General features: G+C 40.3%; 6 protein-coding genes, 1 long non-coding RNA gene, 2 other non-coding genes and 1 pseudogene across 18 annotated transcripts in view; 5 read left to right on the top strand and 5 right to left on the bottom strand.

Annotated features, from left to right (window-relative positions):
• The first annotated feature begins 34,849 nt into the window (after positions 1–34,849).
• On the top strand, positions 34,850–37,054 carry LOC146520347 (ras-related protein Rap-2a-like). The gene has a single exon (XM_085156687.1). It carries the CDS (start codon positions 34,997–34,999, stop codon positions 35,621–35,623), a length of 627 nt encoding a protein of 208 aa, XP_085012813.1. The 5' UTR covers positions 34,850–34,996; the 3' UTR covers positions 35,624–37,054.
• A 3,493-nt stretch (positions 37,055–40,547) lies between these two features.
• Positions 40,548–53,397, bottom strand: LOC146520348 (phosphoribosyl pyrophosphate synthase-associated protein 1). 4 transcript variants are annotated; one of them, XM_085156684.1, is made up of 11 exons: positions 53,269–53,397; positions 51,462–51,514; positions 50,061–50,127; positions 49,787–49,959; positions 49,581–49,696; positions 49,414–49,469; positions 49,071–49,216; positions 47,982–48,023; positions 45,345–45,415; positions 43,683–43,829; positions 40,548–42,277 (listed from the first exon to the last, which is right to left on the bottom strand). In XM_085156684.1, coding segments are annotated over exons 1-11 (1,032 nt in total). In that variant the 5' UTR covers positions 53,271–53,397; the 3' UTR covers positions 40,548–42,118. The 4 variants fall into 4 exon arrangements, with proteins under 4 accessions (XP_085012810.1, XP_085012812.1, XP_085012808.1 ...); XM_085156686.1 differs by having other exon boundaries at positions 53,170–53,374; XM_085156682.1 differs by lacking the exon at positions 53,269–53,397 and adding an exon at positions 51,772–52,166.
• Positions 53,398–54,539: 1,142 nt separating this feature from the next.
• LOC146520349 (cytoglobin-1-like) lies at positions 54,540–64,428 on the top strand. 2 transcript variants are annotated; one of them, XM_085156692.1, is made up of 7 exons: positions 54,540–54,770; positions 54,864–55,006; positions 57,956–58,187; positions 59,158–61,065; positions 61,729–61,802; positions 64,005–64,056; positions 64,216–64,428. In XM_085156692.1, exons 2-4 carry the CDS (start codon positions 54,864–54,866, stop codon positions 59,320–59,322), a joined length of 540 nt encoding a protein of 179 aa, XP_085012818.1. In that variant the 5' UTR covers positions 54,540–54,770; the 3' UTR covers positions 59,323–61,065; positions 61,729–61,802; positions 64,005–64,056; positions 64,216–64,428. The 2 variants fall into 2 exon arrangements, with proteins under 2 accessions (XP_085012818.1, XP_085012817.1); XM_085156691.1 differs by having other exon boundaries at positions 64,005–64,428.
• A 2,950-nt stretch (positions 64,429–67,378) lies between these two features.
• fbf1 (Fas binding factor 1) lies at positions 67,379–81,341 on the top strand. Of its 2 annotated transcripts, XM_085156688.1 has the most exons (32): positions 67,379–68,225; positions 68,382–68,412; positions 69,390–69,434; positions 69,530–69,575; positions 69,685–69,727; positions 69,826–69,876; positions 69,958–70,099; positions 70,230–70,310; positions 70,443–70,490; positions 71,742–71,867; positions 71,963–72,092; positions 72,290–72,450; positions 72,555–72,636; positions 72,723–73,166; positions 73,259–73,324; positions 73,415–73,485; positions 73,755–74,060; positions 74,182–74,231; positions 74,725–74,772; positions 74,867–74,995; positions 75,104–75,204; positions 75,315–75,521; positions 75,831–75,938; positions 76,083–76,222; positions 76,343–76,461; positions 77,134–77,256; positions 77,355–77,531; positions 77,610–77,786; positions 77,883–78,020; positions 78,091–78,190; positions 78,277–78,392; positions 79,703–81,341. In XM_085156688.1, exons 1-32 carry the CDS (start codon positions 68,223–68,225, stop codon positions 79,784–79,786), a joined length of 3,693 nt encoding a protein of 1,230 aa, XP_085012814.1. In that variant the 5' UTR covers positions 67,379–68,222; the 3' UTR covers positions 79,787–81,341. The 2 variants fall into 2 exon arrangements, with proteins under 2 accessions (XP_085012814.1, XP_085012815.1); XM_085156689.1 differs by lacking the exon at positions 73,755–74,060 and having other exon boundaries at positions 67,383–68,225.
• LOC146520351 (uncharacterized) lies at positions 79,526–112,128 on the bottom strand. Of its 3 annotated transcripts, none has more exons than XR_014873686.1 (6): positions 111,872–112,128; positions 81,041–97,390; positions 80,682–80,749; positions 80,447–80,507; positions 80,194–80,260; positions 79,526–79,992 (listed from the first exon to the last, which is right to left on the bottom strand). It is a non-coding gene; the product is annotated as an uncharacterized LOC146520351 (long non-coding RNA). The 3 variants fall into 3 exon arrangements; XR_014873685.1 differs by having other exon boundaries at positions 80,885–97,390; XR_014873684.1 differs by having other exon boundaries at positions 80,682–97,390.
• Positions 80,094–80,163, bottom strand: LOC146520352 (small nucleolar RNA R38). The gene has a single exon (XR_014873945.1). It is a non-coding gene; the product is annotated as a small nucleolar RNA R38 (small nucleolar RNA).
• On the bottom strand, positions 80,334–80,405 carry LOC146520353 (small nucleolar RNA SNORD49). Its single transcript, XR_014873946.1, has one exon. It is a non-coding gene; the product is annotated as a small nucleolar RNA SNORD49 (small nucleolar RNA).
• Positions 82,116–99,015, top strand: LOC146520354 (sphingosine kinase 1-like). The gene is made up of 5 exons (XM_085156690.1): positions 82,116–82,641; positions 90,709–90,858; positions 95,240–95,334; positions 95,794–95,909; positions 97,125–99,015. Exons 1-5 carry the CDS (start codon positions 82,116–82,118, stop codon positions 98,023–98,025), a joined length of 1,788 nt encoding a protein of 595 aa, XP_085012816.1. The 3' UTR covers positions 98,026–99,015.
• A 2,186-nt stretch (positions 112,129–114,314) lies between the features above and the next one.
• LOC146520355 (G2/M phase-specific E3 ubiquitin-protein ligase-like) lies at positions 114,315–120,282 on the top strand (annotated as a pseudogene). The gene is made up of 12 exons (XR_014873791.1): positions 114,315–114,482; positions 114,746–115,052; positions 115,714–115,796; positions 115,968–116,020; positions 116,243–116,285; positions 117,448–117,518; positions 117,720–117,809; positions 117,926–118,236; positions 118,352–118,530; positions 118,812–118,973; positions 119,517–119,731; positions 119,831–120,282. The product of XR_014873791.1 is annotated as a G2/M phase-specific E3 ubiquitin-protein ligase-like (transcript).
• Positions 120,283–139,629: 19,347 nt separating this feature from the next.
• LOC146520356 (uncharacterized) overlaps positions 139,630–144,179 on the bottom strand; it is a 4,632-nt gene continuing 82 nt past the window's right edge. The window contains exons 1-3 of one of the 2 annotated variants that reach the window (XM_085157197.1): positions 143,742–144,179; positions 143,502–143,612; positions 140,839–142,532 (exon numbers count right to left, since the gene is read on the bottom strand). The exon at positions 143,742–144,179 is cut by the window's right edge and continues 82 nt beyond it. In XM_085157197.1, the coding sequence (XP_085013323.1) occupies positions 140,951–142,532; positions 143,502–143,539 (1,620 nt within the window). In that variant the 5' untranslated portion in view covers positions 143,540–143,612; positions 143,742–144,179 and the 3' untranslated portion in view covers positions 140,839–140,950. Of the gene's footprint in view, positions 142,533–143,501; positions 143,613–143,741 lie in introns of those variants that run through there. The other variant, XM_085157196.1, reaches the window with a different exon arrangement.

The raw sequence follows: 144,179 nt of genomic DNA on the forward strand, positions 1-144,179 counted from the left end.
TTTATTGGGGGGGCTGGGTGGGCCTCCATCCTAATAAACGGCAGACAACAGCTACCTCTGTTGCCATAGAAACTGCTTTTGCTTTGCTTTGTCTTGGCTATATCTGTTGCTGCTACGCTGGCTCTTGGCCCGCAGACGAGTTCGGCTGGCTCTGCTGACATTACGAGCCCAAGCTGAGATTTAAAATTCATGACCGGTGAGATCACATTCACTTACTGTAAAATGACAGCATGACAGGCCTTCTTCTGACTGGCTGCAGAACGCAAAATCCCAGCAAGGGTTACCCATGACAGACAGCATATTATGTGTCTGTGTGCTTATAAGAGCTAAAATGATGTTTGTTTTATGCATATGTCATTCATATCTTTTTATTTGGAAGCAATATGTAGATGCAGCTGCACAAATGAGCAAAGCAAGCACGGATTTTGTGCATTAGTTGTGATTCAGGTATAAATAATCCTGCCTTTGCAGTGTCATGTTGGAGTTGAACGGCAAACACGGCGAGGCTAACAGAAGAAATCATTTCTTTATTTAAGAGGTGTTGGTTTCTAAGAGAAACAGCAGCATTGTGTCTGAGTTTGAACCGCATGGTGCAGCAGGCAACTGAAAACACCAGCTGAGAAAATGAGCGCAAGGAGAAAAAGGAACAAAAGCATCAGAGAAGAATATTAGAAGAACAACAGACAGGGAGGCCGTGCTTAAAACCTCGGTCTGTTTTGCATTTCTGACACATAACAGAGGACTTGAATGTGCAAGAAGACATTTGGATAGGCCTGCAGAGCTCTGGGAGTCTGTTTTGTGGAGGGATTTAAGCAAATTACGTGATATGTACATGATAAACACTGTCCTCACAACTGAGCACGAGCAGCCCTGTCCTGTCATCGTGCTGTTTTGGCACTTTTGGAGTAGTTTAACCTTGCCTGACTTCCAGGGATTTTACAGAAAAGGAGTCACTCCGTTTGAAAGTTATGTTTGAACAATGATTGTGAAAGAAACAAAATTGGTTCCATAGACATAGCTATGTGGTGACATAGGCCTGCAAATTTTGACAGTACTGTTTTTGTCTTGTAACATGGTAGGAGAGAACAGTCCTGATCGCATTTATATTGTTAAAATAAAAGGTAAGCTAAATAATAAAACATCCACCATTCACATCAGCATAATGAAAATGAAATAAAGATGAAAATGTGAAAAGGTGAGACTTTTCAAAGCAATAATACAAAAAAGTACAGCCTTCTTATGATGTAGGATACAGACATGTTGCTTGTTTCTCTGCTAAATTACTAATAAATTAAACAGTACTTAAAATTACATATGCACAACTTACATTTATTTACAGATTAGTCATGCATTACTTAAGATTACTTTCACCTTAATTAAACTGACTTGCAGTTGAATTATTTCTTTGTTTCCAGGTAAAAGTCTGACTTGTTACTTACTTATTCCAGTGTACCTACCTGTAAGTATAATTACATTCTATTTTCAAACAAAATACATTGAAATTCCATTTAATTACAGGGTTCCACACCGTATTACAGAATTTCTCAAATGCTAATCCTTTTTTAGAAGACGCCCTCTGAGTATTAATCATTGGATTTCCCAGCTTAATTCAGGTTCAATTCAGGTGTTCTTTCATGAAAAATCCTCAAGGGGACATCGCAATCCCAGAATCTGGACTCTTTTATGCTTATGCTTTCGGATGGGAACGACATGGTGAAAATCAGACTGAGGGAAACTACTGGTTAATAAAATACTGTAGTTTATACAAAGCAAACAGTTTTTGGAAATATTAACTTTGGGGCACATTTGGAGAAAGATTTATTGAACTGTATTTTCCTAATCGCAAAAAAGTTTCTACTTAGATGTAAAGATTTCACTCATAAATCAGTGCTAAACTATCTTTGGCTCTACTTTTTTTTAACCACAGAGACCCTCTTAAATATCTCACATCTTCTTTTTTCATTTCCTCTCTTTTATTTGCTTTCTTCTACTTCTGGGATTTTTATCAGCTACAATAAATATCTTCTTTTGATTTTCTTCTTGTCATAAGCCATCATCTTCTCACTGACCCCTCCGTCTCCGCACTCTCCACATACAGCCTCTCTCGATCTATCTAACCATATTTTAATCTCACCATCTTTTCTCTCTGTCTGTTTACTTGTCCCTTGAGAATCTACTTCCACTGCTGTTTCTCCCACTGTTTGGTTTGGACTTGTTCTGCTTTGCTGAAAATTCACAGAAGCAAATGCCCAAGGGCACACACACACACACACACACACACACACACACACACAGCAAAACAATATCTAACCATTTTCCATATCTCAGACTTAAAAGTGTTATACCAAACACAGAGTTAGTATTCGATAGGGAAATATGCACCTGGGGAAACTGCAGAATGTTTTAGGATATTGGCAGAAAATCAGATGTATTAAGCTTTATATTTGTGATCATGAAATTCAGTCATAGTGAATATATTACATCTTTTTTTTCCTGGTGTCTAGCAGGAGAAGATGTGTGGGAGAAAATCAGGGGACTGAGTGCACAGTTCTTCAGCCCACGTAACTTTCTTTGCTTGCTGAGTTTCATTCAAGGCAGCACACATACCTGAAGCACTAAAACATCTCCATATATCCAGCGCCCTTGTGGAAATATAAAAAATTATTACCGTGATTCATGGGTTTCGACACATACTTAACGAAGGTGTGTGGGCTTAGTGTTGTGCCACCAGGTTAAACCCAGGGCTTTCAGGGTCACAGAGGTAGTATACTTCATAAAAGAGTGTGTCACCATGGTAACTCGTGCTGCAGACCTAACCTGCTTTGGTGCGGGTTAAGTGTGAGATAAGAGACCACTACATATAAACCCTGCTGGAAAATTGCTTCATTCCTAGAAGACCCCATGAACCTCAGTGCATGGATAAGAGGGCCTTTAGTTTTTTGAGGCCACTTTAACACTTTGACTCTCCCTGACAAGGATCAATGAGAGGCAGACATTTTCTGCAGTGGGAGCTTTATATCTTGCTTTGTTTTACCTGCTTTCAGCGAGCAATTTTAAAGCAATTTCATTGTCCTATAGGTCTCCATATAATCACCATTGTTGGCTACTTTCTGACTTGCTGAACTTATAAATATTTCCATTTGTAAAGGTGTTGGAAGCAAGTTATGAATAAATCCAAATGGTAATCATATATAGTATTATCTATGGATCTTATGCTTAGATGTTGTACCTGTGCTAACATGATTAGTGCCTCAGTACTGTCTCTCAGTTTTGATATCATTTCTCAATATCAGCCAACTCTTCTGTCTGTCCGTGGTACATGCCATGCAGGGGCCTGTCCTGTCATGATGGTTCCTTTTGGCATGTTTAGGAGCTTTGTGTCAGAGACTTCTATTCGCCTACAGGGTGTAGGTGAATAGAAGTTAATTGCCTGGATCTTCAGGGGACTACTCAAGACTTGTATTACTCTCTGCAGTTTGCAAGTGAAAGCATAAGTTCTAAGTTAAAAACAATCAGACCTGATTCTTGCATCAAACACTCCACTCTAGGATATATTTGCTACATTCTAATATCTACTCCACTTGCAGATTATTCTTCTTATGGTAGAATGATTTATTCCAATCATCTTTATTAAGGCTCAGCATGTTGAACTGTTGTTGGAAAAGAGACCCTGAATGTTACAGGGTGTCATTAGTGAAGGAGGTAAATTTGAACCTTTGATTCTAAGAAGGTCTATCTACAAGCTTTAAAAATGTAGGTATATACTCCCTTTTTAAAGTGACTGGGGTTTTTTTTTTCACCTAAATCATGGCAAGACCTAAAAAAATCTAAATGTCATGAAATGTCACGCGTTATTTCTTTTCGTATGTCAGCTTTATCTGCACTTTTTGAAAGAAGGTTTAAATGTTTTCTCTTACAGATATATATCCAAATAAAGTTATAGGTTGAAATTGTTTTTTAAGGTCTATGCAAGTATATTTTAAAAGCAGTTACACTGCACATATATCACATTGCTAATCTGAATGAAAGTGAACAGCACAGAGTCTTACGTGCTTGTGAAAACGACATCATTCAACATGTTTCACTGCCAGTGATTCTGAGTTCATGTCAGAGCCTCGGTCTTTTGACACTTTCTTCAAACATTATTTCATTTAAATTCTTTATTACTTCTTTCCAAACTATCATCCTCATTTCTAGCACACAGTGATTTATTTCCATTAGTGGAGGTTTGGTCAGATTACTACTCACCAATAGATCCCCTGCTCTACAGAGACATAAATATCATAACTCCCATAAAAAAAACTGTAAGTGATGCATAGCGCTTGATGCACTGATACTGGTGTTGAGCACAAGCAAAGCACCAGTCTTAATGGTCATTTATACAGTTCCATCAAGAGTCAAATCCATTAAGATCTGAATGACTGTGTATGTCATAGCAAATAAAATACGCATGCAACAAACATAGTGGAGGAAATAATTATTTGATCCCCTGCTGAATTTGTAAGTTCACTCGCTTGCAAAGAAATGAACAGTCTCTCATTTTTATGGGAGTTTCATTTTAATGCAGAGAGAAAGAATATCAACAAAAAAATCTGGAGCAAAAGAAATTAGATAAACGTTTTGAATTGATTTGCATGTTTTTGAGCAAAATAAGTAATTGATCTCCTACAACACAGCCAGAATTCTGGCTCCCAGCACTGACTGTGCACCGATACAGCTCACAGATTCCAATCAATATCACTCAATTGATTACTCAATTTAGATACTTCTGGTCACAACTTGTTTTGTGTTATCTTTACAAGCTAGTGGTTACTGCTTTGCATCAAGAAGCCCTGGTTTCAGATCCAGTTTGCATAATCTTCCTGTGTCTGCATGGATTCACTCCAGGTACTCCAGACATGTCCTCCAAACACATTAGGTTAATTAGTGATTGTAAACTGACCATAGATGTGAATGCTTAATTATCTCTCTTAATATGCAGTGGGTCTGGTAGACCCTAGGTGTTTTCTAGGATGAAAAGTTTTTAAAATTACTGGTTCCTTGGAGCCTGCTGTCCAGGCAACTAAAGCCATGTTAACAAGTCCCATGATGCGGGACTAATAAAATTCGACTTGGAAGACCACTCCAGTTTCTTCTTATCAGGATTAGCAGGAAAAACACCTGGACAACATCCAGGTAGGTAGTACTGGGCAAGTCCCCTCACCCACATTGGCTCCAGCTGACCACCACATACCTATTGGGTAAAAGCCAAAGGATTAGAGATTAGGACATTTTTTTTATGAGAGAGCTGAGGCAGACTTCCTGTATAGGGGTTTTGCAGGCCCTGCAGATTGACAGTGTGATAAATGATAAAGCAGTTCCCAGACAGGCAGAAGGCAAAATACTAGGGAATGTGTGGGATCAGACAGGTGTTGGTGCTTGAAATGGAGCAATGCTGTGTGTGAAAATAGGAAGCAGGATGACAAAACACAGGCATGCTATAGACACACAAATACAAACAAATACACCCCCTCCCGTCCAGTGTGTCAGTGGGACTGAACACCTTACTATATCTTAAAGTGAGCAGTGCCATATTCCCACATTACACGATGGGAGTCAAGCGCCAATTTCCCCTCGTGAGTCACCGGGCGGTTAGCCAGAATCTGTGCTTTATACATAAAGATGCTGAGCCAATAGGTCATCTGCATTCATGCAGTAAAGTGATATTTACAGATCACTATCACCTGAAGCAAATTGTCAACTCCAGAGAGGGATTAACTTATAAATGCAGTTATGTTGGGGAGTTGGCCCTCAGGATACACAGCATGTCTCAAACTGTAACATGAGGAAAATCCCAAGTCAAACTTTGAAACAATCGTTTCACACTGGGCAGGTCTGAACTTTCTGAACAGTGGGGTTTTTTTTGCCATCACTTGAGTTTGGTGTCAAAAACATTGAGACGAAAATACTGGGTGCATGGTGCTTTACTGTATGAAGGCATGATTCGGCAAAAAACAATTTTAAAGCCAAAATTCCTTCTCTCTGCTCAAACATGTTCACTGCATCTGCAACAAAAGCTGCTTCTTTGGCATTTGCTATTAACTCCATTGCATAATGCATGTTACAGACTGTTCTCCTCTTTTGGTTTATGGATGTTTGGTAAGGCCTTTGCTATAATTTTTGGTTAGATTTTCTAAGTACATCAGTAAACTCATCCAGGTGAGGATACGTTTTGCCTTGGTGTGAGTGCGAGCTGAAACATGCCAGTGCTCATTAAGTAGCTGTGAATCAGTGAGTAAAGGTATTACAATGTCAGACAGGCTGCTACCTGTTTGGTATTAAATAAAAACACCTGATAAATGATATTTAACTTAACCCTTTTTATGATAACATGAAACAAAGTGGGAAAAAATGAAAAATTAGTCCTTTGGATACTCTGCACCAACTTCTACAGCCTGTCTTTGTTAGGCTCTAGTAAGCAGGTTAGCTTGCTAACTAGCTTCCAGTGTTCTTCCTTACCATTAAAATAAAACCTTTCTATATTATAACTCCAGAGTCTCTGCTGTCAGTTCACTTTTACATTGTCTGGCTCTGTGCAGCTGCAAGACGTTCTGCTGCAACACCCCCAAAAGCCCCAGCTGTCTTCATCTCCAAGCTGTCTAAGATGCTTACCTTTGTATGTCTGACGCCCTCCACACTTCTCCTTGTGAATTTTATATTTCACATCTATACTGACTCTCACAACTACCCTTTGCTGCAGAAATGTCACTCTTAGACTGCTTTAGCATTGGTCACCATGTTTAAGACCCCAAAGATCACACACTGGAAGGATATAGCCCCTTCCGACCTGCACTATATTGACCTCGCTGTCTTTGATCATCATGCCATCTTTTTCTCTGTTACTGTTCTCCCGCCCAGTGTCAGGTGTCATCGCATACAGGAACATAAAGTCTCTCGCAAGTCACTGGGCTTGGCTTGACCTCTGACCCTCCAGAGCACAATGTGGAAGGCGTAGTGGCACGCTACGGTTCTAGTTGTCTCTGTGCCTTGACTCTGTGGTCCCTTTAAAGTCACAACAAATCCAAAATCTCAAACTCCTATCTTCATCCTGCTCTCACTTCCCAACGAAGGCCTTTGGTTTGGGTTAAATGCACCTTTATCCACAGAAACTATACAAAAAAAAACTAGTTTATAGGTGTTGTTAATGAATATGCTCAAGGCTGAAACTTCCCCTCATGTTTGCTTTCCTGTCTCAAAGTGTTCTGTTTACTGAACTTTTAAAACATTCACTTTCACTTCATAAAAAAAATGTATGCTTGTCCTTAATTTAAATAGATGGAATGTATTAATATAGCACTTTGCTCATCTCATGATAGCTGACACTAGAATCTCGTGGCCAAGATTCCAGCTCAAGTTATGAAAGCTCAAAAGGATTTAGACAAAGACAAACCCTGATCTCAAAATAAAACAAAGACACTTGCCACATATTGAGGAAAAAAGACATGATGAGTCTTTGTCAGCGCTGTGGTGAAAATCGCCTGAAATGCATTTGTTTCCTGGCACATTACTTCACTCTTCTTCCAGAGAATAACGGTTTACATTTAAATGAGTCATAGCGATACAGACATTACAAAATCCTTCAAACTTAAATCAAACCACATGATTGTAACAAAAAGTGTCTCCTGCTATGAGGAAAAAAAGTAAGGTGTGTTGACTGTACTGTCTTTTGCTCTGTCCAGTTCACCAGTTGCTATATGTGGTGTAAATAGTTACGCCACATATAGTCTTCTCTGTCATTTCCAGTTCTAAAGCATAGAAGTTATTAACAATCATTCAAGATCAGGTCTCTGGATAGATCCGACCTTGTGAAAATATGAGTTTCTTTTGTCTGATGCTTGGTGACATACATGTACATCCTAAATGTAATTATTTGTAATCACCAAGATTATTAACTAAAACTAAAACCAGAGGTGAAACAGCATTTAGTTAAGTCAATTAAAATAAAGTAGAAAAATAAAATAGTCAATAGTAAAATAGTAAAAAAATAACTAAAAACTAAAAAAAAGTAGGAAATATTTCCTTCAAGTATCACAACTTCCTCAATGAAGCATTAATAGGCACGATGTTGTGAGACCGGATGTTTACAAGTCTGCGATTCGACTGCTTTTAAAAGGTTCACTGTTTTTATTGTAATACCTGTGTTTATTTTCTTTTGCCTCTGACATATCCTCCAAACATTAATAATTAAAGTTATAAAGCGAGTAAGCACGTGAGTTTAAGAAAATACCATCAGCCAATGATATGTTTAGGGGAAAATATGATATAGCTCTGCGTCCAGCTGGTGAGCTGTCCAGAGTGACCTGTCCCCCACCTTTTGCCCCATGGTAGCTGGGAAGCTGATAAGCATAAGTGAAAGCAAATGGATGTGTGGATGGATAGTTGGACACATAAACACATAAGCACTCCTTCATTTGCTCAATTAGGTGGGGATTTGATATATTATCAATCATTAAATCAATCACAAAAGAAGGGTAAAGCCAACCAGTTCAAAAAAGATGACTGAAAACTAAATAAACTAACTGTAAGAGTTAGTATTAAATTTGTTCCCCTAGGTTGTTTTCTTAAGAAGAGAAAACTCAGTTTGTTGGAGCAGGGCATGTCTGTTCATGTTGCTGAGTAAATATGATACCCTAAGCTGAAGTGTCTTAAGAGCAGAGAATGAGGCATTGTGTGTTCTTTCATTCTGCCCGTGTACTCTGACACCATAAAACAGAGTCAAACTAAACGCCACAGACATCTACAGTGGATCAAAGACAGCAGGGTGGTACGTATAGATAGACTTGTTTTATCCCATGTAGTAGCTCTCTGTGCTTGGCTTTTATCTGACTCATCTAATGTTGAAAACATTGATTTTCATGCAGGTTAAAATGATGGCTTTCTTATTTACTGAATGGAGACATGTTACTGCCTTGGTTTCTATTTTCTGGCTAGCTGCAGCAGAAGGTAAGTCTTTGTTTTGAGTTTTGAGTTTTGAACAGTGCTTAAAAAGAAGTCCTTACGGGAATTTTTTTTTTTTTTTTTTTTTTTGTTAAAGACAGCATAAAAGGCTTCCACCTCCAACTGAGGCAGTAAACTTTACTTCATAATATTTGTCTCTAAGTCAGTTTCCTGTATTTCTGGTAAACTATACCAAACTGGTCTTCTTGCCAGTGAATACAATAAAAATGACCCAATAACTGAGAACGGTATTTATCAAAGGTGTGATCGACCTAATCCCATTTGTGCTGTTGATATTGCGAAAAATACTTTCCTGGTATATGGGAGCATTTTGATAACCATGTCTGGGAGAAGAAGAGCATGATCTGCAGATTAGCAACTACGATGTCCTGTAAAATCTGGATCTTAACATTATGTGTAGCATCCTTGGAAGTATAAGTGAATGCAACTTTTCTGCAGAGCCTCAAGAACTGACAGTAGTTAGCTAAGCTTAGCATGTCGATAAAACACAGTTAAACAAAGCTAGTCTGACACATGGTAACGTTCTGCAATTACAACAAACAAGAAAAAAAAAATAAATAAATAAACTAAGTGTAAAATTGTGTCTCTGGGACATCAGCCGAGTACATTTTTGTGATCTAATATCAACATAAAGTCTCTATCGTGCCTTTTAGTGACAATAATGAATATGTTAGGTTTCAGATGAAGAAGATTTGAATGCAGGATTCAAAGAAAAACTCTATTCAGGTTGTCAGGAGTCCAAAACAGAAATCCAGAATGAGCCAAAACAAACATCAAGCAAGGATGGATACGCTGATGCTCTGACAAGGGCTGAAGAGAGACGACTATTTAAACACAATGAGGGCTAATCAGGAGAAGGGGACACAGCTGGAAGAAAACTAGACACAATATATTCATAAAGACAAAACATAAGTGAAATTAAAAGTAAGATACACAAATGCACAAAGTAAAACAGAAAATACCAGGAGAGCTGAATTACACACAAAGACAAGAAACCTCAAGCAGAGAAGACCCAGGGGCAGACTAGACTTATAAACTGAAATGCAAGAAAAACACAAGAAACCAGATATAAATAACTCCAAGATTATCATTTCAAAATAACGTAAAATAATAATAATAGGAATGAAAACTCAGCTTAATGATAAAAAATCAAAAACTAGAGCTTGACATTTTATTTATTTATTTTTACAGTTTTTAGAGGGTGGATATTATCTGTTTCACTTTATCGACTAACAATTAATAAATTCAAATTTTAAAAAATGAGAATGAGACGAGAGAAACACCCTTCAGCCATGTTATGAGTGTTGATGTTTGTCCATCAGAGGGCACTCAGCAACATCCCTGTTAGCAGTACATGAGCGCAAGTAAATAAGTTACTACACAAAGGAAATGTTTGGAAAGGCTGTGTCTAAAAAGAAAAAGAATTACTGAATGACAAATCACCAAAAATACGTATTTGGAACAGCTAAAAGCTAATTAAAAAACTGAAATTACCAGAAAAAACCCCACATTCTGTCAGCCTGTGCACTCAGAGTCAGCAGCTGATTTATTTACTTAGCATCAAAATGAGGAAATCCAGTTGTGTTTAGTAGCCATTCAACAACCCTATTCCTTCATCTGCTTATTTTATAGTGTATAGTTTTTATTACTTTTAACAGGGACATGTAATAAAGAGGTATCTGTTCCTTATCTGTGCTAAGCTAAGCTAACAGCCTGCTGGTCTCAGCTATCCTGGTACAAACTTAAAACAAGAAAGTGGCTTAAATTTAGCACCTAAATCTTGTTTCCAGGCAATACTTGGATACATTTTCCTGAAATCCAATTACACTCTAATCCAGACAGTGAATTCCCACTGAAGACTATTTCTAGTAAATATTTTCATTATAAATAAGCGCTCTTTTAAGGATGACAATTATTAACTAATTAAAACATTGCTCCTGTTAGCATATTGAGCTAAAACATGACTAAAAACGTTCATGTATGTCACTTGAACAACTGATAACACTATGTCCTCTCTCTCTCTTTGGTATTTCAGCCAACCAGAAAATAGAGTTGAAGACTTTGCCCAATATCACAGCACAGCTTGGACAAAATGTGACACTGACATGTGAAACCAACTTAGACTCATCACTTATTAGGCAGTTGTCCTGGTTATTTCCTAGTAGAAATCAATCTATGTGTAAATATGATTATGGAAACACTGTGTTTGAGAACAGATGTGAAGTAATAAATGGGACTTCACTCGTCCTGAAACTCATCAACGTAAGCCCAGCTGATCAGGGATCATACATGTGCAAGCTACACTCCACAGTGGGAACACGAGAAAATAACTCTACTGTTACAGTCCAAGGTGAGCTCACTTTAAATAGGTGGTAACAAATTTGTGATTTCTTTTTATTCATTCTAAGAGCCGTTTGTCTTTACAGAGTTTTCCACAAGTTCTCCAGAGGTCATCTCCACGACAAATTCAGGGTCAGGAAATTTGGTGCAGTCGATGTATATAATGGTGGGAATCATCATAGTGAATCTTATTATGTATTGTTAATGGAACAAATGTGTCCATTTCAGAATTTTGTATGACTCATTTTTAATGTGAACAGCTATAAGTTGCAGGTGGTCATGCCCCGGAAGCTCAAAAAGAGAATTTTTGAAATTCTTAGCAAATCTTTATCTTGAGAGAAGGATTATAAAATCTCAGTTTAACTTAAATCTGGACTAATGAAGTGCTGAATGTCTTCATTTTAAAAAATCACAGCACTGATTGCTGAAAACTCCCCACTTGATGGCAGCACAGCATTTTCTTTCCCTTGTCATGTGAAGCAGTGGCACAGTACACTTGAGCATTCGGCAAGAGCAGACTGAATAACTTTTATCACAAGTATCTAATTATTCCAGAAAACGTGAACAGGTGAATTCACAGGCAGAAAAATCTCCGCATTGCAGAAAATCCAGCTTCATTTTCACTCTTGTTTTATTGGCAGTTTGATGCTGACTGTGAAAAGGAGGTTTGTATGTCACATCGCCACAGTCACATTTACTCAAATACTGCATAGAAATATTTGCTTGTCTGTTAAAAGTCATAATTTTATGTTATCATTTTTTATTTCCATATTCCATTCAGCTCACAGTAAATGTGTAGTGATATGTACTCTAAGCTCTGCAGTGGCTGATGTTGAGTCTTGCTTGGACACTGGATTTAGTGGGACTTGTATATAGGGTTGGAACTTTTTTAACATTTTTATTATACTACGCTTAAAAAAACGTGAAATGCTGTAAATGTGATGTACAATGTGTAAACCTTTTGAGAATAAAGCAACTAAACATCCCCCTGGTGCATCAGCATATTTGACTTGACATACACTCCGACTGTGGGTGTACATCTGCTGCTGCGATGCACGTATTTGCTCTGCTATCGTGTGACTGCATGCAAGAGGTTTGTTTTGTCTTACAGGTTTCTCTGCTCGGTGGGAAAAGACCAAAAGAGCATTCTGTTTTCAAGCTTTTTATCTTAATTTCTTTTCTTCCTTCGACTTTTAGCACAAGAGCAGGAGTTTCCACTGGAATCGGATGAGTCTCAACAAATAACAAAAAGCCATTAACATAATAACAGCAGTCAGTGAGGAATGTTACATTCTGAGAAGTTACATAAATAATAAAAAAAAAAAGTAAATATGCTTCACAAAAACTCTCAATCCCAGGGCAGATATGTCAAAATAATAAGACCTGATGCTGAGCAGATACACAGCACAGATTAGTTTCAGAGGGCAGAACACAGGCAAGAGATAAAAGGCTTACTTAAGATCAATGAGACAGCAAAGCAGGCAGTAGAGCTTTTCAATAAGTGCGAGTGTGTGAACACGTGCGTGTGTCTGATCAGTTACCCAGTGAATACAATCTATAGCTTTCATTTACGTCTAATTTTTCAATGGCACACTTTGGGAAATGCAAACACAGCTGTGGATCAGCATGCAGCAGCGCTGTGTGTTCTTTAATCTACAGACTGATTTTGTGGAAGGCTCACAGAGGCAGAGGGAGAGTGGCTTAGGGAAGAGCCGGAGTCAAAGGGAATGGTTACATGGAAAAAAAAAACCAACAACAATTCTGATGAACGCAGATTAGTGTCAAACAAACTTTAAGCATGTAAACTGCCTTATGCACTCCTCGTGAACCAGTTTTGGTGCCGGTGTGTGGGAAAAATCCTAAAACTGCTTTTCATTAAAGAGGGGTGTTCAGGCTTCACCTCACGAAAATCACACAAATGATGTTGTTTTTGTGTGCGTGTGTGTTTGTTTTTATAATAGAGGTGCAAAGAACAATGTGTTGTTCACTTAAAAAAAGTTTTAATTTTTTATTTAATGTTAATGTTTTATATTTACCAGCTGTTATTATCAGGAACATTTATATGCAAATGAATGTTTTCAATCAGGGGAAGCTTGCTGGCATTTAGGCTGAACGTCCAGATACACAGAAAATTAGAAATGTCATGTGTAGGTGTGTGTTTGCAACACGCCGCGATCCACAAAGTCATGAATGATGATCATAGATAGATAGATAGATAGATAGATAGATCAAGCATTTAAAGTACTTTTTAGTCACAGTAATTTAACATAGTAACAGCAGTAACTTACTATACTATTTTTAGTAGCAGTATATAAGTTGCTGCTGCTATAAGCCAAACAGTTCCTACCACTGCAGGTTCAAATCACTGTCAGGCATCCACAGAGTGGTTTTCAGTAACTATCTTTTCTCTTTCTGAGAGCAGCAGTCACAGTAAATTGTTAGATTAAAACACTGCAGGCGACATGCTCAACATCTCCAACTACTCAGTGAAGTAACCACCATTCATGTGCACGTTCTTTGCACCCTGTTGTCTGCAAACTCATGTGGTGGGCAGCATAATATCGGATCACAGCTGCTTGCAGAATGAAAGGGGGAAAAGCCAGTAAACCAAATTTGCTTTTAGCAGCAGTGCTTACGGTCAGCTCCAGCAGACCTTTAGAAACTGTGAGATTACTCTTTGGGTTTGCAAAACACAACAAGATTAATTTGATTGTCTCACTATCAGGTAGAACTCAGTTTCCATGGTGATGCAAAGGCACTCAAGCCACCAGAAGAGTACATTGCTATTTCTCTAATTCGTTCCTTTTCATCTTTTGCTGCAGACGAGTGAAGCCTTCTGAAAGCCCAGCAATTACATATGCTTGAAAAGCTCTTAAATTCAAAGAGCAGTATTTGAGCAAACAAAGGTGAAGCTCATATGAGTCTGGGCATTATTTGTAAGAAGATCAGCTACATTTACTTATACAAAGTCAGGTGTAGTTTAAGAGTCAGGCTGTACACAGTGCTAGGAAAAATACAAGGATTATGGCTTTGTATAGGGCACTCTAAACTGTATTTTGTCTAACCTGTCGACGCTTGATCTTTTATTTTCACTTTCTTGCACTTTGCTGAAAACAATCGACAGCAGTGCAATTTAAACTTTATCACATAAAATAACACTAACAGTGGAGCTGTTTGATGGGAGCTTGACCTCTTTTTGAAATTAGTTCCCTTTCAGTGCAGTGGAGGCGAAACACCCCCCTATTGGTAAACATTGCCATTCCTTAGCTTTTCATTGGCTGAAAGTTTCACGTCTCTAAAGTACTTTGGGTCATCTTGTGTTGTTTAAATGTGCTAAAAGCTATAAATACAATAGACATCACAGTCATCACACAAGACTTCATACAGTGTTCAAAGTGTATGTTTGGGGCTTTTTTCATTTCCCAAATATAATATTTTTAACACAATTTAGTGGATTACAGACTGAACTTAGTAGATCGAAACACAGTATCGATCCTGCACTTGTATCGATCTAAAACCTATACCAGTGTTGATATTGATACCACTGATACTTGGATTGATCCATCTCCATCTACTGGGGCAAAAAAAATGTGGCTCACATGAAACTACCAAAAGTTCTAGTTCCTTATATATCCACTTGAGCCTGTCTCCTAAAGTGAGTCAATACGGAGTAATTACATCAACAATTAAGGGCCTGACGACTCTGAGTGACAAGTGTGTGCTGTTTCATCCTATTCAGCTGTACTAAAAGAACCTCTGTGGAGTCCGTTATTCAGTTTTTTCTGTAATTACGTTTTGTTTTAAGCCTGTTTTATGTTAGCTAAAATTAACATCCTTCAATAATATCTCTTTTTTCCTTGAATTATGGATGCACTTTACTAATCGAGCGAGCCACCTACGCTTGCGTTGACTTGACTGTCAACATGCTCGATAAAAGCTTTGTTCGTTTTTTACTTTAGCTGATGTCTGACTTAACTGTTAGTCATATTCAGTTATTCTAAAAGCAATAAATATTCAAATGCTATTTTTAAAAAGACAAAAACAGATTGCAATAACAAATTCCCAAAACAACTCTTTCCGAAGCATTCTTGCCTGAAATGAAAACGAGTGTATGGTCCTCATTTGTCAAATGTTACCTGTCAGAAGGAGAAAATAAGACCCAGATGGGCAACCCAACTCCCAAATCTTCTAATTCAAATATTGTAGTGGATAGTATCTGATGTAGCAAATCTAAAAGAACTACACCTGTCAGTTTAATACTAAAGTCATTAATAACTTGAACCAAAGCTGTTTTTTGGGGTTTTTTTCTTGTCAAGCCAAAAAACGACCAGACTGATTTTGATCATGTTTGCTGTTGTAAGCAAAGTGGCCAGGTAACCTTCTCCCTGACTGCCTCGGTTTTTGGGTTTTTGTTGTTGTTGTTGTTGTTTGTTTGTTTTTTCAATAAAGAAACAAGAGATTAGAAACCAATCTGTAACACTAGCAGCCAGATGTAGGCTGGACTTCTTTACAAGTGGCTTTACAAAAGAGGATTCCAGCTAACACGAGATTAAAGGTGTGGCAGAAATATACCAGTTTATACAGAGGTGTACTTACAGACGTTAGCTACATTTTCTAGCTATCTATCTAATAAGTTGTTACAAAGTTACTAAGTTGCTAAAGCTACAGCCCCATAGACAGAGGCTCCATCATTGTAAACATTAGCTGCTGATGTGTTGGTTATTTTTCAAAAATTGATCTAAATCATTCACAGTCAGCTTGTGTTATCATATATTAGCCCGATGTTGCTTCACCCTACGTCATAGGCACAGTCAGGGCTGCTTAGAGGTGCTGAAGTGACAACATTTGATGACATGACGATGGTCGCTGAACTGGTTGAACCCAGATCTGAGCCCACAGCCCCTCCTTTATCCTGATTCTTAGAATAGCACGCTTCTCCAGGAGCGTCAGTGGTGCATGTTATTTACTCTCTCTCTCTCCCAAGAGATCACAGACTGTTCACAATCACTCAAACGTCGTGGTATTTCTTAACATCTAAACATTACGCTTGAGCAAACCGCATGGAACAAGGAAGTCATGTACCTCCTAAAAACATATTTATTTTAGTTCTGACTGCATCAGCACCTGTCTCTCTACATCATCAGTCATGAAATATTGAAGCTATATTCAGACAGGTGGAAAATTAAAGTTCCAGATTTCAGGCCTGAATTTTCAAAACAGCAACAGTAAGACAACCAAATCTACAGTACTTTCAGTACTAATTAAATTACCTTTGCCTTTTGAATGGACAGAAATATCACAGTTCTCTATTATCTATCTCAGACTCTATTTTGTTAACAGCTTTGCGGTCAAGGATAGCGAAGGCAAGGTACACCATATATGAGTTGCCAGTCTATCATAGGGCTAACAGAGTGTAAGACATCCTTTTCCTCCTCTCCTCCCACGGCCAATTTAGAATCAACAATTAATCCATTTGTTCATTCACTGTGTGTTTGGACTGTGGGAGGAAACTGGAGCACCTAGGAAAAACCCACGCAGGAACACGGAACATCTAAAGGTTGAAAAAAAAATGATGAGATGTTGAACTCCATTTAACTCCTCCAGTTTTAGGATAGTGATCATGCACCACTTTCATTGCTCATGGATACACTTGAAAACATTTTTACTGGGTCGTCATAGTTGCATAAGCAAACAGGTCTAGATGTACGCTGTTTTTAATGTGCATCAATTCAACTACAGAACAGAACATTTTAACTTTAGTGGCTAAAGAAAAATCCATTTGACAATGATTGCAGGTGATATTTTTTTATGAGTCACGGTGGAAATTTTGACATAGAGGTGAACATAACGCATCATCAGTAAAATGCTTTTGCCTGCAATTAAAAAGATAAGTGGAGTACAGCTGTAGGGCACTTATTTTATGTAAACGGTGGTTGCTCAGGCTCCTCCCCTTTTTTCCGTCTGTGGAAGAATCCATAACTTACACTTGCTGCACAAATTACAGGCCTACAGAGAGCAATGCGGGGGAAATGGCAACACCAGCAACACAACACAAACTCTAATAGCTATTCTGCGCATTGCGCGGGACTCATCCAGTGACATTAACTGGCTTGATCGGGAACGGGAATGTGTTGCGTGTCTGTACAAGTGCACGCATAAAGTTTCTCTTCCTCTCAGAGTACTTCGTCTCCCTATTGCTTAAACTGTGTCTTCAAAATTGAGCACAAATCAAGGGTTCAAAATGTGTAAGGCAATGACCTTAATTTCAAAGATGACAAAAAAAAACATTACAACTGACTTTAAAAAATGTTGTTAAATCTTTGTGGAAACCAAAAACTGGAATGTTACTATACTTGTGGTGACCACCAGGCCTTATGGCGACAAAATGCCTGTGCCCTTGAGTTTGAAGGCATTTTTGAGACTCAAAATGTGGTTTTAGTGTCAGGGTTACAATTAGCTTATGGTTAGGGTTGGGCTATGGGTTAGGGTTATGCATTCATTTTTGATAGTTAGGGTTAGGGTAAGTGGATAGGGAAAGCATTATGTCAATTAGATGTCCCCACTAAGATGTGTGTGTGTGTGTAAGAAGATATGTTCCTAAGACCGGTCTGTATGAAAATGTGATTTTTTTTAAAGTATTCTAACTTTACTGTAAAACGTCATTTAGAATTTCAATTACTCATCCTCCTATCTTTGTAAACACAGTACACTGCATATACACCCTGAAAGCATGTAAAATATAATTCAGGCAAGTACTGTAGATAAATTATTTACCATTCAAGGAATTTGTACCTGCAGAGGTTTGAGGAATAAAAACAGAATGGCAGCAATGCTAAAGTAAGCTGATGACCTTAAATGAACACACAGAATTCATTGTGTGATTCTGAGTCAGTCGGTCGACTGGTCACTGGTCACATTACTATCCATTATCTCGCTGCATTACACAGTCAAACAAAGCCTCGGGTCACGTGTCCTGGAACCCAAACACAGACTCCAACCACTACACCTTCTCAACGAGGTTCACGACACTCGAGAGTTTTCACACTTGTGCTTTGAAAACAGAGGGTCAGTGTGTGCATGTATGGGTGGGTGGGTGCTTTCCTGTGTGTTTGCAGAGTGCAGCCGGCAGCCCAGTGACATTAGGACCTAAACTGGAAAACCTGCCAGAAGTTGAGAACAGCTGATCTAAGCGGTGAAGAGACACATGTCAATGTCTGTGTGCGCCATAGCATCAATCCCCAGAAGCTACACAGCTTTAAAAAAAGAGATGATTTTATAGATAGTAATCACTCAGTATGTGATTATATTTTCTTTTCATACACTCAGCAGTTTGATCTAATATTTTTTTTCTTTTTATCGTGAGCAAACTTAATAAAAACTGAGATTTTTCCAATGGCACTTTGATTTCATGAAAACCTTTGACACTTTGAAACAACACAACGGAAGCACTGAAGCATTTACAGAATTTGACCAACTCACATAATGGACACCATTTTTTGCAGGTCATTTCCCCATCGTAAACAGAATAAACTATTCAACTGTGATGTTTACATTCAATGGCCACTTCATTAGGTACACCTGGTTGGCCCTATAGCTGCCTATATCTTCCTCAGTATAGAGCAAATAAGGTGCTGGAAAGATTCCTCAGAGATTTGGGTCCACATTGATATGATAGCATCACACAGTTGGTACAGATTTGCACATCCATGATTTGACTCTCCTGTTCTTTTTTTTTTTTTTTTTTTTTTTTTTTTTTTTTTTTTTTTTGCCTGTCCCGTTTGGCTCTTTTGCCATCAGAATTATTGTCTAAAGGCGAAGAAAGATGCCCAACGGTTTTTCTTTACCAAATTGACCATCCCAGCTTTGCCGTAATGGTCCATTTGATTCACCTTTTATTCTTTATTTTATTTTCACTTGCTGAATACGGGACAGATTTGACTGGGGGAAAGAAAAGGGAGAAAGAAAGAGGGAAAGAAAGACAGTTGAGAAGAGGGACGGGGGAGAAGGGCAAAAAACAAAAACCAACAGAATAAGCAGAAGAAAAAAAATAAATAAATAAAAAAATAAATACATATATCGATCACCTGGATCACCTGTTGAGAAAGAAAAAAGAAAACAAGCAGAAGAAAACGAGAGTAATACAATAAACCACATCACAATGATATATGGGAATATGACAGTAACTACTAAATATTAAACATTATTGTGCAGTACGTAAGATCGACAGCACAGTGTGCATTGAGGTAGGAGCCAAAAAGGGTGTAGTTTGTGTGTGTGATCACCCGTGTGTACACCTGTGAGCATGGACGCGCTTGTTTTCTTAAAAGGTTCCCTCATGTAATGATCTGCTAGAGGGTGTGGGGGGCCACTGCCCCGTCCTCCAGGGCATGAAGCAGGTATGGAGGAGATCAAAACTCCAGACATCCAGAGGCCCCCAGAACACAAGAGACCAAGGAAGACCAACAGAGGGGCAGCCGCGCCACTGTCCCAGAAAGAGCTGAGGAGAGTCCCAGATGAGGGGTCACCCAGCAGCCACGGAGCAGAAGCCAGGGGGGGCTGCAGTGACGTGCCCGTGAGCTCCGCCGGCAGCCAGCTGTGCCTGAGTGACCGAGCCCCAGGCCGAGAGGCCGGGGGCACCCCACCTCCGAGGTGGCCCAAGCGAGCCCCAGGCTCCAGGCCCCGATAAGCAGCCGCCAAGGAGTGAGCCGGTGTGTACCCGGACGCCCACCCCCGGACACAAAGAACCACCAACGCACCGATGTCTGAGGGAGTCCGCCCCCGGCAGGGGAAGTGGTGGGGGGAGATAGGCCTCCAAACCTTGGAGGGCCTGAGCTGTCCTCAGAGAGGTGGCATCTGATACCCAACCTGACATATAGACACAGACATACAGGCACACACAGATACAAACATCCATTCCCACCCTCATGCTCTCATATGCACTTACTCCACACTCAACCAACGTGGAGACAGACATAAAGAGACGCTGTACACACAATCACACTCCCCAAGCGTACTCTACGAACCGGGTCTAGGTACCCTTGCCCCTGGAGGGGGGAACTGCACCCAGACCCAGGTTGTGTTACCCTTTTCCCTGCGGTGGGGAGAAGCAGACCGCCCCGACTCCGCAGCAGCAGGGAGGCCCCACATTCCGGATCCCAGTCGGACGGCCAACTCCTCCTCCTAGCCCCCCTGCTCCAGCAGGAAGCAGAGAACGAGGGTGAGAGAAGACTCCTAACCTCCCTCCACCCGCTCATTGTAGTGTTGATGTATGTGTGTTCTAAGGTGCATTTAAAACCCAGGAGGGCATGGAGCTACCTGCCAGAGAGCAGCAGGTAAGCGCATAGTCCCTCCTGCTAGCCCTCAATGTCTACGTGTATTTAAAATTGAGAGGTGGGCAACGACGCCGGGGGTGAGGTGTACACCCTGATGGTAATTGGGATTCCGTGTAGCGTGCCCACCCCCAAGATCCTATATGTATGTGTAATGAGAGTGTGAGTAATGTGAATGTCTAAGTTGCGGGATAAAATTGAGGCAGAGGCAGCCAGAAGGGGACAGAGGGGGGGGGGGGGGGGGTTACCTCCTCTGCACCCTGGTGACACACCCCTACTCCAAGGCCCTGCATGTGTGGGTGGTTGTGGTGGAGCGGGAAGAGGGAGGCAGCTGGAGATGGGGAGGGAAGGAAGGGAGGGGCAAGTGACCCCTCCCTGGGGCCAGCTCCCCCGCTGACCCCAGTAGGCACCCCCATACTCCGCGACCCGCCAGGGAAGGGGGGCCCAGGCCCATCCGAACCGGGGACCAGTGCAGCGGCGCCGCCCGGCCCCACAGAGCCCGGGGCAGTCCACCCAACCCCACAACAGAGAAAACTACACCCACCCCATCATCCACTCATCTTCCAGACTACATAAGACAATAGACGCCCAGGCTGAGATCTTCCTCCACCTCTCCTGTATCTCCCCCTCTTGCAGAGAGAGTTCCTGAGAGAGGAAAGCTCCTGCAAGATGTGACAACCCCCCCCCCACCAGTTGAAGAGCCCCCCAGGTGGCTCGGCGCACCGGCGGCACCCTGCGCCAGTGGCGGGCCCCCATATACCCACCGGCCCACAACCCCGGCAACACACCAACCAGGACCCAGGCCCCCAGGCCAGAGCCGGAGCGCCCCCAGAACCTCACGCCCGTCCCGGACCCACCCAGGGGCAGCCAGGCTACCAGGTCAGTAACCCCCGTCCGTCAGCACAGACCCTCCCCTAGCCCCGCTGCACGTAGCCACGAGGAAGCCGTCACCTAAGAGCCAACAGAGCCCCTAATTGGCCATGACCGCTACCCCGGGTTGAGCCCCCCAAGGAAGATGCTCCCGGGGAACCGCCTGACGCCCTAAGCCCGACCCTACCCCCACACCAATCACAACAGTGAAGGCGAGACCAAAATATGACCCCCCACCCCCACTAGGTGATGGAGGTGATCAAAGGAGTCCAGAGCAATTGATCTGATGTGGTGGCAGAGGCTGTATCAAGACTAATGTAATCTAATAGATAATTTCTATATTGGTTAGAATTAAGATTGTTTTTATTTTTCCAGTTCATGAGGACTGTTTTCTTGGCTATGCATAGGGCAGTGAAAACCATATGGGCTATATTCTTTTCTGAAGTGACATTATCTAAGCTGCCCAACAAACACACTAAGGGGGAAGTTGGAATGTTACATTTCAGACACTTTGATAAGTCTTCACATATCTCGCGCCAAAACTTCTGAACTGGTGGACAGAACCAAAGAGCGTGGATATAATTGTCCGGTGAATTGGTTTGGCAGTGTGAGCAGTTGTTGGTAGATGCAAAGCCCATCTTGAACATCCGATGACCTGTATAGTGCACTCTATGTAGTATTTTGTATTGAATTAATTGAAGACTGGGATTTCTGATTAGATGAAAGGTTTTTAAGCAAATCTGAGACCAGAAGTTTTGGTCTAAGTTAACTGATAAATCCGCTTCCCATTTTGCAATAGGAAGTGATATTGATTCATCTGTTTTAGAAAGCATTCTGTACATTTTGGATAGTAATTTGGGGGTTTTAAGAGTAAAAAATTGAACCACACTTGGTGGTGTTTGTAGTTCAACTTGACCCAGTTTAAATTTCTTTTTTATTATGGATTTAATTTGTTGATATTCTAAAAATCTTTTCTTGTTGATCCCATATTGTGTAACTAGTCTGTCAAATGAAATAAATTCTGTTCCTTCTAGTATATGTTCTACATATTTGATTCCTTTACCATTCCAATCTGAAAAGTTTATCATATTATTGTTTTGTAATATGTCAGGGTTGTTCCAGATAGGTGTACGTTTGCATGGGATTAATGAAGACTCCGTCAATTTTAGAAACTCCCACCATGCTGTCAGAGAAGAGCTGATGTTGATGCTTTTGAAGCATTCATGTCGTTGGATGTTTGAGCTGATAAATGGTAGATCTGAAATCTCTAGATTATTGCAAAGTGCTTGTTCTACATCTAGCCAAGGTTCATCTAAGAGGGTATGTTTTAGCCATCCTGAGATAAACTGAAGCCTGTTGGCTAAGAAGTAGTGCTGAAAGTTCGGTAGTTCTAATCCTCCTTTATCCTTGGTTTTTTGTAGTGTTTTTAAGCTTATACGTGGGGGCTTATTTTTCCAAAGGAATTTGGACATATATGAATCTAGAGATCTGAACCAATCTTGCGGCGGTTTAGTTGGGATCATTGAGAATAAATAATTTATTTTTGGTAATACCATCATTTTTATAGCAGCAACCCTTCCCATGAGTGATATGGGTAGACTCTCCTGTTCTACCACATCTCACGGGTGCTGTAATTAATTGAGATCTGGTGACTGTGGGGACCATTTTAATACAATGAACTCACTGTCATGTTCAAAATAACTCTTTGAGATGATTTGGTCATTAAGGGATGGCCAGCAACAAAATGCTATGGTGTTTATATGATGCTCAGTTGGTGCTAAAGGGCCAACTGTAACCCACACCATTACACCACTAGGCAGAATGGATACATGCTTCCATCTTTACATCAGATGCGGACCCTACCATCCAAATATAAAGCAAAAATCAAAACTAATCAGACCAGGAAACATTTTTCAGTTTTTTACTGTCTAATTGTGGTGAGCCAGAACCCAAATGTAACCTCAGCTTCTGGTCTTAGCTGACAGAAATAGCACCCAGTTTCCTCAAGGTTAAACATGTTGGGCACTTGTGGATGCTCTTCTACATACCACCAAGGTATGGTTTTTCAAAGTCAATTAAATAATCTTTATTTCACATTGTAATTCTCAAATTGAACTTTGGGTTGTCTTGACCATGTCTAACTCCAATGAGTTGCTGCCATGTGATTGGCTGATTTGATATTTGCATTAACAAGAATTTAAACATGTTTACCTAATAGTGTCCAGTTTCCCTAATTATAGAGAAATTTTGTGACAAAAAAAATTATGCATATTTAAATTTTACTTCATTATCATAAAATCGTGACTTAAAACTAGAAACAAAAAAATGGCAGTACTGGTAGAACCTTCATCTATTTAAGTCATGCTGATGCAAATACCACCAAGGTCACTCAATGCTTGGAGGTATCAGTACTCCAAGAATGAAGTCACCTTGAAGAAGGCCTTGGGAGGCACAAATGCAGGGCTTTCTAAAAAAAACTGATGAGACAACATGTTTATCTTTCACGCTGTAGAATGTGCTTAGAGACTGGAAGAATCTTACATCGATGTAGTGATTCACGGTAGTTCCCAATGAGATTTATTATTCAACATTTTCCCCAACATAGCTTGTTGCATAAGACACTAATGGATGACTGGTGAGCGGGTCATTGACGTCACCTCAAATTTGCATAGTGTTTAGTTAAATAGCACATAACCCTGACTGAAGGATGTATATCACCAGAGGGAGACAGAAAAAATATCTGATTGCAAAAACAAAAGCTTGGCTCACAAAAGCGCCTACTATACACAGATGCTAATAATCAGCTGGAGAATTTTAACCTTGATTGTATAACAGATTCACAGTTTTTTGGGGGTATGCTTTTCAGTCCTATAAAATCTCTATAAACTCTTAACCTGCTATTTGAACTGTAAAGCTGTCAGCGTCACTATGCTCATGTGTCCGCAGTAAACTCTTCTGACAAAATGTTTGGAGTTCAATAAACTCATTTGGTCTTCTATGTGACGTTATTGAACAAGACAGGAGAGCCTTGCTTTCGGCTGCACCAGCACTCCTGCTGGTTTAAACCACAGCAAGTAGAAGTCAGCAGAATAAAAACCTCCGCATGCAGTTCTGTATTCTGCTTGTGCAAAGAATAAATGAAAGGTTGCTTGTTCACCTTTCACAGGAAATAAAGTTTAGATGAAACATGTATATATGCACACTGACTCCACCAGAATCACAAGTAGACAGTTGAGAAACCTGCCCTTAGTTTTATGCGATAATACATAAAGATGACTTTGAAGATTCTCCAGCATTCACTCACACAGCCTTCAGTGGTGGCCTATGTGCAGTACCAATACAGGAAATTATTTCCCCTTGCGGTGTAACATCCTGATAGATCTAAAGGTCAAGTGCTTCTTTGTGCAACATTTCCAGAGCTTCCCATATCTATTCTGACTCATTTTTATTGCTTCTTCTATATGGCTTCTGCCGGTAAACTGTAAGCACTGCCCGTGCTTTCAAGGATTGTACATTTAGATAAAGGTTTCACGAGCAACAAGAGAGAAAAAAAAGTAAGCTCTTCTCTGTGTGCGCATGTAAATACATTAGAACGGGGATCTCAGAATCCTATAGCTTACCCTCATCCTGAGTGGGCCGGGCTACTGGACTACATTTAATAACTGAGATGTCATAATATAAAAAAGTGCTTTTTAGGACACAAGTAGCTGTCAATCAACTGCAATTCATGGAACACAAAATATATCACAGTTGCAAAGAGTTAAATTACTGACTGCATTAAATGAAAGATGTGAAAAGCTAATAATGTGCAAAGTTTTCAAAGGTTTTTGCTAGATTGAGAATAAGAGAAGATTTTGAGTTTAGTAAATGCAGAAACTAGGCTGAGAAGCCCAACTGTAACCACAGAAGAGAAATCCAACATCTGGTGGCCTTTTCTTTAATTTATCCCCATGACAACTTCAAAATCACACTCACAACTCGAATTTTCACATTTAAAGAAAAGGGCAACAGCAATGTGAGGGGCTGAGTTGGTTAAGAAGAAAGACTCAGTTATAGTTTTGATTACAACCCTGGTACTAGTTATTTTGTATTTTTGTACAGCACTTACATAAAAAACAGACAAATGGGGGCTTTATTTAAGCAAAAAATTAAAAAATAAGTCAGTCAAAATTTAACTGAATAATAATAATGGTCCCTTTAAAAAGGCCAAATAAACAGAGCTCAATCATAATGCCAACTTAACATAATCAAACTGTGCGTTGGGCATGTCCTTTGAAAAAACAGCTAATGGTTCATAAACATAGCTTGGTTTTGTTAACGTCTGAGTTTCTAATAAGCAGCAGAATTAATCAGAAATATGACGTCGAAAAATTTTAATAACTATCCAGACAACATTTGATTATATGAAAAATGTGTAAAATGTAAAGCAGCAGCATATGCTATTTTTATACATATATCTTCAGTGGGACATACATATGTCCCACTGAAGATATATGTATAAAATGTATAAATATATTTATACATTTATACTTCACATAGCATGTGAAGCTGATCTAACTCCATCTTCCCTCTGAACAACTTAATTTTGCATTTTGCAAATTTCATTAAATTTAGATTTCATATGTTTCCATGAACCAGAGACAAAACTCAAAAGACAGGTGGAGGACTCCCTTGAATGTGAAAGTCTCATATTTATATTGGGAACCTAATTTTTAAAATTAATTATTTTTTGGCTTTGAGACCGCAGGACATATTTCACTTTCAATCCTGTGTTTAATTAAATTTTATTAATAACTGAAACTGAAATTAGTTTTGGACTTGCAGCACTAATGAAAAGGTCATGTAGCTTAGTGCTTAATTATCCCACACCATTGTTTAAAAAAATTAAATCCATAGTTGTCAGAGTGATTTCTAGCAATTTCTATCAGTAATGCAGGAGCTAAATAATGCTTTTCACAAAGATCAGTTTTCTAATCTTCTCCCTGGTGTTTTAATGATCTTCTCTTAGTTTATAAAAATCTTGTGCATTTTTTGAAGCATAAATATATTTCTCTGCTCGAATATCAGTTATTTCCATATCTTTTGTATTACATATTACTATTCAGAAATCCTTAAAATGGCATATCAATCTTTCCTAGTTACATTCCAAGTTTATAAATATGTTAATATTTCCAAAGTTGTTTCAGCAACAAATCTCTTTTTTCAGTTTATGGTCAATGTAAGCTTCAAGTTTTATCATACTGTAAACTAGATTTAATGGTTAAACTAGATTAATGGGTTTTAACGTCTAATGGCCACTTGAGGCTCCAAAAGGAGTCAAATCTCAAATAAAAAAGTTTGCAGGACTAAAAAGCATGTGATCTGATCGATGGTGCCGGAGGCGTGGCCCCTTTGATCATCAGGCGTTCCAACACAGGCAGCTGTCGGGGACTCACCTCCTGCACTGTGTTTGTGGTGATGGCGTTGTTGGATCCTTTTTTTTTCTTTTTATCTATGGTACGATCGTTATAGTAAAATGACCATAAAATCAAGTCAAGCCTATAGTCCTGTAAAGGACCAGAAGTGTTTTTGCAACCCCAGATCTCACCATTGATGGGCTTCAAATATAATTCAGGTGTAGCGCACTTCTACATTGGCTTCATTTTCCAAACCCATATATTTCCATATTTTATACTGTGTTTGCACACCACCCCAGAATGAAACATACCAACACGTTAAAATTAGCCGTAACAGCAGAAGAACAAATTCTGAGCATGCATCATTGAGAGACGTGAAGGTGAAACTTTCAAAAGATCATTGATCAAAGCACATTCCTTTACAGGTCTCTGCACGCTGAACGTGACAGAGGTCAATAGTTTCAGGCCTGATTGAATACCAAGCTTTTACGACCCTTTCAAAAGACTCACATGGTTTGTCGCTCAAGTCAATCTGGTTTGAGAGAGAAACCATTAGAAGACGTGACCTGCTGTTTATGTTTTAAACTGATCTCCTGAAAACACTGAAGTGAGTCAAGGTTTATAAATAGCATTAGTTTAAGTGACCTCTTTAGTTTACATCAGCGGGGGATCACAGCTAGAATGGAGAGGCTCTGCAACTGTTGCTGCAACCACCACTAAGAAGCTTCACCTAAAACAACCCCACATACACTCCATGAGCAGCATTTTAAAGAAAGCTGAATAAAGTTTGAAATGAGAAACTGGGTCAGGAATACATAAACATTTACAGCAGCAAATATCAAGCAGAAACAAAACTGCCTTCACACACCAGGGCGCTCAACGGGGGGAAAAAAAAATCGATGCAGATTCTGAAAATAATTGCACTTTCACTCGGAGGTCACGCTAATGCGATATTCTGAAGTTTCAATAAATCTAGTTATTTTCCGCCCTCTGGGTCTCCAGTACCTACTGGCAGAGCATATAGTAGTTTCTGGCTAAAAAAGTAACACATATTTAAAAATATATATATAATATTTCCAGAGGTTTCAAGGAGGTGTTGTTTAATAGAGCAGCTACTCTAAACTCAACACTTTTCATCAAGTGCTGAATCCCGAAACCTCCAGCAAGAAACCTGCACACAATCCTTCAAATTAAAAAGATGTTTGCCGCAGATGGTCTTCTGATGCTTTGGACACAAGGGACAAAAAAAGGCTTAGGAGCTCATAACCTCACAGTACTGAGCACAGAGGAGCATGTCTGAAAAGGTCTTGGCTTATGAAATCTCTCTAAATCTCATTCTGAGATCGTGTTACCATCCTTTTAGTTAACTCGTTAAAGTCAAATGTGGGCCACCGACTCGCACCTGTTTAATCAGATTAAAAATTATGTAATTCCTCAATAACCTCCATTGCTGTGAACTTAGAGTTATTTAACTTTTTAATAGTTATTCTTTAAATAACAATGAATAATCTTTGCTGAACGGTTATTAATGGCATTGTGATCCATTTTCACCCACTGTTTGGATATTTACTGAACTTGATGTGTTTATAAATTTGTAAATTATGCATTATAAAAGGTGAAACTGATTTCCACTGTGGATTTGCAATTTTAATGGCTGTTTCAGTTTAGCCACCAAAACTTATACTTGGACGTTTTAACAAAAGAATATTATTTGGCTTAAAATACAACCGTTCACATGTTGTAAAATGACACACAAATGATATGCACTGCAATAAATTGCCCTTATATGAAGCATCTGCGGTGAAAGTGGCATTGGCGACAGGTGTTCCATGGCTCCATTGCCAAAGGATACCTTGTGTGTGTCTTTGAGATATCAGCGGCTTCAGCAAAGCTCCAGGGTTTGATGCAATGGGAATGAAAGCAGGGCCAGTGATCAGTAGTGATATCTTTATTAGAAAACAACAATCATATCCAGCAATCAATGTAAAGACTTAAAATAATATGTAAAGTGCTTTGAGTGCTAATGTCATTAGAATGTAACTGTTATTGTCTCTGGTGTAGTACATATAGTACAGAATAAAGTTACGTTGAAACCAAGCACACCATTGTTTTTCTTGTGACATTACCAATAAGTTTGATGTGTCACATGGCCCTCTTCCTATTGAAAAACCAAAGTTGTATCCAAGATGGCCGACTTCTAAATGGCCACCATGGTCACCACCCATCTTGAGGAGTTTGCCCCCTCACATATACTAATGTGCCACAAACAGGACTTTAATATCACCAACCATTCCCATTTTATTATAGTGTATCCATATAAATGGCCCACCCTGTACAATCCTTAGCACATAATATAATCCTTAAATGATTCTATAATTCTATATTTCTAAGTTTAATTTGCATATTAACATTTTTCTGAATATGCAGAATTTTCATATACTACCTGTAACATTATTCTTACAAAGAAACTTGGCTATTTTCTCAGGAGAGTGGCAGGTATTTCTGGGTAATGTCTCTATATGGATTTTATTGTTATCATTATTTTTATTAATTAATCTTTAAAAAAAAAAAAGAGTCACTGCTTACAAACAAATTCAGAGAATAACTGAAGACAGCTGTCCTCTGTTGTCATCTTCAATCAGAGGGACTAAATTGCAAAATTATGATTTTTTTCCCCACATATAATGTTTTTTATATTTCTCCTCTTTATTATGTGTCTTATGACTGTAACATGAACAGTTTGTGAGCTTACTCAATATAAAAAGCACAGAGGGCATTAAATGTACTCATCAGCTTACTCCCTGTTGTCCAGCTGCCTTCACCTTTCAGTGCTGAAGGTTGCGTAACAAAATCCCAGCACACCCAGTCCAAATGTTATTAGCTGTTTCTCAGGATCTTCAAAGATTTGCTGTTGAGTGCATGCAAACACATATTACACACACACACATGCACGCTTGTGTGGATGCCTGCCACCCAGTGGGTTTTTGTAATGCTCACTCAGCCTTGCAGACATCTGATGCATACAAAGGCTTACCTTCAATTACTGCTAACCTTGGCGGGAGAGGCATAACTGCCATTGGTGCCTTGGCTGATGTTGAAAAAGAACAATCAAAGCGGCACTGACTATCTAATTCCTAGAAAGTATGAGTGATTCAGAGAAAAAAAGCATTAAATGGATGATGTTTTAGATATATCCATGTACAGTAGAAAAATCATAATGATACAGATGAGAGCGTTTGCCTCATGGTAAACAATAATTGCTCAATTGCTGAGCAGACCCGCTGCTACGGCGAGATGTAATGAGACCGCTCGCCATTTGGTATGTTGTTTCTTCCCCCTCCACCACCGCAGCTTTCATAATCCAGGACATGATGTTCCAGAGTCAAAGGACAGTCAGAGGACCTGTAGCCAAAGTTAAAATCCCAAAAGCCACTGAATGAAAAAGATGGATTAAGAGAATGATGAGGTGGAGGTTGGTGTATGTTTTCTGTTCTTCTTGCTGGCATATGTGAACGGTAAAGACGTGTCTGCAATCTGCTGTAAATTAAGAAAAAGGAGACTGATCATGCTGTCCTGGAACAATAAAAAATGAATTTGCATCTATGATCTGAAAAAGCTTTTGATTTTAAAATAATTCAGATATGGTCATTTTATGTAAGTATCCATCAAAAAATGCTCTGTCAGATCACTCCATTGCCCTGGTCATTATGCATGTGTGACACTCTCTTTTGTTTCAGATGGATGATAGAGCAGTATGTGCGACCAACACTTTGTGTTACCTGTATGTCAGTGTATGTGTTTGTTTAAAAAAAAATAATGACACAGTGCATCAAAGTTGAAGCCCTTAAGGAAACTGGTCTGAACAATTGTACAGTTCCTGCACACAAAAACTAAACCAAAAAAGCTTTAAAAAAGCTGGACTGCTATTACAATCATCCTGGATATCGATCAACTTCTTCTGCAGAGAGGATCTTATCCCTCAGGTTCCCTCAGGAATTCCAACTCTACAAAAAACTGCAGGTGGTGCCAACAGATCAAATGGTGCCACTCTGCAGGAAATAAAGAACTGATTTACCTGCCCATACTTCATACTTATAGTGGAAACACTCTTAAGTTCACACAGTATTTCAAGGAGGTCTGGAGGTCTTGATTGGACCATTGCAGCACCTTGATTGTTTTCTTTTTCAGATATTCTGTTGCAGATTTGTTCCTGTGCTTGGAATCATTGTCCTGTTGCATGAGCCAATTCCAGCCAAGCTTTAGCTGTCGGACCGATGGCCTCACATTTGATTTTAGGAGACTTTGATATACAGAAATCTGAATAGTCAGCTGAGTGACTGCAATGTGCCCTGTTCCCGTGGGTGCAGAACAAGCCCAAATCATCACCCCTCCACCACCATGCTTAACTCTGGACCTCATACCAACTGTTAAGTACCAATAGGGAATAAGTAGCACAGACACAAAAAAATGTGCTAACATTCGGCCTTGTGACCTACAGCTACCTTTTACCTTTGGGTATACAGCACTGGAGTTATGTGACTTTGGTTTAGTACCACGGATGAATGTACTGGGAAGGCACATCTAGTTCAGAGACTGGATGATTTGGTATGAGGTATTTGTGCTGATATGCTGTGTTTAGTTTTTGCAACCTTGTCTGCCCAAAGGACATCGCCATATATCTTTTATTTTGTGTATTTGGTCTGTATAGGATAAGAGCATGCTAATCAGATTATGCCAGTGCCTGACTGGGATTGATGTGGCAAGTCTAAAGCATTCAGATCATTGGCTTCAACCTGAGGATTGTACCCTATATATGGAGACAAGATGACTGCCACCTGCTGAGGATAATTTGCCTCCCTTTCACTCAGGAGGCCATAACGGTGGTTATGTAATTGGAAGTTTGATCTGTGTTTAGAAGGAAGTAAGTAGGGGTGAGCTACTATTTTTTTCCCTTGTTCCTTGTGTTTTTGTTAGACTAAGGAGGTAAGCTGTTGAAGTCTGGTTTGCTACATTTGCACAGGTTGGCTGAGCTTGTGTTAAATGGTGCAATTTATATGTCATTTTGGCCTTAGCTCACCCTGATGTTATCTTACACTCCTCTGTTTGTGAATTCACTGAACAATAAATAAAGTTGTTCTTTTTTTCAGCTATATCAGCATCTATATCGTTGCTCCCATCTAAATTTATATTGGCTCTTACTACGAGCAGTTTTTTGGTACAGGTTCTGGCATGAAGTGCAAACTTTGCAACTGTAAGTACAGACTACGTACAGAGTACGTGCTGTTAGTTCAGCAGGGCGTGTCAATATGACACGCCCTGCTGAACTAACAGTTAGAAATAAACAGATAGGCATTAGATATAATATGTATCTTATGCAACTATTATGTTATATTACTTATGTAACTGAATTAATGCTCCTGATACCTTACTCAAAAACTGTTTTGGAAGTTAGGGGAACATTGGGTAACATCTCTCTAAACTGTAACCTTCATTTTGCTTTGGACAGTAAAGGCAGACATGCTGGGCAAACCACAGTTACATGTCAAAATAAGGTTTTTTTTCTTCTTCTTCTTCTATAGCTGAATAATATCAGAGTAACCAGTGTACAAAAATCAGAGTTGCTTAACAGAACACCAGATCCTGTGACCATATGAAAGGCCATGTGCTCAAAGAACAAATTGTTCCTTCCACTGTGACAGTCAGTCAACAGAAACCTCCAGGTGACCAGCAGCTCAATGCTACATCACTGCTGGTGCTGCTACTATTCTCACATCTGTATCTAACATCCGAGAAGCCTGGAGTGGATGTTTAAAAAAGCAAACAAAAGTAAATCATATCTAAAAATGGATCATGCTGAAGAAAAACAGACCAAAATAAAGTTACTGTTCACGGTCAAGACTATAAATAAAAACTACACAAACTTCCCCAGCTGGTTTGAACTCTCGAATTTAGCATTTTATCAGTATTTTGTTTTTTGAAGCTAGAAATGATCAAAGCTGCCAAAACAAAGTTATGCATCCACAGAATGGAAAAGACCAAAGCTATTTTTGCACCAATACTCACCAATGAAGTGAAAACCTGAGCAGAGAGAGACATTGCATTCCATCTTTAGAGAAATATGATCAATATGGACATCTAGTCTAAACTTAGCATCCCTAAAGAATAAAAGTAAGACTGTACTTTAAAAGTATTACAGTTAATATTTATTGCAAAAGAGAAAACAGTGACAGTAATATACTGAATTAGCCAGTATATTACTGATTATTAACATTCCCCTTTAAGCAGAGTGCAGTATTCATTACAATCATGATGTAAAATCAGTAAACTCAAAAATGACATGAATTGACAATTTATTTTGGATATTTAGAGTGAATTACACAATCCACATATTCTTTTTCAGTCATTCTGTTGTGCATTTGCTGCTGTGCTTGTGATCATTGTCCTGTTTATGTCCTAATTAGAGTCAACCTTTAGCTGTCAGTCATGTGTCCTCACAAGAATCCTTACAATCGAGTTTATGGTCAACGCCCATTTCATCACACCTCCACTACCGTGCTTCACAGTTGAAATGAAGTGTTTGCACTGATATGCTGCACTTGATTTTCTCTAAATATGCCGCTTTGCATGTACAAACATCTCCAGTTTCCTCTCATGTTTCCCAAAGAAATTTCTCCAGAAGTCTTGCAGTTTGTTCAGATACAACTTTACAAGCCTTAGGACTTTTGGCAACGTTTCCAAACAAGCCAAAATTGTTCAATCTCTAACTGTCCTGTCATGAGCTTCAACATTTAAAATGCTAACTGAGGCCTGTAGAGTCTGAGATGTAGCTTTTGGGGTTTTTTACAATTTCTCTGAGCGTTCCACAGTCTGACCTTGTGGTTAATTTGCTGGGACATTCACTTCTGGGAAGATTGTGTTAACAGACAACTGAATGCACTAGACTGGCACACTGTGAAAATTATGCCTTTATAGAGGTGCTCACACTTGCTGATTATCAGTTAATGATGTGCACTTAATTATCACCATCTGGCTGCTAGTTAATTCTTTATACAGCTTCTTATGGAAGCAGTAAGGTTTTACTGTTTTTCACAGAATGCCACAGAATCCTGTGACTACTTTCTTTTTCTTATACCAGTAAATTTAAATTACAATATTTCAGTGAGGACAAATAAAGTCAAACAGTGTTTATTTACAGTGATTTATATTTTTCATTATTGCTCTGTTCTGAGATCTGTGAAGAAGATAAAAGACCATCAGTACCGAACAAAGCAGGGATCAGGTACAATAGATGTGAATAAGTCAGTCACAATATTAGAAGGACAAAAATGGGTTGCAAAACAGCTTGCATGTGCACAGCAACTTTTAGCAGGCTAAAACAATTTAAACATTATGCTCTATATGAGACTCGCCTATTAGACATAGAAAGCTGATCTGTTAGAACTGGGGCTGATATCGACTTTGTAGTTGCCTAAATGAACTCTAGAAGGCAGACCAAAAGCCTTAAATATTTTTTCTGATTCTGGTGCTACAACAACCGAGTATTAAGTCTTTTATGTTAGAAGAAAAATTCCACTTGAGTGTGAACAATTTATAGTATAAACTGTTAGCAAACTTTTAGCAAAAGATGAAAATGATTAACCTCCTTGCTGCAAAGGGAAGTATTATTTACAGATGTGTTGAGATAAACAGATGTGTTGAGATATTTGATGTTGAGCCAGCAGTCAGGAATGCTTTCTGCACTGCACACAAAAACTCTCAGTGAAAGCCTCAGTATCACCTTTTTTTCTCTTACTGGACTTGATTTACATGTATCTCTGATTGGCTGGTGTATGTTCAAGATGGAGACACTGCTCCCTGCTGATTGGCTGGGAGCAAAAGGGGGCAGGCAATGTGTGTAAATAAATGAGCAGTGTAGCCTCACAGGCAGACTCACATGCCAACCACTTCCCTCTTCATCATTGCCATCAAAACACCTTCCAGGCTAAGGATCCACAGCCAAAGAGGAGAAGAATAGAGGGGTGAAAAAAGGCAAATTCTTCCTGTTACACGAAGAAGCACGTCAAGATGTCTATTGAAGTGAAAGAGAAGACAGAGGTGCGTCTGGTGTTTTTGGGAGCAGGTGGAGTGGGAAAGACAGCCCTTATCCAACGTTTCCTGAAAGATACCTTTGAGCCAAAGCATCAGCGTACAGTGGAGGAGCTCCACAGGAAAGAATATGAGGTGGGGGGTGTCAAAGTCACTATCAACATCATGGACACCAGTGGCAGCTACTCCTTCCCTGCCATGCGCAGGCTCTCCATCCAGAACAGTGATGCCTTCGCTCTGGTCTACGCTGTGGATGACCCTGACTCTCTGGAGGCAGTCAAGAGTCTGCGGGATGAGATCCTAGAGATCAAAGAGGACAAGTACACACCGATTGTGGTGATAGGGAACAAGATTGACCGTAACAATGAGCGACAGGTGTCCAGCGAGGACGTGGAGTCCACTGTGGAGTTGGACTGGAACCACAGCTTCTTGGAGTCTTCAGCCAAAGACAACATCAATGTCCTGGAAGCTTTCAGGGAGCTGCTCCAGAAGGCCAATCTTCCTAGTTGTCTCAGTCCAGCACTGTGCCGGAGGCGGGAAACCTTCCCCAAAGACAGCAACAAACGACCTCCTATGAACAAAACCAATAGCTGCCTCCTCTCATAGCGATATTGAGATGCACAAAGGACAAAGGGAGACTGGGAGGCAGAAAACTGTTGTAAATAGATTGAAACATTTACAAAGTTCCTTGTTGGCAAGGGTCAGATTTAGACAGAAGCAAAACAAGAAATGCTGTTATACATCTTAAGCTTCATGTGAGACACTGAGTCAGTAAAATATTTGTCCATCAGTCTTGTAAGCATTGCAGTTACAGAGGCACTGACAGCACAGAGATGCTGCAGCGAGGACCGACATGTGATGATGTAAACAAATACGACCTTAAAGACAGTGTGGAATGTGGCTGAGCTCGAAAATACTTATTGTGAATGTTAAAAATGTAAGGTATGGTGACAGTGCAGAGCTCATTTTACATACAAATATATGATAATGTTTGATTTGGGGCCTTTATGTTTCTGCTGTTAAAAAAAAAGTGCAATAACTGTGAAACCATATAAATGCAAAAGTGTTTTTGTGTCTGCATATGTCAGTTTTATGAATCAAGTGAACAACTGAGGACAAATTTAAACTTTTTTTCTTGTGAATGCTTGTGCAACCTGTTGTACAGCTCTTAGAAGATTGTTTGCAAAACCGCTAACATTTAAATACACAGAGCACATTCACTGCTGGTTCTCTCTACTTTGATGTTTATTTATGAGTGAGTTTGTTTGTCTTAAAGAATAGCTGACAGAAGTGCATTGCAAATCTGAGCATAAAGGTTTTTTTTGTTTTTCTTTTCTTATTAATGTCGTATTTTCTATTTATTGTGACACCACAAAGAGCCACAAAGGCATGTTCGATGTATTTATTCAGCGCTTATTTCAAGTTAAATAAAAGATTTGAATTTAATCCTGTCTATCCCGACTATTTTATCTTGTTTACTGCTGTGACTTTGTTATTTGACAGAGCAGCAGAGCAGACAAACAGGAACGGTATGAAAGTTACTGTATAACTACGGGAAGTTTTCACAGTCATAAGTGAAAAGTTATGAATCTAAAAAAAGCAAAAAAAATTAAAGTCTAACACCTGAAAATAGGTGACCATTAAATAAATAAAACAACTTTATTTTGTATGTCCTTAAAAAGATTCACACTGCACAGACCTCCTATACTGTTTCTCTTATAATAAGAATTCAAATCAATTCAACATCAATCCATCAATTTTCTTCTGCTGTCCTGATTCAGGGTCTGGGTCTCTTTATTCCAACCAAACTGGTGGGGTGAGACTGTCTAGTCTGTTGGCCCAGTTATCATAGGGCTAATGGTGCAGAGACATCCACTGCCACTCACATTCACACCTACAGAAACTTTGACCTAACATGCAAATTTTAGTACTGTAGGAGGAAAGCCCAGTTGCCCAGACACTACTTCCTGTTGCACGCTTCAATGCATTTGTGGCAAAACTTACAAACTATACCTCACTTCTAGAGAATGGGGCTGGTCTAACCAGATCTGTAAAGGTTTTTTTCATTTGTTTTTTTGTTTTTATAAGACGGAAATGTGAAAAAACTGCTGAATCACCCAACTGACATGGCTTACAGTTTGTTCCTAAGACCCTAGAAAAGTTATGTTGGTACTGAGTGGATTAAATAAACTAATAGGATTGCTTGGTTGGTCTTTAACACAATCTCAACAGCACAAGCTCTGTTTTGTGCTGCATTGCCCTCTGGTGGTGCACTTGGTGATGTGTGCATTGTTTGATGACTTCACTTTATTAGGTACACATTGTGAGTACTGGTTTGTAACCAGTGGCGCAGATTCAACAAGGTGGTGGAAACATTCCTCTGAGACATGACAACATCACATAGTTGCTGCAGGTTTCCCATAGGTGATCTATTGGATTGAGCTCTGGTGACTGTGGAGGTCATTTGAATACAGGGAAGTCTAAGGAGCTTGGAAAGAAAAGCGTCTGGACTTCTTTGAGTTGCTTGAAGACGTTTCACCTCTCATCCGAGAAGATTCTTCAGATGGTGGAAAGTCCCAGATTTAAACCCAGTGGGAGTTTCCCCAGAAAGAGGGACAAAGGACCCCCTGATGATCCTCTACCTAATCACATGAGCCAAGGTGTGAAAGCGGGTGTGGGTCACACCTTGGCTCATGTGATTAGGTAGAGGATCATCAGGGGGTCCTTTGTCCCTCTTTGGGGGGAAACTCCCACTGGGTTTAAATCTGGGACTCTCCACCATTTGACCTTAGAACTGAAGAAGCTTCTCGGATGAGAGGTGAAACGTCTTCAAGCAACTCAAAGAAGTCCAGACGTTTTTCTTTCCAAGCTCCTTTGACTACGATGACCTGGATGACTGAGAACCTTCACAGACATGAATACAGGGAACCTATTGTCATGTGCAAGAACCAGTTTGAGATCATGATAGTTTTATAACAAAGTCTGTTTTCCTGTTGGAAGCATCTGTCAGAAGATGGGCGCACAGTGCACACAGGTAGGCGGTGGCGTTTCAACTATGCCGAAATATGGCAAGAAACCTTTACACCCCCATGAACTGTGCCAAATCTAGCCTTATTTCATAACTGAAAGGATGGCACTAGTGTGGTCTTCTGCTCCTGTAGTCCATCTGCTTCAAGGTTTGACATGTTGCACGCTCAGTGATGCCCTTATGCACACCTTTGTTGTAATTAGTAGTTCTTTTTGTTACTGTTCCCTTCCTATCAGCTCGAGGCAGCTCGAGGCAGCTCGAGGCAGTCTGGCCATTTTCCTCTGACGTGTGGCATTAAGGTATTTTGCACCCAGAGAACTGCAGCTTGCTGGATATTTGATGTTTCTTGGACCATTCTTTGTAAAGTCAAGAGATGCTGCACAGGAAAATCTCACACCAGCCCGTTGAACATAAAAACCTATTCTTAACCCTGTTCAAACTTCAGCAGGTCATCTTGGGAGACCACTGACTATGTCTCCAAAACCTCCTAAAGTGCAAAATAAAATCCAGTTACTAATTTTATTATCTGAAGTAAAATTAGTTACTGAGATTAAATCTGGATGAGTAATGTCTCACATGTTTGGTTTAGCTGGATTTTGTGTCTACTGTGTATACTGAAACATGCAACAAAAGTTGATAAAGAGGTTTTCATTCCAACCAAACTGGTGGGGTGAGACTAAAATCTGATCTACTACTTCAAGAAATTCACATGATGATTTGACTAAAGAACTTACTCCAGGTGGTTCTCTATCTAATTCTCCACTCTTAACAATGGCAGCAATGACAGGACAAAGTTGCCTAATAAAGCATGATGAAGTATCATGGCTATTTAATGTTTACTTTTCATGTTCTCTAAAAGAACTTCATACACATTGTTAGCATTTCCTGACTGTTAAAAGGCAACACAGGCTTAGAGAAAGAGACAAAAAGGTGCACTTCCTTTTTCCAAAAATGCTCAGATAAGGTACATTGTTTCCTCAGAATGAGACAAGGAAGTGATCTGTAATTATCACATCTTTAGTTCCTCTTAGTGCCTTGTTTAAACTCACAGCTGCCTTCAGCTGCTCCACTGAGATTCACAAACCCATCTTTCTCAGCACATGGACGAAGACCCGGGAGGGGGGACCCCTGCCTTTTAAAACTCAGGTGCGATTTAAACCTCTTTACTTAGGTTGCTGGCAGAGCACAGGGCTCAGCTGTAGATAAGGCTTAAGGAAATGCAAACTACTCAGATAAGATTACTGCTACTGTAGCAACAAGTAGAAAAGTCTGATTTGTGAGTATGACCTCTGAAATCCCTACACTGCTTGGCAAAGTGTTTGTCTCTGCTCCTAGACTTGGTCCAAGCTCCTCAGTGCTGTTTACATACCTGAGAAGTTTTGAACAAGTATAGGATCTCTGACATCCACATCAGGTGTTTTTAAGGAAGTGGTAAGACCTCATGGCAACTGCATACTGGATCTTTATGCTAACATTTGAATCACAGTGCATGTTAAAAGTAAATGAAAGCCTTCTCATAAAGCTGTATTCAATTTTACATTTGTCTCTGCAAGATCTTTTTAGCAGGATTCATTAAATATCCAAACAGAATACATATAAAAACCCAGAAAAGCAAAGAGAAATCTGGTTCTTTGTAGCCAAAAAGTACAAATGGAACAAAATGTTAGCTTTTCCTTGCTGAAATAGAACATTTGGACTGCAAATCTATCTGCAATCTTTAAATCTCTCTGATTCTGACAGATCAGTTTCTTTTATTACATATTAGTTGAATTCAAAACTAAGGCCCACAAACCAAACCTGGTACTTCTTAAATTTTAATCCAGTCCCCATATCCTGTTTTTCCAATAAATTTTGTTAAGCATCACAACTCACAACCTATAAAACTAAACAGACATTTGCATCTCTACAGCATCAGTAAACTAGCTGCTATGGAACAAAAAGGAAATTCTGTGACTATTTTGGTTTTCAGAGAATCCAGTTTGATTTCTGAATCCACATCCTTCTTTGGAAACAGTCCTGGACCACAAAGGCTTCAGAGAGGTTCTGAAGTGAAAGTGATGGAGCTGTAAAGGGTATTGATAATGCCATATAGTACAAACAGTCTACATAATGTTCATAGTCAGGCAGTATGTCAAGAACACAGCTAAAGATTGATTTTCTTTTTCATTAGAACTTATGTTTAATGGATCACCATTGTGTTAACTGATGTCAAATTCAGGCTTGTGACTTTATAAGCTATGTGGTAGCCTTTAAGCAGAAATGTAATATGGATGCAATTATTTAGTTTGAGTGTTATAGCATGTGTTATAAAGCTAATAAGCGTTTTTTGTGTTTTTGTTTTTTTGATTGATGCAGCACAAATTATATGTGATTTTCATTACATTGTGCAGCCTTTAGAGAAACAGAACAGACTCAAATAATATAGAATGTGTATAGATAGATAGTAGTTTAAGGTGCACATGTTTTGCAAAGGGAGTTATTCAATAACTTTTTTTTACCCCCCACAAAAGTGGCAGATGCTGTGGATTTATTAATAATAAAATTCCTTATTTGGTAGAGATGAGGCAGAACCAGAGGCAATGGTTTTTTTAATTTCACAAACAGTGACAAACACAGTACAGTCTGACAGAAAGGTGGGGTTGGGATGGGGAGGGGTTCAGGGAAACAGTAAATACAGAGGATTTCTGAAACACGCTGTGGACAGAAATTTGAGCTGACATGGCAATGGCATTTTTACCCAACTCTGTGCACAAGAGTGCCCAACCTTATCAAATAACATCCAGCATCTATAGCAAACCTAAATGATAAGATAAAACGAGCACAGGTGTACAGTACTGCTGTATGGAAGACATTCTCGAAGTATTAGGGTGTGCGCACACAACAGTAAAACACCTTCATAAGCACAAGAGCAAATAATTGTGCATTGGCTTCTAAAGTAGATTTCCCTGAGCAAAAGGCTCAAACAGCATAGAAAATAAAGTCATTTTCACTCAAGCTTCATTCTGAAGTTTTCTCAGAGGCCATAGTCACTTGGAGACTAACATCAGAACTGTGCTGCTGTGTTGCAAATCATCTTAAAAATTAGAAGGCAAAACAAATGCACAAACAGGGGACACCTTACAAAGATGTCAGTATGTTGCAAAACTGTCTATCCAAGTCAAGGCTTCAATATAGGCCATCTAAAGTAGGTAGCACAAATTATCTGTACTTTTAATTACACATAGAGAACAATATTCACCTTCATCAAAGGCGTTCAACCAAACCATCGCAGCTCCCTGCATCAGTTGGCAATAGTGTGGTGCACACCTCTCTTTAGCTATGTCATATGTAGTGCATTGTCACAATCAGGTAATAGTTAACGGCATTTCAGTCGATTAATAAAGCGAGAATATGATAAAGGCTCATTTCACCCACAGCAGCTTGCAGCGGTGGTATGAAGCCATTCGCTCTTAACTTCCTGCTGAGAGTGCAATACAACGAAAGTGAGTGACATTTTAACCTGTGGTGACGACATTCAAAAACATTTTTATTTCCCCAAATATTTCCACAGAAGATGCAAAGAAAAGCTGCATAAAAATTATCATTTGAGAACTACAGTTTGTATACTTGTTCTTACTCATTAGATGAAACATGCCTCGTTCAGTGCAAAGAAATCAGTGCCTGAGCAGCCCTGATCACAAGACCTGGCAAGGTGTTGGTTAGTAAAGCCAACAAATTCTTGCCAGCTCTTCTCCTTTGCAGATTAAGCTCAGTCACTAGATAGAAGGTACTGTTAGAGTATGACAAAATAATACCAATACAAAGCATCTTTTGTTCAAGTGAAATGAATGACAGCAGCGAGACGTGCCTTAAAAAACTGAAACAGGTCTTGTTTTTTTATGATATCCACGACACGCCCAAAAACGTATCAGTTTTTAACAAGTGAAATATTTTTTAATAACTTCTGGTAAGAAGATAAATAACTTTGGGCAATTTATAGAATCTCTTCAAATGACTTCCATTGCTTTTTTTTAACATGTATAACACAGGAAATTATGACTTGCTCTCTATCACTGACAACCTCTGATGCCACTCTAGTCATCCACAGTGATGTTGCGGAACAAGTAAGCCATGGACTCGCCATTGTGGATCCTGCGGATAGCCTCAGCTAATATCATGCTGACATCCACAGTTTTGATCTTTGGACACTGCAGCTTCTGTACTTCATGGGGAACTGTGTTGGTCACCACAACCTGAGGACCCACAGTAAACACAGACATTTTATACTATGAATATTTTCTTTTGTAATATTAGTTTGACATGTAATTAACAGAGCTGCTTTAAAATGACTTGAAACGCAAGTATCCAAACATGGGCATGCACTTGAAAAAAAAAGAAAAAGGGGGGGTGTAAGTTTTACTTTAAAAAAAGGGACAAGTCGGTAAAGACATAAATTGGACACAAAACATAATTAAACACTTAAGCAATATTGCCATTGACTCAGGTCTGTTACTCAGATCTCAGTTTTGTGAAAGAAAGATGTCCCAAGTTCAAAAAGAGGACAAAAGAATACTTGTACAATGAATAGAAGATCACAGGTATAGCGTTTCCTAGTTGCCATCCCTGACTTTTCTCTCTTTCTTCTTTGTGCAATCAATCAGAAAAGTGCAAGAGGCACAGGATCAATATTCTGATTCTGTTGTTTGAATAACTTATTTCTATAATTCTTAATAACTGAGCACTGCAGCAGTTTAGGAAACAGCCCCACACTTGATCATGATCCAAACACTTGAATCTTGACTCTGTAGGATAATTTAGTGGCTCTGTTATGCTGACAGAGACATGGCTTGTACCCACTTGTCTCTTTTTCTACCCTGATAAGAATGATTGTTTTTTTCATCCATATGATACGAGGAGTAACTGAACAATTTGACAAGTATGAAAATGATGTGAATAATAAGCTGTGGTTTTCACACTTACCAGACATCGACCCAGATGAACACAATTCAGATTTTGACTAATGTGTTAGACGGCACTGGAATTATTAAAGCTTTTCTGGTAGTACTACAACACTTTGCTACAGGATGGCTATAGTAGAGTAGCTAGAGCAAGTCATTAGAGGGTTGCTGACTCCAGTCTGCACACCAAAGCATTAATGGGAAAGATACTGAAGCCTGAGGTGCATTCATTGGAGTGCAACTGTGTATGAATATTAAATATAAAGTATGAATGAGTGCATGAGGCATGTATGTATTAAGGGCTTAGGGTAGAAAAGCACCAACTACCAGTCCTTTCACCAGTATGTGGCTCAAGATTAAAGAGACTAACAGATCAATTAATAATTAATAGATCTCAGACCTCACTTGTTTGTTTTTAATAAGTCATAAATGTAGAGTAAACTGCAACTATTGTTTTCTAGATAGTTCAGAGGAAGTGAAAATGAAAACTTCTATTCAGCAGATCATGAAACTCCTTACACAGTACAGGGGAAAAATGCCCACCACGAGGAAGCATCTCATTTTACACTCTGTTTACAATGAACAAATGATAGCCTGTGAAAAAAAAGACCTTTTACCACTTCTCCTTCAGCTTGTGTGACAGTTTCGTTCAAATACATGAATAACCCGTTCTCGCGTGGGTGGGGGGATCAGTCCTCACCTCATCAATGGCTGATTCCTCTATGAGACGTGGCGCGTCAGCAGAAAGTAAACCATGTGTAGCCATAATATAAATTTTATAGGCTCCTCTCTCTTTCAGGATCTCGGCAGCAGCGACAAAGTCTCCTACATCATCTATGATGTCATCCTGTCAGAAAAAAAAAATACAATCTGTAGTTAAAACTGCATCTCCCTTTTTCTTTGTGTTTTTTTTCCCTATGATTATTGGTGATATACTTGCGGCACTGCTCACAAGCAGTGTAATGATATACAAAATATACAAAAAAAAGATTAGGAAGTGTCAAAACTCTCACATTGCTCATTGTTCAGAAAGATAACTGGATCATATTTACCATTAGAATTAACTTCCTGCTTTTTGACTGTACACAAAGAACAAATATTGATCAAACAAAAAAAAAAAAAGAAGTTAAAACTTTGTTCTCGTTTTAAAAACAAAGAAGGGATAGCGTTTGTACCTTAAGCGCTGGGTACCAAATGATTCAGGAGAAAGACCGAAAGATCCATTACACCCCTACTAATCACACTCAAAGACTGAATTTGATCATCTTGTTGGATATTTTACTTGATTCTAGGGCTGTTCATATAACGATATATATCGGATGACGATATAAAAACATCTATCGTTTCATTTTACGCTATCGTTTGTTTTGTGGTGTCGCAAAATAAACTGTTTACAGTAATATTTTTTTCATCGTTTTGATGGTCATTGTAGTGGCTATATTAATTTCTTAAAGTTCTCTCTTTCTCTCTCTCTCTCTCTCTCTTTGTGTGTTGTCATTAGTAACAACGACGGTAAAACCATCGCATGTCCGCTTGTTTTTTTTCCACAAACCTTTCACAATAAAGCTCAAGATCATGTTGAGACTTTTCAAAATAAACCGAATCACATGAAAGAGTATGCAGTGTTTACGGATGGGAAGCAAAAAAGAGTCGCCAGGTGCTAAAAAAAAAACAAAAAAAAAACCTTAGACTCAAACGTTAGAACAGGCTTTTCCCCGCAGCATGCCGTGTAATAAATACTCAAAGAAAACGGCGGCCGTTACAACTTATGTCTAAAAATATATCGTTTCATGCATCTGTTAAAACACTCGACTGCCGGAGATTCACAGAATTTAAAGAAAATGTTACATTTGTGTGATTTATATCGTTATCGGGACGATAGATGTCTTATATCGGGATATGAGATTTTGGTCATATCGCACAGCCCTACTTGATTCTATTATTATTAGATTTGTTTGTTTTTTGTAATGTCAGTTTTCCCATTTTTTGGCTTGGATTAGATCTTTTCACATCCTTTAAAACAGAATTTGATAACTTACAACGAATAAGGAAAAATAAAAAAACAAAAATATGTAGCAGAAGATGAAGAGCATACGTAACCAAGTAAAGTAAGGACAGTGCAAAACCAGAATTGCAAAAACACTTGGTGCAGTATGCACTGGATAAATAGACACACTTAAAGGAAGTAACTGGCAGACAGTAAGCATATCACACTTCAAAAAGAACTAGCCAACCATTGTAAAGAAAGCTGTAGTGTTGCATTGGTAGATTTATCAAGAAAGAGGGCTGAATGATCAGCTAAAGTTAGCCACGGAAGCTAATGGAAATGATAACTAAGGAAGGAGCAGCAGAAATGACCTACCACGATGATGGCAATCCTTCCTCCCACATCTCCAACCACAGTAATGGGAGGTTTCTCTTTGGCCATCATTACTGAAAATGAAAAGAACAGTTTGCCCATGAGAGCACTTCCAGGAAGTTATGCGTACAGTTTCTCACTTAATCAAAAATAAATCTCAGTAGATTGGGTAAAATGGGTTGAGAAAATTGTTTTGCGATTTAAGCTCATTTTCACTCCAAATCATTGTTTTTTCCATTGCATGATGTGAATGATTCGTAGAAATGCTGCATTCAATTTAAATTTCAAATGCAATTGATTACACTTTCCCTCCATTCTACCCCTCCTACCCCTAAAAGATTAAACTCAGATGGCAAACATAGTACAAAACATGCCATGCAAAGATCAAATGGCCTAAGGGTTTTCTGCCCAGGATACCCAATCAGAAGACAATGTATGCAACCGCCTTGACACATGTTAGGTTGCCAGGCTGTGGCAGGCATGTGGCAGCACTCTGTATATGAATCAAATAAGCACCACACAGTCTTATTTCACATGGGTCAACAGTGGCAAGCACCGATGAGGGTTTCTTCATACACACTTGCCAGTGTTCTGGGATCAGTCTTCAGTGGAACATCAGTGCTGCCAGTAACTACTTTTACATGCACGCCATAATTTTCCACCCTTTAAAAAACATACAGTGACTTGGATATAATTTATTTCTATTAAGAAAAGCTCTGATTATCATCAACACTGTCACTGCATCAGTGCTGACGTCCACTATAACACTTCTGGTCTCACATGATATCATATCACATATTGCTATGTGTTAATAAAACATGAAAGTGCTTCATCTTGTGGCAGATCTTATCATGTCTCTAATTCTCAACAGATGCATTAAAAATGATCCTCAGATAAGGATTGATGCAGTGTACTTAAAGTGGAGAACCATCAGTAACACTGACATGTAACCCAAATCAAAAACAGCTGTTTTCTGATTACAGGTATGCATGTAAATGCAGTCATTTAGAGGCTTTTGAGGAAACAATCAACTGATAAACAATCAGCCAGCCAAGCCGATTGTGCAGGAAAAGTATAAAGCAGCAGAGAAAGGAGGAGGCATGCCTTGCAGAACATTTTGCTGAATACCGTGAGTCCCACAGCATCAGAAAACCTGGGAGTGTCACATTCAGTCTTTTATCGCTATCAACCAAAAACAGCAAGAGCCATGTTGTTAGCGGTACACACACTTAAAATACATTGTCTCGACAGTTTGTTGATGTGCTACAACATTGTCCCGAAAAATGTCTGCTCAGAGGTTTCTGAAATTAATTTCAGATGTCTAAAACGTATCGATACTTTGAGTTATCTGTAGAAAATGTTAAATCAACAGGTTGGCATGCCCAACCTGTCCAAACGGCCTAACAGAGTTAAAGCTTTGCATCACATTAAATATGCCACCCATCAGATCAGCCAGTAACCCATATACAGGAAGTCTGGACCGGTTCTTCATGTAAAGGGTCAGTGGCTCTGAGCCTATGGGTATTACATAGTCTTGGAAATGATTTGAGCGAAAGGAGATGGGGTACATCCTGGTTTTTGCTTTGCCCCTGCTAAACTGCTTCAATAAAATATCCTGAATTCAGAAGTCTAAATTTCAGACATTTCTGTTTTAACTCTTTACGTAATCTTGTGAATAAGCAATAAATCTTTTAATACTTCTTACATGTTACCCTCAGGCCTTAGAATTAACAGATCCCTGGGACCTATATTCTTTTCCTGGCCACCAACGTACAACCTAGCAAAATTACCAAGAGCAAGCATCACAAGAGGAGAGCTGCCATTAACCAGTGTGGCTGACAAATGGTACTTAACCTACAAGGCTACTCAGCCAAGCAGGATAGACACTGGGAGGACCACCAGCTCAAGAACCAAGGTCTGCATTATCTGTTGGGAGCATTGCTTGGAATCAAAAACATGGTCCCTTTAAAAGAAAAGCTGGTCCAGACCTGTAGGAGTAACTGACCGATCCAACACTATTCACTAATAAAATAGGTTATCTGATCCAGCATATTAAAACTACTACGATTATGCTATATGCTATAATTCACTAACCGTCCCATTCACAACATCTTTTGTTCCCGTCGCTGGATGTTAGATTTCAAATGCATGCATTACTGTTTCATGACGTGCAGTTATGACCAAATGTTAATCAAGTTTTTAAGGGCGGGTTTTTTATGGGTGCACAATGTGTTGATTGGCAAGATGAGTCCAGATGTTCAACTACAAAATAAAAACAGAAAGAATGTTTGGTATGGTTCTGGTTTGATTTATGGATTTGGAGTTTAAAAAATAAAATAAAGTAAAATAAAAATCAGAACACAACAACAAAAAAAAAAAAAGAGGGTTTTGACCATCTTGTAGAACTAGCTGTCTGGAGTCACAGAAATGTGGCATAATACAAACAGTATATCGAAACTGATATTAACTGGTCTTTTAATTCATTTGAGCACTAATCATCCACTTTGTTTTTACCAACCTGAATCCAGACTGTATTTTCACAAGATGCAACACAAACCCTTTGTCTACACATGCAAATTGAGGAACCATTTGAAGAGGAATCATTTCATAGTCAGATGTAAATTAATTTTACGGTCGTACTTGGAAGTTCTATGCCAGGGAACGGAGCTTGTTGTTTGCCTGCTATTGTCAACAAATAAACACCACGTTAAACACAAATGCACAAATATTTGACACGACACAACACATGACGCCAGGACTTGAAAAATCCTCTGCTTGGCCTGACGGGAATTTAAAAAGCGACACAACAAATCAGACTGATTCTAATAAGAAAAAAATAAGGATGAAGCCATTTGTGAGTTACAGTTCCAAAAGAGGATTTTTTAAGTCAAGGTTAAAAGCACAACGCTGTTGGTTTTTTGTTGTTTTTTTTAAACTAAATAATCAACTAAATATTGGACACAAATTTGGAGTCATTTGCCAACGACACACTCATTCGACATTACTTCAGATTCAGAGTTAGCACTATAAAAGCTTCACCCAGTCACATGTATTCGCACCCAAAAAAAAAAAAAAAAAAGTAAAATTAACGTGGCAAGAAACAAGCAGAAGACTACGCTTTTATGATTGCGTTGTAGTTTACACTTTGTAAGTTAGGAACTGCAGCTTGCCGATGCAGCATGAGTCAAAGTAGCTCATCTGTAGAAACGAAATCATGCACTAACAAAAAATAAAAAACAAAAATCAGTTACTTGCAGTATGGCTGATGGTATGAGTGAGAAACGGCAGAATCGTCAGCTCAAAACAGGTTAGCATGAGTAAGAGCTGTATTTTGTCTGTTTTCCCACAGAAGACATTTTAAACTGCTACAGTAGCTAAAACACAGGTGAACTCTACCATGACTGCATCCCACTGACTTTGATGCTGTTGTGCATGTTAGCTAATTGTCATAGCTTCCTGTGACGCTTAAGCCATCATTAATAAACTCATCAATCCACCTGTGCTTTTTCTGCTTCTAAATGTCTGCTGTGCAAAGGTCTGTTAAATTATAAATACAATGAAGTGCTAACATTAAAAATTCAGACAACTGAAGAGTTAAACTAGGAGAAAATTCTGAAAGAAACAATAAACAATGCAAATCATTAGTGCTGGTAATAACTATGGAGCACTTAAGCTACAAGAAAAATTATAAAAATTAAACATAAATGCTTTTCATATGGGTTTTCTTACAAGGAAGCTCCAGGCCTGTGTGTCCTGTTGTGTTGCGTACACATGGTGGGGAGTGTCTTCCATCAGCCATGTCAGACTCTGAACACTGAGCCTCGCCGTGGATCACAGCCAGACCGAGACGCAGTCTTTCTGCATAGGATTGAGCCCTATAAAATAGTAATAATAATAATTAACAATTAGTCAATAACTTTATTATTACCAGTAACAACATGTATATATATGCACGTTAGTTATACAAAAGTATCTAAATATGCATGCATAGAATAGGACAGAAATTATTTTTGCAACATATATCTCTTGTATAGATTATCAGAAATTATCAGTGGTGTATTGCATCAGTTACCTTTTAGCTGCAGCAGGGGACTTTGCCACAATGATGGCATTTCTGTAATCAGGGATCTGGCAATAAAGAGTGAAAACAGTTTTATTAGACTTATTGATGGAGTTCTGGACGGAGTGATCCACAGGTCACTAGAATACACACAGCAGAGATCTGACAGGGATCATTACCTCTTCTTGAATGTACTGAATCAAAAAAGGGGAGGCACGCAAGTTGTCCACGGGAAAGCTGAAGAAGCCCTGGATCTCCTTCTGATGCAAGTCCATGGTGATGATGTGTGTTAATCCTTCAGAGTAAAAGACATCAAATAATCAAACTCAAATAAAGATTCTTTGAACAAATCACAGATTGAGGTTTTCTTTTTTGCTATTTTTACCTGCTTTGGCTAACATGGAAGCTAACAACTTGCACACTATTGAGCCCCTTTTTCTCATCTTGCACTGCTTGCTGTAGGGGAAGTAAGGAATAACTCCAATGATGTTCTTTGCACAAGAGGTCTTGAGGGCATAAGCCATGACAAGCAGCTCCATGATGGCTGTGTTCACATCCCTGATTGTAAAAAAAAAAAAAAAAAAAAAAAGATCAGATGACTCTGTTTGGTGATAATCTAATAACCTTCTTAAATGTTTGGCACATCCTACTATACTCACCGTGGTATGGTCTGGATAATGAAGATGGTCTGTCCACGAACAGATTCTTTTACATCCACTCTAGTCTCTGAACAGAGAAAATACTTCACCAATACTTTTTAATACACATTTGTTGTTTATTTGAGCAACAGAACACGGGATGTTGTACATTTACGTCTCATGACCTAAAAACTGATGAAATCTTGTAGCTCTATTACATGAACAATGTGCTATTTTTGATGGATTCCATTAATTTCTGCAACAGTCATGTCATATTAATATCCATGCCCTACTCCACAGCAATCCTGTGGCAACAACTTTTAATGCGACTATCAGGAAAGCTCTGCTTTCCTTAATGAAACAGACAGTGGTACAGATACTGATAATCTGAGCTAAAATGTCCTAGATCAATTTCTTCAATGACCATTCATACTACACCAAAACTAGTAAATAATTGATAAACACATCAATAACATAAAAGTTCCTAATTTTCCACTATCTACTATAGAAATGTGGTTTAATGGGACTACTGCAGGAATAAAATAGGAAGTTTTCTGTTAATTAGCAAAGGCTTTCTATTTTATAACAACAGGACAGCCTGTTTGTGAATAACCAGAACTCTTCCTGTAATTTTACACATTATATTCTAACAATTTAACAGTACACGACAAACAGTCGTGCTGACAGATTTCTTTCTTTACAACAGCAGCATTTCTTTATCTTATAGAAAAATTCACCATGTTATTGAAACTACATGTATTGTTCTTATATTAAGATATGTCAGGTATTATATAAGCTTAATTAAACTTCTTTACACTGACAGTAAGCAGTTTTGCTTGTTCAGATTCAAGGTCAAACTGGGCTGTAGTGTCCCATGATATAAAATGAGTTTGGCATCCCTGATCTAGAGGATACTTCTATTTATATAGCACCAAATCACAACAACAGTTGCCTTGGGGTGCTTTATATTGTAAGATAAAGACCCTACAAGAATACAAAGGAAAGTCCAACAATCAGAAGAGCCCCTAGGAGCAAGCACTTGGCGACAGTGATCATTGGGAGTGAGGTATTAAAATAAGAGGGGAAAAGTCATGGACAAGCTGTTTATAAAGTCCACTTCTGGTGAGAAATCAGCTTATCAAGCAGAACAAATTGAAACACCAAGTCTGAACTTACACCTGTCCCTAAAAATTGCACTTACATTATACATTTAATAAAAAGGAAAAATTCTAATACCAATCTGAAACTGACCATTTCGAAACAACAAATAGTCATAAAAATATCAACCACAGTAACTTTAGCACACAATCTCTAACTACCCTCACCTACTTGTGTATCAGATCACAAGCCTACATATCAGATAAAACCTGACCAGAAACATTTGGAATAAAATTGCATATAAAGTCATAACACCCTGCTCACCTCTGTTAGACTCCTGGAAGACCACAGACTTCCCCAGCTCCACACCCAGACGCCTGTGAAACATGAGCACAACATGGCAACCTAATGGTCATCTGCCAGCTGCAGTTTCAACACACAATATCAGGCTTTCCCCACACGACTAATTCATTCATCCACGCATTACAGACCACACTCACTATGCATGGTAAAGTGTCAGCAGTGAAGTTTTTCCACAATTATCACCGACCAACAACCTAAAGAAGCACTATTAGTGGCATTAAACATTAACTAGCAGTCAGTCTTAACATTAACGGTTCAAAGCATTACTTACTCTGTTATTTTCTTGGCTAATTCTGTGCATGCTGCAGAGGAGTTTGCAGAAAATACTCGATAAGCACTTTTAGCGACATTCATTCTGGTGTTTAACTTGACAGGCACGGTCAACAGCTCAACCTTATTCTTTCTAATCACTTAGTTTCTTGTCCTTTTTTTCTCAGACGTAGTCGTTAGCTTGCTCGCTAGCTGACTCAAATTAGCCTGCTAGGGGAGCGGATGTACCCAGAATGACCGTCAGAGTGCTGCACAAAGTTAGCTAAAACATAGCTGTAAAATAAGCATTGCTTATTTTGGCTTGTCAAATTATTGTCGCAGTTTTCGCCGGAAGACTACTGACACCTGCCTCTCTCAGGTAGCAATGTAGCTTATAATGTTAACTACGGAATCCCCGTCGGGTCAGTCTTAACCGCGGATCAAAAAACATAAGTTCAGTTGTACTGAATGTCAGACGGCGGTTTTCTTTAGGGATACTAATAATCTGGTAATAATTTGGTTAACCAAGAGATTACATTTATTAAGCAATAGTTTAATAGCACACAGAAAATATTCTGTTAAAAAAGTAATTTATTCAGAGCCAAAATATAGTTGAGCAAAATGTGAACATAGTCAAGTGACTAGATGAACTCGTCATTTCATATTATTGCATATTGTCTATGTAAGATTATATTTTTCAGTTGTTTTTTCTTAAATAAACACTTAACTGTTTTGGCAGGCCAAGTAGGTTAAAGCTTTAAAAAAATTTTAATTCATTAGTTCAATTATTTACTGTATTACGGTCAAAGTAGCATAAAATATATGTACTCCAGCAAATTTACAAACTTTCTAATTGAAATAATAATAATTCATATTATTTTATTTTCATATACTACAGGTTTTTTAATTTTGATTAATATATGATAGATGAAATATGTTGTTGTCATAGATTAATCATAGTGCGATTGTCAGTCAGTTAAGATGAGATGACCATATTTTACTGCCCAAACTAATTTCACCGCGAGATAGCGAACTGTGTGAAAGAAAGAAAAAAGAAAATAAAGACACTATAAAGCGTTATTACCACAACTGTCCAGTAGATGCCACTAACGCTGTACTGACTGCAGTTACAGCAGTTATTCTTTTGGATGATAATATTATTGTTTTCTTAAGAGAGTGGGTTAAAGGTTTGTGAACAAGGGTCTGAATTTACTGTGGGTGTGAACATCACTAGAGATTCAAGGAGTCATGAAGTGTTTACAGAGGTATGTGGATTTGTCTACATAAACCTGTAAAAATAAAGTTTTTTGATCCCAAAGTTTATCCACAATAATACTCTGATGGCTTCTTGTACACCTTACAACCATGAAGGGATGCAATATCTTGTATACCACTGGTTTAATGTGATGGTTATACTTACTGTTATAACTTGTAAGACAGTGGTGGCAAGGCAGCCATGGTCGTGCTGATCTTTGGAAAATGTAAAGGAGCAAATGTAAAGCCCTGACTGTACACTTACATGAGGCCGACGAGTAGCCTACACGGTTAGGATCGTGCGCATATTCATGATCTTGACGAGCCAGCTTGAAGGTCACATGCCTGCATTATAATGAGCTTCACACATGAACTGATGGTGCATGTGTAACGGCCTGGGCTCTATAGCTCCTCTTCATACCCCCCCCCCCCCCCCCCCCCCCCCCGTCTCCAATCAGCATGCACACCTGTGGCTCATCATCTCATCACCGGAAGCATCACTCTGCAGTCTCTCTGACAAACCGTTCTGCTTGAAGCACTTAACCCATCACCTTGTTGTCTACCTGCCCAGCTCAGGCCACTTGCTCTGATTGCCTTCAGTTCCATTCTGTTGCCTGCCCAGCTCACTGCGTGTCAAGTTGTGTCCTGTGTGCTCTGCTTTTGATCACGAAACCCAGATCTCATTGTAATGTTTCTCACTGCACGCCTTAGGAGCAATAATTCCCCGTCTCCCGTGTTACACTATCCACCTGTTCATTTCCCCTGTTTAATTGGCACTGCCTCTGCAGACGGGGTAAGGGAGAGCTATTTTGAATGGTTGGTTATGATACATCTACCTTAAGTCTACTTTTTTTTTCACCAACTTGAATGGCATACTATCAACTCTGTCAATGTTTAACGCAGAGTTGTACATTGTACCTCCCCTTGTAAGACAGTTGATATTACCTAAGTCACAGTGTCTGGTCTTGTGTTTGCTCTCCTCCCACATTTACCTCCCAGATTCCAGGCTACCTGGGTCCTGGTTGGCCAATTCATTATGAAACAGCAATAACAACTTACTCAAGCTTTTTTTTTTAACACATGGAAGCGATATATCCTTATACTGATAACACCAACCACAGCAAAGCTACACGTTTGCTTTTGAAGGAAGAGAATGAAAAAGTTAAAGCACAAAACACCTTATTATTATTAATATTATTATTATGATTTTTATCTATGTATTTATTTTTTCATTTACATAAAGGGAGCTTGTGAGAAATTCAATATCATTCCAGGTTATTCTCCTGGAAAGTCTGCATGAGGGACTCTAGAGGGAATACAAGTTAAGAGTGTGCACCTTTATCTTATTTTACCATGTTGACATTACACTGTATCTGCGCTCACACATTACGTGCATGACATATCCGGCTCCCTTGCTTGGGATTTGTTTCTGATCTCATCGTATTTTCATTAAACACCACCTACAAAGGTGAGGCGGGCAGAGGGAAAGAAGGGGAAGAGAAGGAGGGAGGCAGGGAAGGGAGAGTGTATAAAGAGAGAGTACAGAGGCTCCTCCTCATTTGCTGCTGCGTGTGTTTCTTGTGTGATTTTTTTTTTCCTAGCCCGTTCTTCACTCACACTCTCGCTCAGCAGAGATTCAGAGGTCGGGAGCAGAGATTCTCACAGGGACAAGGGGCGGAAAACAGGAAACTGCTTTTCCCTTCTGCCACCACATAGGAGACACAAACAAGAGGAAAAGACATCAACAACAACAACAACAAAAAAAAGGTACAAATTGTGTTTATTTGCCTGAGGGGGAGGGGTGCTCTCATCAGCCCTGCCTTCTGCATGTGCTCAGCTCACTACACACTGTGTTTCCAGATGGAGAGGACGCAGGGAGACGGAGAGGTGGACCACCTGGAGCGGCCAAGCCCGCTGACTGACAAGGAGAGGGTGATGATCCAGGCCTCCTGGGGAAAAGTCTACCAGAACTGTGATGATGTCGGGGTGGCCATACTAGTCAGGTATTTCCTTTTCTATGTATGTTTGGGGAAATATCTAATTCGCACCAAAATAATAAGAAGAGTACTGTGAAAAATGTTGTCTATAATTAGCAGGAATGTTATATTTGAACTATTTTGATGTTTATCATCCTTTTTTTATGGCTATGCATCTATTTACTCACATGCTTTAAAAAAATATAGCACAAACAGTGTAATATCACCTATTTTGAGACTTTGGTATGAAAGTTCTTTCCATCTTTATTATATAGTTCATCACACGTAAGTTAAGGTTTGCCTTTTACCCACTTTTACAGTCAGCGCACCAGCAGGAGCCAATAAAAAAAACAGCTGATGCTTGTTTGTTCCCCTGTGCAGACTTTTTTTTTAAAAAATCTTGCTTCCTCAAAATCCAGGATATGCTCAACTTCAATGAGCTTGCTGACTTTTACAGGTTTTACAGTCATCTCTTTAGATGTGAACTCTCTTAATCCTGTTTGTTAAGTTGTTGGGTCAGAGGTCAAACATTTAAACCCCATCTGTGTCCATGAAAGGGGCACACTCCCTCTCAGAAGAGGTTGTGATTGAATGCCTGTATAGAGGGCTTGGCAACCTATGGTAACATGACTCCATCACCAGCTGTAAGGCATTTAAAATCCTCCTCTTTTCTCTATTAGAGTGGATACATACACAGCAGGTATTCAGTGTTTCATATATTTACTACATCATATTTTGTTGATTTGCTAGTTGATTCCTGCACTTACCACACTTTCATATTTTCACATTGAAAGTTAAGCAAAGCAAATGTTGCAAAAATTATCCATGTGCAGGGATTTAGCAGAAGTGTGACGGCTTTGAATGGAATTCTTGTGTCACGAGATTCGATGCACGACAGAGCATGCCTTTATAATCCGTTCTGACTGCAGGAGGTGAAAGTTGAGAGGGAGTGTAATACTGTATTTATACAATCACCATTAGTAATGTAGTTTTCACAGATTGTTGAAAAGATGGAATTTAGCTGCTGCGCTTTCCTACAGAAACAGAAAATAGTATAAAAAAGTATTTAAAATATGTCCTTTCATATTGTCTTGCTTATATTCCATCACTAATTTCCTGCGACCTTCGGGAATTTGATTAATAAAGTCCGATTGATATCCGTGTCCTGGCAAAAGTTTCCTTCAGCCAGCGAGAAAAGATCCTTCCACCGTATCCAACTTCAAGCCTAACGCTGCAAATCCTTCAAACTCGTCGGCTTTATGGTCGTCAGATAGGATCTAAAGTAGCAAATCTCGGCGCTCTGTCTCTGAAATGAAAAACTTTCTCTCACTTCAGCTCTTCATTTAGTCTCGAAATAAGATAAGGAAGGATTAAGAACCAATGACCATATGAAAAACTAATGAGGCTATTTATATGCAACCACAGGTCACATGCAATTACAAAGACAGAAAGATTAAACAGCACGGTTCATTATTTTGCTCCGGCACTTGCAGAAGCCCCTACACCCAGGATTGAAAAATGAATGCGCCGCCTCCCAACCTCCATCCCTCAGACGTTTAAGTTCACGAGTAAAACTTTAATATCGAGCCATATGTTGCAGATCTGACAGTGTAAATCCGCGCTTCCTTTTTCTGTTAGTTGCTCTACAGACAGGGAGGAGACGGGATATCTCGATCAGATAGCCAAAAACCAGATGCTTTGGCCCTCTTCCCAGACTGTGGGAGGGGCTAAGTTTTTAGGTTCCTCATTGTTAATTTACTCTGATACTTCTGAGCGTCAAAGAAAATATCTTTAAAAGGACTATTTGCTGTCTTCAGAAAGAGGGCAGCGATATTAAATTCTAGACCCGGAGCTTAAACTGAGGTGAGAAACTGAGTATTCCAACATAAGTATAACTTCGTAACTGTCTTTGCAGGAATTATAATTTCAGTGTCACTCAGAAAGAAAAGGAAGTATCAGGTGTGATCATAGCAACCTTAGTAAGCATAGAATACCCACACCCTCATCTGTAATAAGCATGTTACTTTTTTTTTGGAGAGTATGCAGGATTATGTTTTTTTAAGTCCTGACAGGAACCAGAGCAGAACTAGAAACATCAGCCAACAGGTTCCCAAACGAGGAGCGGCGAGGGTGGGTGGCTTGAAAACAATGCGTATGAAGAGACAGGTTTCATGTTCCTGATATTAATTTTGTCATTCCATCCCAAGGAATGGGTAAAACAACAAATATTGACATTGATAACAGGTCTGGAACTGTTTTTCTTTAAAAACAATAGAGTTATTCATCACACTGGGTTTTCAGGTACGAAATAAGGATACACATATGTATACTACCTTATAAGATGAATGGCAAAGGGCCTTAAACTGCAAATACAATAAGAAGTCTCCATCCATTCATTTATCAAAGCAAAAACAGTTATGAAACAGAAAAGCTTCCAGAATATCAGAGTTAGTGCACGCTTTGGGAGTCTTTATCTGATACTACAAGATTTACTTTCCTTCTCCAGTGTGACATATTAATTGGTTTGGAAAGCAAAGGAAGATATAATTTTATTTATGATGAGAACTATTTCATATTTAGTCATTTAGTCAGTATTCCTCATTTTTATTTCATAAACCTAACCACAGCTGTTGTTTAGTACAACAGAACTTGTGAAATCACTGTGTAAAGTATCTATTTATTCAGCTCTTTGCCATGATCACAGCTCTGCAGCTGGACTCTTCCCTTTAGGTTGTAAATCCTTTGCAAATGTATGGAAACCACACTGCACAGTATCAGTTTAATGCAGTTATTTTACACTAAAAGTATGCAGCACCCTTATACATGCGCTAGTGTTTACTCGTGTTATCTTGCCAACTTGACAAGGGAACGTGGGTTTATAGGATGAGGCTGCAGGCAGAAGGAAGATGAGAATAGTACAGCAGTTACACGTATGTATATATATCGTATCTTTCATTTAGCACTCCTCCTTTGCAGATTCTTTGTCAACTTCCCCTCCTCCAAGCAGTTTTTCAACCAGTTCAAGCACATTGAGGACGCGGAGGAGCTGGAGAAGAGCGCCCAACTCAGGAAGCATGCTCGGAGAGTTATGAATGCCATCAATACACTGGTGGAAAACCTTGACAACTCAGATAAGGTGGCGTCGGTGCTGAAGCTGGTGGCCAAGGCCCATGCACTCCAACACAAGGTGGAGCCTGTGTACTTCAAGGTAAAGAAAACAGTGTGTGAACAGCTGTGCAGAAAGCACGCTCCAAGACATTAGTAAAAAAACAAAAAACAAAACTGTCTTTCATTCTGCACCATGTGCTTCTGTAGAGTCACGTATTTACAGTCAGTCAATTTAATAGGTTAGCATAAAATGATCAATAAATCATTTTGCATTCACAGGAAATGATAAAATGTGAGACAAATGTGATAAATGTCAAGCATACGACGCATGTCATCACCCCCAACCAGTCATGATGGCCGCCCCTCCCTGAGTCTGGTTCTGGTAGAGATTTCTTCCTGTTAAAAGGGAATTTTTCCTTCCCACTGTTGCCAAGTTCTTGCTCAGAAGGGATTGGTTGATTGTTGTTGTTGTCTGTGTATCATTGGGTTTTTACCTTACAGTATAAACCACTTTATATTATGTTCGTCATTAAACTCCTCTTTCCTGCCACCTCTGGTATTCCACAAGCCGTAATTTTGTGACTTGGTTTTGCTTCCTCTTCTTTGATTCTTTTATGTTTTTTTCTCTTTAAGCAGATACATAATGTACAGTCAATTGTTGTGAACTCGTGAACAGAAACCAGCTGCACACCGTTTAATATGATGCACAACGCAGCTGTTTGGACCAGGAAACCAGATTAATTAGCTGAGAGCGCCAGAGACTGCTAGCAACCCTTCCCATCTGAGATTCCTTTGATTCAGTATTGAAACATAGAGTTATATGAAAAAACTGACACTAAATAAGAAGATAAGAGACAGCTAGTGTATTTGCAAATTTGAAAAACAGTTCCATGTATCTGACCAAAGATAACAAGCACAAGTCAATCCCTCCCAGTCTGCATATTGTACATGTTATGCTTTCTTTGCTTCAACTGTACAAAAACCCGAAACTGGGGGTCAACATTTTCAGGGAAAAACAAGTCAAACCGCTCCATCAATGTCCTGAACACATTTGTTTGTGTCTTACTCAGATTCTGAGCGGTGTAATCCTAGAAGTCCTGGGAGAAGAATTTCCAGAGGTCATCACACCGGAGGTGGGCGCAGCATGGACAAACCTCTTGGCCACGGTCTACTGCAGTATCTCTGCCATCTACAAGGAACTGGGCTGGGAAAAGCTCTCAACCTCGACTGGTTGAACGTTTTAAACTTGGACTACCCATATGGAAAAGAAGTAGTAAAATTTTCTTAGAAATATACACACTCTCTAATAGTAAAAGTTAGTTTTATATACATACATATCGTAATACTATGATTTACTCATGATTGTGTCCATTTTCTGTTTTTCTGGTGTCGTAGTTTGAATTTTTTTTTAATGTTGCATGAGAAAAATGTGAAATGGCCACTTTCATATGTAAATTGATGGTATAAAATATAAGCCTTGAGAATTACACATATAAAACAAACATTTACTTGGTTTTTGTTTGGGTTTTTTAAATTTTCTATTTCTTTTCCACATAGGCAGGCATGCGGGGAAACCTTCTGATTTCCAGGCTTCGTAGGACATTAATCAGTTGACTCTAATGTGAGATACAGCTTGATGTAATCTAAGATCATCATGGGACGTCCACTCTTACGTGTGGTTAGTAAAGTGTGTTTCCAGTGTGTATAAGAGAGGGAGAGACAGAAAGAAAGAGAGGGAGAGAGGGAAGAATAAAAAAAAATCAGCTCACCTTCTTACATTTGTACTCTTGTAAAAAGCTAAACCATTAAAATGAGAGAGAGCAAAGAGGAAGAAAATGCAAACATAGACCCACCAGTGGACTAGAGGTCACATTTGACTTGGATGTGCCTTCTGCTGAATGTGTATATCTCGAAACAGAAATGTAAACAGCATTCTTTCTAAACAGTATGATGTCTTTCAGATGTTTAATCTTATCAGTCTGTATCCACTTGTAGCCACTTTATTAGCTCTTAAGTATACGAGACGTTTTTACATTTTTACATATAAATGTGGCGATTGTACATTTTTCATCATGGCTCACGTTTGTATCTGTAATTGATTCAATTTTCAAATAAAAAGAAAAGCCTCTGTTTATCTGCTGCTCCAATGTGACCCTCCTGTCACTACACACTCGTGGGCATACCAACAAAATTACACCTTTCTTTTCTATTCCTTGCCCCACTGCTCCCTTATTCTGTGCTTGAGTCAGCAGTGCTAAGTATAAGTGGCTTAGCCTCCGACAGTCCGTATTTATACCTTCATTTATCCCACTATGTGCTCTCTTTTCATAATATATTGTAAGAACACCGGACTTGGCCTGCAGAGAAGTCATTAGGGGGTCTGGTTTTGGTATATTTAGAATCAGTCCCATGATATGTTCTAAACATTCAATGTTTCCCAAGTTATGTTTGAGCACAATAATATTGAACTAGATAATCCACTTATAAAGCAATGTAAGCTGATTGGTATGTTGATCTTTAGGCTCATGTTGCGAAGCTACCCTGTTGCCCCCGTTACATAATTCTGCCTATCCTCAACTGAAAAAAAGACAATATACTGATGAGATGGATTTAGCATGCTGTGCTAATGACATGGTGGTAAGGGTGGGCTGTTTTTAGAACAGCAACTCACAGCATGCTCTGTTTACCTCACAGTCCTGCCAGCGAGATCTAACCCCCCCTCCTTGATCCTAGCTAATCCTCCATGGTAATCTCCCCAATCATGTGTGAGCGCCAAGGCTGGAATAGTCAGATTGTTACACCACAAACTCTGCCTTTTACCATTCAAGCCTTTCAATGGCGGAAGACGGTTCAGTGCTCTGAACCACCAGCGTTCCCAAGGCAGGAGATCCTTGGGGTAGAGCCATGTGTACGACTATGATGGTCCTCACCACCATTGCTCTCATCCTACGACAGAGGTTCTTCAACAAAATCAAACCGTGAGTCTAACTTTATAAACCCCCGTTTGAATTTTCACATCTAGAAATGTTGTTTTATTTTTGCATTTAACCCCCTCATGTCAGTATTTGCTTTAGCAAATGCCTGAAGAATAAAGAGGAAATTTACCTTGAGCCATTGGAGAAACACATTAAATAGCTCATTAAATAATTGACACAAAAACTATACTTTTAGCACATAAAAGCCATATCTGTTTCATATGAGGGGAACAGCATGAGAGACTGGTTTTCATTGATTCGAAATCAGCCATGTGATTATTTTAGGGCTTGCTTCGAGCAGCAGCGTGGTGGATTAAGTGGCTGGCTATGTAACGACAGTGTATTCCAGCTTTTTTTTAATGGAGACATGAATGGAGGAGGAAAAAAATATCAGTGCTCTTGAGTTTATGGCTACTAATTGACTTTAAGTGCAATCATCTCAGGCCCCTGGCCCTGCTTACCCACTCACACTGCAATAGCAAACAATGCCAACGGCTACAGCACCATGGAGCACGACAGCATCTAGCCCACTATTAAGACTGAAAAAAGCAAACAGAAATAAATGAAACAGGAAAAACTGTGTGCACATTTTCCATCATCCAGATCTTAAGATTTTATCATGATAAAAGTGTACAATGTGCTCTTGTTATGTATCACCTCCCACAGGCAGAGAGAGGAGTTTGAGGAAGACGTGCCATACATGAAGAGCAACGGAGCAACAGAAACAGAGAAATGACTGGGTAAGAAAACGCAAACAAATGACCTGAAGGGAAGCATACTGAGAAAATGCAACACCTTTTCTTCAAATTCGAGAACATGCGAGCGACAGATTAAAAAGTGGCAGACAACAAGATCGGATGGCTTCTTTAGTGCTTAGCGCTGGCCAGGTTCCAAAGTTTTAGGATTTACAATTCCCGTAATTCAACTTACAGCCCAGGTTGTTAAATGCTGTTGAAACTGTCAAACATGTATGTCATCCTTCTACTGGCCTGACATGAGATAACGTCCACCGGGTGTTATTGTTGCAGCCTTGAAAAATGTTCTCTGTTTACAGGTTGTTAAATCGCAGCGAACCTCCAGTGCTCATTAAAACACTGTTTTTAATGAGGAATCATTCAAAAACAATCAGGATTTTCAAGGAAGTTTTCAAAATCCTGATCTTTTATGAATGCGCTTGTGATGAAGATTACGCAATATGTTTTGTTCTAGGATTTGACCGTGTTTATACAGTCAGTTTTTAAGAATCCAAATCACACTACAGAACTCAACATATGATATGTACAAAACATTTTTGTTGTAAATTGAAAAGAAAACGCAATTCATTAAATAAAAACATTACAACATACTTAAGACCAACACACCAAAATTGAGAATCACGACGGGTGACGGAAAGACAGGCTGACGATTATGAGGAAATGGTGTGTGTGTGTGTGTCTGTGTGTGTGTGTGTGTGTGTGAGAGAGAGAGAGAGAGAGAGAGAGAGAGAGAGAGAGAGGAGGGGTTTACAAAGGGGCTTCAGACAAGTGGAGAAAGTGGAGCAGTGGAGCATGTTGGAGAGGCACAGATGCATAAAGAGCCAAGACGCCTGCCCCACATTTGGCTTTTAAGTACTCACTGCTACACTGCTAACACTAAATGATTCAGAGGCAGAAGAAACAATGCACCATCTCTTTAGAGGGTTATTATAAATACATTGCCTTCCTGGAACCGCAGTGTTAAATGCGAATGTGAAAGATCGCTACATAAAATAGTAAACCTGTGCCCCACTGCAGGATGGAGGTTTCATGTAGGTCACAGGCCACCTTAGGAGAGCGCTTTTACGAGGGCAATTGGATTTAGCTGAGTCAGGATGACTATTCCTTCTAAATCATTATTGGCCAATGCCATTCATGACTTTGCAACTAACAGCATTTCAGCACCACACTGTGTGTTCGCAGTGTTTACAGTTCCAATTGTATAAGTGGTGTTTTTTTCTGAACTTCCAGCCATCACTTAAAATGTTATTAGCCATTGCAAACCGGAATTGTGAGTGGAAAACCTCTTCCCGCCTTAGTTTATTTTAATTTAATTTGCTTATGTGTGTCAGATACACCGTGTAGCATTTGATTGAAGTAAATTATTCCCTATAAATAAACTGTCTTTAAAATTTGCGGCAATGTCACGTGTTTCAAAATCATTAGAGGATCATTTCCAACAGGAGTGAACTGAGGCACGCACCCTCGGTTAGCTTTATCACAGGAGATAATGAGAGAAGTCATAACTTACATGCATTCTGACACATTCCTGAGTCGATCTAGTCTAACGTGTGCTGCATTTGGGCTGTTCAGTCTGTTATGACAGAGGAAGGAAAAACCCCACTGATAAATCAATTCTGCAATAAAAAAATAAGAAAAAAAAGAAAACATTCCAACATTTCTGACATTCCAGGCGCGATATTTTAAACATAGATTGAAAGATCTGCCAGATCCTCTGTCATCTCTAGAACACCTGCAAACGCTGTGCTGTAGTGATGAAACTGAAGGAGGTTTCGTAACTTTTGTAAACCTTCGAAAGATGCACGAAGAACAGAGATGCCTGCCTCACATTTGGCTTTTGAGGACTCACTGTTACTACGCTAAATGATTCATGGGCAGAACAGCAATCCATCATCTCTTTGGAGGTGTAGTATAAATACATCACCTTCCTGGAACCGCACTGTTAAATGCCGGTGTAGGGGAGCTTAATAAAGTAGTTGACCCCCATAATGAACCACAGCATGTTAGCTTCATGAATCATCTTCTGGAGACAGCTGTTTTCCCACATCATTCATGACTTTGCATTTAATATTTACATTTTTTTTCCCAATTACTTGCTCCTCCTCCCCTGCAGACGTCATTTGTTAAATCTTAAGTTGAATAAGCCAGAAAACAAGTCTTAATTTATTTTGTGCTTCTTTTTTTCAGTGGCCTCTTGAAGTCAACACTTGTTCCACCGATGCTACAGGACAGACTTCATGTAATCTTCTTTGTATTCTCTCAGTGATCTGATTCTAATTCATCTGCATTTGGCAGCTCACAGTAAGGCTCCCACCGGGAGTGAAAAAAAAAAGAAATAGAGGGCTACAAAAACAATGAGGCTTGTTTTGATCATGCCTCCCCCCTATCTGTCCAGCAGATGTTCGTTTTACTGAAGAGGAAACAGCAAATGAGTGAACATGGGTATGTTTCAGCTTGGAAGACAAAACTGGACAAAGACTGAATTTACAACATCGCTAATACTGCTGTCTGCTTTAGAGTCAAAATGTATCTTTAGCTTGTGAATTTGATCAGATTTCCAGGGTTTAAAGTAACAAAAATGTGCCTCCACACAATAAAATGCCACAATGTTCTTCTCTGATTGTCTGATGTTTTACTTTGACATATAAAATTATTTTCCATAAGGAAAAACAATAGAACAAAACATTTTCATACCCTCCAACAATATTACATTTTAAATCTTGCAAAATGTATGTTTCATTCACACATGGTGCAAGTAGCTTCTAGACCAGAGAAGTGAATCCAAGGCCAAGATGCCTTAAAGCTGCATTCTTTTCTAGTGGCCAGCAGGGGTTCGACTGCAGTGGTTGCAAAAAGACATCTGGTTATGTTACTGTGACCACTTGCAGTCAGCTGCCAACTTTAAACTAAGTTTGGTGTTTCAGGACGGTGATCAAACAGGAATAAGACGGCAATAAGACAGTTTGTCACTGAATGGGGTCAGATTAGCAGTTACGTTCAATCTGTTTGTGATCAGCTGTGATAAATCTGTGGAATTACATACACAGAAATTCAACCATCCCACAAGAAAGTGGGAGATAGTTACTCCAGGACTGGCAATTTAACTGCAAAATAACATAGGTGCTCACTATATTTGAGCATATAATCAGCTATGTCCAACCAGCTAATAACCAGTTGAGTCCCACATTGCAAAGACCCACATGACAAATGAGTTGTACTCATTGGAACAGACTGGCACAGACTGATTGCAAGGCGTTTGCAATCTGTCTACATTTCTAAATTAGATGGCAATTATTTGCAAACTTTTACGAATTTGTAATTACAGTCTGTGTGGTTTGGAGCACGACTGCTTGGAGACAGGTCGCCTCTCACCAGGCAACCTGTGCAATCGCCTCCTGATCAAAAGTAGTCACTCAGGGGTTGAAGGTGTTGCATGCTCGAACTACGTGTAATCAATTGCTGGATGTGAAAGAATTCAATGTCCTTACCAGGCAACCCCAGTTTTTTTTTCCTTTTTCACAAGAAGGTTGGTGTCCTGTTTTTACTCTATTGTTACAGATCTGTTATATTAGAAGTCCTCAGCTCTCTCACTCGGCCACCGACGTAAACATTTTACTGATAACTTTATGGTTTCAGTTAGAAGTTTAAAGTCATACTGAATAAAACATGAAGTTCACTGTTTTAAGATTATTATTAATGCTACCAGTTGGAATTGACATTGTTAGCTGAAGGGCGTACACCTCGGTTTTATTGTCACTCCCACCCCTCCTTCATCAGCTGCTAAACTTTAGGCTTCATATGGATTTCACTAACCAGTGTGACTACTTACATCTTTTATACTGTATATAGTCTCATCTCACACTATGGTTAACCATAGATTACATAAAAGATAGACGCTCCACTCACCACTCAGGGCTAGCTAACTTGGTGAGCAAAGTCCATTGACATGCTAATTTTGGCTATTGGAAAAATAGGCCTAAAACAAAATGTTTTAACGAGAAAAACTGAACAACAAACTCCATTACATATATTTTAGTGCACCTGAATGCTGATCAAGACCAACCACCCATGCTCCCATGTTTTGCATAACTTCAAGCCTTAGCAGAATTTTAATGGGAACATTAAGGCAAAATTCACATGTTATGAATACAGAACTTAGCTACAGTGGCCCAAATGGTTTTTGCAAAAGGCTGTAAACATATTTATATCGGTGGTAAAACTGAGCATTTTAACATGGTGTATCTGCAGATTGACTCACTTTTGGAGTCAGGCTCTATTGGCTCAACCAAGAAAATGCTGTGCTCAGCACTTCTGTGTTGGCATTATTTTTCACCCCCTAGACTGCTGCTTGTGATTTTCTCAGGAAAATGAATCCTTTCACATATTTTAATTAAACTGATTTTTTACTTTATTTGCAGTCAGTTCTTGTGTTTTTTTCTCCAGGAGAAGACTGCAAATGTAACACTTTCATGGGTAAATCATAGCATGACACATAAGTTTTTTTCCTGCTTCTTTTCCGTATGGTTTGTGTAAAATTGTTGCACGCAGAGGGCTAGACCTTTGGCAGGATGCATCTCAGCATATCATACAAGTATTTATTTTCCACTCGGTTAAAGTGCTTTTTTTTGCCTCCTATCAACATTTAAAATGTCAGCTGACATTACGGTAAACAAAGCACTCCTGTAAAGTATACTGATCACATGATATGCACAGCAGATAATTTGGAAAATAAATAAAATGTTATTTGCACACCCAGGTTACTTTATCAAAGGCAAATTGCCACAGATTATCACTTGTGTGCATTAGTCCGACAGTCTCGACAAAACTGCAGAGTCAAAATGAGGCCTGTCCACATTTGCCAGCAGAGGAAGGAAACGTGTCTGTTAACAGCTCCTGTCTGACTCACCAATTCAGCGAAAAGGAAACAATATCGAGCATGTACAGACCTCATGTGCTAAAACTGTTTTGATATTACAATGAATAGGAAACAAAATCAGGTCTAGTCGTATGTAACTCTGTAACACGATGAATGATGGCTTTGAGGAATGCGCTTACTGGAAGACGACAGTCCTCCTGCACCTTAAAACACAGTCCACACAAATCATCACAGAAAAGAAACTTTGCAGTTCAAGTAAATGTTAAACATTAGATCAATATTGGAAAATGCCATTAAGATATAAAGCTCACATTCAGCCATTGTCCTTTATTTATCCATTTCAGAGCTCATGGGAGGGAGAGAGGCGGACTGAATTCGAACCCAGCGCTAACCACTGCACCTCTGTTCCACCCTACATGAAAATTCGTGTTTATGTATGAGCACATATGCATGTATAGCTTCAACACTGTGGGACAAACTTCCCTTTGCCATCAGAAAGGCACAAAAAGCTCAGTTTAAAAGGCTTTTAAAAATCTACTTGTAAACTTTTAAAGATGATTACTCTTTTTTTCATTTTTTTATAATGACTTTTATAAAATTTCAAGTTTAGGTTAAAGGTACTCTTCTAGTCAATTTGCAAGCTGTTTCTGACAACAGAAAAGGCTTTAGAATATTAATAGTATTAGTTTAGTCCTAATAGCTGCTGTAATAGTAGCAGTAGTAGTAAACTGATTTTAAAATATTACTCAGCTCTGATTTGCCTTGAGTCATTTTCTAAGCTTTGATGCCACCTGCTGGTAAACCACTTTGGCAGACCTCACTAAGCAGGCCCAAGCACTGGTTAAAAATACCAGCTCATGTTCAAAACGACTAACTTCAGTGTTTTTAGACAGCACAAATCAAAAACCTTTTTTCAAACGCCTTTCCCCGAAGGCTTCCTTGAAACTACTCTACCCATAATGCACTTCAAACAGTAAACAGGAAACGTATGTTTTGCCGGTCGGCACGATTGTGGCACCCGCTACTCCAGCCCAAACACCGAAGCTGGTGGTTTACTGCTTATTTTTGTATGTAGCTACATTTAATGCTAATCACAAGCCTAGCGCTGGAACACTAGTTAGCTTTTGTTTGCAGTGTGGCTAAGGTGCAACCCTCTGTGAAAATGTGTTGTGTGGGGGCGCTGTGATTTGTTTTTGTTTTTTTTACCGTTAGTCTGCTGGCCAACTTTAAGATGCTAAACGCTAAACACAACGAGCTGTATGAATACGTGACTATTTAAACCACAGTAATTAAGACGAAAGGCTCCAGTCGTGCTATGTTCTTGACAAATGCTAGCTAGAGTAGCTGAGCGGTTGCCAATGGAGACAGGAGGCGCTTATGTGTGTTCATTTTATGCTGCTCTTAAACCCAGAGCCGCTAACAGTGACGATGAAATGATAAATAAATAAAAAACGGATTCTGCTCGGTTCTGTTGCACTGTTAGCTTGATGACTACTCTTACACTGTAAACCCACCAGAACAGATTGAACATGGTAAGTCAAACTGTGCTCTCCCTCGACATTTTTTTTGTATTTATTCATTGACGATGTCACGGGGTTTCATTATCTTTGAGGATCATTTCATTATCATTCACTTTTTTTCATGATTATCTGCTAAATTAATAAACTTATTTTCACTGCTATTTTCAGGCTACAAAGCCGAAGGGGAAAGCCTCGAAAAGTAAGTTAAAGTTGTGCTATTTGAATCCTACAAACTTTCCTTCTTTTTTTAAATAAACTTTCAGGAGTATCAAAAATAAGGCCTGGGGCCCAGAATCAATTCGACAAAAACTTCTAAACGGTCTTGTACCAAGTAGTGATTTCCGATGTTTCTGTGTATTTGTTTTAATGTGTAATGTGTTTGCTTATATTGAGTGTAGCTAACATGATTTATTAAGGGGTTATGTATATAAAATAAATAAAAACACAGTGTCTTTATATAACTATTATTTTGTATTTGTTGCAATTTCTGCTCCTTTCTTGGCCAGATTACTCTTTAAAAGGACACTTTTAATGTCAGTGAGACTTAGCTGGATAAATAAAGGCTTCTATATAAGTAAGTTTGCCCAAAACTGATTGCAGCTTCTACCTTGTGACAGGAATGTTGTTTGTGGCTCCAAACGACTTGATAGCAATCATGAAAAATATGTTTGACAGACAACAAGTCATTTACAAGAGTTTAAAAAGGATGAATCTCATTTGACCCACTGGGTGGCTTTGAACAATCTAAAGCACGGCATTAAATTAGACTTTTAACAGATTTACAGCTTGATAAAGAGCTCTCCCATGGCCATTCATACTACACCAAAGTAATTAAGTAATATATAGACAATTAAATGGCAGAAAAGTTAAACTTTTGTACAGTGACAGTTAGGGGAGTTTCACTGGTCTGGTCCACTTTATATTAAAGTATGTTGTATCTGGCACACAATTACATCTTTGTCCCTCGTGATTGTACCACAGCAAAACATTGACTGTAAAATGATGAAAGCCTATTTCTACATTAAAATATAACCCAGTGTGTCTCCGTCCTCCTGATCCAAAATCATTGGATCAGGAGATGTCGTACCACGACAAATACAGATATAGGCAGCAGCAGTAGTATGCCTCCCCTGCACCATGCTGAAATTGACTGTATACCTCTGTTGCTTTTCTAAGGTTCATTCAGGGATGATTTGCTTGACAGCTTGCTTGATGATGACAGTAAGTGAGCGCAGTTGTGCAGTTTTATCAGAATTAGTGTTTATCTTTATGTTAAAGTGTGTCATAATATTTTCTTGCAATAATTTGCCAACTAGAGCAGCCAGTAAAAACAAAAGCATCACGCGATGGACCTATGTATAGGTAAGTTAGAAGGAAGATTTGTGAATTGCAATGTGCCAGCTGTAAATTATTATTCCTCTTCATGTTCTGTTTTCTTTTCCTGCTCATCTGCTACTGATTATATCTTCAGCACGCTAGCACAGGAGATAAAAATGGATGGTGCGGACACTGAGGTATGTAGGATAATATGCAAACTGGGTCATATTCACCCCGTTTTTTTTTTTTTTCCTTTTGTGTTTATTTTGTCTTTTTATATTTTCTTTTGTTCAAGGACTCGGATGTGTCAGCGGCTGATCCCAGCGACATACTCAAGAGCATGAAGGTGGGTCATTAATTAAAGGTTGCAGCGGCAGAGATAAAATTCACACTGCACGTTTCACTTTTACTCTCTGTTCTCGTGCAGGACATGGACGACATGGACGCTGACCTCTTTGCATCAAAGAAGAAGCCCAGTTCGGCTCCCGCGCAAACAAAGCCACTTGTTAGCGAAGGACCAAAGAAAGACTCTGCTGTGCTCAAGAGCAATGCAAAACCAGAGGGAGCAGGTAATTCAGTGCAGTGTGTTGTCGCATAAATTACTTTCTCATTATTAGCTCCACATTATTACCAGCTTTGAAGTTTTACATTAATAGCAGCGATCAGAAAAAGGCTTTTGTCTGCCTTTGCTTCCCTCAGATGAACCCACCAAAGAGGGGAAGAAGCCGAACTCTGCACCTTTATCCTCAGCGCGGAGTTATAAGAAGTTCACCTTCTCTGGTAAGCGAGTCTCCCCCCTCCCTGTCGTGACATCCGCTTCCTTGACTGAGCTTTGTATAAATGAACACGGTGCAGATGTGTTGTTGACTTACAGCTTTGCTTTGTTTCTCTCAAAATGTTGCTTTAACTCAGACAGCGGTGGTGAGGATGAAGGTGTTGCACAGACTTCTTACGCTAAAGGTACATTACTGTGGTTGATACGTGTTTAGTCCTGTACTCGCAGTTAAGTCACATCAGTGGGTGCTTGTGGGTAGTATTTAACAGTGGAGGTGTACACTGTAAAATGTTTGCTATTCCAAATCGAATCAACAAATCTGGAAGTATACGGAAGGAATTAGATTTGCATTTTTAGATACGCTGACACCCAAGAACAATGATCCAACTAGCAGATAGAATTCCCCTTCAGCTATTCCAATATTATATCTATACATGTAAAGGGGCAAGTATAAATAATAATTTGAAATTGTGCCTATTGATAAAGCTCATATATCCAAACTTAATGTCACAAGTTCATCTGCACTCTTCAATTCTCTCTGCCAGTGAAGTTTGTGGTGTCGTCAGAAGTAAAATGTTGTTTTTGACGGTGACTATGAACTAAAGCATAGAACATATTACAATTAAAGAGATTTTGCTCAACAATGTTCAAAAACTTTGAGTGAGCATTCGTCAGAGATTGTTGACAGACATGCAAAACACCTAAAACAACAGATTTCTGCAAAGAAAAAACTAGATTCTGTTTGATCTAGCTTGTGTACACTTACGTTTTTGACAACAGACTATTTATATTTGTATTTTGTTCAATAAATGGTAGATGGACATGATCAGAAATATTACTCAGGTTGACTGTGAGTTCGTGTGAACTGTAGCCTCAATTTCCTGTTCTTAGCTGACCGAAATCGCATCCAGTATTGTCTTCTGCTGTAGCCCATGTGCTTCAAGGTTTGACAGATTCACTCAGAGATGCTTTCTGCAAAACTGGGTTTTTCAAGTTATTTGAGTTAGTGTTGCCTTCTTATCCGCTCAAAGTAATCCGTGTGCTCTCATCTGATCTCTAGCATTAACTACTCTAGATTCAAAGTCACTTAAATCAGCTTTCTTTCCCATTCGGATACAAAGTTTGAACTTCAGCAGGCCATCTTGACAACATCTGCCCACCTCAATGCACTGCCATGTGATTGGCTGATTAAATATGTGTGTTAATGAGCAATTGAAAAGTGTGCCTAACAAAGTGGCCACTAAGTGTATGTTTCACAACTGGGAAATGTGTCACTTAATGAATCCAGTTCAACAAAGTACAGTTTCAAGTTATTGTATTGGTATAGCAGATAAAAAATAATAATAATAAAGTAAGTATTTAAGTGTTTTATTACCCTTTTACACTCTGGGGCCCAAATCCATTATTCATGATATAAAGACTCTTATTTTTTGCAGATCTAGACGACCCCCTGGATGATTTGCTTCCAGGTGACTCAAAGCCTGACTTGAAATCTAGCTTCTCCAAACCTGAAAAATCTGTGGCGTCTCCTTCAGCATCTCCCATTCTAAAGAATGAAACGAGTAAGCCTTAAACTTACCAGGATCCTTTAGTTTTCTTTCTTTTTTTAAATAATCGCCAAATGCTGAATGCTTGTGTTTTATTCTTTGTTGATCAGCTAAGGCAACAAAGAAAGGCGAGCTCACGTTTGAGGATGATAAGGATGACCTAATGGATGCACTCGGATTTGACAGCAATAAAAACAATCCCAAGAAAAAAGAGACACCGCTGTGGTCTCCCAAGGAAAGGTAACAACTTTTTTTTTTCCCCTCTCACTCTCATTGTTGTCCTTATTTATAGCACTCAAATGATGAATAATTACTGTGGTATTGCTTTGGGCTGCAGCTAAAAACATAACCAAACTCTGACTTTACAAACTAGCCTCAGTCTGGTTTGTTTAGCCTAGCTGCTTTTGTGCGTCACCTCTGTTCTCTGTTGCTCTCAGAGCCGACGCCCCTCAGAGACCTCGTACCAGAATTGATGAGATTCTGGAGAGTTTCACGTCACCGCGTCTGGAGCGACCACCAACGGGCGAGAGGAAGGACGAGCTTCAGTCTCAAGAAAACAGGACAGGAACGCAACAGGAGAAGACGTCTGCTGGGAAAGGTGATAGAGCACCATAGTTTTGTCCTTAACTTGGCTGTAATTAAATACTATTTTAAAACAATGAAGTAGCTAATCGTTTTCCCAACTATCGGAGCATCGTTTAGATGATGACCTCACATTTGGATCCTATCAGCCCACACTGGGATCCACTTCTGAAGGGCGTCAGTCTCGTAGACAGTCTGTCAGGTGTGCACAGGTTTTGTTATTTACAGTTTGCTTCATGCCTACAGCTTTCAGCAGGACAGAAGTAATCTTTTTTTTCTCACGACCAGATTTTCTACTGAGGACATGAGTGTATCTACGCCAGAAAAGAAGCCAAAGCCCACCACTCCCACATCTTCTCGACAATGCAACTCAGCCGACTGGCTGGGCCTCAAGACAGAAGATGAGCCCGTCTATCTAGAGGAGGGCGTCAATAAGACAAAGAATCCAGCAGAGGCTTCAAAGAGCCCCTCGTCTCCTTTACTGGAGAGAAAGCCCTCATTCACTGGTAGCCATTCCACATCTGTTGCAAAAACGCCAGAAGTGAGCTCAGCCCCAGCTGACAATACCATTAAACAGGCCAATCCTGAGGTTTCTAAGACCCAGAGGAAAGAAGGGGATGATGAGGATGACTGGTTAGCTGGGGCACTGAGCAGGAGGAAGGCTCTGTCCGCGTTAAACACAGAGGCAAAACCATCCAAGCAGGAAGAGTCTTTCACTGACTTCAGTGTTAGGTACGGTGCAATTTGAAGACAATAAGAGAAATGCTACAGAGACAGAAAGAGCATGTTCTCAGTAATGATTGATAACCTGATCTCATTTTTAGTAAACAAGTAACGTCACAAACTCCCAAAAGCAGAGAAGACACGCTTCCTTCAATCAAAGAAACGAGGTAAGGGGTTTGTTGTGTAAGTCCATTAAATCCATGTTAATGTTTTGGCCCTTTTTAAAAAAAAAAAAATGTTTCTTATATTTTATGTAGTGACACTTTTCCCGGACGCCTCGGTCCTGCTGCTCATTCCACGCCTGTCAGAGAAGAAAGGTCTAATCATGGTAGCTATCCTTCCATCTTATTAAAGTCACTGATTCAGATTGCCAGCAAATTTGCCCAATTTGCACATTTACAGCAGAAACCCTTTTGACCACTCCTCTCACACAATCATACTAGTTAATGTTAATCATTAGACTGCTTCCCGTATACTTAAAAAAGCCATCTAATACCTAATCCTACCTTGTATCACATCATTTTAAAATAGAAATAAGTCATGAGCTCATATTTTCTAAACCGTGTCTTCCTTTTCTCATACACTCTCCTTCTGTAGTTAACGAGTATACACCCACAGGCGAGTGTTACCTCCCCTCCACCTTAGCATCATCCCCATCAAACCCACTCCATCCATCAACTCTTAGTTCGCCTTATCATTCAGTTTACTCTGCTAGCGATACTGATCCCTTGTTAGCCTCTGCTGTTAGCATTAGCCAGCCTCAGCTTCAGTCCAAACCCCACCACTTTCCATCCAGTACAAGATCCAAGGTGCTAACAGAGCCCACTCAGGCTTCAAATGAACCCTTGCAACAACTGCCTTTGCCCAGCCCCCTGTCTACTGCACTGCCCGGCACAATGTGGTGTAGGTAATCTCAGGGAAACGACTCAGTTCACTAAAATACCATCAGATTTCTCTCCAGTGCCTTAATATCAGATGTAACGCCTCGGTGTGGTTGTTACTCATGTTTTTTGTTTTCCTGCAGATCCGCAGCAAAATGCAACACTAAACACGTCAGCTGCTTTCCCACAACAGGTACTGTTACCTTCATGCATCAAGGCTGTCATAATTGTAATATATATGTTTTACCTCCACCAAGGAGGTGATGTTTTTGGCACCGCTTCTGTGTGTACTTGTCCTTCTGCCTGTCTGTGAACACGAAAAAATGGAGAAAAAGTCTTATAACTTGTGCAGTGTGTATTGTCAGCATATAGAAAATGCTGAATAAAGATTTAAAATAAGTCACTGTTGACCTTTACGTCATAAGCTCAAATTATTCATGTCAAGTTAATTGCAAATCAATACCTATTATCCATTACCTACTCCTACATAACAAAAGCCTGCAGTTTGTAGAGCAGTAAAAACAAGTGCAAACCTCTTTAAGTACATTTAAAAAGAACGGAGAAAACAAACTGAGCGCAGAGGAACTACAACATCGTTCCCTTTGAAGAAAATACCACCCAAAGACAGGTTTGTAGTCTCTGAGTTTTTCTTGTTGTCGTTTTTAATGCTTTCTTCTTCGGAACAGGCATCATTTTCAGCCGATAGTCTGCAGCAGCTGCTTCTCCAAAACCAGGTAAGGACCTCCTCACTTCCAAAAACCTACTAATGGATGTAATCACCAGATTCATCCTTCAGTTTGTTTTTAATTTGGCTACTCTCTTTTAAAGCTGATGCAGACTCAGTTGCTGGGCCTAGGCGGTGTGGTTGATGCGGGACTCCTGCAGAGACTTAAAGAAAAAGAACAACCTGCAGACTATCAAGCTTTACAGGCCCGCGTCATCCAGTTGGAGGGACAGGTATGTCCTCATGTGGTGACAAGAAGGATGTGAGGTGTGATGGGGAGAGCATTGTTACTGTATTTTTTTTTTTAATTTATCTTTAACGTTTATCGTGTCATCATTCAGGTCAAGACTTTGCAGCTGGAGCGAGACCAAAGCCAAATGATGCTGGAGAGCATGCAGCAGCGGCACAAACAGGATATGGAGCTCCTGGAGAACGCACACAAGTAGTCCATTCCTAGACCGCATCAATTTATCAATTCAGTTTAGCACATGAAACTGTGGAAGTCTTCTACATACACGTGTCTGTAACCCAAGTCTCTCTGTGTATTTTCAGAGCTCGTGTGAAACTGCTCGAGGATTCGGTTGCCCAGCGGGAGACTCAAGCGCGACATGAGTGCGAAGACCTGATCGAACGCCTGGCAACGGTAACGCGAGCGGCTGAGAAGGAACGCTCAGAGCTTCAGGCTCAGTACCAGCGGAAAATGGCCCAGGCCCAGCAGGAAAGAGACTGTGAGGTGGAGAGACTCAAAGACCTTCAGAGGTAAACGTAGGAAAAGCTGTTTTATGGCAGCAGGTTGACTATGAAATGAAAGCAAGAACAAATTTTCTACAGTTAGCGACAAATTTACTGGCTGTGAAGTTGTAGGTTCAAACGACAACACCATAGGAAAGAAAGAAAAGAAAACCAGCCTTCTTTGCTTTATTGAAATTGGTTTGGGTTTTGGGATTTACTCAACTAAATTATCCAGATAACTCGGTGAAATAACTCAATAACTCTCCAAATATTTTGTTTTTTATCGCAAATAGATGACTTTAAGGTTTAGTGTATATTTGTTGCATTGCTGCTCAGAAAATCTATCTTGGAAATGAAGAGAGACTATGAGGATCAGATCCACAGGCTGAAGAGGCTAAAGGAAGAAGAGATCGATGCTGTTACAAGCGCAACATCTCAGACCAGGTAAGAAAATTCCCAAAAAGTCTAACAGTCACACTTTAAATTTTTTTGCTTCTTTTTCTTTTGTGCACGATATCAGCGCCAGTGCTGATACATGTAGCAAGCTTTTCGTGTATAAAAAGTTTTAATTCCACCGCCTTTGTCCAGGTCCGTGGCAGGGGTGATTGAAAGGATGGAGCAGTTCTCCTCACGGCTTGGAGAGCTTTCCTCTCGGGTGGAGAGCACGCACGAACACACCGCTCACGGCCTGGAGCAGGAGGCACGGCACAGAGACGAGCAGCTTCGAAGTATTTTACACACACATGCGCGCGTTTACTTTGTACAAAATGGGTCAAGATGCAGATTGTCCGAGAACACGATAGCTTAACGTCATTCTGTGTGTGTGTGTGTGTGTGTGTACATTTCAGCAATGCAGGGTCATCTGGCCCAGCAGCAGAAAGCCATGGCAGAGGAGAAAGCGTACCTGAAGGACATTATTTCCAGGATGGACACTCAGCTTAAAGAGCAGCAGAGACAGCTTGAGAAGGTGATTATGAGAAATGACACTAACAGAACAAGATCATACACCGGGACCTGCTGCAGTAGTGCATCAACGAAAAATGTCATACTTGAGATTTCCAAACACTCTTTGCATATTAAGAAATATTGCCGAATCATTTTTACCTCACACCAAGAGACAACTAAGTATTTGGAATTTGTAGAAATATGGCCGAGCTTGATGAACCAATAAGACTAAATATGGGCGAACGAACAAAAGCGTGGTTCATGTTTAATTGAAATCATAACAATAGAAGTAGCTGCGCAGACTGAGAAGAACAAAAAAACAGAAGATGGTTGTCCTGCGTCTGCAGAGCCTCACACAGACAGAAAGTATGCACCAGATGTGCTTCCCAACCGCACTGAGCTGATCTCCGAACTGCCAGAAGCCTCACATCTAAAAAAACTGCTTTTAATGCTGAAGAAATAAAGCCCAAAGCTCATTTTGATGTACGATGTTGACAAAAAACATGCAACCACAGTCATAAACAGTGGTCTTCTGTCCTTTGGCAGGTTCTCTAAGATGCTCAGAGCATCCTACTTATTCATTTTTAAACTATACTTTATAAGTGTGAGGAAAACAGCTAAACCCCCCTCCTATAATATAAACTGACCTTCTTCTCATTAAAGACTGAATGCCATTTAATTTTGCATGCTTTAGGAGCGCTGGAAGATGACAGCAGAGCAGGCCAAAGCCGAGTCGACCCAAAGAAGCCTGGAGGAAGAGCGGTGTGTCCTCACCACGCAGATCAGCGTGGAGCGCGAGGAGCTGGAGAGAGCCAAGGTGAGGCCAACGAACATCTTCAGCAGCAACGCAGGTGTTTTGCACCAACTTGGCGCAGCTTGACCTTCACTTGCTTCTTTGGCCTTCTCTGTTTTCAGAGCGCGTTACTGGAGGAGCAGAAGTCAGTGATGCAGCACTGCACGGATGAGAGGAGGAAGCTGGCGGCCGAGTGGGCACTCTTCCACGCCCAGGAGAAGCAGAGGCATGAGAGGGCTGAGCGTGAGGTCAGCAGTCTGTTGGAGAAGAGGGAGGGCTCCATCATAAGTCTGGCACAGGTGAGCTTGAGCTTTAGGTCATCTCTTTAGCCCACACAAGTTGTGAAAAGACACAAAAAATGTAAAAACCTTTTGTAGGAGCAAGCTGACTTGAAGCTTCGCACAGCCGAGCTGAAACAGAAGGAACTTGCTGTGGCACGGGAGCGAGAGGCTCTGGAAGAACTTAGAGAAGAGCTGGACAGAGAGAAAGAAAGACTAAGCAGCACGGCCCTGAGACTCAAAACACGAGCCCAGGAGGTCGAGGCATTCAGCAAGGTAATTTCACACTACACCGATCCCTGTGTGTAGTGTGTTGGACATGTTTTTTGTCCAGTGTGTGTTCATATTTTCCCTACACCGTGTTCTTCACAGCTCGCGGCAGAGAAGTATGAGGAGGGGGAACGAGCGTTGCAGGAGGCAAAACGATTGGAGGCGGAGCACGAGGCGCGACTGAGAAATATTCACACCCAAACAGAGCACCTGAGGCAGCAGGAGCAACGGATTTTAAAGGTATGTGTGTCACTTTATGAAGCACATAAATGAATGAATGTGGTGGTTATCTTAACATTTGTTGTTACAGGAGCAAATACGATTAAGTCACCTGCATAAGGATACAGAGAAGGTGGGGCAAAACCCTCCTCTTACACCTCTACCACAAATTATTGCCCCCGTTTTACCAGGTGAGGCTGAATGTTGGTCTTCTCTACTAGCTTAAAGTAACACATTTTCTGTGATCTCTAATTGGGCTTTGTTACTGTCCCTACAGACTCAGTTTCAGAGCTGCCTGCAACCCTAAATGTTCCTCCTCCAGTTTCATTTACCAGCTCTCAGTCTATGGCACTTCAGGCCAATCTGGCTCTGTGGAGATATACTGCAGAAAAAGTGAGCACATTTTTAGTTGCAAATGTCAAATATCACTAAAACAGAATTGACAAACAGCAGCTCACATACTCTATTTTTCCTTACATGTGAAATTTCTACCCTTATTTGAGCCAACTTTATTTGATCCTAAATTAAGACACAGGTCTGATTGTTTGTGGATGTTTTTGGATGAAATCTATTTCAGTGAAGCCAAACACATCTTCCCACCACCCTGGCTCCAATTCCACATTCACCTCCGTGCAGAAGTAGCAGCCAATGTGCGTGACTGAGTAATTGCCCCAAAACCTGCCCAAAGAAATTGCACATCGTAGACTTCATGGCCTCTGTTTATTTCTGTACAGCAGCGTGCTATACTTACATTTTTAATGTTCCTTGGGGTGGCTGTGGCTCAGCAGGGTAGAGCAGGTTGTCTTTTAATTGGAATGTTGTTGGTTTGATCCCTGACTGCTCCAGGCAGCATGACAAAGTACCCTTGGGGCTCAGGTAGAGTAGAAAACCAGTCCGTTTACCACTCTTTTGAACACAAACGTCTGCTCTGGCCAAACAAAATCAGAATGGGCAGCAACTTTTGGAAGGTTGAAACCAGCCCAATGCTTTCCTTTTTCCATATTTATCAATTTACTGACCTAAAATTAAGAAACTTTCAAAAAACTGGGACTGTTCTGTAAGGAGAGTTCAGCGTATCTCTCCATTATCTGGGTCCCCTTACCCCAACATGTGCAATTGGGATAAATAGTCATGCAAAGCTGGTTATCAACCAAGTTAACCCAGGGTTTCACATGGAAAGAGTGGCATTGAGCATCTGACCAATCACAATTATTGCCAAAGCACGAGCCAAAGTCACCATAGAACCCTGGAATCACCAGGATAGCACAGGCCTCAGTAGTAAAGACAACAATTTTTACATTTAAGAAACCTATTAATCCATTTAGTTTTAAATTTATCCTAGACAAACTTAAAGAATATATAAACCAGTACAGTCTGTTTAAGATTTTAATAACAAGTCTTCAGTTATTCATTGCATTGAGGTTTGTTCGTATCTTTTATTTTGGTAACTGTTGCTAAACTGTTGGTGGGAAAAATGGAACCACAGCAAACAATCCAAAAGAAAGGACTTCAGATAAACACAAGTGTTATGATCCAGTACAGGCTTTTATTGCGCTTTGGAAACTCAGTCAACATGAGGCATCACAGTGCACACAGCTTTTTAATACAATCACTATTTGGCCAGCAATGCTTGAAATCATTTGTCAAGAATTAAAGTGTTCAGATTTTTGACTGACTGGATTTTGTTTTTCTGCCCCCAACAGGACCGTGAATACCTACAAGAGGAGCAGTTTTTTCTAGAAAATCTGAAAAAGAAATCTTACAGATCATCTTTCAGCACAGATTGACCAACACATGCTGGGCTTTCCTCCCAGCACATATGGAATCACGTTACTTTCTATACTTCAATTTTATACCTCATTGTAGTTTTATTAAAAAACATGTTCCTGATCCAACATGGTTTTTATCTTTCATAAAGACAAATACTGAATTTAATAGTCTCCTCTGTCATCAGACTTGAGGTTGGTATTCCGTCCTTCCACACCAGCTCAATCTGCAAGTTAGAAAATAAAATAATAAATAAGACCGTAACACTAAAATACAACATGATCAATACAATATTCAAGCAAAACTTTGCTATAAAAACATCAGCAGTCAAGCCTCAGGTTACCATGACTCCACACTTGAGTTCAGACAGGGATAACTTGTATCATCACTGGCTTGACTTTAAAATCACAACTCTTGCATGATTTACCTGCTCAGGACCTGCTGTCTTCAAGGCCAGAAAATCATCTCTATCCTTTCTTCTGCTACTACAGCACCTGTACCAGGAAACAACACGTGGATGACAGAGTGCTCAGATCACACAAGCTGAAAGCAAAGAGCTTTGCAGATTCTCAGAACAGCTTTCTATCGTCAGTTATCGCATCAGACGGCACTTCCTATGCAGCAGTTTTCATCACTGAACAAGTGGCAACAGAGATCACAAGATACAGTGCAATACAAACCTTTTGACTGTGGTTCCTTCCTTAGGCACTCAGTGGGAAGGAGAACAGATGAGCCACGAATCTGCAAAAACACAGGTCATCAGTGAGGATTCATCAGCAGCATGTGGGTTTCACAAATAAACACAGCAGCTCAGATACCATGGTTTTCCACAAGGTTTTGTTCTCTCGGACAGGGATAACAAGTTCATCATGTGTACTGCACTGACACAAATGCATGTAACTTAACCAGTTTTACCTTAAATCAGGAAATGGAACTTCGCCCTGTTGCAGGCAGACAAATGAGTCCCTCTGCATCATCCAAACCTGTATGAGAAGTTAAATCAGTGATTGGCTGTAACGTGACACAAGCAGCATAAGATGGTTCGTCAAAAACGTAAATAATCAAACTTATCGTGCTTCTATTCTGTGTGCCAGTAAACATGATGCATGTTTCCTTACTTAAACGAAACGCTCATTCTACCACTTTCAGAGTCTTCGACTGCGTGAACTCACTGCACGTGTTCACCCGGCTAAAGAGCAGCTAACAGCTAGCACACGCGCACAATTAAAACTTCCACATATTGAAGTCTCATTAAAAGCTCCTCAAAGTCTCACCCACTCACGGTGGGTCACCAGCAGCAACCTCAACATGTATACATGAATATAATTTAACAAAAATGAACTGCATGGCGAGAGTCAAAAAAGCTGCTCGCGGTTGTCTACCGCCTGGAGAAGAAGACCGGAAATCTCGCGTGATAACCTTTTATGTGTCGTACGCGTCACATGCCACGTGACCGTGATTGGGTGTGGTTGAAAAGTTGTTGTTTTTTTCATTGTTTCACGCTAAAAATGTGTAACAACCCAATTACCATCCATGGCTATTAATAATAATAACAACAACAATAATAATAATAAAGCTAAAAAAATTAGCTGGTGATATTGTGGTCCGCTTACGGTTAATGCAAAACGAGGTCATGTGATCACATTTTCTAATGTTCTATATTTTTGAACTTTAAAACATTTAGTTGCTATTTATTGTCGCAGATTCTTATCAATAATACTAATACAAATGTATTAATAAATGATGTTGGTTATAGATTTAGATGACCAGCAGTATAAAGCGGGTTAAATAAGCGAGTTACTCGTCATAAATAGTTTACTGGATGCTATACTTTTTTGTTATAAATGCTGGACTTTTACTTGTAATAGAGTATTTCTATGGACTGTAGTATATGTTTACTTATTTGTTCATTTTACTTAAACACTTCTTTTACACATATACGCTTGTGCAGGGGCAATTTTCATGTAATAAACGATCAGAGCACAGGATCCTGACAAGTCTGTTTACTTCTGGTGTGTCATCCAAACATCTGTGACTTCATTCAAGCAGGAAAAAAATAAAATTAAACAAAATAGGAGACATCGCCTGTTGAATTTTAAACTGGAGTTTGTGAGTCTAATGACACGCAGTTAGTGTCTTAAAATGGACCTGCTAGTTTTAAAATATTGTGTAAGACTTGGTGTCACTAGATAAAATCTGCTGCACAGATAAGGTGCAAAGTGTTTCATAAAGTCTGAGAAGGAGACGCAGTTGGGACGGTTCGTTCAGCGCTCTCCTCCAGCTCCATCACTGCCATTCCCCTTCCCAGTCACTAGGGAGAGACTCTGAACTAAGCAAGCTGCTGTTATTATGCTTAAAGGGTCCCACAGCAGGCTGGTAGAATCAGAGTCTGCACCGCACCGCCATCCGCTCACCGGCCTCCGGGACGCGTCGCACTCTCCGTCCGGGATGGAGAAAGACGCCTGTGATCCGGACCCATCCCGCCAGCGGAATGGGTTAGTGGGCTTGCTGTACGGGGAGTTCACCGACATGCTCAACGACAGGGTCCGCTACTCGGTGAGCTTGACGGAGAGCGCCCTGACCATTCAAAGAATCTCCTCTTCACCCGGCCGGACAAAGGTGGTTTTTAACTTGACCGACTGTGTCGGCTGTCGGGCATACAGAGGGCCGGACAGCGCGGACGTCGGCGCTTACTTTACAGCATATTTCTACCCGTTCAAGAGGCGCTGGATGAGCGCCGGAGTGACCCGGCAGAGAGTGGAGCAGTGCTTTCGGGTCGCACTGGTCCAGGACCCGCTCGCCAACCTCCAGGAGGCTGAGAGGTGGGCTCATGCCATCAGAGATGCTTCGGCGCGCCAGGCGCCCCGGAGAGACGGTGAGTAAACGCGCGGGTCACACGTGTGAAGCCTGAGATTCAACTTTATATTGTAAAATAAATAAATAAACTACATGTAGCAAAAAAAGGCGAACGCTGACAAATTTTATGTGCAGATGTTAAAGTATTCAGTGAGGTCAGGGGTGTGAGAAGGCCTTTCTGGCTCTCAGAAAGAGCCTCGTGCACAGATATCCAAAGCAGAGATCTCCAAGTCCCCGGAAAAAGAAAAAAACCCAAACAGGTTTGGCAGAGAGGAAACACATTCCACTTGCTACTGTAACCTGTTCTACTTGCTGTGAACGGTTAGCAGTTAACTGCTGTCCCATTCATGCATGTAGCCCATGGTGGTGATTTTTCTTGGATATGAAGCTTCTTTTGAAAAACACACACGCGTAAAAATGATCACTTAAGTAGTTGGATTTTCAACTGATCTTCTGTCAGCAGAGGCTGTAGCTGCTGTTCTTCCCTCCATATTCGCGCTCAGTAAATTCCCACTGAGAGTTTATTGTTGATGGGTGGAGGAAAAAAATCACATCAAAACAGCGTCTGTTTTTCACCCAGCTTTGCAGCAGCCTCGTCTAATTAGGTCTCGTCATGTCTCGCTCTGTTTAAAATGCAGACTGTCCTCAAGTTCCTTTTGTCTTCCGATCTCATTATCTCTTCTGTGCTCCAATCTGGTATACAACAACAGGATAATTAACGCGAATACTGTATGAGACGCGTTTATGCGCCTAATTATCACTATCACTCATTTGGGAACTGATTGGTGATACTTGCTGAGGATGCAGGGCAGAACAGTTTTGGTCTCAAAACTGTGATTCTGAATCCTCTTTGTCGGTCTGGCAATATCTCTTCACACCAGAAATATGAAAATAAGAAGCGATATTTGTGTGAGCAGTGACTAATTTGGAATGTTGAAGTGTTAGGATATGTAATGACGTTGCCCTCCTGCAATAGCAGCCTCCGGGTGTACACACACACACACACACACACAGACTGGACGCTTTGATACTACAAATTTTGACATGATCTGATACCAATATAAATACAGGCCCGGTATTATCATACAATACCGATACCAATATTTTTGACCCATAAAGGCCGTTTGTGTTGGGAAGAGCAGTGTGTCATGATTCATGAGATGAATCATCATCAATTTGCAAATTCTGAAAACATTTATAATTTTTACACCCCATTATTGTGAGTTAAGACAATATAATACACCTTTTAGCTTTTCATGTATTTTGAAACTCTTTTTTTTTTAAAACCTAAGATGTATATGTGACTGTCTTTAAGCACTTTTGGTCAGCTTTTGTTGGTTAAATGTTCTTTAGGCTATAAATAAAACTGACTTGGCAGTCAACAGAAAAAAAGTTTTTATCCCCCCCCCCCCCCCCCCCTTCAGTTCAGGCTGTATACTCAATTTAGAGGATGGAAACTAAATATCGACCCTATTACACTAGTATCAAACTAATACTGATACCAGTAGAAGTGGGTGGAACGATCCAAATATGGAGAGTGTCGATACCAATTATCGACACTCTCCATATTTGGATCGTTCCACCCACTTCTACTGTGTGATGAGGAACATCCAGCCTCCCTCTGCTTCTGCACTGTTTATTTGCTTCAGGCAGACAGATGGTAAGCTCAGAGGTAACTTGGTTGCTCACTGGACTCCGCATCAAAGTGCTCCAGCCTGGGAGCATTTCAGTCAGACATACTAATGAACCGGCTCAGGCCTCTAACAGTTTGTAGCCTCTTATTCCTAGCTGTCTTTCACTTGTCTTCTTCTTTTGAACGTAGCATCTCACACATGATGTGATCATATCATTAATTCTTAAGCTTGTTTTAGCGTTCCAGGTCCGGTCGAGCTAATACCAGAGCATTTAACGGAATATATTATGTGCTTTAAGTGAGTAATGTTGTACTAATGATGTGGCAGGATTGCTGCTTGTCATAAAGGAAGCAGGGGAAGTCAGAGTGACTCACTAATCCCCAATAGTGTATTTACCCCCTGAATTAATTGCATGCCATCTCATCTGGGATTGCAGATGGAAAGGTTGGATTAAAAGTGCAACCACTGCACAAGATTGGTATTTAGGCAGGGAGTTATTACGGTGACACACTTACACTCAGATATAAAGTGATTTAAACGTGTAATCTAATATATAAAGGTGTAGTTTACAGTGAGGCTGGAACTCTGCTAATTTAGCTAGTGTTCTGATGTCTATCACAGTGGTACCGTCGCAGGGTTTTTTTTATCCTCACTGCGGGTTCACTGGAATGAATGCGCTGTAAATAATGAAGAGCACACACTATGATACAGTCCTGCTGCTTAGAAGATCCGCTGGGAGATTGCATGCGAAAGAATGAGATAATAGTTACTTGATTTGACTTATCTTACAAGCGCCTGCTTTTTTTTGGCTACTAGCCGTATCCTTTTTTGGCTCTTCGGATATCTGATAGAAGGCAGATTGTAAATTCCACATTTTTTTTTCACATGACATGTTTTCTTCTTTCCTTCCTGCTACACTGGTACATCATCAATGAGGATTTGTCTTGAGTTACTCCAAAAAAAAAAGGTGGGGCCGCACTCTTTAAAATCTGCAAATAAGCTTCTCCAGTGGTGATGTGAGTGTGATCCTGGCACCCACTGTGTCTGCTATTTAAGATGAAGAGTGCAAAAGAGAAGGAGAAGAGGGTAGGAGCTGGGAGTAGTGGTGTGCCATACTGCAAATGTTGGTATCGATCCTATACCAAATAAATACAGGGACTGCTGATACCGATACAATACTTTCACCGTATAAAGGCAGCTTATGTAGGTGTGTCATGACTTTTAAGATCATCATCACTTTGCAGATTCTGAACTGATTTTAATGACCTAATTTGACCTAATGACCTAATATTGAATTTACTTTGGGTCAGCCTCTGGTTTAAATGTGCTATGGACTAGAAATAAAATATTCGTGACAGTCAGCAGAAAAAGGTTCAGGTATTTTTCAAAGTAGGTATATTATTTAATTAAAAAAACAAGACTATTTAACACAATTCAGTCAGCTTAGAAACGACGTATCGACTCTGTTGCACTAGTATTGTTCCAATATCGATACCAGCACATTAGTATCAGTATTTGGATTGATCTGCCCACCTCTAGTGCTCTGCTCCCTCAAAAGCAACTGTTTACTAGAAGCTTTGGGGTCAGGTGCGCCTGTCATTTTGTGATCTCCCATGGGGCCCTCCACTGAAGCAGTCATGTCTTCCTCATTGAAGGAGTCGAGAGCTAAAAATGCGTCATGAGAAGACCTCTCACCCCAGCCGGCATCTCGGTCCCCCTAGAGCTTCTGTCTTCTGCTCTGTGACACATGGCTGTGATGTGCTGTCAGCCGCTGCCACAGCGGGCACTGGTGTTTGTACTCTCTGGACGTCTTCTCCTCCTCTCCAGCAAACATTCGCCCAACCTTGGAATACAGTGTGTGTATGTGTGTGTGTGTTGGCAGATGCTTCTTTGCTGCCTGAATTTAGTGCTGCTCCTGAACAGGAATGCTCTCAGTAAATAACCCACATATTTGTTTCTGTTCCAGGAGTTTTCATTCAATGTTTTTATGTTTTAACAAATCCCACCTGTGCTGCCGCTTGCGAAACTTAGAAGCACATTTCGTCTTTATTTAGATTTTTTTTTTCCTGTATAGACGTACACCTTTTTGGAAATGAGGTGGCAGATTCTCTCTGTCAGCTCGACACTTGTTAGTTCTGACACACTGTCATTTCCCGTCTGCCTGTCACCTCGCTGCCGGTGTGTGTTTACCCACTCGTATCTGTGAAATGCACACCCTGAAGATTTTGTGGCAGGATGATGCCTGCAGGTATCTGACTTCACATCCCAGACAGACTTCACATTTACATTCATATAACCCCTATAAGTCCCTGTCATATGCACAGGTGACACAGAGGTCAGGGCAGTAGAAATGTCTGGGAAGTTGCTGTTTTCTGTTAACGTAATGATCAGAAATCTTCTTCAATGTGGCCTGTATGTACTGTCTGGGTATGCCTACTTAAATTTTATGAGCAATTTTCCAACGTATACCATGCAAATCTTCTGAAATTAGAGTATAAATTTCACCAGCAGTACTTACTAAAATATGAAAACAGCAGAGCATAGGATTACTGATATGCAGTTTTTAAGGAAAGAAGAAGCTTACAAAATTAATGAGCTATTCTACAAAACAGGAGACAAATAGTTTTAGTTACCATTACTGCTGATAATACTGCTTATCAGTGCTGCTGTGCAACATGAGTTCAATGAGATAACATCAAAACACAGCAAGAGGAAAAAAAATCTCTTTTTTTCATTTTAATCTGATAAGCTGCATGTGTATATTTCTTTTATATCTCCCACCGTAATCTCAGCGTTTTGTAAGAGACCCAGTTCATATACACTTGCAGCCACTTCATTAGGTACACCGGTTAAACTGCTTGTTAATGCAAATATTTAATCAGCCAATTGCATGGCAGCAGCTCAGCATATGGACATAGTCAAGTTGGCCTGCTGAAGTTCAAACTGAGCATCAGAATGGGGAAGAAAGACAATTTACGTGGTTTTCAATGTCGCATGGTTGTTGGTGTAAGACGGGCTGCTGCTGATCTACTGGGATTTTTCCTACACAGCCATCAGGGTTTACAGAAAATAGTCTGAAAAAGTGGAGCAGCAGTTTTCTGGGTGAAAATTTTGTTGATGTCAGATGTCGAAGGAGAATGGTCAGACTGCTTTGAGGTCTGAGGGAGGCACTTGTGCCTCAAATTAGCATTTTTTACAACCAGAATATGCACAAGAGCATCTCTGAATGCAGAACTGAACCTTGAAGCAGAAGGGCTACAGCAAAACAGAAGACCAGACCAGGTGCCACTATTATTAGCTGAGAGAAAACTGAGGCTACAGTTTGCATGGGCTCACTAAAATTGTAAAAGAGAAGATTGGAACAATTTTCGCCTGGTCTGATGAGTCTTGATGTTGATTTGCGATATTCAGATGGTAGGGTCTGAATATGGTGTAATCGGTATGAAAGCATGGATCCATCCTGGCTTGTATCAACCGTTCAGGCTGGTGCTGGTGGTGTGATGGTGTGATGGTGTTGGGGATATTTTCTTGGCACACTTTGGGCACCTTAGTACTAATTGAGAATTGTTTAAAATACCAGTCTACCTAAACATGCCCACCACATTTCAGCCACGTTAGCAGCCTGTGACTCTCAAAACTGCAATTCTGTCATATCATTGTCACATATGCAAGAATTCGTCACCAGGCATGTTCTTACATATGTTTTGGAACTGTCCAGTCATATCTGACTTTTGGGTCTTTGTAAACGCTGTGCTATCTCATGTACTTGAAGTTCGTTACACCTCAATCCTGGTCTTTGCCTCCTTAACGATACCTCTGACATGTCATTAAAATGAATTCAACGCAAAATGTTGCAAGATTTCCGCACCTTGCACGCATCATTGTAGATGCTAAACACTTTGGCATTATTATTGCAGACGTATTAATGTGCTGTTGATAACATTTAGCTTAAAAAACCTCCAGCTTGTCTCTTTATTAGCTACATTAGGTTATGTTATCTCAATGCTTGCAGTGATTCTCAATTAGAACACATTCATGAAGATCTGAGAAAATCCCTGCTGTAAATTAATGCAGCAAAGTTGAGAAGTATTCCCTTGCACGACAAGTGGGTTTGTTTCAAAGTAAAGCTACACAGGCTAGAATGAGTTAGGTGGGGGACTGAACACTGTTTCTTTTTTTTTGCTGCATTATGCTATTTGAATCACTGAAAAAAACTCACAGGTGTAATAAGCATAGTTCAGGATGAGCACATCTTCTGCTTTATGTGTCATATATCCCAGAAAAATGCTAAAGGTGTTTGCTTTAACAAACAAGAATGCCTGTGTTGGGTTTGACCCTTTTCAAGGGTGTCTGTAGGTATTAAATGTCTTCAGCCCTGCAGACTTGAGGGCAAAAACCCAATTTGAAAGCTCTTTCACTATCAGCAGCCATTTTCCACTGTATTCTGGAAGTGTAGATAGGACCTTTGTGTCTGGATGCTACATTGTGCTCAGATTCAAGTAAACAACAATGCTAACCCTGTGTGACTGAATGGAGGCACAGTTTGGCATGCACCTGTGTTTTTGCCCTCTCACCTTATTCTTTTTGGTGGGTTCACACCTCTTTCTCTGAGATATTTTTGTACCGTCACTGTTTCCTGTCATCACAGGCCATATAAAGTAGAGGATGGCAGTAGCACAGACAGGTCACAGACCTGGAAATTGAGGTTATAAACTATCAAGAGGACAAATAGCCTGACAGCTCAGCCAGAGCCGACAGATAGTGAGTCAAAACAAAGACGGCAAAAGCATTTGCTCTGTCAGTTCTAAGGTTAAAAACGCCAGCTGAAATTACTAAATGATGAGGATCTTTTTTTTTTTTTTTTTACATCTGTCACATTTTATGATTCTGAGAAACTTTGCTTGCCCGATACCGAAGGCAGCATCATCTGCAGCCATGTATTTATGGCAGAAATCAATACCGGTTCTGCTCTCCGTGCCCCAAAATGGGATGATGTTTTTGTCCTTTCTAATTCATTTGATATGGTCTCTGGCGAGTCTGTGTGTGCTCTAAAGGTCAAGAGCGTCTGCTGCAAAATCCAACTCCAGTGGGGGAAAATACTCTGTAAAAGCTGCAAATCCTTTTAGTTGCAACCAACAAGTACTTTACAATTAAAGCTGCAGTAGGCAGAAATCTTTTCCAGATTTCTGCAGATTTAAAATTAGACAGCTCTCCTCCTGCAGCTCTCTCTTTTAAGCCCCCAAACAAACGAGCATGGGCTAAAAATAATTAGCTGCCCTGGGATTTAAACCCCACTGTCACTGTTGAATGTCATTTACTTAACCCATTATGCTACCACATCTCCTGCGCTCTTTCTCTACATTTCACTTTCAGTTTTTCCGCAACTTTATATTGTTCCTTTAATAAGCTTGCAGAAGTCTAGTTCCCTCTCAGAACTTTCAGATTAGAATATGATGAAAACTTGTAGTTAAGATATTGCAAAGTCCTGTAGTAGCCCTTACTACGATCATTACTTTACATTTCGCAGTTGATTTTTGGCATCAGGAGCAATGTGGGGAATCATTGTCTGTCTACAGAATGCACTGTCATGTGGACAATCTACTATAACTTTATCATTATTCTACTTCTGACAGTGGTTATTTTGGGGAAAAGGATGTTGAAGATGGAGCTGCCAAGCTAGCAGCATTAATTTTTAATTATAGTTATTGTCAGGGACTTTTTTCAATCAGAACTAGAGGTGGGACAAGTTTGGAAGTGATCCAATCACAATCTTGTGAAGTTTAAATGTGCACATTTGATGTGAAGTGGTACAGCTATATTGTTGTTTGTTTTTTGGTTGTTTTTTTTTACCAATTAGCAGTGGTGTGCAGTTTTTTTACCAAGTAAATACAGGGCAAGTGTTGCCAATACCAATACAGGTGCTGATACTTTTAATTTGTAAAGGCAGCTTATGTAGGGGAGAGCACTGTGTCACGATTTAATCATCATCTATGTGCCAAATCTGACCAAGTATATGCTGATATTGGTATTTGACAGCTAGCATCCATAGTGCACATGTGCCCTTGAGCGAAAAGGCCGAGTCCCTAAAAACCTCAGGAAAATGGATATTCTCATTCCATTAATCTGTCTTCTCTTGAAAGACACAAGCAACAGGAGGATTTTCCTCATGGGGACGACAAGATGTCACAAGTTGCTAATAATACATGGTGAGATCCCGAATGAGAAGCATCTGTAAGCCCTCTCTCTTTGAAGAAAGTAGCATGTCACATTAAAATGAAGCGTTGTCAGCCTGAATGCTCTCACGGCCCGTGCCTTTACTGCCTCATCCTTCTTTTTTTTTGTGCCAAAGAGACCCCGAGGGAAAAGGCTGCCCTTATACATTCTTTAAAAATCCTACTCCTTCATCTCTGTCCTCGCCTTCACTCACATCCACCTTCCTCTGCCTCTCTCAGGTGTCGCGTATATGGAGGTGTGTCGGCCTTGCAGAATCATGATACTGGTGAATCCTCAAAGCGGGCGCGGACAGGCTCTCCAGCTTTTCACCGGCCACATACAGGGCATGCTCACGGAGGCCTCTGTTCCCTACACGCTTGTCATCACAGGTCAGTGGAGTTCACGCACTCGTAAATACGTTTTCCCTGTGCGGTCGGCTGGAAATGTTCTCAAGGTCACCTCCATATGAAAATATCAGATTAAAATCTTTAACCCCACCGTGGACAATCATTTAAAGAACTAGGTCATCCTGCCAATTACACACACACGCACATAAGTTGGTATAACTGCACTCTAAAACAACTTTTAATCTCTGCAGGAATTATGCATTGCCTGTGTGATCACAAATTTACAAACCACATGTTCAAACATGAGTATGTGCAGGCACTCAGGCACATGTGCAGTGATACGCATTTAATATCTCTCTCAAGCTGCTCCATATTCCATATGAATTGCTTATGCTTTTTGTGAATTCAAACAGTGTTGCATTGGTTGCTGTCATCAGAGGCTTTAAGCTCAAAGTGACCTCCCTCGGATACCAATAAGCTGATAAAGAAATATAAAAAGGCTTTAATACCCAAACATATGGAATAAAATATAAGCTCATAGACTCATTTACCCTCCTGCCTGTAACTTTAACTATAGAAATTTTGATAAAGCCTTTATAAGCCTATGTCAACCACTGGTTTATAAAATCATGTTCTAAAGCCTCAAGTCGCTATCATGTGTTTACCAGCCAAGCTAGCAACCTTGGCAGCAACCTGTATTCATATATTTTGTTTGTACATTGCATAGATGACTCAACAAAAAACAGTTTTTCAGGGCTTTCATTGCAGCCAGTGGATATGTGGGACAATACCCACTCCATCCATTAATCCTTTACATTGAAGATCAAATAAACCATCAGCATATACAGCATATACAGTTAAGACTGCATTTTATAAATTACGTTCATTCTTTGATTTCCACATGCACGGTTCACCCGCATGCAACGAAAGCCTGTTCAAATGTGATTGGTCAGTACTACCTGGTCTACAAACAAAGTACTAATGGAAAGCAGAAAGCTCCCAGTGGCAATAATGTTGTTCCTTACTACAGACTCTCCTTTTTCATATGTATGTAAGTGTTTATACGGACTGCTATTTCAGTGCCTTGAATTAACTGAGTTGAAGCTCAGCAGAGAGCTACTGGCTACAACTGTGTCAGAACCGATATTTGATGTACCTAATAATGCATAATTTAAGCCTTCATCAAATTTAACTGGTTAAGGAAAAGAAGAAGTCATCTCCTGTACCACTTTACACAAAGTTATAGAGAGAAAAATATTTTTTTATACCAGCTTGTCTTTACTTCAGTCATAACATTGGCCAATTTAATGGGAGTCTACCACTTGTGCCAGCCTCTAGAACAGGGGTGGGCAACTCAAGTGCCAGTGTCCTCAGGTTTTAGATGTGTCCTTGATCGACACTGCTAATTTGATGTCTAAATGACCTCCTCAACATGTCTTGAAGTTCTCCAGAGGCCTGGTAATGAACTAATCATCTGATTCAGGTGTGTTGACCCAGGGTGATATCTAAAACCTCCAGGACACCGGCACTCGAGGCCTGGAGTTTGACACCCCTGTGCTAGAAGTGAACTTCTCATTAGTGATCGTGATTGACTACAATTATGTGTTTGATAACACTAATTGGATTGATCAAATCTCAGAACAACCCTGAAAAGTCCAATGAACTCATTGAAGAAGACTGTAGATTTTAAAAAGTTGGGAAGGTCTCTTGGAGCCATTTCTAAACAACTGCAGATTCCAAGATCATCATTTCAAACAAATGGATAGGAACAACCCAGTAACCACCTAGGATCAAACCTGCCATGAAGTGGGAACTGCTGGAACACCAGTGTCACTGTCCACAGTGAAGCAAGTTTTACATTGCCATGGACTGAGAGAGTGCCAACTAAGAAAGAAGCCCCTGCTCCAAAGTTGACATGTTCAAGTTCCGATGAAAGCTGCGGCTGTTTACATGAACAAGCCTAATGGCTACAGGAGAAAGGTTTTATGGTCAGATGAGGCAAAAATTGAGCTGTTTGGCCACAACAAGAGGCATGTTAGGAGAAATAAAGATGAGGATTTCAAAGCTAAGAACAGTGGTAGTTTTAGCATCAGGTTTTGGGGCTGATTTGCTGCCAGTGGTACCAGTACATTTCACAGAGTGGATGGAAACATGAAGAAGGAGGGCTACCTCCAAATTCTTCAACTTCACCTCAGATCAGCAGCTAGATGTGTGAAAATTGGACACAGCTGGGTGTTCCAGCAAGACAATGATCCCAAACACACAAACTGGTTTTGGAATGGATAAAGGAGGTTAACATCTTCAGGCTTGTGAACTACGCAAAAGCTGAGTCCATGCCAGGTAACCAACCAATTTAAATGAACTCAACCAGTTCTACCAAGAAGAGTGGTCAAATGTCCTGCCAGAATTATGCCTGAAGTTTGTTGCTAGCTAACAAATCATTTGGTAGAGGTGTAATTTGCTAAGGGACATTTAACCAAATAGTGGGGATGTATGTATACATCTGGGCAAGATTGTATACTTTTGACCCTGTATAGATACAAGAAAATCCAAAATAACTTCCAACTTTTGCTCCTAATTCATGCTTTTTAAACTCGCCAAAGATGTATGTAGGTTTCAGTTATTGTGCAAATGTACTGTTTATAAGGTTGGGGCAACCTGCAGTCAGCTGAGACTGAGGAAGTCACTTGGATGAGTGACAAAATGTTTCTCCCATTGAAAACGCTACGTCCAGATGAACAGAATGAATCTTTTGGGATATGCTGTAAAATCATTCCACGCTGGAAAAAGAACAGTTCAAAGAAATCATTAAAAGCCCCAAATTATCATTACATTCGTGCCCAAGATTAGTGTATGTGAACTTCTCACCACAACTGTAAAAGCACTGTCTTCTTATTAAGTCCTGGAAGTTACCACTTGCCTCCAGCCAAACCCTGCTTGACAGAATCAACAGAAGCAGCTGTTGCTTCTAGCATCAGCTTGGTAGCGTGTAGCTCAATGTGAGATGAACCACAACAGCAAATTCAAAAAATAACAGGACAGGCTGCGTGTTTGTTTATTTGAGAGAGGCCGCTGATGTGTACTCATTATACAGACCTCTGGGATTCAAAGGAAGGCTGGCAGCTGGGTGGTGATGTAAACAGAAAAACAACAATAACTAATGTTAAACAGAAATAAGGTGGGGGTAGGGAACACTAAAGGGCTTCTTTGGTCTGATACAGATTAACTGGCATAAACCATTTACTGGGACAGGTCCTTGATGACTGTATCACACTGCCTTAGCCTGAGGAAGGACAAGTACCAGTGGAGGCACCTCTTGTGTCAGCATGCACCTTTTACATACTGTATGAAGCATCCAGTGCACCAAGTTTAATCTTTACCCAGCTTAACCTCAGAAGGAGGCACTCGAAGGTGACATAACTTGGGAACAGCTGTATTTAAAGTGGAATTTACTGAGGATTTTAAACATTTTAAACGGAGCAAAATCTTTGTTAGTCGTGTGCAGATGGTGGAAAAATCAACAGCGAGCATGCCAGGTGAAAACTTTGTGGCACCTCTGCCATCAGGTTTAAGGCTGTATGCGTGACAGCGACCTCTTGAATAAGGAAGTGGCTAGGAAGTAAAGCATCAACTCCCTCGGCGGGCTCAAGTTGCTGAGTCAGCTGTGCAGTGCAGTTACTCCCTCTGCTTCAGTCTGTCAACACAGCACTGCATCAGTGCCTCGAGCCTCCCCAGCAAACAGCAAACAAACAGCAGCAACATGGGGAGCACCGCTGGGGAAAGGGAGACCCAAGAGACTTTCCAGGCATGGGGGTTGTGGGGAAGACAGGTAAAAATTGAGCAAAGTGAAAAGAAAAGACGATGCCACTGTTTTTATTTCCATCAATAGATCAGAAAACAGTATTTCAACCATGATGTGAGCGTATCAGTGTTTGTTAATTTCATATCTGCCGTCCTCTTTTACCATGCACAACTTCACTGGGGAGTGTCAGCTGGCGGGACGGTAGAATTTGATGCTGACAGGATGAGCCCCCTGCAGAGGGACCTACTCAATGATGCTGCCAATAAAACTAGGCTTAACAAATTGCTCACTGCTCCTCCAGCGCATTAACCAACATTCATGCACACACACACACACACATTAAGATATTTGTCAGTCACAGATGTTTGCAGGCTGGCTAAAGCTGCATTGGAGCTGTTGAGTAGCCACTGGATGGGCTAATGTGATATGTCTGCCCTGATAAGGGGAAATTAAATCTCTTTTCTGCCTAATCTCCCTGATCCTACCCCAAAGGCTGGCGATAAAGGGGAGCATATTTCTTTCACTGCCCTTGCCCTTGTTTTTATGTGTTTACTTCGTCCCGCATTTCACCGCACTTTCTGCTTTGTGTTTTACTTCTCCATCTCCTCTCTTGTCTTCCAGAGCATCAGAACCATGCTCGGGAGCTGGTGAGAAAGGCGGACCTGTCGCAGTGGGATGCACTGGTCATCATGTCCGGAGATGGGCTGCTGTTTGAGGTGCTTTAACTTTACTTGGCAAGGACACAAGTGCTAATCAGCTGCAGATGAAAATCATACAAACTCTTACAACCCTGCCCTATTCTCAGGAACTTCTTAGAATAGGACTATAAAAATTTAATTTGTTCTCAATCTTGACAAAAGAGCTCAGGTGATGTGAGTCTGGCACCAGATAAATGAAAGCCTTAATTTTTTCTGTGGATGTTTTTCAAGCTATGATGTAGAATATAAGTAATGTCAAGGTATTTCTTTCTTTTTTCTTTTTTGCTTTTGATTCTCTGATTCTATAAATCTTCCACCGTGGTACCTTCATGTTTCCTGGAAGCACTACACTTAACACAGAACAGCTGTAACTATCAGAGAAACACTTTTTATCAGAACTTGCAGTCTTCCACAGTCACTACTTTCTATTTAGAACCACAGTCTGATTCTGTTCTTCTATTTTTCTTGCTTATTCAGGTGATAAATGGTCTTATGGACCGAGAGGACTGGCAAGAGGCCATTCAGATCCCTCTGGGTATTCTACCAGGTGGCTCCGGCAATGCCCTGGCTGCATCCGTCCACCACTACTCACAGTGAGTTGATCCATTAATGAGTCATTTAAATGCATGGGCTAACAGTCCAAAAGATAAACCTTCCTCAGCTTTGGAAAAAAAAGACAATTTATCTCATGCTTGTGTAATTATGCCAAAGGCTGACTGGGCACATCATTTCCTCAGGAGAGAAACGAGACTTTCAACTGCTTTGCTGTGCGGCAAGGTCATTTCAGGTTCCTCCAACTCTCAAAGGAATGATGTAATGGGTTTAAAAACTAGCACATTATGAGTGATTATAGTCCAGAGTGCAGCTGGGGAACATGTTGACCCAGCACATGTTCAAGGTGTCATCTCCATCTGCTGGTTGGTTGTTAGCACAACATCAAAGGGCGAACAGAAATATACACTAATGAGTCAAAACATTATGGCCGCCTCCGACTAACAAGCTGTTGGGCATTCAGTGCAGCTCTGACCTGCTGAGTCATGGACTTATAACAAGATCTGAAGGTCTGTAGGTGTAGCACTGAAACTTTGAAGATCCAAAGTTTTGAGATCAGACTTGATCAATGACACCCTCCAAGACCAAACTGCCAGTTCAGTATTTAAATGGCGTTCAGTTGCATGCTGTTGCTACAGTAATATCAGCATTATGTGCAGCAGTGAGATTATTTAATTCATTATGTGTGTATTTGTGAGCATTTGTAGTGCTTTAGCTCATTCACACATTTGTCACCCCAGTTTTTGGGGTTCTGTGTTTTTAATGTTAGTTTATTTTTAATGGAGAGAAAGAGAATATCAACCTTGCCTGAGGACATGGTGGTTGATATTCTGTCTCTTTCTATTAAAATGAAACTACCATAAAAGTTAGAGACTTTTCATTTCTTTGGCAGTGAGTAAACTTACAGATTTAACAGGGGATCAAATAATTCCCCCCCCTCCCCACTGTAGTCCCATGTAGTAGTTGTGAAATTATTTTTTGTGTGTGTCCCGTTTGGATCTTTAGCCATCAGAATTGTTGTCTTAAGGCCAAGAAAGATGCCAAGCGGATTTATTTTACCAAGTGGATCATCATGGCCTTGCCATATTGGTCCATTTGATTGACCTTTATTATAATTATGAATTTATTTTATTTTCGGTTGCTACAAACAGGACAGCTGGGGGGATAGGACAGGGAGAAAGAATGAAAGAAAGAAAGGGAGAGAAAGAAAGAAAGAAATTGAGGCTTACCTCATAATCTCTTAAACAACTTTTCAGGTCACCTCCAGCATGGAATGAGGAGCTTCTGTTGAGCTGTGGTTTCATGCTGTGCAAAGGCCTGGTTGGCCCCCTGGACCTGGTGTCTGTCCACCTAGCCTCTAAACAGCGCCTCTTCTCGTTCCTCTCTCTGGCCTGGGGCTTTGTGGCAGATGTCGATATTGAGAGCGAGAAGTACCGCCACGTCGGAGCTATCCGGTTCCTTATGGGCACCCTGGTACGTCTGGCCTCACTCCGAGTGTATCAGGGCAGATTAGCATACCTTCCTGTGAAGGAAGCACCAAGACTTTCAAAAGGGAGCTTCACAACAAACCACCCACCCTCCACACCTCAGCACCCCTCACTCTGTTCTTCACTTCCTTGTCAGTTTATCCCCAACACTTCCCCAAACCCGAGCTCTCGCCATGGCACGAACTCAAACCACAACACTAGAACCAACTCTTCCAACAACGCCATCACCACCAAGAGGCCTCAGATCGAGAGTGACACCAAGACAAGAGCCCCTGTAGACTCTCTGCTCCCTGACCTGGAGCAACCTGTCCCAGACACGTGGACAGTAGTCAAGGAGGAAGACTTTGTCTTGGTGCTGGCTATTTACCAGTCCCACCTGGCTGAGGACCTGTGGACAGTCCCTGGTGCAATGGCAGATGATGGTCTGATTCATCTGTTCTACGTGACAGCAGGAATCTCCCGACCTGCCCTTTTGCGTCTCTTCCTTGCCATGGAGAAAGGTGGCCACTTGGCATGTGGCTGCCCCCACCTGGTGTACGAGAAGGTGAAAGCTCTGCGACTGGAGCCCATAACTCCACAAGGCATGATCACTGTGGACGGAGAGGTGGTGGAGTACGGGCCGGTGCAGGCTCAGATCCACCCCGGAATAGCTAGACTCATGCGTGGATGAATTTGGAGCATCACAACCTTTTCCTGGCTGTAGAGTTTTCTAGATTGGCCTTTTATACTCAGTGTCAATTTCTTGATCTGTGCTGGGGTTTTTTTTTATTATTATTATTTTATGTTTTTTCAGAAGTGCCAAAGACATTTTATCAGCCTCTGTAAATTTCTCTATTTTTCTACTGAAACAACTTGTCCTATTTTTATGGATCTCCGTCCCCTCTTTCTCCAAATGTTTGATTCAGGGTCAAAGCCATGGATGGTTGGTCTTGCTGCTGGCTGGTCCAGGCTTAGGGAAATACGGAGGGATTATGTTTCTGTGTGAGTATGTGTGTGTGAGTGCATGAGAGAGAGAAATCTTTGTATGTTTGTGTGTGAGATCGTGCATGAGAAGCTTTAGCGGTGTGCTGGCGGAGGAGTGCATTGTGCTCTCTGCTGTCAGACCTCATAAGCATGGAACATGTGAAGAGAAGCACATTTCCCCTTCCTGGGAGACTCCTGGAAAAAAAAAAATCAAACACACCGCTTGTACCCAGTGTACCACACCAGACCAATAATCTCATTCCTGGGCATCGCCTCCCTCTCAGCTTCATAGAGAGGAGATTTCTTAAAGAGGAAATGTAAATCTACCAAGGATTTCGCATAAACGGAGCTTTAATCTTTGATTAATGTATGTTAAAAAAGCAACAACGAGATCTTGTCACATTAAGCTTTATCACTCTATGATGCCCACTCCATTTTCTTGAGCGTGGAAGCATTCATCAGCTGACAATGCATGAAGTGCTGGCAAGGTAGACAGAAACCCGGCCACCTGAGGTTACACCTCCACTGCTGGCCGCTCCTTTTCCTCTCCTCCTGTTCCATCTACAACCACCATGAAACTGTAGGATCTGCCTCTGCTCGCACGCAGATACACACTCTCACTTTCTTTCCCCCTTCCCCCTCCTCCTATGCACACACACACACACACACACACACACACACACACACAGATACACACGTACCCTTACATCTCTGCAGCACTTAGCGAGGGGGAGGTGCATGGTCTGCCACTGTGCATATGATCCCTACTCCTCTTGCCGTCTTAAGATTGTACTCATTCTCTCCCTCCCTCTGTTAACGAGCCATCAGCACCTAATGTGTCCTTAATATGAGGCTTTACATCTGTAAAACCATGCTCAATAGAGAGCCTCTCTTTTTTTTAATCATATGAAAGCTTTTAGGTGGGCTTCAAACACATATTAGACTGGTTGAAACACACTTAAATGGAGGAAGTAGGATTTCATTTTGAGTCTGTCAGCATTGAATATTGAGAGGCGTGCAATCAATGTGAGCAAAAGCTCTGCTCAGCTGTGTGGCCTTTCCTCTGGCTGTCAACGCAGCTGTGATGAGCATTAGTATGCTGGAGAAGTGCAAATGTTAGCATTATTATCCGTGCCCTCTCCACACACACACACTAGTTTAAATTATAAAAAATAATCGTGTTAACAGAGCAAAAGAAAAGATAAATGCAGATGCATCTGCTAAAAAGAAAATCACATGTAATGCTGAAGGTGAAAATATGTAATGTCGACAGGCTGGTAGAGCTCAAAGTGCTGAAGATCAGCTGCTTCAAGGTTTTGATGAATACATCACTGTCATCAGTGAAATACAGTCAGTGTGATGAGCTGAATTCGCACACCAGTTTCTGCTGCTTCTCGGGGTTCCATGAGTGATGGACCCTTTTTCTTTCTTAGAGTCGTAATGAAAATTATTGGGCAATGGCAGCCGGCCACCTGGACACTGGCTGAGACTGCTACTATTAGTTACAGTGGGGTGGCCCAGAAACTTACGTCTCCATTTATTTTTCTAATAACACACATGCAGAAGTGCGCCACCAGGAAACAACAGCTGCTGAGAAATGCTTCAAAAAGAAAAGGCATACATTTTTTTTAGTTCACTCTGTTCAGTAATAGACACAGTAATAGTAGACACATATAGTTCCCAAATAGGCCACCCCTGGCCACCACTTGGCTCCACCCCTGCAATATATCATAGGCTGGATACCAGACAAAATGGTGCCTCATATGTTTAGATGAAAGCTGCACAGTGGTAATTACACTGGGAAAAATTAAATAAATAATAGCATGAGGGACTCAGGTGCTCTGCACATGCTCCATACCTCATAAAAACATGCAGCTCTTCTAAATTTTCTAAATCGTATTAAATTGAGCACATCAAATCCAGAAAAAAAAATCAGCTCATGAGATGTTTATATTGGATCATATTTTAATGATTGCTTATGAAGAGGGTAAAAACAATTCTTTAGTCCAGCCATCCTCTGTGTACATCACGTGATAAACACAGAGGATGGCTGATTTATTTATATAGTTTAGATGGATTATTTAGGACATCAAAATCCAACTGAATAATGTTTAAATACAAGTTAAATGTATATTTAAAAACAACCTAGACATTTGAAACAAAAACAAATGAATTATTAATTTATTGCTGCTGTTATCTGTTTTATGATAAATCCTATAAGTAAATAGCAGTTTAAAATATAGCGGGTGAGGAAGATAATATCAGAGAATTATAGGACACCGCAGAAAAGGAGACAAACCTCTCGCCCTAATAATACTTTTACAGTCCTTTAATGAACTGCAATATACTTGAAGTTGACCTGACTCAATATGCATATTTTTGGTTTCCATCTTCACTGCAGTGCCGATTTTTTGCCTAATACTTGATTTTCCGTGCGTTCCAACTCATACCTGACATGCTGTACCTTCTACCCTTGCTGTGTCCTCAGCGATGCTATTCAGGTGCTCTGAATGCATTGTCATGCTCTCGAGGGTGCACTCCTGACATTGCTGCCGCCCGCCTGCACTGTTCATTATTAACTGTACATCTCATAAGGGTAGAGATGACCTATGCAAATGCCTTGTCATGGCTGCAGATAGTTGGAGTGAGGGTTCCCTCTGCTGGACCATCACTGAACATCGAGTGAAGGTTTTATCTGTGATAGTTTCTTCTTACATTATTCAATGCAATCTACTGAAACTACCACCTGCTTCCTGCTTTTTTAGATTTACAGTGATGATTATCGTAGGCGGAGCTCAGCTGCAGAAGACATTACATTCTTTGTTGTTATTAAAACCGAACATCCAGCTTATTGTAATGAAATATTGGGGAAACTTTTTGATACTTCCATTGAAGCACAGCTGCAAATAATAGCTCATCTCAGTGTAGGATTTTGGCACACTGCTGTTAATCTACGGTACTATAGTGTTGACTTGTTGTACTCCGTTGGCTGCTTGAATGTAACAGCAACATTTTTTTTCCTCTATGTCAATAATGTTACAGCATTTTACAAATGATTTATGAAAAGTGAGACTATGAACTGATATTATACAAACCAATGATGTTTTTTTCTGTTCCTGTAAGATTCTGAATATGTTATCCCTTCTGTATCATGTACACTGTACTTAAGAAATTGTCAGTTTGTGTTTCTGTCAGTGCGTCATCCTGCCAAAACGTGGTCCTAGAGAAACTCGCAGCAGGAACTACTACGCAGATAGATTTGAGTAGGTGTTTGTCTCTCTGTGGACAGATTGCGTCACCATTCAAGAAGTCAGGACATTTGTAAAGACAGGTCTGGTCCAAGGAGGCATTCGTGTCATGGCTGGAGTGATACACTCACAAGAAAACATCTGGTACATGTGTTATTTGTTTTATGTGATGTTATAAAGTGCTAAATAAGCTTTTAGTGCAGAACAGCAATGGTTTAGTGCATTTGAATGTGTTATACTATTTGTGTCTATAAATAAAAAATGAAAAAAATATCTATACATGTGGCACAGTTTTGTAAATTGTGCCAATTAAAGAGCTTTTTATGTAAAATTAAGTAAAAGGAAAGACGTTTCTCTAGAAAGTGCCTTAGTCTTAAGCCAAGACAGCAGTTAGGTGGTGCACTAAAAAATAAATAAATACATGAGAAAACAAACTGTTTACCACGTGAAATCACAGTTTAGCTTTATGAAAGACAGATTTTTTCTTTCTTTTCGCATATGTCAGTGTTATACTGAGGCTCTGATCTGCACAGGTTACAATACAATCACAAAGAGTGCAAGTGAAGCGCTTTGACTGACTGTAAATGTTTAATAAGGACATATAAAGGTGTTATTATGTCTATTCAACTGGCTGATGACAACCAGGCATTTATCATCTCCTTTTATTTTGTTATGAATTTCTTTAAAAAAAAAAAAAGACCAATAAACACATTCATATACAAAAAATGCTTTATGTGTTGTTCTCTGATTCATTGAAAAGGTGTCAGGGCTGAGCAGCCGGTGTGTTTGTGGTGTGGACCCAAAAAGCAGACAGAGCGATGAAACAGAAGTTTGAAAGGCGAGCCGTTTATTTGGCTGAAAAAACATGAGCACAAAACAAGGTAAAGCATACAGGGGTGTAAACTAAAACTAGAACCCAAACTGGGAAAACCTAGACTATGACAACTGTGAAAAGTCACATGAACATGATTCTGAGCAGGAGCATGTGAGAAACTATGATGAGAAAAACATGAACATGACCATGACCTGAACAGAATTATGAAATACTTTAAAACAGACGCACTGACACTGAACAAAGGAAAGCTGTGTCTCAATTCAGGAGCTGCATCCTTCAGAGGACCCAGCCTTTGTGTCTACGTCCGGGCCGGGTCCTCCAAAGACAGAGAAGGCCGGAAGTGCGAGGCTGTAAAATGGGACGGTCCAGCCTTCAGATTTGCGTTACCACTGTCTCGGTGGAGTTTAGTAAACTCACCCGTCTGCTCCTTGCTATCTAAAATATAACAGGAGATCGGAGTAAATTCTCTACCATCTCACACTTCTCACATCAGTTTTCTGCTTGACGTAACATTTTTAAGTTATCTAAGTGACTTATATATCATGTTTAACCTGAGTAGTGAACGATCGCACGGGGCCTGAAAACGATGTGCCGAGAATTCGTTGTTCTCGCCAGCTTTAGTGAGCCTTGACCTCCCAGTCACTGATCAAGCTGGTGGGTAACAGACGTCTCCGAAAATGGCAGAGCACTTTTGCAAATATGTGATGTCTTGATAAATCGAGAAGATATTTTAAGTTTACACAGCTACATTCTCGCCTCAAAATATCTTAAAAGTTTATTTTCAGGTGAGAAAGAGTCACATTAAACCTCTTTAGCCGTGCTCCTCTGCCATTTACTGATTTAAATAATAAAGTATTGCAAAGAGTAATAAGAGTAATATTAAAATTAAGTAGCTGCTGCCATTGTTGGAAACTGGTATTGGCCGCATTTGGAGCAGCCTTCGAATTGGGACAGCCTTCTTTGCGTCGCTGTGATGTAATCGGCCATCAAATGCAGCCTCCGAAGGATGCAGCCCCTGAATTGAGACACAGCCGAAGACAGAGGACCTAAATATGCAGAAGGGTAATGAGGGAAGTGGAAACACCTGGGGAAACACAGCTGACACAAATGAACAAGATGCCACAGGGGCCGCAAAATTAAACTGAACATGGAAACACTAGAGTTTCAAAATAAAACAGGAAACATGGGAACTGGGACATGCAAGCCTGACGCAAGAGAATGAGAGGGAGCGGAACACCAGGGGAACCTAGATAGACAAGGAGATAACACATGACAAAGAGAAAAAGACTCATTAACAAGGAGACATGGACAATAACATAAACTAGACTAAACTTCAACTAAACCCTAACTAAATAATAACACAAGAACGTAACATATTTTCAATTTAACATAAGAAATCAAAACTAGAAGATAAACTCAAAATGCTGGCTCACCTCCCTAGCCCTCTGTTGAAAGTTATTAATATGTGTCCTAAACTAATGTGTTCCTAAACTGACAAATTCACACACTGGCCATGATTGATTGTACACCTTATGGATTAGGAATAATCGGGCTGCTACTATATTCTCATAAACATATTCAGTTCATCACATGGATATCTTTTGCTTATTGGAACAGTATTTGAAACGGTGCGTACAGGTACAGGTGATCACTTTCATAATTTAAATAAATCCAAAAACAGACCAGCCATGTGAATGAAAAAGTAAGTAAATGCCTATTTTTATAAACTACAACGCAAAGATTTCTCTCAGGGATGTGAAACATAAGGCCCGCAGGCCAGAATTGACCCTGCAAAAGCTCCAATCTGGCCTTATGTGCGGCCAATGTGTAGACAATGTGAAGGACAGCATACATTTTGGACTTTTAACAGTATTTTCATAGGTTTTGCAGCTTCCCCTGACAATAAAGATTTCCCTGACTGTCATTCTTCTCTTTCTCCTCACCAGTGTACCTTGACACCTTTGCTATTCAGGCACTTTTCAAACAATATTATTTTTTCTGCTACTTTTCTGTGCTCATAACTTACTAATTTTGACAGTATCCCCAATACAACTGTCTGAAACACAGCCCTAAACCTTTAGCGTCTGCCAGCGTGCACATTGAGCAATTATGTAGGACAGCTTTCATTTATTTTTGCACTATCACTAAAGTAACATATTGTCTTTCACTGACGCTGAAAAGCTAGTTCCTGCATTTATTACTTTTAAACTAAACTATTGTAATTTATTATTATTATTATTAGGTCACTCACTACAACTCCTTGAAAGCCTTCAGTTGATCCAGAATGCTACAGCAAGAGTACTCGCTGGGACTAAAAATCTTAGATTTACATCTTATATTACCTTATTATCCTAGCAGAGCACTTTGCTTTCAATATGTCGTTTTCAAATGTAGACTGGGAGGCAGAGCCTTGAGGCCCCTCTTCTGTGGAACCAGCTCCCAGTTTGGATTTAGGAAACTAATGCCCTCTCTATCTTTAAGATTAGGCTTAAAGCTTTCCAGCTCTGATAAAGCTTTTGTCTTATCTCATTGCCCTCTTCTCTTTCTCCTAATCTCAACTGGCCTTGGAAGGTCACTGCCCCTTCCTGAGCCTGGTCTTTATCCTTGACTTCATTGTTGTTGTGAATTGGCGCTATATAAATAAAACTAAATTGAATTGAATAAGACATGTTCCTGCTGATTTTCAGCCCAGTCCTTGTGTGATTTGGCATACCTCAGATTTTTCTCTGTCTTTTCATTGTTTAAAAATGGCTTCTCAAAAACCAACCAATGTTACCAGGCTTTCAAACAGTAAAAGATGTATCACCAAGAAGTATTGTTACAAGAGAAAAATAATTTTTAAAAAAACACTAATTTCCTTGATTTTTATGTTTATATATGTGGCTCAATGGGAGAAAATTCAAAGAAATGGAGGGTGACTCCGAACTAATGGACAGTATTGTTTCCTCGACACTTCTCTTTGCAGCAAAAAGTCACCCTCCATTTCTTTGAATTTGCACTATGACAGGATTTATCTCCTACATCCTTTTATAAAATGCAGATGTTTGCACTCAAAATTCTGTTGCATAAGAGTAGTGAATCCCTCTTCTCACATCTCTAATTCCTCTTCTCCTGTGTACCTCCTGCCAAGGATGCCAGCAGAGGTGGCGAGGAACAGACACAAGGAGAGAGGAAAACATTTAAACAAGTAAGACATCCTCAGCACGGAGCCTCATTTTAAAGCGATGTCAGTCCAACACAGCCGGGAGCACAACTGTGTCACAGCTGCATTTTATGTCAGATGTAACAGTGTTGATAACTTGCCTTACATATCGGGCTACTTTGAATTACATATAAACACATGATGCAAAGTCACAAGATGTCATACTTTTTTAATCAAACACACACACACACACACACACACACACACACACACACACACACAGTGAAGGGCAGAAAGCTGCTGATCATCTCAACTGAAACAGCATATGAATAAAATCGATGAGTGTTTTGAAGAGTCCTGCTCCGCTCTTGGTTGTGAGCCATGTCTACGTTATACTTGAAGGTAAAAATGTTCTGTAAAGGGTACACCTGTGCATCTTCAACCACAGCTCCTCTCCTTTGTCCTCTAAATGCATTATAAGACTTGAGATGGCCTTCATTGTGATGCACCAAGATGAACTTCTGAGTCTCAGGCTAGAGGACAGAGGAGACGCGTAGCCGCAAATTAGAGCTGGGGAAGGGCTAAAGGGGCTCAGGGTGCTTTATATTTCAAGGTAAAGACCCTACAGTGATACAGAGAAAACTCCAATAATCAGACAAAACATTCTCAGCAAACACTTGCCGACTGTGGGAAGGAAAAACTCCCTTTTAACAGGAAGAAACCTCCAACAAAACCAGGCTCAGGGAGGGGCGGCCACTGGCCGAGACAAAAGACACACTGTGGAAGAGAGCTGGTGATAAAAAAAAAACTAGCAAAACTATCATGTCCTGCTTATCTTAAGACATGCAAAAATATCAACAGTAATCATTTAATGATATTCTGTTGAAAGTGACAATGCCAATAACTTTCTGCAACTGCTGTTATTCATGATAACACCTTATGCAACTAAATAAAAGAAACTACTCATATCTGCCATTTATATTCATCAATATTAAATTAACATTAATTAACATTTAAAGCACAAAACCTGCTTATTGGAAACTAGTCTGTTCATTTAAAGAAACCTTGCAGATTGGCAGATTGTAATGTTATGAATCCTCCAATTCCTCTTTGATCTCTCTTTTAATCCCAGCTCAGAGTAAATGGATTTGGTTTTGTTTGATGGAGTAACAGATAGGCATGTAATCTGCTCACATTTATACAGCACTTTTCTAGGATTACTGATCACTCAAAGTGTATTTAACTACAAGTCCCACTAAGTCCAAGTTCATACAGCACTTCATTCTATGCACTGTTAATGTTAAGGCACCCTCTGACTTCTGTGTGACCTCTCTTCCTTATCTGCACCATACATGATCACTTTTATGTCCTTTTAGTGTTAAACTCTTTGAAAATTCCTCCTACAATCCTTCAAAGACCAGCGAGTGTCTGTCTCTGTGGGAACCTGGGCAACTATAGTGGGAACATAGACTCAAACTCCTTCCTTGATCTCTGTGACTGCTGTCCCATAAAAAATACACATAGACAGGATATGTGCAGTTTCAAAATTGCCAAAAACAAACTATTTTTCCTTGATTTGACCCACGCTGTCCGTCTCAATACATACAGGTCCAATCTGTACAGGTTTTTTTGTATTTTGCCTAAATTTAGGAAAAATACCCATTAAATCATTAATCAACCTTTATTTATATCCTCTGTTTCAGCAGTGTGTTAATATGACTATTTATTTAAAGGATTGCTATTTAGATACTGGTCGCACACTCACAATGGACTCTGTATTAAGTATCAGTTTAACTACTGCCAGCCTGAAGGCCTGCGGTTCATAGCTGATTATTAGAGATAGGTTGATCATATTTAACATTGAAGCATTAATTAACCATAGGACTTCTTTGAGGAGTCTTGTAGGAATGGGGTGTAAAAGACATGTTGATGGTTTGGAGGAAGTAATTACTGAAGTTAACTCAGAAAGATCAATTGGAGAAAAAGAGTCTAAATGAATATCAATGGTGCTGAAGAAAGCTGTAGATAATGCTAAATCTGTGAGATGATTATGGGTAATTTTTCTCTAATGGTTAAAATTTTATTTGTGAATAATTTCATGTCATTACGTTAAATAAATGGTTGGCTCAATGTGATCCACACAGATATATGGTCACGTTTGTGAGTTAAGTGCCGTGATATATGGAGATTATTATGCATGTTTTATTTTGCTGGTTTACTGGCATAATTTAAATCCACAACGTCATGTAAATTCCCTGTTGCCAGGAGAGTGTATAACACTTTGGACAGTAGGGGGCAGCAGCGTGCTTTGGGAACTGAGTCGGGTGCATAGCTGCCGTAAGCTTTCCATTCTGCTAAGATTAACCAGGCGAACAGCAGCGTGTCTCCTGTGTTCACTTTCTCTCCTGTTTTACAGGATCGTAATCTGGCTGCGCGCCCACCATAGTGGGGCCTGTAACATCAACAGTGCTCTGACTTTTTGTCAGCCTGGTTACAGTGCTGAAAAGAGGGTTGTTCTTATTTTCTTCAACCAGTGATGATCAGTCAGATGTTCTAGCTTTACGGAGGGCTTTCTTATAAAGCAATAAACTATTTCTGCAGGCTAAATGATGATCTTCTAAATTTGTGACACACCATTTCCTCTCCAGCTTACACGTTATCTGCTTTAGGCTACGTGTTTGACAATTATACGAGAGAGTCAATTACTTCTGATTTGAGGCCTTATTTTTCACAGGAGCTACAGTATCCAGAGTCATACAAAGTGAGGAGGCAAAATTATTAACAAGATAATCGACCTCTGTTGGAGTAGCGTTCAGATAGCTGCTCTTCTCTGTGTTGGTACAGGGCATTGAAGATGCTAACAGTGGGTGGATGATATTCTTAAACTTAGTTACAGCACTTTCAGAAAGACATCTACTGTGATGAAATCTACTCCCCACTGTTGTGTAATCAATTATTGTACATTTAAATGTTATCAGGAAATGATCAGACAGAAGAGGGTTTTCAGGAAATACTGTTAAATGTTCAGTTTCTATGCCATATGTTAAAACAAGATCTAGAGTATGATTAAAGTAGTGGGTGGGTTCTTTTACATTTTGATAGAAACCAATTGAGTCTAATAACAGACTAAATGCTGTGTTGAGGCTGTCATTTGTAGCATCTACATGGATGTTAAAATCACCCACAGTAATTATTTTATCTGAGCTGATCACTAAATCAGAGAAAAACTCTGAGAAATCAGACAGAAACTGTGTGTAAGGCCCAGGTGGACAATAGATGATAACGAATAAGTTTTTTGAGTTTTACAGCTGGGGTGGACAAGGCTAAGCATCAGGCTTTCAAATGAATTGAAAGTCTGTCTTGGTCTTTCATTAATTAATAGGCTGGTGTGAAAAATTGCCGCCACACTGCCCCCTCGGCCTGTGCTTCGAGGTTTCTGGTAGTTAGAATGACTCGGGGGTGTTGATTCATTTAAACTAACATAATCATCCTGCTGTAACCAGGTTTCTGTAAGGCAGAATCAATCGATTTGTTGATCAATTATTAAGTCATATACTAACAGAGACTTGGAAGAGAGAGACCTAATGTTTAATAACCCACATTTCACTGTTTTATTCTTTGGTGCTGTTGAGGATACCGTATTGTTCTTTCTTTGTGTTTTTTATGTTTAAGTTGTTTTTTGCTGGTTTTTAGTTTGTTTTTTGTCTGTTTGTCAAATTGTCCTTCCATATGTTTCTGACAAGAGCAAAATATGTCACTGATTTTTCTTTCATTTTTTCTTTTTTTTTTTTAAATTGGTTACGATTATTTAAAGAATGGCACCTGGTGTTTCCACAGCAAACTGTGGATATACTTCCTACCTCACACTACATGAAATATTGCACAGCATTATTTTTGAAATCCCTCAAAACCTTTTGAAGATTTAATGTACATTTATCTACAGTTTAATTTACAGATATATGCATTTGTCATGACTCTTTTCTAAAGGCTTAGCGAATCAAACAATGTTTTAGCTGTAAAGCTCTAGCCATGGACGGTGTACGGCTGTAGTTACTGTAAAGCCATAATGAATGCAAGTCTGTGAGTAAAGCCACAAACAGTCAAAGCATATATGCAAAGGTTGACACATCATCCTGTTGGTATAGTTTGCAGAGGCAGTTTGACATCATGTTTTAAGTATACTGTTAATTTTTTTTTCCCATTAAAAGCAATTCTTGCTGTTGTGATGTGACACCATCATTTCTATGGATAAATACATCATGCAAACATAAATCACTGTTGTTTTCTATCAGAAACTCAATATATGAAGGTTTTGTGCCTTTATAGATCCACTGTGATCTGCAGATTATAATTTAGATGTAACATCACTAGACTCATGAAAAGACTGAAATGTATTGCTGAAACAGAAAAATATCTCTGCAGATCATAATCTTTTTATATAAATGGCAAATTTAAAGTTAAAATCAAGATTTTCAGAATACATTTGACTTTGTCAGGGAAATATCTGTCTAAAACAACGAATAAGGGAATGATATATACTCACTTATTTATTGCACAGGTTGGCTCGTTTGTACTAATACTAATCTGTAATTTTGACAAACCCGGTAACCGGTCTGTTCAGTGAAATTAATTAGACAGGGGCTTAAAAATGCTGCAGGAGCAGGTGTGGCAGTCTCACCTTGAGTATGACATTAATATTTGTACAGGGAAGGAACCGTAATTTTACTCAGCTGCTGTAGAGAAGTATATTTTAGCTCAAACCTTTCTGTTTTTTTTCTTTCATAAATTGAAATGAATATTTTGCACTTTGTATTTTGCTATTAATATTAATAATATTAATATTAACTGTGGCAGTGGTGTGGTCTGCTGCAGTGGAGGCTCTAAGCAGTGGAGTGCTTAGAGCGGTGCCGAGGTGTGGCAGAGAGGGCAGGTATGAGAGCTTAATGTAATGATCTTCTTCTTCTCTGTGTACATATAGTGACGGCAGAGGCAGAGGAGGGGATGTGGAATGGAGGAGCTGTTCCTGAGTGACTGGTGTCAAAAAACGTCAAACATTCAAACACTCATCACATTCAAACACTCATCTCCTCTCTTTTCAAATAAATCTGTCAGAGCACTTTACCACACCCTTTGTTCAATTGTACATTTAAACAAAAAGGGTATGCAAAACCTGTTTCATTTCTAACTATAAATGAACAAGAAGGATTCCTTTGGTGTGTCACTGAATCTTCATTTTGTCTTTTGCTTTGTAAAATTATTATGGGTATTTTTTATGGATGTGTTGGTGTTTTCTGGTACTAGGACCCAGTGTTTGGAGTTTTGTCTGATTTTGTCCAGGTATCCCTCTGTTCACTGTCATGTGCACAACTGTAGCTTCCCTCCACCAGTGTGTGAATGTGAGAGTGAATGAATAATGGAATTGTAAAGCGCTTTGGGTGCCTTGAAAAGTGCTATATAAATCCAATCCATTATTATTATTATTATTATTATTATTATTATGTCCTCCCACATTGTGTATTCCTGTGCCCAGTGTTTTGTGGGATTTTTTTATGATAGTTTATCTGGTAGTCTTTTCCTGCTGAATTATGTTGAATTTCCAACAATAAAACGTTGTCTTTTTGCTCCTGTTCTGCATCCTGAGTTCTGGATGTGGATCCGCAACCAGCCCACTATAAAGCACAACATGGAGCAAATTTGATAAAAGTTGGTAGAGTATGGAACAAATAGTCAGAGCTTCCTACCTAATTCTACATGAAATATTGCACTGCAGTATTTTTGAAATCCCTCAAACCCTTTTAAAGATGTGTTAATAATGATTTAATGCTGTATCTACATTTGAAATTATGTATTGATTCCTCATTGCTCTGTTCTAAAGGCTTAGCACAGCAAACATGATTTAGCTATAAGAAGTATTAACCACGGAAGCTCATCTGTCTGTGTTTTTTACTGTTTCATAAATCTAAATATATATTTTGCTCTTGACATGTTTATTTGACAGTTCAAACAGATCTCCAAGTACAGAGGAAGCTGCAACTCTATTATGTTTAAAGATCAACATAATTAAAATGACTCAGTGTAATTAGTTAAATAATAGTAAACTCAGGAATGTTTTCACACAGGGCTGTTTTGCTCTCTGATGACTTTGCCACACCTTATCATACTGACGTCTGCTGCAATCTCTAATTATGTCTTAATAGAAGCATGTTGAAATGCAAACAATAAAGTTATTCAGGTGTTCATTGATTCAGGTCACCTTATGTGTCACAGGCACACACACCCATCTTATGTACGTCCTGTCCTTTCCTCCTGGTTGCGTAAAGTAACTCACCTTTTGACAATCCTGTGATCAGCCTGCTATTTAGAAGAAGGAAGATCTTCATTTGATGCCACATCAGTAAGCTGGAAACTGCTGGCTTTGCTGGTAGGGCTGGGGATCGTCACTGATTTCTAGAATCGATTTGATTCCAATTCACAAGGTCCCGTTTCAATTCAATCCACAATTTCGATTCAATTCGATTTGAATTGGGGACATTTTGCCTCAGGCAGTCAGAAATATTATAATTCTGATCATTTATCAGTTCTGTCACTTGTAATGTAGCCTGGCTAAATTAACCAGCCCAGAACAGAGATTATCTTTGGGGTTCTTTTAATCTGAATGATAAAGTAAGCGCTCAGAAGAAAATAATAAAGGTTGTAAAAATAAAGAAATAAAATTGTTACAGACAGTTCTTATCCAGTAACAGCTTTGTGCACTGGTAACCCACTGCTACCCCAACTTTATCAGCATCTGGAACTCAAGGACGTCTAGCGTCATTTTGTGTCTGATATAAACCCATACATAAACAAAATAAACTTAGCAGTGCAAAAATAACTGTAGTGGCTTCTCCTGCTAAGATACAGAGCCAAGATCAAACAGTTAACAAGGTACATTTCCCTCTTACCCACAGAGATAGTATAATACAAGTGGGAACTCAAATACATACAGTGCATTAATTCAGCAGAAAACGGAATATAGATCCCTCTGAGATGAACGGCGAAGTTGGTTGCAGCAACTCCTGGTGTCTTAACTGTTGCACACTTTGCATTCAAAACAGATCACGCAGCGAAAAAAGGCATTGCACACCCACATAAAACCAATGCAAGCTAGCACTCCCGTGAATGTCTCTGTAGATCCCCATGATCCCTTGCGCTCTCAGGGGTACCCCAAAAGAAAGAGCGCCATCCAGTGGCATGTCCCATAATATCGAACTTCCACCTGGCTACATTAAAGTACACTGAGAGAGGGAGAGAGAGCTTTGCAGGAAGTGCGATTTTATCGTGGTGGAAGCAAAACAACAAAAGTAAGAGGGAATGCATGACGATGTTTATATGAAGCGAAATGTGAAGCTTAGTTTTGATCTTCTTTTGCTGCTGGTTCAGTGCATTTTGATTGGAGAGGGATGAAACCTGCAGCTTCAGAATCTAGCGCAAAGCGTGGACCTGACCTGCATCAGAATCAGTAAGGTGTCGGCTTTCAGCCCCGACGGCGTGTCCTTGTACGTGCCATCGGGTGAGAAAGCCGACATCTCATTGATTTGTGTTTACGTCTTTTTCCGTTTACCTGCTCTCATTTATTGTTTTAGCTGTTTGGTGTTTGTTAAAATAGTTTTGTGAGGTTTAACCTGAGATTCTGGCGTTTCTTACGGTGGCCCTGAAGTGCAAATCACACCAACAAATTGCTAAACACAACAACAAAATTGAGAAACACAAATACAAATGGAGAATCACAAAACAAAATTGAGAAGCACAAAAACAAAATTGAGAAGCACAAAAACAAAACTGAGAAGCACAAAAACAAAACTGAGAATCACAAAATCAAATTAAGAAGCACAAAAACAAAATTGAGAAGCACAAAAATCAAATTAAGAAGCACAAAAACAAATTGAGAAGCACAATTACATTAAGAAAACCGGAAAGGGTAGGTACCAGTCGGCAACAGGAGACATCACTGATTGGATGTCCGCGCTGTTCGTCTTTGGAACCGGAAGTTACTCTGCCTGTAGCGCATTTCGTTTGAAGAAGAACGGCGGAATGTTTTGTCCTAGCTGTGGGAAAAAGCTGGCGTGGCTTTATCACGCATCTTGCATCTGAGACACTTCACTCCCATTGAGTAAGTTAATAAGCATAATTGTTATTTATTGATTTATTAGCCTAGCGTTAGCTGTTTCCAGACCATAGCAGACCAGAGGGCTGTTCCAGTAAGCGAGCTCAGAAAATCGAGGCTCATTTGAAAATGCACGCAGCTGTCAAAATGACTGCTCAAGACCTTTCTAGTAGTGAAGGTTTGAGGGCAGTTCTAGTGTTAACAAACCTCGCAGCTAGGGTGCCACGGACCAGACTTGTCCACAAGCATATTGCATAATGAATGAGCAGAAAGACTGCAGGTTAGCCTCGTTCCTGGAACCGAATTTGGGGCAATCGAGCCTGGATTTTCAGAGTGAGCCTGGCTTTTGGGATTAGCTTGCTTCGTGGAACAGTCCTCTGAGCATTTCCACAACTGAAACGATAATAAATTAGTTCATTTATTATGTTTGGTTAACTTTAGGAACTAACACTATTATGTGTCTATACATTAAAACTTACTGGTGTAGAATTGTATTGGTCAATAGTATCAGTTGCATTGTCATTCCTTGGAAGAAATTTTCTAGTGAGATAAATTCAGTGTTGTCATTATTTGCGTGTTGTGTGGACAATGGAATGTCACATGAATGAATGTCTTTAATGTGTGACATTGTAGTACATTTTTCCTTTGTTTCCCTTTAGCATCACAGACTACCTCAAACTGCCCGACTCCAACCTTCAGCACCTTCATAGAATACAGAAAAAAGAAAAATGAAAAGAGGCAAAAGTTTTCTGAAGGGAGGAAGGGCTTGAAGAAAAAGGAAAAAAGAAAGGTTCAGGTAGTTTGGCTAGCTCAGTCTGAAAACAAGTTGAGGTTAATTTTCTAATGACATTCTTTTGTTATTCCTTAGGGGAGTTGTGTAAAAAATGTTCAGTTTAGTAAAGCTATCCAGAATAAGAAGAATTGTTTACGAGTAATTGTACATTTAGGTTGTCAGGAAGATCCCTCTTTTGCAGTTAATAAATATTCAAGTTTGAATAGATCTGCTTAGAGTCATATTAGTATCTACTTGGCCCATTGTTCATGTCTTTTTCCTTACAGATAAATGTCGGCTTGATGACCATTAAAAAGGGTGGTTTGAAGCCATACCGTGGAAAAACTATTTTCCTAACAACAGACCCTGACGCTACTGCCACAAGTCTGCTCAATCAAGCTGTTAAAAAAATAAAGGACTTTAACAAAGATCTAAAAGATGGACCTTTCCTACTTCTGTATCCGGATGGCACTGAGGTCATTACTGTCCCTGGAACACAAAGACCATTTACACTTGAGGCTTATAAGGCTGAAGTTGGCAAGCCTTATCAAAGAATCACTGTTTTCATCTGCTTGAAGAGTGACTTTGAAGATGGTAAGCTGCCAATGTTTGTTTGGATTTTGACACACATTCCCTTAGTTTCAACAACTGCTAATTTTGAAATTGTGAAATGATAACATTACGCATAAAGCACCCAAGTCAATAGCATACCTACATTAAAATGGTGAATGGCCTGTATTTGATATAGCACCTTCTATGGTTCTACAACCCCCCCCCCCCCCCCCCCCCCAAGACACTTCACAACAAAACCAGTCATTCACCCACACACATTCACACACTGCTGGTGATTAGCTACAATGTGGACACAACTGTCCTGGGACTCACTGACTGAAGCAAGGCTGCTGTACACAGATGCCACCTATCCCTCCCACAACCACCACCTGGCACGGAGGGTGAAGTGTCTTGCCCAAGGACACAACGACTGCGACAGACTGAGCAGGGCTCAAACCTTAAACCTTTTGATTACAGGGCGGGCTTTTAACTCCTCTGCCACCATTGCTCCCTAAATTAGCTTGTATATGTTATGTTTCTTCCTGGAAACATGAAATTCAGCCATTTTTGGATCTACTGAGTCATGAGTTTTCAATGCTAACTTTATGCCTTTCGTATTAATCTATTATTGATGATCAAATAAAGTTTCATACATTAGTATGAATTTAGTTAGCTTAGCTTGATTTGTTTTCATGTTTTGTAGTTGGAGAAAACTCAGACTTGTCTGACTCTGACCCAGAGATTGTTATTAAAAGGCCCTCTGAGTTTGATCTTGCTGATACACTGGTAAGTACAATTTTAATTTTTTTATAGAGTTTTCTTGTTGTTTAGCCACCACCATTTGCCTCAGTTCAGTAAAACAGTTAATAGTTATATGTGAAATACATTTTGTGTGTGTGTGCGTGCTCGCGTGCGTGTGTTTGTTTGTTTGTTTGTTTGTTTGTTTGTTTGTTTCAGCCATGGGAACTTCAACATGAAAGCAGTCCTTTACAGAAAGCGGCAGAATATGAGTAAGTGATATTTTAAGAACATGTAATCTTTTACTGTTTTTTGCCTACACTTTGTATTAATGAGATATACACTTTTGTCATTCATTCTGTATATGGTTTTTGGAACATGGACTACATAATACTTGTATTGCTTGTTTCTTAATCAAGATGCTTAAATATTTTCAAAGTGTCAATTAATATTTTCACAGTACACAACAATAATGCTTTTCTTTGTTCTCTAAGGAAGGGTGCTGGGGATCTTGTGCTTGCTAATGAAGTACAACAGGTAAAAAACTATTTTATTAGTAAAACAGTGCAGCAGACAATCTCCACCGCCTTTACTTTGCAATTAGATAACGATTCACTGTTTGCTTATTACATTCATTGTTATTATACAATGCATTTCACATCCTCAATTTTCATACTATCAATAGATTATAACATCCACCCCTTAAAGGTACAATAAGTCATACTACATGAAATAATCACAAAGCAGTCTAATGTCTCAATCATGTTGGAAGGAAGGTTACATTGAAACTAACTGTGTATGACTCGTCTTTGTCATCTAGAATCTTCTGGCGCTGATCCGTAGCCATGAAACTCATGGAACGGGAGGAGGGAGAGTCACTCGTTTGTTTATAAAGATAGACTGCAGTACACAAATTTGACCACAGGATGTTCTTCTTATTTCATTCTTACTTATTGTACCTTTAGATAATCTATTGGGATAGGGAACCTAAGGTACATCCATCTACTTCATGGGTCCCCTACTGCTAAAAAAATAGGAGTCTATGAGCCAATAAAAATTATTTTATGATCCCGTTTGATGTGTGCCATGGATTTAAAATATGATGTCCGTGAAGTATATAAACACATTTTGATGCCAAAAAGTGCTTAAGCGACAGGTGGCAAAGGTTATTTTAGGTTTTGTTTGAAAAGACGTGGCGAAATGTAAATGTTCGTCTCACAAAATTGACATCATCGAACCAGACACAGAGAAGAGGAAAAGCTTAGTTTTGTTTAGCGAGCTTCGAATCCTTCTTCCAGGAGGATGTGGAGAAAACCACTATAAATCTGGCCATGTGATAATTAGCAGCTACGCTGGGGGAGAAAAGCTTCTGAGGCGACGTCATATTTGCGACATCTGACTTGTAGTCATTTTAATGACGAATTTTTACAAGCTAACAAATCTCAAATTACATTACAGACATAGTCGAAACACAATTATTTATTATTTAAATTGAAGTACAACATATGTGTGATTCAGAGAGTAAGGCAAAGCAGACCAGAAAATAACTTTTATAGCTCCATTCACTTCCATTCATTTTTCTTTTGTTCAGGGACCCATGAGCAGACCAGAAGGGGAGGAGACTTAGGCTCCCTATATTAAAATAATTATCAATTGGTCAAATATGAATTTTCATTCATCCTCATTTCTGTATTTCCAGGTCATAGATTTGGAAGAAGAAAACGATACAGGCACTACTGAATGCCTCACTGTCGAGAGCTCCTGTTACAGGTGCATTGTATCTTGAGTAATTATTCCAGAGGGTTGCACAAAATATATACACACAATTATTATAAATGTATGTAGTTTGACTCTTTTACATTAGATTCTTCAGAAAAAAAAATAGTAGAATCGTTCTATAAAACTGGAACTGCATGTTTATGCATTTGTCTTTTTGCATCTACACTTTGTGTACATGTTTTCACTCTGCAGAAACTACACACAGCTGTTTGAACCGATTGTGATTGATGATGAAGATCCTACTCCTAACGAAGCCAAAGCTGAGCCCCCAGAAGAACCTGTGTTAGTAATTTAAACATTTGAATCCAATTAACCGCCATCTTGTTCTGTACAAGACATCATGCAATCATGAGAGAAGTATATACACCTTTAAAAAATAAGTTTCCCTTTTTTTTTAGAGACACCAATTTGCAGGCACATGAAATTATTGCAAATTTGGCACTAGAACTTGACCACAAGAAGGTCAGCAGGTTCAATATATCAAGGTCAGCTGTATGGGATGGAGCTGTTAGAGGATTTCGACGCAGCACATACTCTGACAACTACAACATGTTCATCAAGTTTAATGATGATGCTGGCAGCTTTGAAGAAGGTTTGGATACAGGTGGCCCGAGGCATGAATTCCTCACACTTCTTATGGGCAGTCTGAGAAATCGCCCCATCTTTGATGGACCTCCAGAGAGCCGTTATCTTGTATATAATTCAAGAGGTGGATGTTTTCTCCGTAATTATTACAATGGAAATTTTAATAAAAATTGGCTTATTTTTTTCATTAGCATATTTAATAGCAATTAACCATGATAATTATGTGCCATGTATAACAGCTGCCAGGCAAGATGAGTACTTTTTAGCAGGAAAGATGATCGCTGTATCCATTGTGCATGGGGGACCAGCACCACATTTCCTCTCCAAGAACCTGGTCAACCACATCACAGGGAATCAGAGTTTCAGCACCACTGTAGAAGATGTGCAAGATGAGGAGATCACAAAAGTTCTACATCCGGTAGAAAATTACCTAGTCTCAGGGAATGGGTTTACTTAGAAGACACTTGGGGCCAGTTTAAAAGATTTAATCAGGATAAAAGTTATCCGGGTTGGATCATATCTTGAAAGTAGGTTCAAGGTAGATTCTGTAATCTGAAAGGACAGATTTGCACCTCCCAACAACACATGTGAAATAACAAATTGATTATTTTTTTTTAATCCAATGTTTGAATGAATCGTAAAAGTAGTGAAAATTATATTTTTGTTTTTCTTACAGTAAACCTTTTTTTATATATATAGGTCCTGAAAGCTGAATCAGAGGAGTCTTTGCATAATCTTATTTTGCAAAACAGCACAATCTTCCAAACTGCTGGATGACGTCAAGCCTTGTGAGAAACAAGCATTTGTGGAGGAGTACCTCAGATGGTACATCCTTGAAAGAAACCAAAGTGTCATTCAACGGTAAACTCATTACTCCTTTTAAATTCAGGATGGCCAGTTGCTCATCACAGCAGCCACTGACATTTTCAGACCTTCAGATGTATATGAAAAAACTGATTCAGTAGCATCCGTGTGATCTGATGAACAACAAGTTAATTCCTGAGCCACTGTCGCACGCTATTAACCTTTTGACACTAGAACTCTAATTTAGTATACATTTATTGTTCACAATGACCCATAATAATCATAGTCATGCAACATGATTCATTTTTCAGTTACTTATAAAAAGAGGTGATCCCTTGTTTGACACACTTGTTTATTCCAGTGTGAAAGCACTATTTTTTTTTTAAATGCTGAAATCCCAATGAGCTCTTCTTTTTTTGCTGTCACAGTTAATTTCTGAGCACTATGAATTGTTTTTGTGTATGAGTGATTCTATGCATTTGAAATCTGTCCAAATTTATAATGAAAGATCTAGTAGGTAAAGACATTTAAACACAATTTAGAAGACTGCAATAGTTATAGCTATAAACCAATTATTAGTTATTTGTCTATCCTTTGCAGATTTAAAGATGGACTGGAAAGTCTGAATTATTTAAGTGCACTGCAACAATATTCCAGTGTGCTGGCCCCACTCCTATGCTTCTCTGCCAAGGCCCTGACTGCTTCAGAACTGGAGAGCATGTTCAGACCAGATCTCAGCCCAGCAGGAAGCAACAAGCGGCATAAGGAGGTCCTAACACTTGGCTTTTGGGCAGATTATCTCCTTGATTGTGAAGGTTTGAATGGCAGTTTTTATTTGTTTATAGTTTTATGAAAGGAGAGGTAAGGAAATTAATTTTCTGTAATGTACTACAGTGTTTACTTTCTTCTTTCAGAGAAGGCAATAGCAGTGTGTCTGGAAGATTTGATGATGTTTGCCACAGGGCTGACGGCAGTTCCACCGGCAGGAATGACACCACCACCATGCATCCAGTTTTTAAGTGATTCGCCTTTTCCAGTTGCAAACACCTGTGCAAATACTCTGAAGCTACCCATCTGTGACTCATACAGCATCTTTAAGGCCAACATGGACTTTGGAATTCAAAATGCTCCAGGATTTGGATGTTCTTAAATCAGCAAGGTCATCAAGTTACAGTTACTGAGTTACCCTGTTAGGTTCAGCTGCTGTTGGCACACTACTTAACACATTCATGTGACAAGCAACTTCCATATTGTTAAACATTTAGTTGTTTTAGTTGTTTTTTCTGAATATTGTGTATGTTGGAAAAGTGACAGAAATGCTGGACACTATTTGTAAATGGTTTTATTAAAGAAAATTTTAAATGTTTCCTTGTGGTTAAATGTTAATATTTAAATCCATGCCAGTTGCTGTATATTATGAACAATATTATATTCAATTTAGCAAGAGGGAAAGGAAACACTACTAACATTAAAAAATGAAGGAAAAACAGAAGGGCTGGAGCACTCAAGTAAGTCCAAAGGTTTTATTAGGTGCAAAAAAAGGAAAGAAACTAATGTTTCGACACCGTGTGTGTCTTCGTCAGAGTAACTCTGACAAATGTCATTACAAACTGAAGTTCAGTTGGTATCTAAAACCCAGCTATGTCCTTCAGGGCCAAATACAGTTCTGTGGCCGATTCCCAGTCTTGTGGCTGCTGCAGTGTGTTTTGTTGTACAGCCTGTTGTAAATATTCCTCAATGTTTGGATCACCACACAATCCAACCGGTAGCCCCTCCTCGGGAAACACATCCAGTTCCCTCTCCTCAACAGCAAATCCACAGTCTCTTGAACCATATCTGCAAAATGAAAATAGAACAGTGAAGGATTTTTTGCTGACAATATGGAACTATATAAATCAACACATGCAGTGACATGTTATAAACTGCTCTATCATACTTATGTGTAAAATTATGAATATATATTAACCAACTTAAGCAATAACATTACTTAAGCAATAAATGCTCAGAGGACTGTTCCACGAAGCAAGCTAATCCCAAAAGCCAGGCTCACTCTGAAAATCCAGGCTCGATTGCCCCAAATTCGGTTCCAGGAACGAGGCTAACCTGCAGTCTTTCTGCTCATTCATTATGCAATATGCTTGTGGACAAGTCTGGTCTGTGGCACCCTAGCTGCGAGGTTTGTTAACACTAGAACTGCCCTCAAACCTTCACTACTAGAAAGGTCTTGAGCAGTCATTTTGACAGCTGCGTGCATTTTCAAATGAGCCTCGATTTTCTGAGCTCGCTTAGTGGAACAGCCCTCTGGTCTGCTATGGTCTGGAAACAGCTAACGCTAGGCTAATAAATCAATAAATAACAATTATGCTTATTAACTTACTCAATGGGAGTGAAGTGTCTCAGATGCAAGATGCGTGATAAAGCCACGCCAGCTTTTTCCCACAGCTAGGACAAAACATTCCGCCGTTCTTCTTCAAACGAAATGCGCTACAGGCAGAGTAACTTCCGGTTCCAAAGACGAACAGCGCGGACATCCAATCAGTGATGTCTCCTGTTGCCGACTGGTACCTACCCTTTCCGGTTTTCTTAATGTAATTGTGCTTCTCAATTTGTTTTTGTGATTCTTCTATTGTTTTTGTGCTTCTCAATTTTGTTTTTGTGCTACTTAATTTGATTTTGCGATTCTCAGTTTTGTTTTTGTGCTTCTCAATTTTGTTTTTGTGCTTCTTAATTTGATTTTGTGATTCTCAGTTTTATTTTTGTGCTTCTCAATTTTGTTTTTGTGCTTCTTAATTTGATTTTTGTGCTTCTCAATTTTGTTTTTGTGCTTCTCAATTTTGTTTTGTGATTCTCCATTTGTTTTTGTGTTTCTCAATTTTGTCGTTGTGTTTAGCAATTTGTTGGTGTGATTTGCACTTCAGGGCCTCTCAATTTTGTTGTTGTGTTTAGCAATTTGTTGGTGTGATTTGCACTTCAGGGCCACCGTAGTTTCTGGCAAAATACATTTATATTTAAAAATCCATTCAGGATTTTAATGAATCGATATGCTTTAGTTAAGCTAAAATCGATTTTGATCGGAAAATCGATTATTGAAACCCACCCCTAATTGTTGGCTCCTCTTACCTGATGTTTTGTGGTGTTTTGCTTTTGCTTCTACCTCATCTGTATATTCTCATGTGCTATGAAACACATAATGTGAAAAAACTCATATTAGAATTTGAATAAAATGGTAAGTCATTAGAAGATGCCTTTGCTACACTCACCTCAAGAACCTATAATTAACAACCTGAGAAAACTAAAACTAGAATTAATTCAAATGTTTACTAAGAAAACACAATTTCATGTGCATGTGCATGTGCTGCATTTAAAAAATTTTGACCATGAAAATAACTATGTAGTTAGGTCTTCTCATATCCTCTGCCAGAACCTCTGAACAGACATACAAGTTACTCGTCAGCTTAAATTAAAGTAACTCATACAACTTTTTTTTTTTTTTACAACAATTTGGAATACAGGAATTAAACTTCTGTTCCCCTTGGAGATTTTCTATTATAGGCCATCCCTCCCAGTTTTACTTATTAAAGTAATCTATAAAGGGTTGCCAAATTAGGTAAAACTGTTTAACATTAGCTCTCAATGAAAATTAAATTTTCTCCAACTGTAAATGATACATTGTGTCTCTTAACAAAGCAGAGTGAGTTGGGGGGGCTATATTTTTCCAATTTAGAAGTATAAGGCGTCTTGCAAGCAATGTTATAAAACTCAAAGCACGAATTTGTTTATTATTTAAGTATTTAACTGTAGCTACACCAAAAAGTGCCATTACTGGGTCTGGGGGGGGGGGGGGGGGGGGGGGGCTGTTTTTTAAAAATATCAGACAAAGTTTTAAATATTTTAGACCAGTAGGTGGCGATATTAGGACATGTCCAAAACATATGTGACAATGAGGCAGAATTCTGACCACATCGATCACATCTTGAGTCAGCCCCTGGAAACATCCTTGAGACCTTCAATTTAGACAGATGGAGCCTATGCAGGACCTTAAATTGTAGTAGTCCGTGCCTGCAGCAGACAGAAGTGGAGTGAACCAGTTCTTGTGCCTTAGTCCATTGATCTTCAGTGATGTTAGTACCCAGTTCTTCACTCCAAGCGTTTCTCAAGTGGTCCAATGTAGTTGTACTGTCTATTTGCAAAAGTTGGTTGTAGATCCTAGAAATAGCTCCTTTCTTTAGCGGGTTCATTAGGAACAGATCATCTGAAACTAGCTTTTGTGGTTCATTGGGAAAGGATGGAAACGTTTCTTTAATAAAATGACGTATTTGTAAATACTTGAAAAAATCTTTGTTTTCTATGGAAAATTTTTGCTGGAGTTGTTGAAACGAAGGAAAAAGATTATTAATAAACAGATCCTTGATTGTGTGTATCCCTTTTGAAGTCCATAGCTGGAATGTTGATCCTGAGAGCAATGTGTATGCTTGATTATGAATTAATGGTGTAAAGATTGAACATTGACGGCAATGAAAATGGCCAAAAATAGGCCCAAACTCTTTGTAAAACTCTGCAGGAAAACCATCTGTACCTGGAGTTTTATTGTTTGGGAGATGTTGCTGTAAATCTTCATGAACTCAGACATTAAAAAAGATGAATCCAGAGCCACTATTTGTTTGCCATTTAGTTTTGGTAGATTTATATTGTTGAGAATGTTAGGTTTTGTAATGTTGATTGTCATTTATGCTTAGAAATATTTAACCATATATGCTTAGAGGTGTATAATCGATTGTGTAGTGATAGGATGTGTGATCCTTAATAGTCTGCAAAGGCTTGGTGCGCATTCCAGAGTGTTCTGGAATCCACACCTACATCCTGGGAGCATGGGAAGAGGTCGTACCTTGTTTTATTGTTTTACAGTAGGATTAACGTAGCAATATCTGTTTTAGTCTGAGTGCCTTTTGTTTACATGAACTGCTGGACTTTCCAGACCAGTAGGTTTAGGGAAGTCTTTATGGGGTCACGCTCTGACCCCACACACCCACACACACACACACACACACACACACACGCACACACACACACACACACACACACACAATCCTTTGTTCACATGTATACCTATGTAAGATGTTATATGTTAATGACCCTATGCATATTCATGTAACCACAATAAAAGGAGTGCTATGGGGAACCTGGCTGAGAGTCTGACGGAGGTCAAGTGGTGGAACGACACTTGGCTCCAGGCAGGTCTCCCTCATGCATGAGTAACATGAAGAACTTTGCCTACTTCGTGTCTTGCTTTGCTGTGTAATTATATTGTCTTCAACGTTCCAGCGAATAGGTTTAAGCTACAAACCTATCATTAATTGGTCCTTCGAGCCGGATCCCTGGAGTCGACATTCACCGAGGGGAGAAGAGACACACTGAAAGACTGACGTCAGCCAGGAAGTTCCTGTGGATTAACTGTCTGTCTTTCCTCCTCGATGAATGACGATCGGCGGGATCTGAGGCTGATATTACACGCTAAGCAACACCGAGTAAGTTTAGAGTCCAACTCTATAACTGTACGTCTTCGCCGCTCAGTGGGGCGTTGTCCGTGGCCGCTCAGTGGGGCTAAAATTCGCCGTCTTAGTGGGGCGATGTACAAAGCCGCTCAGTGGGGTTTTTTTGTACAGAAGCATTAAGTCGCAGAGTTGCGCAGTTCGAACTTTTTTGGTTCGCCGTCTTAGTGGGGCGAAATGTAGACCGTTGTGTGGGGTCCGCCGCTTTGTGGGGCATTGAGAAGTTCCGCGGGGTCCAGATTGTGCTGGACAATAGGCCTATTCTTTGTTGCTGTTCGTGGTGTTTGTGTTTGTGTGAGTGAGTGTGGAGTAGAACACGTGGTCTGAGACGCCAGCTGTTGTTGTTATCATGGGTTCCTAAGCAACCAAGAGTGCGTCAGAGGGTGAAAGATGTTCATGCTGGACTTTGCTCCTGGCAGCGCAAAGTATTTAAATAAAAGAGAGCGACGGCTCCTTAGCTGCGCGGGTTCACGCGAGCACGGTCGCGTGGGTTTCACGCGGACCTGAGCTGTGCGGTTAATCGCAGGCTTATAAATGGAAGAGATTCAAATGTTCAGAACTTTTCAGAAAACACACCAGCCTTGAAGAGCGTGTGGAGAAGGCCAGCCCACAGCAGCAGCACTTAAGATATGCTCTGGTGAATGGCTTTCCCCCACCCCTTGCTGACACAAAATGTTTATTCTTTAGCTTGCCCTGATCAACAAAAGCCTGTGCTCCAGACCATAGATTTAATTGAGGTGGATAAGTGTTAAAAGAATCTGCATTAAGCTTAGGGTTGCTCAAATTCAGTACAATGACATATGAGATGAAGTAAAATAGGCAAATATTTAAACTAATTACGTGCATAGAGGCACTTGACCTGTGTGAAAGACTGTCGTCTTATTATGAGTTATTGTTGAGATATAGAGCACACCTATGAAAACAACTAATATGCTGAACCCTGTATGAAACATCTAAAGGTACATGATGGAGAAGCTGAATTGAATATGAAAGTGCAAGTCTTTGCCACTGTGGGGCAAAGCACACAACCACTGTGTGAGGTTGCGTTGTGGTCTCTTCTGAGCTGATGAGCAAGCTACACATTATCAGATCAGGAGCTGGCTGAGAACTCTTCAACGAGAAGGAAATAGAACTATGATAATTGTGATAACTGGAGTGTGCAGAGTTTCCGTGAGCAGTTTTCCTGCATCTTGACTCATGTGTGTAGAGTGTTCATAGCATCAGCATCATGTTTTTGTTTATTTGTTTTGTTGGGTTGAAAAATAATTAAATAAACTTGTAATCATATTTATGGATCACCATGGCACATGCCATTGGCCAAATGATTTATTTATGCAGATGAAAAAAGTGAGTGTGAATGTGTCTGACGTCACAGTGTTTTTGTGCGCTGTGTAAAAGTAATTGCCTCTGATTGTGAGAGCGGTGATTCTGCAGGTCACCAGCTATTGTAAAGAAGAAACAAAAAGAGTACACAAGAGATAAAATTTATATTGTAGATGAAAAATAATCATAGAGAAAAGGTTTTGTGTTGATCAGCCAAGAACAACTACAATCTCATTTTCTGCTTTTAAGAAAGGACTGTTCACAAAACCAAACAGGGAGAGAGATGTGTGTTGATTAAGCAGTGATAATAATAATGAAAATGTTGTAGTTTGTCACTTTCAGGTGACAAGCAGACCTGAATCAATTTTCCACATGCAGCGGTCGGAAGAAAGTTATAGTTTAACATCATTGGAAACGTTCAGGCCAAGTTTTTGGCTAACTTATTTACAGCTCCATGTGTCTCTCAAACTCACAAGCGAGCTCTCACTCCTCCCTGAAGACAAGGAATGCAGCTCCAAAGAGCAATGACATGGCAGATAAAGAGACAGCAGCAAAGTCCTGAGCAAAGAGTCCCAGCAAGCAGCAGCAGTGTGGACAAACAGCATCAGAGAAGAAGAGCAAACCCATCATCCTGCCTGATTGGTTGAATGGCACTGTGTTTCCAACAAGCTGCAACTTCACTGTGCATGTGAAAAGAACATTTGAGGAGAACTGAGGAGACTGTTGGAGTTTGACATTTGCCACCTTTGGAGTAAAATGGCAAGAAGAGACAGTGAAACACAGGACAAAGCTGAAGGAGAACTGCCGGCTGTTGGACTGTTGAAGTGGGAGAGGACAACAGAGTGAGAGGAGTGGTGAGAACACATAGGAATTTTGTTTTTAATATGGGAAATCAAAATTTGGGTTAGCAAACCAGGGGGAAAGAAAACTGACTGCTTAAGTTGGAAAATTGTGAAGGAGTCTGAAACACTGCAAAAAAAGAAACATACAAAATCACACACACAAGCAGAACATGCATTAACCCTACTAACACAAACACAAGAGAGCTCATGAAGATTAGACAACATCTTAAGCATGTGAGTCTGTTTATCATCTTGTCCAAGTCACTTAGTGTGATGTAAAGACCAGTGGACTCATAGCACATTAGTTAAGAAATGATCAAATTATAGCAGAGAAATGTGTAGGAAAGGCAGCTTTAAGAACATGCCCTGCTGGATATGCAGCTCCACAGACATGCATTAAACCTGCCTAATAACACAAACGCACATGCAATGAAAGTCAGCTTGTTATCTTTCATCAGTGTTAAAATAGTGTTAATTTAACAGACACTTGTTATCAAATGCTGAATTTATCCAATGCAAAAAATTGACTCTCTAGGTTGCAGGACAACAGTTTAACTTTTGTGAAGAAAAAAAAAGATTCTGGTTTGACCACCCAGTGATCAGACAATAAATTTAGTTGTTAATACAGTAAATTGGGAGATGCTTCCTGCTTGATTGATGCAGCACAAGTAATTTACTGTATGAGGGAAATTCTATTTTTGTGATAACATTTTGAATATGCATTTCTGTTGTCCTGTCAACTTAGTGGGTTAATAGCTGATATGCAAATTAGTTGATCGTTCTTAGATTAAGGAAAGGTGACTGAATTCTAGCACGAGTGAATGGGATGTGTTGGAGCTTGTTGTGTGTTGAGTGGAGACTCTAAAACACTGAGTTTCCTGTTTTGATGTGCGAGTGAATCCTGTACTTAGATACACAACTCTGAATACGTCAGAACAAACTTCTTTTGTGAAGTGCATGACAACATGTCACATGTTTTATGATGAAGGGAAAAAGGAAAACTGAATAAAATGGGTGTGTGGCCTAAATGAGTGAAGAGCACAGACCTGGGGATTAAACTCATATCTAATAACATATTAGGGTTATGTTGTGTGTTGTGCAGCTGATGGTTGGTTTGGAGTGAATCTAGCTGATGATTTTTCTTTTGTTGTGAAGTTGAGCCTGCCAATTAGTATGATGGTATGATAAACCGTGCTAATGGTATGATTTACCCTCCTGAGATGAGGAGTTTGTGTCATGACTTAACAAGGCCTTTTTATTTTGTTACTTTCACTGGGCACTGAAAGTTTTGTTCGATAATCTCTGTCGTTTGAGCAGATCTGCACGATTAGAACAGAAAGCGCTGTACGACACGTCGTCGAGAAAATTGTTACAAGTGAGCTTCTCCACATTAAAATGGGCTCAGGAGAAAGTCACTTATCTGGGGACAATTAGAAAGTAAGTTCCTGCCCAAAAAGGATTCAGCGAGGTAATCCGAGCTAAAGTTCTTTTTTTTCTTTTTGAAATGACGTAATTTTGCTGAGAGTGGAAACTAAATGCGACGATAGGTTCCACTATCAGCAAAGAAAGAATGAATGAATGAGTGAAAGAGAAAAAAAAAACTGACTGACTGGTAAAAGCTGACAAAAGCTGACAAGACTTGACCACTACTCAAGGTTAACCTCCACCTAGACAGGACAAAGGGGTGGATGAATCTATGTGTGTTTTGTTTTACAGGAGCAGAAAGATGACATCAACATTCGAGGTTGCGTGACGATTTAACCTTTTAAATGCCACTTTCTGTGTCTGTGCATCTACCAGGGGTGTTATTCACTACCTTGTGTTGCTCACAGAGGAAACTGTGAGAAAGAGTGTATACATCTGCGCAGTGCTAACATTTGCATTTTCTTTTCTACAGCATTACAGTTCTTCATGTGATTTGATCATGTGATTTATACCAGGACAGCTGGTTGATGTTTTTCTACTACAGGATTTCTGGGTTTATGTGTGAAGAAAACTGTGTTTATAGGTTATGAGTGGTGATGCTGTTACACTGTGTTTTTGGGAAAATGTGAAGGTTACTTTGACAATGTGAATAACATGTGAGAAATTTCCTGTGTTGAAAACTAGTGTCACTTCTTTCCACAGCTATGGATGGTTAACTTTATGGTCCTTTTATAGCACCTCTGGAACCTGTCGACCTGCGTTTGACCACCGGGATGGTCAATGTGTATTGCTAATGTTTGTTTTTCTAAGAGTACATGTAGAGGATTCGGCAGAAGCGGACAAGTGACATGAGAAAAACAAATAAGTTTTTTGAGCTCCTAGTGATACATGAGTGGAGGGACTTTGCTTAAGGGAAGTCACCGATTACATTAATGTTAACTGAGTACATGGGATGATCCATGTCTGAGGCAAATTATGGAAATAATTGTAGTTTACTGATTTGAGAAAACCTGCACATGACACTTGTCTTGCTGATGTTGAATGCTTTATTACTCTTATGATACAATTATTTATAGGTGTGAAGTTTGATTTCACTTCCAGATCTTGTTTTCCAGGCCATGATGGTGTGTATGCAGGCTCCTGGCGGAGCCAGTTTTTAAGCAAACTTAATATGCAAAACACACTAACATCTTTTATTGCAGGGTTACGGAGCTACTCCGGAGGAGACACCCTGATGTTGCCTGGGACATGATCTAGCTAACCTTTTTTCTTTAAGACAGGAATCTAGGTTTGATGAGTTGACTCATGGGAGTGTCCATGCGTCAAGAGGAGGGGTCCAGGATTAACATGAAACTATGTTTTATATGATTTTTGCAGCGATTTGTGTGATTAACAGTTCATTTACGGGTATTAAACCTATGCAAGTGGTGCATCCATGTTCAGATGAGGCTTTAATGGCCTATAAGTGAAGTTCACTGAACTAAAGAATGTGGTTTGATGATTGTTGACATGCTCTCCAAATAGAAGTTTTTCCTCCTAGCAAGGAAATACAGGTGCAGCAGTCATCTCCTGAGAAATCTCCAGAGGCCCAGTGAGAAACAAGAACCATTCCAGGCATAGCTGACAGCCCAGGCAGTGGTTGAGGTCAAAGGTCAAGCTGTTTGGGCCCATCATGAGATCAGACTTTGAAGCCACAGCAAGGAACTGAAGCTGCGTTGGAATGAGAGCTGTGCCAAGGGGGCTTTCCAGAGGCCAACAGAGGAGATTGTGGACAACAGATGGGCACCTGAAGGATGAGGGGAGCGTGCCAAGCTCCATCGACAGCGCAGAGGGAGTCCAAGGATGGCATCATGATTCTGTGAAGAGCACAGGAACCAGAAGCTATGGTGGTGATGACAGAAGTTTCCTATGAACATCACCTAATGTTGTGTCACTGTACTGTGAATATGATGACACTCTGAAGACTGCTGGGATCATAACAGCAGTAAGATAACTGGACCCAGCACCCTTTCCACAGAGGGGTTTTTCTGCAGAGCATGGACAATGGAGGAGTCATAAGTATCCCCCTCGCAGGACGAAGGCCTGAAGTGAGGTGATGGGGGTTGATAGAGGCCATAAAACTAGAGTGCTGACAAGGCCTGCAGCTTTCAAGATAACTGAGACCCATGTTGACAAACAACAAAACCAACTGGTATGTTTGAATTTCTATTCTACATACATTTGGACTCTGGTCCTATGGACAGTGATGGAAACAACTGGAAGAGACATTCATGACACCCTGCCGAACTAAAACCACTCTGCACAGATGATGGGTGATCACCGCAGAGCTGGGATGTTTTTGAAAATGTTACTTTCTTATTTTAACTATTAACTTAACAATTCATTTGTTTGCTCGTAGGATGCAGTTTGCCATTGGATGAGATCAATGAGGAATGGGATAACTGCTAATACATTTGTTAAATTGTGTGTGTTTACAGTAATTTAGGGTGATTGACATATGCTGTGTATAAAAATGTTTGCATTTACACTGTCAGACATGAGGTGATCATAACTGGGATCTTTTCTAGCATAAAGGTCAAAAAGGGGGGAATGTTAGGTTTTGTAATGTTGATTGTCATTTATGCTTAGAAATATTTAACCATATATGCTTAGAGGTGTATAATCGATTGTGTAGTGATAGGATGTGTGATCCTTAATAGTCTGCAAAGGCTTGGTGCGCATTCCAGAGTGTTCTGGAATCCACACCTACATCCTGGGAGCATGGGAAGAGGTCGTACCTTGTTTTATTGTTTTACAGTAGGATTAACGTAGCAATATCTGTTTTAGTCTGAGTGCCTTTTGTTTACATGAACTGCTGGACTTTCCAGACCAGTAGGTTTAGGGAAGTCTTTATGGGGTCACGCTCTGACCCCACACACCCACACACACACACACACACACACACACACACGCACACACACACACAATCCTTTGTTCACATGTATACCTATGTAAGATGTTATATGTTAATGACCCTATGCATATTCATGTAACCACAATAAAAAGAGTGCTATGGGGAACCTGGCTGAGAGTCTGACGGAGGTCAAGTGGTGGAACGACACTTGGCTCCAGGCAGGTCTCCCTCATGCATGAGTAACATGAAGAACTTTGCCTACTTCGTGTCTTGCTTTGCTGTGTAATTATATTGTCTTCAACGTTCCAGCGAATAGGTTTAAGCTACAAACCTATCAGAGAAATTATTCAATGGCAGCATCAGATGGATTAATATATAATGTGTATAAAGCTTCATAAAACTCTTTAACACATCTATTTATTTGTTGTGGATCATGACTAATGTTCCAAGCTGAATTCTTTATTGAATAAAGAGTTGTTGTTTTCTTTGTATAGTTTTAACTAGTTTGCAAGGAATTTCCCAGATTTGTTGCCCTGTTCAAAGTTTTTCAAATGCAGCCTTTGCACATGAAATTGTGTTTTCTTAGTAATTATTTAATTTTACTCCAGTTTTAGTTTTCTCAGGTTGTTAATTATATGTATGTGAGGGTAGCAAAGGCAGCTTCTAATGACTTACTTGCTATTTACTTATTTATTACTTTCTTATTATTTCTTATACGAACAGTAAGATATTATCCTCCCCCCAGCCTTTCATAATACAGATGCACAGTGACCCAAAACACAGCCAAAGCAACCCAGAGGTTTATTAAAGCAAAAAATGTGGAATATTCTGAATGGCCAATTCAGTCACCTGAAAACCAATTGAACATGCATTTAATTTATTGAAGACTACACTTCGAACAGAAAAGCCCAAAAACAAACAGCAAGTGAAAGCAGCTGAAGTAAAGGACTAGCAGAGCTTTAAAAAGGATGAAACCCAGCATCTGGTGATGTCCGTCAGTTCAAGACTTCAGGTTGTCATTACCAGTAAAGGTTTTTCAACCAAGTATTAGAAATAAACATTTTATTTTTAGTTATTTAACTACTTAATTTCACTTCACTTTATTGTCATTGATATTTATATTTAAAGTGCAATACTGTAATTTTCTGCTGCTCATTCCTGTGCAATATCCCATCTACCCTCCCGTCATATTTCTTTTCAAGATTTTCTTATTTAATCACTAGTGTACATATTTATATTTATAGATACATATATATTTAGTCATCTTTTCTCTTTTACCATGTCTCTCTAATATTTTGCTCCTTACTATTTTTATATTTTTATATTTTATTTTATTATAGTTTATTATATTTTCTCCTACTATATCATGCTGCTGAGTGACTGCGGCTCGTAAAACACATTTCATTGCAATGTTGACCCTGTGCTAACTTGCATATGACAAATAAAACTGAAAACTGAAAACTGAATTTGTCTAATTACTTTTGAGCCCCTGAAATGAAGGGATTGTGTTAAAAAATGCTTTAGTTCCCCACATTTTTATGCAGTCTTGGATTACCAACAGACTGGTAATCTGTTGGTGTCACGGAAAAGACGGACCCAAGCGCGGTTCTTTTTCACAGAAACACAGTGCGTTTATTTACAGTGAAACAGACAGGCAAGTCCAACAATTCCCTCAAAAGTGCAATTTCCCAATCGTGCTCGTCCCTTGCTCCCAGTGCGTTCCGTGTTGTAACTCCCTTGGTGTGTGTGCTCCCCAACTCGCTTCTCCGCTCGCCCCTCCTGGAGGAAGAAGGAAAATCCACTGTTAGCCACACGCTCGCCGAATCACAAACTCACGTTGCTCGCACGGACTATACCAGTTCGGAGTAATAATCCCACGTCGACTGTCGCCGCGAGTCCAGGTTAAATACCTCTTTCTAGCCGGGAGGAATGATTACCAACGGCTGGTCAGGTAATCAGCTACAGGTGGCCGGCAACAGCGAAGGGGGACTCCCAATGACGACAGTCGCCAGGACACGCCTCTCCCACGGCGCGCACTTCCGTAAACAGCCCAAGGACCGGGGAGGGAGAAGCAAACACACACACAGAAAACATACACACAAGCAGAGTCGTCCGGAAGGACCGTCCGACCGTGACAGTACCCCCCCTCTAACGGGAGCCACCGGGCGACCTGCTAAACTTGTCCAGATGCCGGCGGCGGAATTCTCTCACCATGCGATTATCGAGAATGGCAGACGGCGGCACCCAAGAACGTTCTTCCGGACCGTACCCCTCCCAATCCACCAAAAACTGAAAGCCCCTACCGCGACGCCGGGCATCCATTATGCGAGTAATGGAATACGCCGGGGCGCCGTCGATAACCTGGGCGGGTGGCAGGGGCCCAGAGGGTAGGCACAAAGGGCTGGTCCGGACGAGCCTAATCAGAGAAACATGGAAGACGTTATGTACCTTCATGGCAGGCGGAAGGGACAGCCGGACCGTCACCGGGTTCACGATCTCCTGGATGGCAAAGGGGCCGCCAGACCACGCGCAGCGCTCGGCCGTTCTCAGGAGCGCTGCGCGCGTGGCCCGCCGACCCGACGACAGCGCCTAAGGTGGTGCTGGACCGAGGGAACCGCCAGCTCTCCATCAGAGATGGAGAGGAGGGGGGGTTGATACCCCAGCGATGCCTCGAAGGGTGAGAGTCCAGTTGCTGACGAAGTGCTTGCGTTGTGGCATACTCCACCCAGGCCAACTGGTCGCTCCAGGTCGCTTGGTTCAACGATGCGACGCAACGCAACATGGCCTCCAGCTCTTGATTGGCCCTTTCGGTCTGACCATTAGTCTGGGGGTGGAACCCGGAGGACAAACTGACCTGAGCTCCCAATTCGGCGCAGAACTCCTTCCAAACCCGCGAGGTGAACTGAGGGCCACGGTCGGAAACGATGTCCTGGGGTATGCCGTGGAGCTGAAACACATGCTGTGTCAGTAACTGGGCCGTCTTCAGGGCAGAAGGGAGCTTGGGCAGAGCAATGAAGTGGGTGGCTTTGGAAAAACGGTCAACAATGGTTAGAATGGAGGTGTTACCTGAAGAGGGAGGCAAGCCGGTGATGAAGTCCAGGGCAATGTGCGACCACGGGCGTTTTGGAGTGGGTAACGGTCGCAGGAGGCCAGAAGCAGGTAAGTTGGAGGTTTTGTTCCGTGCGCACACCGGGCATGCCGCAACATAGTTCTGGACATCGAGAATAAGAGAGGGCCACCAAAACAAACGTTGTAGAAAGGAGACAGTGCGATTTTTACCTGGGTGGCACGAAAACTTGGCGGTATGTGCCCAGTGAATGACCTGACTACGCGCCGTGGCCAGAACATACAGTTTCCCCTTCGGGCCCGTGCCGGGGTCGGGCTCACGTTGCTGGGCGTCCCTGACCACCTTTTCAATCTCCCATGTAAAGGCGCCCACAATGCAGGTGGGGGGCAGGATGGGTTTGTCCTTCTCGTCCTCGTCGGTCTCCGGTGCGAACTGGCGCGACAACGCATCGGGCTTAGTATTCCTAGAACCGGGCCTGTAAGTAATGGAGAAGTGAAAACGAGTAAAAAATAAGGCCCACCTGGCTTGTCGGGCATTGAGGCGCTTGGCTGCCTGGAGATATGCCAGATTCTTATGGTCCGTCCACACCACGAAAGGCTGCTCAGTGCCCTCCAGCCAATGTCGCCATTCCTTGAGGGCCAACTTGATGGCGAGCAACTCCCGGTCGCCCACATCGTAATTTCTCTCGGCCTGAGACAACCTGCGGGAGAAGAACGCACAGGGATGTAGCTTGCCGTCGATCCGTTGGGAGAGAACCGCTCCCACACCTGAATCGGACGCGTCCACCTCCACGATGAAAGGCCGGCCGAGGTCCGCCTGGACGAGGACCGGAGTTGAGGAAAACAGGTGCTTGAGCCGATCAAACGCCTACTGGGCTGCGGAGGACCACTGGAAAGACAACTTAGGAGAAGTTAGGTTGGTTAGAGGAAGGGCTACCTTGCTGAAATCCCTGATAAAGCGGCGGTAGAAATTGGCGAAGCCCAGGAACCTCTGCATCTCCTTGCGGGTCTTGGGAACAGGCCATTCCACTACGGCTTTGACTTTGGCCGGGTCAGCTCGCAAACGCCCCTGTTCCACAATAAAACCCAGAAAAGAAATAGTTTGCACATGGAACTCACATTTTTCCGCTTTCACAAAAAGGCGATTCTCCAATAGGCGCCGTAGAACCAGATGTACATGGTTGATGTGCTCAGTCTGTGACCTGGAAAAAATCAGAATGTCATCCAGATACACGAAGACAAAATGGTTAATAAAGTCCCTGAGCACATCATTAATCAGGGCCTGGAAGACTGCAGGGGCGTTAGTAAGACCGAAAGGCATCACTAAGTATTCGAAGTGCCCCAGGTGGGTGTTGAAAGCCGTCTTCCACTCGTCACCCTTGCGGATGCGAACCAGGTGATAGGCGTTCCGAAGATCCAGTTTGGTGAACACGACCACCCCCTGTAGTAGTTCGAATGCTGAGGCCAGCAGGGGGAGTGGATATTTATTCTTAACTGTGATCTTGTTCAGCCCTCGAAAGTCAATGCAGGGACGCAGGCTCTTATCTTTCTTTTCCACAAAAAAGAATCCTGCTGCTAAAGGTGAAGTAGATGGGCGAATAATACCTGTGGTCAGAGACTCCGTTATGTAGCGTTCCATGGTCTCGCGTTCCGGTTTAGACAGACTGTAGAGCCGACTTGTTGGCAGGGGAGCGCCTGGGAGTAGGTCGATTCCACAGTCGTAAGGCCGATGTGGAGGCAAAGACAACGGCTTACTTTTACTGAATACCTGGCCGAGGTCATGGTATTCGGAGGGCACCAAGGACAGGTCGAGGGGTGAGGAGCTTTTCGCAGAGGCGGTCCTGGGATTGTCCGGGACAGCGGCAAGTAAACATTGTTCATGACACCGCGTGCTCCAGCCAGTTACACACCCTTTGGCCCACTCGATTTGGGGGTTGTGACATTGGAGCCAAGGAAATCCCAGTACCAGTGGTGTGTGGGGGGCTTTGAATACCAATAAACTGATTTTCTCAGAGTGATTTCCCGAAATAATGAGTGTAACCTCCTGAGTGCGATGTGTGACGGAGGCTAGATGGCCGCCATTTAAGGCTGAGACCTTCAGGACCTCTGTAAGGGGAAGTAGGGACAGGTCTAAGATTTTGGCTAACTCTTCGTCTAGGAAATTTTGTTCAGAACCAGAGTCAATGAGTGCGCAGCAGGAGTGAGTGAGGGAGTGAGACATTATTTTGGCAGGGCAGCTGAGGTGAGGGAACGCTTTAGTTGTGGCGCCCGCCAGTATCCCCACAATTACTGACGGGCCGACTCTTTTACTCGGTCTGGGCAGGAGTCAACAAAATGTCCTCTTTTTCCACAAAGAAAGCACTCACCGGTCCGTGGTTTGCGCCCCAGTCTAGAGGAGGAAAGCTTGGCTCCGCCGAGCTGCATGGGTTGCTCTTCATCCCCGTGTTGCTCCTCCTCACTTCTCCACATCAGAGTAGGAAGGTCCCTAGATGTACCCGTGCTCCCAGCAGGCCGCCGACCATCCCCGGCTCTTTTGCCGAACTCCCGCATGTGGTCGTCTAAGTTAATACACATATTGATTAGAGCAGACAAAGCTTTAGGCAGTTCCTTGGTTGCTAACTCACGCTTTATGTTCTCGTTAAGGCTGTTGAGGAAGGCTCCACACAGTGCTTTCTCCTCCCAGCCCGACTCCTCCGCCAGGATCCAGAATTCCACGGAAAAGTCAGCAACGCTCCTCCTACCTTGCTTCAAAGAAAACATGCGATGACCTGCGGCGTCCGAGCTAGCGCCTTTATCAAATACACAGCGAAACTTGCTGAGAAAAACGTCATATGACACAGAGGGCTGGGTACTTAAAACCGCCTGAGCCCATTGAAGCGCCCGCCCAGTCATAAGTTGCACCAAATAAGCGATTTTAGCAGAATCAGAGGCAAAGGCACAAGGTTGCTGTCTAAACACAAGAGAGCATTGCGTCAAAAAACCCCGGCTCTTCCCATACTCGCCATCAAATTTTTCACGCGCGGGGAGTGAGTACTCTCGCTGCCGCGGTGGAGGTGAAGGAGGAAGCGGACAGGCTGCCGCGGCTTCCAGCGAAGGGCGGGCTGCGTTGGAGCCGTATGAGGTGAGGAAATCAACATACCTTTAAGCTCTGTTATGGCTTGCAGAAGCACGGTTTGTTCCTTTGAAACGTGCTTCAGCATTTCCTCGTGTCACTCCAAAACCTCCGCTTGGAAAGACAGCTGGCGTGAAGCAGAATCCGCTGGGTCCATGGTGGTGGGATTATTCTGTCACGGAAAAGACGGACCCAAGCGCGGTTCTTTTTCACAGAAACACAGTGCGTTTATTTACAGTGAAACAGACAGGCAAGTCCAACAATTCACTCAAAAGTGCAATTTTCCAATTGTGCTCGTCCCTTGCTCCCAGTGCGTTCCGTGTTGTAACTCCCTTGGTGTGTGTGCTCCCCAACTCGCTTCTCCGCTCGCCCCTCCTGGAGGAAGAAGGAAAATCCACTGTTAGCCACACGCTCGCCGAATCAAAAACTCACGTTGCTCGCACGGACGATACCAGTTCGGAGTAATAATCCCACGTCGACTGTCGCCGCGAGTCCAGGTAAAATACCTCTTTCTAGCCGGGAGGAATGATTACCAACGGCTGGTCAGGTAATCAGCTGCAGGTGGCCGGCAACAGCGAAGGGGGACTCCCAATGACGACAGTCGCCAGGACACGCCTCTCCCACGGCGCGCACTTCCGTAAACAGCCCAAGGACCGGGGAGGGAGAAGCAAACACACACACAGAAAACATACACACAAGCAGAGTCGTCCGGAAGGACCGTCCGACCGTGACAGTTGGGTTTTTTTTTTACCTTCTTCAGGCCAGTTAGCCTTCACTCCATGTACTTTAAATCTCACTGCACATCTGTCATTCGTCTTTGCAGATGCCTTCGAACAACCTACCTCCTCCCCATCTCTGCCTCTCATTACTCAGGCTCCATTCAAGCCTCGATCTTCATCTCCATCACCAATGTCTAGTCTCTGGGGGTTCCTGCCCTAATCCCTATCCCTGCTGGGATTCCGTTCTGCTGTGATGGGCCAACTGGGTCTAATCACCAAATACCTCAAATTGTATTCTGTACATCAACAAATCATGTTCAATTCCAGACCGCAGCTCTTTACCAGCTCTTTCTGTTTAAAATGTCCAGATTTGGGCACAATTGTGCCCTGCCCTGGTCCCTCCCAGACAATGGGTATGATAAAAGTTGGTGGTCTTTATCGTGTCCTCTAAGAGTTTCAGGTGACCCTGAATAAACTGTCTCACCATTGTTTCCGAGTCCTCTTCTGCCTTCTCTGGGATGCCTATCCATGCTGCAGGCCTGGAGCTCGATAACAGTTTCTCTGAGGTTTTAAAATTTTCTTGTGAGAGTTGGGTCATTCCCTTTGTGAGTAATGTCACTAACTGTAGGTCTTGAGTTTTTGTCAGCAAGTGTTTTCACCTGCTGCAAACGGTACTCCATAGACTCTCGCAGAGTTTGAAACTCTATGTGAAGGAATTCCATTTAACAGGTTTTCAGAGCAAAACACAAACTGTTTGTGTGCAGTAAGTTACAGAGTGTGTCTACTACTGTAGCTAAAGGTACAGCTGCTGTAGGGAGAATGGAGAGAAAAGAACAAAAGATAACTTCACTCACAGATGGAGAAAGTTGTAGGAAAGATAGGGCAAGACAGGAAGAAGAGAGGTTAGATTTAAAGGTAAGGTGCTCATGGTCAGAGTTAGGTTACATCAAGTGGAGCAGAGATAAATTTGAATTTAAACTGATGGTACTTAGAATCATTCATTGAATTCCACCATCATACCAACTTTATACCAACTAGCATAAAGATAATAAAAACTTTCCCCTATAAAGTCAGTGTAGGAGATGGTAATCAGCCAAAGCAAAACAAAACAGTTTGTGGAATATTGGGTTAGATTTGGTTGAATTGAGTTGTATAAATAAATCCACAAAGAGCACTAAATCAGAGCAGCAGTAGCACAGGTCAGAAATTCTAGACTTGTTATTCTTTCATTACAACTAATCTTAGGGTTTCCCCACCTCCTGATTGTACTTATCTCTGTTTAGATGTGGATGCACAGTAAAAAAACAACAACTTTGTGTTCCCATGTACTAATATTATTATATTAATATAGCAAGAGGTTCAGTTAGCTTTGCACAAAAATGGCTGGTGGAAATGTCCTTCAAATAGCTACTTTTTACTTTCTTACGTTCTTTACTTTTACTTGAGTAAAGAAGTTGAATCAGAACGTCAAATTCAGAACTCAAAGCCAGCCATCCATCTGAGTAACACCACCTCAGCTGCTGACCTCCTCCCTCCATCGGAGTGTCCATTTTGGTTTCTGTAATGCTTTAATTAACAAATGATTGCATGGCATGTTCTGTACTTGACTTTTTAAAAAAGGGAAAGGCATTAAAATTATTTATGAAATAAAAAAGCAGAATGAACATCCTCTGAGTGTGGTGATTTCATAATTATTATTTGGGATGTCAAAGGACCTTGCAAAGAAAAGCGTCTGGACTTCTTTAAGTTGCTTCAAGACGTTTCACCTCTCATCTCATCTGTGTTATTATTGAAACCTGATTACTAGAAACAAAGATTATATTAGTTTAAAAAGAAAAATACTTCAACACATCCTTCTTCCTTTTCAATTATCCAAATTTGTATTTCCATTAGGAAAATTTACTGGCAATTACAAAAGCCCCCCAAAATATTACATTTTCTAATAACACTGATGAGTATTATAAAATATAACATTTCATTGAAGAAACTTTTCAATATTTTATAGGTACGGTAATTCATGTAGAAAAACAATTGATGCATTAATAGTTTTATTAAGATGAAGAGAGTAAAAGTCTACATTCTGGGGAAACCAGAGTATCTCATCTTAAATAACATACAGTTACTATGTAATTATATGAAAGATAAAACTGGGGCCATGTGTGGCCATCAGTATGATTGAGAAAAATCAAGAAAACAAGTGACATTCAGAATAATCATAACATTATTCAAAGCAAATATATTGTCATAGCTTTTATATTCCCCATACTTGTCATCAATGGGATAGTTCCAAAACACACAAAAAAGCCATCATAATGTCTGTTGAAAACTTTATCACAGTCACAGTTGTTATCTTTTGGCATTTTTGGTGTAATTGTTGTTGTACTTTTACAATGCTGTCATTGAATCACTGTTGTAATATAAAACTGACAATATATATGCATAAAAAAAATCCCCAAATAACTAGTTATGGATATATGGATATATATTTCTGTTCATATTATTGCACACTATTACATTTCTTCAAGACATTTGCATGATAAGTTTAATAAAAGATAAATATATTTGTAAAACAAATATTAAATATATATTACACTTTATAACTCACTTGGAAAAAGGTAATTGTGGGTTAAATAGTTATCCATCCTCAGGTTTACCCAGACTCCTTTTCTTACAAAAATTTAAATCCCAACTAAACAAGAAGAACAGAAGTAAACATTGACAATAAAAAAAAAAAAATCCTTTCACAGTTTTAGTGGTTTTCATGGGGTTTCCATCTGTGATTTTCCTGTTTAATAATAGATGGTAAAGACAAAGAGTCCCAGTACAAGAGGGATTACATTCATTCTGACAGAAGATGCGTTACTTGTTGTTGTCATGGATGATTTAGTTGTTGAAGAAATTGTAGTGGTTGTTGTCGCAGCTGTTGTTGTGGTTTTTGACGCAGTGCTTGGATTTGGAGTAGCTGTTGTTGTTGTTGATGATGCTGTTGAAGCAGGTATTGTGGTCTGAGCAACAGCTGATGTTAGAGGTGATGTTATGGTTGGTGAGGCTGTTGATGTTGTTGGAGCATCTGGGCTTGTTGTTGGTGCAGCAGTTGTTGTGGTTTCAGATGCGGTGGCTGTGGTCACAGCAGATACTTCTGTTGTTGGAGCACCTGTTATCGATGGTGGAGCAGGAGTTGTTGTGGTTGGTGCCACCATTGTTGTGGTTGGAGCAGCTGTTGTTGTGGTCGGAGCAGCTGTTGTTGTTGTTGGAGAAGCAGTTGTTGTTGTTGCTGCTACTGTTGTTGTGGTTGTTGCTGCAGTGGCTGTGGTTGGAGCAGCTGTGGTTGTGGTTGGACCAGCTGTTGTCGTTGTTGGAACAGCAGTTGTTGTTGCTGGTGCCACTGTTGTCGTGGTTGGAGCAGCTGTTGTCGTGGTTAGAGCAGCAGTTGTGGTTGTTGGTGCCACCGTTGTTGTGGTTGGAGCAGCTGTGGTTGTGGTTGGAGCAGCTGTTGTTGTGGTTGGAGCAGCTGTGGTTATGGTTTCTTCCACAGTGCTTGTGGTTGGAGCAGATGTTGTTGTGGTTGCTGCTACTGTTGTTGTGGTTGGTGCCACCATTGTTGTGGTTGGAGCAGCTGTGGTTGTGGTTGGTGCAGCTGTTGTCGTGGTTGGAGCAGCTGTTGTGGTTGTTGGTGCCACCGTTGTTGTTGGAGCAGCTGTGGTTGTGGTTGGAGCAGCTGTTGTTGTTGTTGGAGCAGCTGTGGTTGTGGTTAATGCCACAGTGGTTGTGGTTGGTGCTGCAGTGGTTATAGTTGGAGCAGCGGTGGTTGTGGTTGGAGCAGCTGTTGTTGTTGTTGGTGCAGCTGTTGTCGTTGTTGGAGCGGAGGTGGACGTCGTTGGTCCCACAGTGGTTGTTGTTGATGCCACTGTTGTTGTGGTTGTTGCCACAGTGGATGTAGTTAGGGCAGCTGTAGTTGTGGTTGGAAGAGTTGTTGTTGTTGTTGGTGCAGCTGTTGTCGTTGTTGGAACAGCAGTTTTTGTTGTTGGAGCAGCTGTGGTGGTTGTTGGAGCAGTTGTTGTAGTGGTTGTTGCCACAGTGGATGTGGTTGGTGCTGCAGTGGTTGTGGTTGGAGCAGCTGTGGTGGTGGTTGGAGCAGTTGTTGTAGTGGTTGTTGCCGCAGTGGATGTGGTTGGTGCTGCAGTGGTTGTGGTTGGAGCAGCTGTCGTTGTGGTTGGAGCAGCTGTTGTTGTTGTTGTTGGAGCAGCAGTTGTTGTGGTTGGAGCAGCTGTTGTTGTGGTTGGTGCCACAGTGATTGTGGTTGGAGCAGCAGTTGTTGTGGTTGCTGCTACTGTGGTTGTGGTTGGAGCAGCTGTTGTCGTTGTTGGAGCAGCAGTTGTTGTTGTTGGTGCCACCGTTGTTGTGGTTGGAGCAGTTGTTGTTGTGGTTGGTGCTGCAATCGTTGTGGTTGGGCCAGCTGTGGTTGTGGTTGGAGCAGCTGTTGTTGTGGTTGGTGCTGCAATCGTTGTGGTTGGGCCAGCTGTGGTTGTGGTTGGTGCTGCAGTTGTTGTGGGCAAAGTACAGGTTGGTCCACTTTTTATGGTACCAACACTCTGCATGAAAGGTAGAGAACCCAGGCTTGAAGCAGCTGCACACAGGTTGCTGGATGCACAGCCGTAAGCGGGAAAATCCTTGGTGCCATCGTTCACTGTAGATGAAAAATTCCAGTTTCAACAATTTCACATATTTTTAGACATACATGACTGTGTAGTAGCCTTTGAAAATCAAGACATACTTATATAAAAATATAATATTAATGGGTATAAGTTCGAAAAGTTTTCGAGGCATCATTTCAGTAAACTATTTCCATTTAGCAAACATAAATATCTTGTACATAAAAAGTAATCTAACATCTTTTTTAATCTGTTCTGTTTGCTGACAATGCTGAAACTTGAAATCTTACTGTAGTGACTTTTGTGTGTACTCTAAGACCTGAGTTGTGTGTTCAACATTTCTAATGTATAATACCATACCCACCAATAAACAATTTTTAATTAGACACACGAACAGAGCCTGATTTTCAGTCAGTTGTTTCGTGACTTTCACATTCAAGTTATTGAAAACATGTACTCACAATGTCAGAAGCCAAAGTGATTTCCTTTTAATGAACAGTGTTCCTACACTCGGTGTTCTATTATCACGCATGGTTTTTTTTTTCATTTAAAGCAGGTAACTGATTTTTCCATCATCAAGAAATCAAAGTGCTCCTCTTGATGTTTTCATGTGTATTTTCTTTACTTTGATCTTTTTGTGATGGACTTTTATCTCTTTGTTTTCAGCTCTTGTTTTATACAAATGATTAGTCATGACAATAACTGACACATTAATCAGTACCTCCATGCTACAAATATTGACTTTTCTTTTAAAGTTTCGGGAATACTTCTTAACTAATATATTTATGTGTTGTGGACAAATATGTATAATTTCCTACACTGATTAGCAAATCTTCATCTTTAAAGATTTAAAGTACAAAATCACATTCATTACAAATACGGATAAAATGCTTGGTAATGGTTTTCCTGACTGATTGAAAAAAAAGAATGTTTGTTGAATTTATTTTATGCAAAAACCAAATTTAAAGATGATTTTTGTTAAAGTATGCATGATGAAGACTCACTCATTGATTGAAAGCATTGGTCCTCCACTCCCTGACATTGCAATGGTGTGTTGCACTGAGAGGTGGAACAATAGTTACATAGTAGGCCGTTACTTGACTGAGGAGTAGGGGCTGAAACAGAAAAGAACATAATTTCATTTTAGAACAGAATATTTCAGCAGATATCAGAATATTGTTTCTTATCCCTTTCTGTCATGTCTGTTCGGTTATGTGTCTTTAACTTAACTGATTTCTACTTACCAGCCAGAGTTGCTGAGTTGCAGTTATCCGTGTTGCAGCATGTGGCAGATGCAAGAGCACTTTGAACACCCAGGTCAACTGAAAATGTCTGAGAGCCCGTAGTTGGACACAGGGCGGAAGATGCACATGCCTTGTAGATTTGTGTTGCCGTAGTTCCAGATGAGGTAGCTGCAAAGTAATTTTAATATTTTTAATGATGAATTTTATTAATGTTGATGGAAAGCACACATAGCTTCACAGGTATTTGAAATTTACTGAACTGTATGAAATAATATGAAGAAAAGATTACCTAAAATAGTAGCTGTAAAACACATGGTCTCTGAAGAACATGTTTTTGCTACTGTGGTTGAACACGTCTGATCTGTGCAGGTTTCACACTGAAGGGCTCCAGCTGCAATCAGGAGAGAAACAATGAAAGGACTGAAGTTAAAATGAAAG

Source organism: Neolamprologus multifasciatus, chromosome 4, assembly GCF_963576455.1.
Source record: "Neolamprologus multifasciatus chromosome 4, fNeoMul1.2, whole genome shotgun sequence".
NCBI classification, from domain to species: domain Eukaryota; kingdom Metazoa; phylum Chordata; class Actinopteri; order Cichliformes; family Cichlidae; genus Neolamprologus; species Neolamprologus multifasciatus.

What these genes read in the sequence shown, in the direction of transcription:
- fbf1 (XM_085156688.1), top strand. An exon ending in CAGAGACGAGCAGCTTCGAA is followed by an intron (nt 76,223 to 76,342) that starts GTATTTTACACA and finishes TGTACATTTCAG; the next exon opens with CAATGCAGGGTCATCTGGCC. An exon ending in TATTGCCCCCGTTTTACCAG is followed by an intron (nt 78,191 to 78,276) that starts GTGAGGCTGAAT and finishes CTGTCCCTACAG; the next exon opens with ACTCAGTTTCAGAGCTGCCT.
- LOC146520348 (XM_085156682.1), bottom strand. Translation starts at nt 51,854, where the DNA reads ATGAATGTCGCTAAAAGTGCTTATCGAGTATTTTCTGCAAACTCCTCT. An exon ending in TTCCATGTTAGCCAAAGCAG is followed by an intron (nt 49,697 to 49,786) that starts GTAAAAATAGCA and finishes TTTACTCTGAAG; the next exon opens with GATTAACACACATCATCACC. An exon ending in TTCAGTACATTCAAGAAGAG is followed by an intron (nt 49,470 to 49,580) that starts GTAATGATCCCT and finishes CTTTATTGCCAG; the next exon opens with ATCCCTGATTACAGAAATGC.
- LOC146520354 (XM_085156690.1), top strand. Translation starts at nt 82,116, where the DNA reads ATGCTTAAAGGGTCCCACAGCAGGCTGGTAGAATCAGAGTCTGCACCG. An exon ending in CCAGGCGCCCCGGAGAGACG is followed by an intron (nt 82,642 to 90,708) that starts GTGAGTAAACGC and finishes TGCCTCTCTCAG; the next exon opens with GTGTCGCGTATATGGAGGTG. An exon ending in CTACACGCTTGTCATCACAG is followed by an intron (nt 90,859 to 95,239) that starts GTCAGTGGAGTT and finishes CTTGTCTTCCAG; the next exon opens with AGCATCAGAACCATGCTCGG.
- LOC146520349 (XM_085156691.1), top strand. Translation starts at nt 54,864, where the DNA reads ATGGAGAGGACGCAGGGAGACGGAGAGGTGGACCACCTGGAGCGGCCA. An exon ending in GGGGTGGCCATACTAGTCAG is followed by an intron (nt 55,007 to 57,955) that starts GTATTTCCTTTT and finishes CCTCCTTTGCAG; the next exon opens with ATTCTTTGTCAACTTCCCCT. An exon ending in TGGAGCCTGTGTACTTCAAG is followed by an intron (nt 58,188 to 59,157) that starts GTAAAGAAAACA and finishes TGTCTTACTCAG; the next exon opens with ATTCTGAGCGGTGTAATCCT.
- LOC146520347 (XM_085156687.1), top strand. Translation starts at nt 34,997, where the DNA reads ATGTCTATTGAAGTGAAAGAGAAGACAGAGGTGCGTCTGGTGTTTTTG.